Source organism: Diabrotica undecimpunctata, chromosome 3 (genome assembly GCF_040954645.1).
Source record: "Diabrotica undecimpunctata isolate CICGRU chromosome 3, icDiaUnde3, whole genome shotgun sequence".
Taxonomy (NCBI): domain Eukaryota; kingdom Metazoa; phylum Arthropoda; class Insecta; order Coleoptera; family Chrysomelidae; genus Diabrotica; species Diabrotica undecimpunctata.
Window position 1 is genome coordinate 49,501,727 of NC_092805.1, and position 144,179 is coordinate 49,645,905.

At 32.6% G+C, this 144,179-nt stretch overlaps 2 protein-coding genes across 3 annotated transcripts in view; both read left to right on the plus strand.

Annotated features, from left to right (window-relative positions):
- Window positions 1-12,093: 12,093 nt before the first annotated feature.
- Window positions 12,094-107,279, plus strand: LOC140435584 (odorant receptor Or2-like). 2 transcript variants are annotated; one of them, XM_072524330.1, is made up of 7 exons: window positions 13,749-13,869; window positions 26,680-26,715; window positions 64,626-65,119; window positions 76,513-76,614; window positions 87,522-87,624; window positions 94,713-94,871; window positions 104,987-107,279. In XM_072524330.1, the coding sequence occupies exons 3-7, from the start codon at window positions 64,851-64,853 to the stop codon at window positions 105,056-105,058; spliced, it is 705 nt and encodes a 234-aa protein (XP_072380431.1). In that variant the 5' UTR covers window positions 13,749-13,869; window positions 26,680-26,715; window positions 64,626-64,850; the 3' UTR covers window positions 105,059-107,279. The 2 variants fall into 2 exon arrangements, with proteins under 2 accessions (XP_072380432.1, XP_072380431.1); XM_072524331.1 differs by lacking the exons at window positions 13,749-13,869; window positions 26,680-26,715; window positions 64,626-65,119; window positions 76,513-76,614 and adding exons at window positions 12,094-12,397; window positions 12,525-12,757.
- Window positions 107,280-142,474: 35,195 nt separating this feature from the next.
- LOC140436774 (uncharacterized) overlaps window positions 142,475-144,179 on the plus strand; it is a 5,668-nt gene continuing 3,963 nt past the window's right edge. Inside the window, exon 1 of the mRNA XM_072525860.1 lies at window positions 142,475-142,631. Coding sequence (XP_072381961.1) covers window positions 142,577-142,631 — 55 coding nt within the window. The 5' untranslated portion in view covers window positions 142,475-142,576. The remainder of the gene's footprint in view (window positions 142,632-144,179) is intronic.

Below are 144,179 nucleotides of genomic sequence, written 5' to 3' on the forward strand. Positions count from 1 at the left end.
AATGTTTTCATTGGTTTTATGGTCTTTGAGTGAGATACCCAGCATCTGTCGTTCCATAGCTCTCTGAGTTTTTCTGATCTTCTCCATGTTTATTTTAGTGAATGTTCAGGTTTGAGCTCCCTATGTAGGTACAGGTAGAATACAGGAATTAAATACTTTGGTTTGCAGTCTTTGACGTATATTTTTATTTTTAAGTACGTATGAGAGTCTTCCGAATGCTGCCCATCCCATTTTTACACGTCTGCTTATTTCGGTAGTCTGATTTTCTTTGCTTACCTTGACATTTTGAACCAGATATGTATATTAATCTACGTGTTCTATCTCTGTCCCTTCGATGTTTATCATAGGTTTGTCATCTTTGTTTGACATTAGTTTAGTTTTGCTGAAATTCATTTTCAGTCCTTTTTTTAGGGATTCTATATGTAGCTCCTCAATCATAGTATTCAGTGCATTCCACGTGTCGGCTATTAGTACTACATTATCTGCGTATCTAAGATGGTTGAAGTATCTTCCGTTAATAGGGATTCTCTTATTTTCCCAGTTTATTGACTTAAAGATATCTTCTGGGGCAGCTGTAAATAATTTTGGAGATATTGTGTCTCGTTGTCTTACTTCCCGGTTGATTTTTACTGGTCTTGTTTCGATTCCATTACCCAAAGTCACTATCATTTCAGCTTGTTCGCAAATATTATGTATTAATATTCTGTACCTGGAGTCGATCCGGTTGTTGACTAATGCTTCTTCTATTGCCCACAGTTCTATGCTATCAAAAGCTTTTTCATAATCTATAAAAGCCAGACATATTGGAAGATTGTATTCGTTAGTCTTTTATATTAGGATTTTTAAAGTATATAGATGGTCACAGGTGCTTAACCCTTTTCTAAATCAGGCTTATTGATGATTGGCTACTGGTTGATATCCGTTAAATTTAATTGTTAACCTGTATGTAATAATCTTTGTAAAGTTGTGAAAGAAGTGAAATTGGTCGATAATTTTTCAGATCTTTGGTGTATCCCTTTTTGTATATTATTATTGTTTTAGTAGTATTCCATTGTTCGGGTATGTTGCCTTGGAATAGACATTTATTAAATAGTATTTTTGGATATGTGATGGCTTCTTCTTCGCCTTCCTTCAGCACTTCTGCTAGGATTCCATCGCTTCCAGGAGCTTTATTCCTTTTTATTTCTGTTACTGCTCTTTCTATTTCTTCGTGGCTTATTTCGGGCATCACTTCTGAGTTGACATTTGTTATCTGCCTTTTCAAGTTCTGCTTTGAGGAGTTAGGAGGATCGTTTCTGGAACGGTACAGATCTGCGTAGAACTTTTCAAATGAGTTTGCAATATTAGGTTTACTTTTTTCTAGTTGTCCTTGTTCATTTTTAATGGTTATTATGTTTTTTCTTTCTAGTTTCGATTTGGTGCATTTGAGACTTCGGTTTTTCTATATGATTTGTTCTTGATGTTTTTTAATGCCTCTGTTATCTGTTTTCTTATTACTTGATTCCTTAAGTCTTTACGTTCCTTAAATTCTGCAGTGTCTCTTTTGTTTTGTCTCAGAAGATCTTCTCTTTGTTTCAGCATGTTTTGTGATTCTACACTTATTTTGGATTTTCGTTTTCTGTTAGCGGTTGCCACTTCTGAGCTTGCATTTAATAGTTCTTTTGTTATGACTTCATTAATTTCATTTAAGCTAAGTTTATCTAGATTTAATACTTTCGCGGGTTTTAACTTGCTTTTATATTGTTCTGTATTAGATTTTAGTTTATCTGTGTCTATATTCCAAGTTTTTCTAAATTTATTTTTATTTTTATTGTGTTTTATCTCTAATTTGGCTCTAACCATTCGGTGATCGCTACTTACTGACGCAGTATTTATTACTGTTACGTCCTATATGATATTTGGTTTTTTACACAGTATGTAATCTATTTCGTTCAGAGTTTTTCCGTCTGGGGATAGCCACGTCCCCTTTCTTTGGTTTCTTCTCTCTCGCTTCAAACTCCAGAGCCGAATTGTCCTAGATAGTTTTCGGTTTTTTCAAGTTGTTGTCCTATCTTAGCGTTAAAGTCTCCTATTATCATCGTATACGTGCTATGATAATTCGTGCTAGTTTCTGCAATTTTCTCATAAAATTCGTCTATCTCTTCTTCGGGATGTGCTGCTGTTGGAGCGTATACTTGAATAATTTTCAAGGAGATGTTCTCGTTTATATTTAACCTAATCATTGAAATTCTTTTAGATATTTCTACGGATTGCTCTACTTTATGTGCATATTTATTTGAAATTAGAAATCCTACGCCATCTAGGCTTTGTTCTTCTCGCCCTTTGTAATATAGGACGGTACCGGACTCTAGTGTTATGCACTTTTCCCCTTTTCTTTTTACCTCTGCTAGACCAATTATGTCCCATTTTAAGCCCTTGATGTCTCCTTCGATTTAGTAGACTTTTTGATCTTTGCCTTAGGACCATATATTTAGAGTTGCGATGTTTAATTGTGTGGTTTTTAACGATTTTTTGCTTCCCCCAGATTCTATGAAGCTGTCCTTTTTTCCAAAGGAGTGGGATTTGCCATTACTGTATGGTCTACCCACCTGGGGACCCATTTCTTTTGTTTTAGATATCGCCATCGTTACTGCCTTCGTTACCAATAGCAAAACTGCTTAAAGTCATTTTTATTTGGTAACAGCGTTGCTCATTTAGACAAGATATGCCCAATATACACAATAAATATGGGATTAAAATTTGTGTTACTTTACTTCAAATCTTGAAGTTTATGTAGGACAGCAACCTGATGGTTCTTATGCTGTGAGTAACTCTCACAATGCAATAGTCTTAAGATTATGTGAATCCATATACAGATCAGAAAGGAATATTACCGCCGGTAGCTGGTTTACAATATGGATCTGTTCGCGGAAAAACTTAATTGGTACAAATCGTAAAAACAAAACAGAATTGCCACCTGACTTTGTCAACCCCCCAAAGTCACGGTTAGTCAACAGTAGTTTATTTGGTTTTCGACAAAGTGCCGCTCTTGTGTCCTACAAACCCAAGTAAAGTAAAAACGTCCTACTATTATCCTGTCTTAATTATAATAAAAAAATATATAAAGTAACCGGTAAACCCGAAATCATAATGGATTATACCAATAATAAAGTGGGTGTTGGTACAGTTGGCAAGCTGTGTGCTGGCTATAACACTACAAGAAATACTATGAAGTTACAAATGGTAGTTTACTGTTCAATGCTTAATATTTCAAATATTAAAATGCAAAAGCATTTTTCAACAACCCCGGTAATGTAACCAGCAGAAAAATTTGTTTACAAAGTTTAGCTAGAGCTGCTCGTGCTGCTCTTTCTTAATTGCTATCGTCAAAAAAATTAAAAATTACAGAAATGGTTGAATCTAAAGATCCAATAAAGGGAACGTTGCAGTTACTGCGACAGAAAAAATTACCGTCCGACCAATAATAATAGTTCATTATTAATGTTTGTAATAATAGTTCATTTTATTTTATCAAAAGAATTTTTTTAATTCGTCTCATACTTACTATTTCAATATGCAGATGCACAGTCCGCCAAGTGTACTGTTGCATCGTTTTGAGGAGCGTGTACTGAAAGATTTAAGATTGATGATTCTTAAGGATTCATATTAATAAAACAAAATCAATATTATTCAACAAAAATTTCAACGTAAACTACCGCTTCTCCATAAACGGCAAAACAGTAAGGAGAGTTCAGAAGTTCACATATTTCGAATGCAACTTGAATAACAATTGAGATCACTCTAGAGAGAAATCCGTATTAGAGTTGAAAAAGCCGGTAGCTTATTTGATATAATAAAAACTATTGTTTGTAATCTACATCTTAAAATATAAGTTTGAATTCGAATAGTTATTGGTTACGAATTTTCAACTCTACTAATTAGTTAAAGACGTGGATCATTACTAATGAACTAATGGATGAAAGACGTAAAATGAAGAATAATAAAGAAAATATGACACATTCAATGTACATTACAAAGTAAAAGAAATTGCAGGAACTTAAAGAACACATCAAATAAGTTTGCTTAAAAACAAAGACGGAAAAATTATTATAGATTTAACAGAGAAAATTATTAGATGGAGTGAATACTTAAGAGATTTATTTGAGGACAACAGAAATAACATTGTTCAGGTAAATGGTGAAACAAGACCTGAAATCCTAAAATGTGAAGTAGAAGTGGCACTTAGAAATTCCAACACTGGAAAGGCAAATCGACCTGATGAGGTTCCTACTAAATTTCTAAAGCTCTTGGTGATGACTGAATAGGTATAATATTGCACTTATTTAACACAATATACAAAACTGGTATTATACCTCAAGAGTGGCTGTTGTCTACATTCGTTACACTGGCAAATAAATCCAATGCAAAAGAATGTTGAGAACATTGAACAATATCTTTAATGAGCCAAGTACTAAAGATATTTCTAAAAGTCATCCACAACCGAGTTTATAAAAAGTTGGATTCAGATATTAGTGATACACAGATGGGGTTCAGAAAGGGACTAGGTACTCGAGAAGCTCTCTTCAGTTTGAATGTTCTTACAGAAAGATGCGTAGACGTTAATCAGGAAGTACATGCCTGTTTTATCGATTTTTAAAAAGCGTTTGACATAGTACGCCATGATAAGCTAAGAGACATTCTTGAAAGAAAGGACATAGATAATAAAGATCTGCGAATAATTGTCAATATATATTGCAACCAGAAAACTAACATTAAAATAGAAAATAAGATATCACAAACAATAGAAATACGTAGAGAAGTACGACAGGGATGCATTTTGTCACCGCTGCTATTTAATGTTTATAGTGAAAGCATCTGCCAGGAAACCCTTTTGCAAGCAAACGAAGGAATCGTAATCAATGGAGAGGTTGTAAATAATATTCGATACGCAGACGACACTATACTAGTTGCAAGAATAGTATACAATGGTTACTTACAAATATAAATATTGCCTGCAACAATTATGGCATAAGGATCAATATCAAAAAAACCAAGTATATGGTCTTAAGTAAGAATATGACACAACCAGCACATATTAGTATAAACGGCATTCAAAATAAAAAATTATCAAGCTACAAATACTTGGGGACTTCAATAAACGAAACTGGAGACCAAAACAATGAAAAAAAAAAAGACGTATCGAAATTGCCAGGGCCACTTTCATAAAGATGAGGTGTTGTGAGACACCTCCCTTTCATCTTACTATCGATATTCAAAATAACCTATCGAATAATAATTATTTAGTGTCAGCATTTTAAGATGTCAAAGCAGCCTATGACACCATAGATATTCTGATATTAAAAGTAAACAAGAAGAAAACTAAAATACCAGAACAAATATGTAGCTTAACATACAATATGTTATATAATATGAAGGTCTCATTTAGGCAAAAAAATCTGGAGGCCGGATCCAAGAAATATGGATAAAATATAAACAAAAACAAATCTATCTATATATAAAACTAGGACGACAAGTAACACCGTTTGTCCAGTACGGTAACTACGCCACCTAGGAGAGAAATCTGAACTATCAACATCAGACATTTCAGTCTTATTTTGTTCTTGAAACGACACGTTTAGTTAATAACACTAATACTATTAATTACATTTTAATATAATTAATAATACGATTAATTTTTTCGCAAAATTAACAAAAATATTGGTTCCAGTAATTTTTAAATAAGATTTCAGAAATAATAATTTAAAGCTTTATGTTAGTTTAGATTTAAACACCTAGTGCCACCTAGGAATGAAATCTGAACTACCAACTGACAAATGAAATAAATTAAAATTATCTGACAAATAAAATATTTATTTGGCAAATAAAGTACTGAATAAAAAGTTATCTGGAAAATAAGTTTTATTCATTGTAGTTCGTTATTATGTTTTAGGTTATCGCGAAATCAAAAATATAACCTTAATATTGTAGTTTATTGTGGGCTGAGAGACATGTATACGGTATAAGAAGATTTAATAAAATCGGAGAGTCTGATCAGTATGATATTTAATGTTTACAAACTAAGTGCGAGAATATAATACTTAAAGCATAATCTAACATTTTAATTTTTGTAATGATAAAGACTTTTTTGAAAGGTTGAGATTGAGTAAACCGACAGTGATCTATCTTCTGAGAAAAAAATATTGTAAATAGTTGTTATTAAATGATTATGAAAGTAGGTGTATAACTCTTTTTCTTTACTAAGTTTAGACATTCAATGTTTTCATAATCTTGATAATTAAAAAAATGGGTTGATTAATGTTTTTCAAGAGATATTAGTGCTATTGATTAAATTAATAATAGTAGTATAGGATTCCAAAATGAAAAATATGCACATAGTACCTAGGCTGTCATATTCTTTTAATAATTATAAAATACATTAAATTATATATAAAAAAGACTCACAGTAAGCATACCAAATATCCAGAGTGTAGTAAGAAATTTTTAATAATACTTTTAATAAATCATCTATATGATAATATGAGATATTTATTTTAAATTCTGACAATTTCGTGAGATTTCTTGGATATGTTTGTCTAGGTACCTTCCAGGTAGGTATAAATAATTCTGTATTCTTGATAAGAAGTTTAAATGAAGATAATACAATTGAGTTGTTACTTGTAGATGCTGATTATACAGTGAAGCCATTTTAAAGAAGTCCACTAAACAATCCATGGAGAAAATTTCTATAATGAATTCCATATTAAAACCAATTACTATTTAAATAGGAATAAGCCACAATTAAAGGTTAAAATACGTTTACTGACGTTTCAATTTCGACTTCGGAAATCGTTCGGAAGTGGAAATTGAAACGTCAATAAACGTATTTTAACCTTTAATTGTGGCTTGTTCCCATTTAAATAGTAATTAATTTAAAATGCCACAAGAAAATAGCTTCAGAACAATATTAAAACCAGATATGTAACAGAACTTTTTATATATGGAAGAGAAGGTTTAGGTACTATTTCATCCAGTGGAAGTGGCTGTAAGGTTAAAAAGATTCAACTATCAAAATGAAGACAATTTTGAAGATAATTTGCTAAATAAAGACATTATTGAACTTTCTGAAGTTGAAGATGTTTGAGTTAACCTTATATAATATTTTAATGTTATGGAGAAACCTCAAAAGAATCATTAAACATGTATTATTTTTTTATTCGGTAATATATTTATTGTTACATAATTTAATTTATTCCTATCACCAAAAATTGTATAATCAAAAAAAGGATTAAAACACTAGTGTGATTTCTTTGACAATAATTAATCAAATATTGGTGTGTTCCGAAATAAATTTTACATTTATCTTACAGATAAGTAACCGCAACATAATTTGACGTGAAAATAGATAACTATCTGTCCAGATAACTATCTGTCAGATAGGACAATATTTAACTGAAGGTGAGAAGACCAGCACTTTTATGCAAGAAGTTGATTATTTAAAAAATTTAATTTTTAATTCTTTTGAAAACGTTGTTGATCCTAAAAAATTGGCTGCGAATTTGGTAATCGGTAAGAAATGTAATACAAAACTCGAGTTTTCCCAATAAATGAATTTCCCAACCAGAAAAACGCTAGTTTTTGTACGTAGATCGATTTCATCAGTTAAGTTTACGCAAAAGTTCAGCGATTTTCCAAAAGTGAATGATTTGTTATGAAAGTTGTACAACAGTTTAAAATATCATTTTGTTGTCATCCTAGCCTTAAATAGGAGGAAGACATGCTGACGGGTAAAATCACTCTTCGTAATACATATATGGAAGCAAGCAATAAACAAGAAAAAACAGTAACGACATTTGATTACCTGAGAGGGAACAACTGGAAAATAAAAAATTTAAGAAAGATTTTTGAAAAAAAACAACTTTTGGTAGAAACAGAGATATGATTAAAAAACTAAGCAAGAAGATAAAAATTAAGATTACAACGGACTATTTATCATATATGTAATGGAAACAAAGAACCCGTAAGTTAGCGGGGCACTTGAGCTGAATCCAATTTAACCTACGCCACCTTTTTCACCTATTTTTAAACGAATTTATTAATACCTCAATATCTTTTCACCCCTAACCCACCCTTAAGTGAAGCGATTCTGCTGACTTAATTTTCAAGCTAGCAAAATTTAAAAAAAAAACACTTTTTGGCCATGTCATGTTTTTTACCCATTTTTTACTAATTTATTACCAGCTTAATAATAGGTGCGATCCCGCCAGCTTAATATTCAAGCAACAGAATTCCAAAAAAAATTATTATGATATACCACAGTGTTCTGCTAGGTTTTTATGAATTTAGTACTACCCTAGTAATTTTTTAAACCCCTTAACTACCTCTTGTGGAAAGTCAATAATTCTGTTAGGTTAAAATTTCAGGTGAAAAAAAAATCTTTTTTACAATTTCACTGTACTCTACTTATAACTGAAATAAAAAGTGTTGTGGTAAGTTTCTAGTAAACTTTGATCAACCTTATAATTCTCCACCTCTAAATCAATTTTATTTGGAAACGTTCCCCCTCAGCAAAAAAGTAAAATACATCCATTAAAACTTATACATAAATTTAATGAAGATTGTTTTGATATAGGCATAGTTTTGTGAAAATATTCAAGAATTGTGTAGTCAAAATCAAATTTGATGTCTTATTTTCTATCTAAACAACTTTTTATATTCATAAATGATTCCATGAATGTCGGTACCAATTGTACGTGTATATAGCTTTTACATTATACCATTTATACTCTATTGTCGATATAGACCAACATAAAATACCAATTCGTCTATACATAATATACCTTAACAAATGCGTTGGCTGGATTTTTTAGTAAAAAATATTTTTAGATGATACTTTGAGCGTCAACTTTTTTGGTTCCATATTTAACGAGGTTCCATAATACCTCTTAACATTAATAATCCTGTTGAAATCGATTCTACTAGTGGGTTTAATTATATTAACCAAATCTATATTATTCTCTAGAGATTTTTTAAGTGAAAATTTTTCCAGTCGTTGGATTCGACGACATGATCCCATTTCATTTTCGGCTAAGTCGCCAGATGTAACTGCCATGTATTTTTGTCCGGGCTTCTTTAGAAGTAAAGTATACGTAAACCAACTTATCTATTTGAAAGACATCAAAATATAATTTGAACTAAAATTCAAGGATTACACTAGATATGTTAGATGTAATCCAATAATTCATGAGACATAATCAACTAACCCAAGAAGCTTAATTCGAGCATTTCTTTTAAAAATTTTATCCATTTATTTGTATTAAGTTCTTACTTTTTTAAATATTTTTGTTGCAAAATAAATAGCGAAATTAATATTGGCAAAAAAAGCATAGGTTTTTATACGCGGCGTACTATAAATAAAAATTTACATAAAGTCCATATTGTGAAACAGGTTTCGTAGGAAAAATGTTTCTGATTCGGTTTGTGGATTCTTATTCAAAAATGTTCCCTTTAAATAAAGCTGAAGGATGCAGGGCGAAATTGTTGGGAAGAAACTGTTTACAATTGTTTGTGAAACAATTTTTTAAACAAATTACAAAAATCACCTTTTTTGCTTCTAAAAACATTTTTTTAGGTTTTTTGTGTTATTCCTAACAAAAAAAAATATTTTTCTCTAAAGTTGACAGTTTAGCGATTCAAATAAACGATTTAAAATATGAAAAATGCGAAAATACGCATTTTTGAGGCTTGAAAACTGATATGTAAATTAGTATTTTTGAGGTTACCAAGTGGTGCCTAAAATGAAGTTTAAACATTTAAAAAGGAAGACAGTTAAGATTTGATTTCACGTACAGGGCGCTTGCGCATCCGCTTACACGTATTTCGGCCTAATAGAACGGCTTTCGCAATCGCTCTGAACGTGAAATAAATCTTTTCTGTCTAAGCAAGCAACTCTAACATGGCTTCGTATAGACGCAATGTAGCGACATCGAATAATAAAAAAATTTGGTTTCGAAAATTAGTCTACGATTTTAAACTTTTAAGATTCTGAAAAGCAATCGGAGCTTATTTCAATTTAGACCGTTTGTTTGGAAAAGTGTTCAAAACAAATCATGAATGTGTTGCATGTGTGAGTCCATTTCAAAAGGTAAAAGAAATAATAAATTAGACTTACTCACAATCAATTTAATTTAACTAATCAGACGACCGGTTTCGCTTTCTACAATATGCAAAGCATCTTCAGGTCACGATACAAAGTTAAATAAATGCTGAAAATAATAAACCCATATTAGGGTGTTGTCTAATAAAGATAAAACAAAGATAGATGATATAAATTATATAAATTACAGTAATTATGCCAATATTACATGTCTGTGGTTTTTCAAAATGAATAATATGTTGAAGCAGACAAGGTAAGACCCACAAATTGGTAAAATAGTATATTAAACTGTAATGAATTATTAAATAAACAAATAAATAAAACATTACTTACATGCCGGTACTCTATTAATTGATGGTTGAAAGAACATGGTTCAAACTATCTTGTATTGTTGATTGGAGAACTCAAGTCAACTATTGTAATTTTATTGTTTAACAGTAAACAGGGAAGTTTTTGAGGAGACAGATTTTATCCAATGAAGTAGAGATAGGTGAAATGTAATTGTTTGTTTGATGAAAGTAATGTTCTATACCATTAAGTTCTTTAAAATATATTTATATTTATTCTGCAGATATATTTATGAAATGTTTGTTATTTATTGAGATTTTTATTTATGTTTTAGAAGGTGACAGTTGTGAGACAATGAATAAGAATAAATGTACAAATTGTGTGGGTGTGCAATTATATTAGCTTGTAATTATCAAATTTCTTTGATAGAGTTATGTTGTAATATGTGGCAAATGGCTGCAAAGTTCATTATATAAAGTTAAAATTAAAATTGAGACACTTTAAGACACACAGAAAACACTTAAAAAACGGGGGAACGAAACAGACATTAAATTTAAAAAAGGGGAGGATTTGGAAGAAGTACATCTCTTACTTGGAGACAATGAGTTTTTTATGTTATACATCAGATTTTAGAGGTAAACTTGACAAATGTAGGTTAAAGTGTGACAGTTTTTTTTCTATTTTTAATTGCTGTAAGGTAAGCTGTAAGTTAAGTTATCTAGTTTTATGAAATAAGATGATATTAATAAATGTCTACAATTTTTTAATTTTAGACATCAAAGTTATTTGATGTGTTAATATTGGCATACTTTAACAAACTTTAAATAATTAAAATTTCAATGTAACAATATAAATAATTGTAATACATCCTCTATGACAACTAACTCAGCTTAGTCAAAGTTACAGAACAAACTTAAGTAATTATTTGGTAATAAATTAAATATAAATATAAATATGTACATTTGTAATCAAAATGTATAACAAAATTAGAAACTTTTTTTGAAATAATTGTTGGTGTGAGTTATCTGTCATGGTGTTTATAAATATTTTCAAATATTTATTCCAGTTCTGATATGTTAATATGGAACTTAAATAATAAGCAAATAAACTATTGATGATAAAATAATTGATAAATTAAAGAAAAGAAAAGAAAAGAAAAGAAAAGAAAATTGACTGAATTATTAAGCATTCAATAGTTAGTTGGTAATTTTAATATCTGACAGTTGGGACCGGAAATTGGTTATACCAACAGGTAAAAGGTTCTCTATTTAAACCGGTGTAAAGCAAAATTATTCTTATTTCAATTTTCTGTACCATGAGCAGAAATATCATCACAACGACATGAACAATGGTGAGTTTGTATAATAATTTCTGTAACATTTTAACAATTTCAAATTTATAGCAGTTTATAGTTAAAATATAATATTTCTATTTCTATTTGGAAATGTAGATTTGCATATTATTAGGAATACCAAAGATCCATTGAATTAATACTGCTATTCTGAACGACTTTACAATGTTGTGTTGGGAACAATCAAACCACGTGTTGAATTTGAAATCAAATATTTTGTAAAATGAGTGTATTTCGAAACCAAATGGGATGTAATAATAATTTTGGGTTAAATAAGTTGAGGTACCATACCAGTTCAATACTGATATTTAATACGGTTTTAGGAAAATGTAGTTTCTAGTAATATGTTAATGAAGTTCTGTGAACAAAAAACTTAGAACCATAGGGGATCATATTTTAAAATTTATGTAGAAAATTTAAATAATCCAAGAAGTATATCAAATGTATTTGAATGTATGTGGGATTCTGGAATAAAATATTGTTTGACCATGATATTGACGTTAATTCCACAAATACATGAAGATAATGGATACTATATGGAAACCTCACATGAAAATTGATTTTGGGGAATCAATTCTATAAGTATATGGGCTTTGGTGTGGAAACCAGGAATGGAGTGAGATTAGGTTATATTATTTATATTAAATTTTATATCAATACTGAGTACACTGGTGTGTGTTCTAGTTCTAACTGTGCATTTAATGTATCTGATGTGTGATTTTTTAGGGATTTTAATATTTCTAAATGTTCCAGGTTATTTAGTAAGGAGCCTTTATTACAAGTATGAAGGATTGTGAAATCTGTTTGTGGATCAAAGATGTGGTTTTTTCGTCGGATATGTTGGAAGAAGTGTGATTGACCCGATGTTGGACGTTCTATATATCTAAGATGTTCTCTTTGTCTAATATTGAAGGATCTGAAGGTTCTACCGATATAGTATGCATTGCAGGTATGGCAGCTCAACTTATATACTCCGCTATACTCAAGTGAGTTACGTTTATCCTTGTTATTCAAGAAAGTCAATCCTAAATTAGAGGCAGTTTTAAAAGAGATGTTTATGTAGTTTCGAACACTTTTACAACCACTGTTGTTTTTTAATTATTAATAATTCACGTCCACTTGATTTTTAAGCCACCGCACTATATGGTGCTCCTTTGTCGCATTTATACATAATATTATAAATTCCCATTATATTATTCACGTACCTACGCGAAAAATTCCCAAAAAATATTTACGTTTTTATTAAAAATTTTGTAACGATAGTACACAATATATTTCATTAAACATTTTAATAAATGTAAATATTTATTGTAAATTTTTTGTTTGAGTACGTATATTATGTATAAGTGCGACAGAGACACACCATATAGTGTGTCGCATGCGCAGCGACAGCTTAAAAATCTAGTGGAAGTGCATAGGTACCAATTACAAATTAACAGTGTAAATTAAAATAAGTACTGATTGCTCTTAAGAATCTTAAAACTGAATGTTGAAACTTTAATTTAGGCACTTGGCAACCTCAAAAATAATAATTGACATTTGAGTTTTCAAGCCCCGAAAAGGCGTATTTTCGCATTTTTTTAGATCGCTTATAAGACAAAAACTGATCGCTTTAGAGAAAAATATCAAAAAACCTTTTTTGTTCAGAATGAGGTTCAAAAAACCTAAAAAAGTCTTCATGAGCAAGTGAAGGTGATCTTTGGAATTTGTTAAAAAATTAAACAATTTATGCCCAAAAATTTCGCCCTTCGCCCTTTAGATTTGTTGAGAGTTGAGATTTTTAAATAAGAATCCGCAAAGAAACCGAAGCAGAAATATTTTTCTTACGGGAGGTGTCTCACAATATGGACTAATACGATAATCGAAATAATCTTTGAGAGGTATGAAGGTGTTTATAATTTTGTTATTAATACAAATATGTACTTATATGTATTAATGTCTATTAAGATAAAACCAATACAAACAGGAAAGAGATATCACTTATCAACTGTAGAGTTTGTTGTGTGACAGAACTCAATATATTAGTATTAATATAGTGAAAAATGGTCAATTAGTAACCAAATATTAATTAATTGCATACGACATTAGCAGTCCGTTGGTGAGTATATCCAAATACTAAAAGAGGTGTTATAGGTTCGATTTCCACTATAACAAGAAAAGGCTGAACACTACGAAAAAAAATATTAATCAATATCGTCTCTCGGGAGACAATAAATGTTACCAAATGGGAAATTTGGTTACTAAAACACCTCAATTCGGAGTCGATGAAACTGTAGGTATAACTGAAGCATCGCATAAGTGTGATGTTGAAATTCGTTGCTTAATTACTTTTAAATTATATTGCCAGTTTTATGTTTACTTACCAGTTTTTAATGTGTTTAACTTTTAAACTGTTTCCCACCGTAATTTATTTTATTAAACAAAGAAGAGTCTTTATCATCATCATCCAGCTTTCTACGTCCAAAGTTAAAAATAGGTCTTCCCTAATTTCTTTAAATTCTGTCGGTCATCAGCAGCCATACCCCAGTAATTCTTCTGTCCATCGTGTAGGTGATCCACCTCTGCTTCTTTTGTCCGCTCGTACTTACTTTCCGTGTTCGGAAAACCAACAACTTTAATTTCTGTACTTTCAATGGTTGGCTACATAGATAGCCCTGTTATTTACTAAAATTATGTCTTCGTCTGTGCAAAATGCTCCCATATATGTGCATTATAGTAGATGGTGTCTGTTATAAACCGCGGCATAGTCACAGGTATCGTCCTCCTGGCATCCCAATTTTTTCAGATTACTACAACAGTTGTGTCCAGCAGCCAGTTCTTTTGCCGGGCAAAACATATTATGGTAACCACGTGCTTGCCAGCTGTGTATTTGTTGCGTCTCTTGCGCTTCAAAGATAGACTTTAATTGTTTCAGAAAGCTTTTCCAAATTTTAGTCTACTTGGTTGAGTCTAGGGATCATACAATAAGTGGAGCGATTTTAACTATTGGGTAGACCTCTTCGATATATGTCTATTTCAGGCAACCCGATATTATTCAAACCGTTTCATTTAGAACCACGTCAACGTTTTTAGCGTGAGCAGAGTGTGCCTACACTGATGCTCCAAACTCCACGGCCGAAAAACCTAATGATCAAGCAGAAATGCGGATAGTGTGTGGTTGTGCTTTCCTTTTTGTTATGGTTAGATTGGGGATGATATTATTTCTGGCGCTTAATTTTTTCTTGACATCTTGAAAGTGGTATCGATAATACAGAGCTCTATCCAGACGTACGTCTATGTATTTTGGCGTCTCGTTGTGTTCCAGCTTCTGATCACGCCATTTCACCTCCAGCGTCCTTCCGGTATGCTCGTTTCCAAGGTGGAAAGCACACACCTGGGATTTTGTGGGATTGAGTTTAAGATATGAAGATGATATTTTACTGGTAGCAGAAAAATAAAAATAAAGGTTATTGAATTTTTGGACTAAAGAAATTCTAAAAATAAAAATTGAAGTGAATATAAATAAAACAAAAACAATAATAATAGTTAACCAAAAGGAAGACCAAAACAATGAGGAGAATTAATGTAGTCGAACAGTGTTAGAAAACGTTTACGTGTCTGGACAGTATTGTGACTAATTATAACAAAATAGACGCAAAAATAACAAAAAAAAAAAAGAAATAAATCTACACGATTATACTACACAATTAATACAACAATAGTAGGACACAAAGATGTAAAAAGATAAAAAAGAAAGTCAGAAAAAATCAATATACAATAACAGTATCAATAATAAATTTCGCAAGCAAAAACTGGACAATTTAGGAAAAATATTAATCAACAATTAACGCAATCGCAATAAAAAATTTAAAAATAATGTAAAACAAGTAAAACAAAATAGAATAGGAGAAGAAATTAATATATCAGACAAACGACAAAGCAAAAACCTATTAGTGAGTACTTGAAGCCGAAGTAAATATTCTGGTTCGGACATATTAATAGAATGAAACCAGAAAGAATTACAAGGCAAATACTAGAATTAGGAGGTAGAAGGAAAAGGAGAAGTGAAAAACCCAGAAGAAAATGGATAGACCAGATCGAAGAAATAGGAAGGAATATATGTTCTGGTTCAAACATTAATAGAATGAAACCAAAAAGAATTACAAGCCAAATACTAAAATAAGGAGGTAAAAGAAAAAGAAGAAGTGAAAGACCCAGAAGAAGAAGACGAAGGGTTTTAGATGGTTTTGATCATAGTATATTGCCAAGTCTCTTAGGGCATTTGTCAGTTTTACTTCGACATAATTGAAGGTTCTTCCCATAGCTGCCACATCTGTATCGTGAGCGTAAATAAATGGTCTTATTTATTGATTTATGGGTTAGTCATTGGTGTCTATATTGTGTATAACTGTCAGAAGGACACTCTCCTGTGGGAGTCCATTTTTTTAGTCTCTCTACCGACTCTTCGTTGACTGGAGCGTTGCTTAGAAGTGTCTCTTTCACTAACCTTGTAAGTCGTAGGTCCTTTGCAGTTTCGTGGAGTTTTACCAGAAGTCATCGATGATTAACTCTGTCATAAGTTGGTTAGTATTAACATAGGGTAGTTAGGCCTATAAATGCTACTCCTGTTATTTCTTTTTTTTTTTTCAAAACCATTTTCAATATGTTGGGTACGATTAAGGATTTGACTGCAGCCTTGCTTATTCTGGAATAATTTTAGTCTCCACTGATTCAGCGATCCAGTTTAGTGACATTATTTGGAACGTTTTGAAAAGGTAACACAAAAAAAGAAAGGTCTAAAACTCTTTGTATCCGCCAGATCTTTCCCTGATTTTAAGATGACAACCACTCTAGCTTTTCTCCAGATTTTGGGGATTTATAGTATATGGATGCAGCAATTTATCATTTTTAAGAGCCACTCTACGGTTTTGGTCCAAAGTTCCTAATTTTTTCTGTTCGTATATTGTTCAGGATAGCCGCTTTATTATTTTTCATTTGGTGGGTCGCGCCTTTCATCTCCTCCAAATAAAAGGAGGTACCTAGAACATTCTTTTCTTCGTCGATATACGTCAGTAGACTATTGGCTATCTAATAAAGTGTGATTACTGCCAGGTTGGGGGGGGGGTAAAGGGGTATAATGCGAAAACATGGAGTTGCTTCTAGTTTACTCCACTTAGTCTCTTCTACTCAAATCCGACTCTCCCCTTCACGCTGGTGCCCCCTGTTAAACCAAGCAACCCAACTGGAGATCCGGTATTTAACCCGGTAGAAAGTTGGGTCGGAAACTGATGAGAGCGGGTGAACTGGTCCTCCAGGTTGGGGGTTGGGCGTAGGGTTAACCCCGACACCGTAAAAACAGCGTGTTACGAGAATTCCAGGTAAAGTTTTCGGACTGAAATCTAGACGACGACTCGGCGCGAAAAAGGACAATGATTTAGGATTATTCTCGTGGAATGTAGGATCTCTATATAGACCAGGAGCCTTGCAGTCTCTCATTAACAGTGTAGAAGTATATAAGAGCGATATAATTGCACTTCAGGAAATGTGAAGGCTGGGAACTAAATATTAGAGAAAAAGAATTATACGATATATTGCAGCTGCCATCCAACGGAACACAAATTAGGAACGGGATTCATAGTCAATAAAAGAGAAAAGCACCTTATAATAGACTTCCCTCTCAATGAAAGATTGTGCACACTAAGAATCAAAGGTAAATTCTTTAAATATTCAATAATAAATGCCCATGCACCAACTGAGGAGAAGCCGGATGAAAAAAAAGAACAATTTTATGAACAACTGGAAAATATCATACAACATTGTCCTAGAAATGACATAAAGGTCTTAATAGGAGATTTTAATGCAAAGATAGGTAAAGAGAGAGAATACAAGCCAACCATTGGAATTCACAGCTTACATGAAGAGTCAAACAACAACGGAACTCGACTAATACACTTAGCCTTCTCAATGAACATGGTGGTTGCCAGCACATACTTCAGGCACAAAGATATACATAAGGGAACATGAAGAAGTCCAGATAGGAATACAGTAAACCAAATCGACCATGTTGATTTGGTTTAAAGAGGAAAGGTTTAAAGTAGAAGCGTTGAAGAACCCTGAGATAGATAAGAGATTCGAGTAAAGTCTCGAAAGCAAGCTAGAAGGATGCACGTATGTTATAGTTGAAGATATTAACAACTTTCTTAATATTGTTCTGAAGCTATTTTCTTGTGGCATTTTAAAGTAATTACTATTTAAATGGGAATAAGCCACAATTAAAGGTTAAAGTACGTTTATTGACGTTTCAATTTCCACTTCGGAAATCGTTTTCAAAATACAAACATTAGTAAATTAAACAAATTTTGTTTTTTTGTTACTTAGTGAAAAATTCTTCTAATACTTTAATTTTATCTGACTCATCTATATTGACAATTCAGAAATACATTATACATTTTAAAGTAGACGACTTTAAAATGATATTGCCAATATTGTTGAGTTGCGTTCCTGGGACGACTTTACTTATAAGACAGTTCATTCGATTACATGAAATCAACTTTAACTTGAGAATATCCGTCAGAAAAGATCATAGCATGTAATTTGTCTTTAAAAAGACAAATACATGCCATGATGACAGTAAAAATTCTCCTGTTAGTGATTCCATAGTAAATTATGAGAAAAAAACCAGGAAAAAAACCTCATAATACTATCCCGACATGGTAAGTATTTGATCGTGCATTTAGTTTACCTTCAATAAACATCAAACTCTGATTTTATATGTTTGTTATTTAAAAAACATAAATGATGTATCCTCTATATGTTACTGACTTACCAATACTGGTATTTTCCTTTTAATAACTTCCTCTTTCAATATGGGTAACCAGATTCTACTACATTCTGCCCAGGAATTCGCGACACAATTGGTCTCATTTAGCATAATTAGAGCCTCTTCTTTGATTTTTCTCTTTTTACCATCCGTTTCTTTTAGGACTATATTTGAATCATTCCATTGAACCCTATGTTCATTATCCCATGCGTGTTTACATATTTGAGATCTCTCAAATTCTCTATTTTTAATATAGGATTGATGTTCCCTTATTCTAACATTTAATGGCCTTGATGTTTCACCTAAATAAAACTGATCGCATTTACAAGGTATTTTATAAATGCAATTCTTTGTCCTTTCTTGCTCATTGTTAGGTTTGGTTTTGGACAAAATAGATCTCAACGTGTTTGTTGTTTTGAATGTTGTTGAAAGGTTGAATTTATTTCCTATCCTTTTAAGTTTTTCCGATAATCCTTTTATGTATGGTATTGTTATTTTTCTCGTATTATTCCTTGTATATGCTGTAGGATCTCGTTCTAAGTTGTTCTGTTCTATTCGATCTATTGTTGAAAATTCCTTATTTATAAACGATAAAGGATAATCATTTTTTAACAAAACAGATGTTAACAAATGTTTTTCCTCCAAGAACGAATTTTCGTTAGAACAAGTAATTTTGGCTCTATCGTATAAGAATTTAATGATTCCCTTTTTAAAATATTGATAATTGTATAATTCCTTAATCCGAGGACGCTAAATATCTGGGAATGCACTTGGATCGCCGTTTAACTTAGAAAAAACATATTTTTAACAAACGAAAACAGCTTGGACTTAAATTGAGAAATACGTATTGGGTCATTGGACGCAATTTAAAACTATCTTTGGATGACAAAATTTTACTCTACAAGTCCATCCTCAAGCCCATATGAACTTATGGGATTCAGCTATGGAGCACTGCTAGCGTCTCCGCGTCTCCAATACAAACATCTTACAGAGATTCCAAAACAAGGTGCTGCGTGCCATAGTCAATGCGCCATACTATGTATCCAACGAGGTGATTCAACACGACATACCCCTAGAATCCGTGAAAGAAGCCATACAACGTTTTAGTGCTAAATACTGTGAACGAATGCTAGTGCATCATAATGCGCTTGCTCGACAACTAAATGTGCTAAACGTTCCGTCTTTGAAGTGCGTAGACTAAAACGGCAATTGCTGTCCGATTTGTCCAACTGAACATAATAAGTGTATTCAAACTAATCAAATTTTAATTTTAGAATTGTAGAGAGGTTACTCACTGGAGTAACTCTCTACGTGTCTGCATTTTTTTACCATACCAAATGCTTAATGTCCAATGGGCAAATTGTTGTACTCAATGTACGAGTTAATAAAAAAAAATAAGAAGCAGAAACGATCATTAATTTTATGTTTCCTTTCTTTTAAAGCCTCAAATTGTTGATAAGCCTAAAACTTAAGAAATCTCTAAAAAAAATTTCTAGGCTCTTCCAATCGACGGATTTTAATTTTTCACAATGGGTTTAAAATCTTGAATGCTCTTCTATATGTTAAAAAAAATTACAAGTATCTAGAAGTTTTAGGTTTTTACTTACATAATTTTGAAAATTATTCATTAAAAAAACTTATTTTACAAAAAATAATAAATCAATCTTAACAAAGGTAGTTATTAAATGTAACATAGTAAATAGTTTTCTTTCTCATAATATAAAGGTTCTTAGTATTTTTTTAATAATAATGATAATTTTTAAGCTTTAAATTTAGCATTGTCTCATGTAGATATTAATAATAAATCTTTTATGTTTTATACAAAATTATTCTAAACCTAATAGGTCTTGAGATTTGGCATGAAACAAAGAGGAAAAATATCGAATTGTTTAAATTTTTTTCATATTTTATTTAATAAAAAGTTAAGCTCACATTTTACAACTCACGCATAGTAAAATTTTCATCTGTAGTAATATTTTGTAGCGATTTATGCAAAAATCTGCGTTTAGATGCTTCGGACCCAACTCAAAACAGATACCGCCTGGACTATAAGAAGTGTGGAAGAGAAAATGATTTCGCTAGTGGGTAATAAGTATGAAACATCTCGAGAAGCTGTAGATATTTTTAATTTCTGAAAAGGACAAAACATGGTAGAAAATTACAACACTGTGTTACAAGCAATGCTTTCTGTAATTACACATCCTGAATATTCTTTAAGAAAAAGCGCATCTTGACTGCTAAATATTAAAAATATTCAGTTTCAAATATTGTAAAAAAATACAAATATCACCTTTACAAACTTCAAAATATTTATTACTTAAGAACAGAAAATAAATTTTGTTGAGATACATAAGGAAACTTAAAAGATAAACCCATTAATTTCACGATGTAATATTTTTTTGTAATGCAGAAACATTCTCATTAAATGCAACTGTTTTTAGTCAAAACTAACACGTTGTCGATATGGTGATACATATCCAGGTATTACCTGGAATATAATACCTGAAATAAGTGATTTTCTTGACAACCTTTATCGACACTTGCGAGCAAAAAAACCGACACAAAAGTAAAAGAAGTGATATTTTTTGACTACTCTGTTTGGCCAGTGTATATCCACATATATGTAAAATTAAAAGTAAAATATCCTAACCAGAAGTAATTTTTTTTTTGCAATTACACCAATATTTATAAAGTTAGTAAGTAAAAAACATAACAAAAATAACTTAATATTGTATGTAAGAAAACATATTATGAATGAAAGTCATTATGTAATAAATATAAAAGTAAATTAACATAAAAAATCGAAATTAATACTGAGTATTTCCTCTTCTGAGTTATATTACACTTTATATGCGATCTCTTAATGTTTTATTAAGTTTCTGACTGATTCCTGAGGATTCACTTATTTAATGCAGTTTCTAGTTCCGCCACTGTCGCTGGTGTTGAACTCACTCGACTAATGCTGGTTACGGATCCGAACCCTGCTTTTAAGTTTATCTCATAGATGGTCGATGGGATTCATATCCGGACTCAATGGAGGCCAGTTCAGTTAGGTTTGTGTGAGCATTATCATGCATTAGCATAAAGCCTTTGCCTATGTAGTCGGCGTAAGAAGCAACATGGTCTTAGAAAATATCCGTAATATAACGATCCGCTGCTGCAACCATCACCAAGCACGAACACAAGCTTTGTTTTTCCTTCTAAAGATATACCACCCCAAAATATACAGAAAACACCTTGATAGCTCACTTTTTTGACATTGCAGCATTGGATGAATCTTTTTATGCGCCTCCGATAGACGCGTCGTCTTTTGTCATTGTTATACAAGCACATTCGAATCTCATCAGAGTATAAAACTCTGCTCCATTGGCCAAGGTCCCAATTGACGTGTTCTCTAACAAACTGAAGTCAAGCTTATTTCTGACGTGCGTCAGGGAGCCAAAGTAGCAGCCTTAAGCCTTTTCCTTACTGTCGACTGAGTGACGGTGACACCTCGTAAATTCCTTAAGGATTGCTGGACACTCAGATTGCTGGTAAGGCACTCAGGACAATGAATCGATCGTTCCTTTCTGTCATTACAAGTCGCTGACTCGAACTGGGGTCCTATTTTCGAATTCAATCGAATTTTTTCATATACTAGTTACCTCGAATGAAAAATTTCGAATAAGAATGTGTATTTTTGAACGTCATTCGAATTGATATTCGTATACGAGAAGCATTTGCACCGAAAACACTGCAAATTCGAACAACCTAAACTCTGAACTAAAATAAAAAAAGAAAATTAATTGACAGTGCAGTGTTACTTAACCTATTTTATGGTGATTTTGCACATGATTTTACAATTTGTGATTGTGTATTATATATAAATAACCTAAAAGCAGTTACGGAAAAAGGAACAGCCGCAAAATATAGTGGTTCAGTGTCGGATGAACAAAAGAAGGAGCTGATCGAATTTATAGAAATGCATCCGATGTTGAAATCTGGAAAATTTTCCAATAATTTTACTTAAAAAACGGCCCAAGCATTGTGGATCGAGGTGGGAGATAATTTAAATGCTCTTCCAGGAGCTAAGAAAGAGTGGAAACAGTGGCGCAAGGTATGATTTTTTAAATAAGTTCTTAAGCTGTTTATTTGCATGTTTCATAAAGTTGTAGTTTTATGGGAGTAAGCCACAATTGGTTGTAATGATAATTACATTTTTTGTATATGTTTGACGTTTCAACTTAAATGGCCCTGCTCCTTGTTTACCATTAACCTGCTAACTACAATTTTCAGATTATACATATGGGAATCTAATATTTAGCTAACATCTGGTCGTCGACTGTAGTTACCAATCTTCTGGTATCGACTGCGTCATAAAAGTAGGAGACCGGCGACAGTCCTCTGACTACAGCCCTCTCGTAATAATGCAATTACCTGGTCCACAGTGTATTGATAATATTGCTAAAGAATCAGTAGGTTCACTCTGCCGCCGGTCCTTCGTTCTTTATGTTCCATTTTTTTCACGCGCATTTGTTTCACGCGCAGATAAATTCCAGTTTTTGTTACACTGCTCAATATAATTTTTAATATACTGTTCGAAAATAAATAGGAAAAGTGGCGACCTAAAATTTTATTTAGATTTTCGGAATAATGAATACTTTACTAAATTTAGAGTTTACGAAACTCTCGACAATTTATCATAGTTTCCCAATTAACATAATGTTGAATCAAACAGATTGGATTAATCGAATATTTTTCTTTGTATTCATTAGAAAATCACGCTGTATTCACTGTTACTGGTGAGAAATCTCATAAAACGAAGAACTAATGTCGAAAGAGCTAATGAGAAAACTAATTTCTATAGATGAAAAAATAATAATACATTCGAATTATAAATAATTATATTTTGAGGATTTCAATTTTACAACACCAGTTATAATAAAAATAGTATTATAAAAAACACAAGTATTAAACTTAAATAGCGTTAAATGAAAGGGAAAGCTATAAATAATATATGAGGATAGAAAAAACAAACAAGGCGACTACTAAAAGGGCACTACACAGTGTCTTCAATATTATTGATCGTATAGCGACATACAAGATATGATAGGGTACTATGAATAAAAATAGATTTACCATAAGACAAATTTTGATTTATTTCCTTAAAGAAGGCCTCATGTTGATTACAAAATAAACAACTGATCGAATCCTAACATGAGACATAGCAAATAAAAGGGGAGGATATGACGAATATATTCAGATAGAAAAAATAAACAAGGCTTCAATATTAATGAACGTATAGCAACATACAAGGTATGATAGGGCACTATGGATAAAAATAGAATAACCCTAATACAAATTTTGATTTTTTGACTTAACAAAAGCCTCAGGTTGAGTACAAAATAAACAAGTGATTGAATCCTAACATGTGATATAAATCTTTTTAGATATTCAATATTCTGTTTTAAAAGGTTCAAGAAAATTATGTTTTTTACATAGCTTAAGTTTTGTTTTTAAGACTAAAGCATGAAGAATCAAACCACAGCTGGGTTTTAAGAGGCCTGTTATATAGTTTTTGCAAATAAGTTAATACTCAAATTCTTGCAGAATATAAAATAGTAGAACATATGTTACACCCAGCTGAGATACTCACAGACGCGAACAGTAACCTGCGCCTTTTTTCTAAATAAATAAAATAAACTTATAAAACCAACTTAATAACAACAATAATTGAAATTTATAATATAAATCACTGAAATAACTGTAGTTTCACAGCATAAACACAAACACGTGTTTAGGATAAAATGAATGTTGCCAAGTGTAATCAATCAATGGATAGATACCTATGATTAATTATTTGAATAGATTAAGTAAATTAGGCAATATGATTTTTCAAACTTTAGAAGTGTGTATAGTGGGTATGTGAAGAATTTTACCATTTATGAAATTTATTTTCCACTTTTCGAAGAACTTCTATAATAATTATTTTATTATAATTTTGGAATATTCTTTGAAACTAATGGAATATTTTAAATCTTGCAACAGCAGCGATATATATGATATTTTTTATAAATTAAGATTAAAGATACTGTTGATTTAGTCGAAGATATGAACCAGCTTTTAAATTTTGTAATCACACCGTTGAAATATTTCCCCAGACCAATTTTAAAAAATAAACTTTCGTTCGGCAATAATATACAGACAAGAATGCCCATAGTGCCTACGCGCCTATCACAGACATGTGATTACATGTTATTCTCTCGGACATACAAATCTATATTATACCAGTTTTTCTCAGTTCGTTGCTTTGTCTTAATGCCCTATGGTCAGATATTTTTTTCTTGCCTGTATATACTTGTAAAATATATATTTGTCAAACCCAGAAATACACTATATCGGGACCTAAAATATTTTGTAAATATTCCAGTTCTTTACAAATACTAGTTTTAGACGGTCTTTCCAAATGGACTAGCGTTTTCCGTCCTTTTAAGAGCAGGAATGTTCTATTATTTTGTAACTGAACGTGTTTCTTGTATTATTCCTTATTTGGTATTTAAAATTCATTTAAATAATACAAGAGAGTCTTAGTGACAGACTGACTGCTCAAAAGTGACTGTTCTCGCAAAAAATTACAAAATCGAAGCCAGACTACTTTAGAGCTCATTGGTGCGAAGTAAATAACATTAAATAAGCATTATTTTTATTATATAATTTTGTATAATTATGAGTTTTTTCCAAGATTTTTACCCATTATTTACAATTGAATCCCTTAGGATAGGTGATAAGGTGTGGTTGTATTTTAATAACAATAAGTTAAGTAAAAGTTAATTGTATGTAATCGAATGAACCATCTTCCAATAAAGTCGTCCCAGGAACACACCTTAAAAATATTGACAATATGATTTTAAAGTCATATAATTTAAAATAAATAAAATACGTCTGAATTGTCGATAGGAAAAAGGCAGATAACATTAAATTATTTAAAGAATTTTTTATATTACCGAGCAACAAAACAACTTGAATTGAAGTTGAATTTGTATTATGACAATGATTTCCGAAGTGGAAATCGAGACTTCAAATAGACGTAATTTAAACGGAAATTGTGGTTTAAAGCATTACAATAACGCTTAACGTTTTTCTAAATAAGAAAATATAAACATATTACCTTACAGTATAATCAAACATTAGATCCATACTCATAATCACTGTCACTGTCGTCGGTATCCTTATTTGGATTGTAAATGATGACTGGATTAATTGCTGCATCACTGTAATCGTTATATCCAATTGTTTATCATAGTAAGTTTTGCATATTTCCCAACTATGGTTAATAGGATTAAACTCAAAATGGTAAGGGGACAGCCTGAATACATTATGTCCAAAAATATGCATAATCTCGTGTAGTATAAATATTTTTGGTTTTTTATTTCTTTTAGCTACCTGTAATAATCTCGGCTTAAAAGAATACCGAGGAAAGAAAATACTTTCATTCGTTAACTATATTCGTCATATTATAGTGATAATCATCCGATTTTGATTTTGGCGAAAATATAAGATCCTCTCTATCAATAGTATGTTTTCCACCCGCATGCAATATAATATGTTTAGTATCGGTGTGTTTCATGGATTTCATACTCTCGTCCTGCCAAACCATTTTATTCTACCTTTAGCAAAAATCCACATTCTTTTTGAAAATTAATTTAGTTTCTTTTTTAATTGTTTTAAATATAGTCTCTACAAAAACATGTTTTTTCTTTTCACGCATTATATATTGTCTCAAATTTAAAATTACAAGTCTAAGGAAGATCTTTAGTTTTAGGTTATCGCCTAGGTTAAGCGTTACTTAATTTTTTGTATCGTCTCGTTATATAAAACACGTCTTGCTATTTTCGTTGTCAATACACAAACACACTCTTTCCAATCACAAGTACTATTATGGCAAACTTATTAGAGTACCGTAAATTAGCAACTGGTTTTTGAGAGTATCACTAAAGTTAGGTAACGTTTTTCTGAATGGTCAAAACCCAAGTGAAACTTAGGACAGATAATATTAATTAATAATGTTTATTGATATTAACGCTTATGGTATTCTCTCAGAGAATTAATTAGAACTATATTAATTTCTAGGTAATAACTAATCTGGTGGTAACAACTAGTTTGCAGGTAAATATAAAATAAAACTATGCTTTAAAAATCTTAGTCTTTTCATAACCTTGTTAATATGAAACTAAATGACTTTAAAAAAGTTTTTGCATCAGGTTACAGATATTCGAATGAAAAAGAGCCTAGAAAACCAAATAACGCATGTTATTTTTAACTGATGGACAGCAATTAAGGGTGTGTACATATTTTTTTATGACAACGCTATTAATTAATTATAAAGTAATAACAACATGGAAACATGGAAAACATAAAACACTAAGTGAAAGCATGAAAAATTAAATTAGAAAGGAAGTAAAACCATAACCGATTTACACAGAGATTACCTTGAGATATGTAAAGATCAAAATGTTTCTTCGGGGAACTATCTTATGTACTTTAAGATTTTTAACGAAGAGATTATTCTAGCTTCTCATCTGCCTAAAAAAGATCAATGTGAAAAGTGCTTGCGCTACAGATCTTCGACAGAGGACGAAAAAGTAGCTTTACAAGAAAAATTCAATAAACATTTAACAGAAAAAGATTTATCTAGAAAAGAAAAAGATATTGATAAAAATAATGATGGTACAATCAAAGTCATAGTTTACGATCTGCAAGCAGTTTTGCCTTGCCAACTGGAGAAGCATCATCTTTTTATTATGTTTCAAAACTGGATTTTTTCAATTTTACACTTTATTATAGTCTCACGAAGGTACTTGCTTTTTTTGGTACAAAGGTGAAGCTTTGAGGGGTCAAATGAAATAGGATCTTGCATTCTAAAGTTTCTTCAAAATATTTGTAATGACGAAAATTTAAATATAATCTTGTATTGTCATAATTGTGCAGGGCAAAATAAAAACAAATTTATAATTGCGCTGTACTTGTATGCTATAAAAAATTTGCCCATAAAATCAATAACACATACATTTTTTGTCCCTGGACACGGGCAGAGTGAATGGGATAGCGTCCACGCTATGATAGAAAAACAGATAAAAAAATATAATATAATATAATAAAATAAAGTCCAATATGGGTGCATTATTCGAACAGCTAAAAAAACTGAAAGTCCATATAAAGTACATGAAATAGGTTTTAATGACGTGATTGATCTTAAAGTTTTGTGTGCAGACTTATCTCTAAGTATTCCCAAAGACGTTACACTATTTGGTGTGAGGATCTCAATGTTAGATCGTAACAATCCTACTTTTCTTTATTATAAATCATCTTTTAATCAAGCAGAATATAATCAAGTGGAATATGTACGTTTTAGGCGTGAAGTTAATATCAATAATATTGCTTTAAAAAACTACTATTTAAGTTTTTAACTTAAAGTAGTACTACTAATAAAGTAGTATTTATGTCAAGAATCCGTTGCAAGATGATCTTCATAGGGTGTGAGCCCAGTCTAAACGTTAATTGTTTGATAATATAAATCAAATAATATCTCATATTCTATAACTGGTCAGCAGATATCCTATTCTGTTTTCAGTAACACATAAATATTAAATTAATAATGGTAAAATATATAATCCTAATGTTGAATACATTTATCGTATTCTAAACTAGAAGCAGCTTAATTAAATTATGGGTAAATACACACCAAATACCTTAAAGGTCAAAGTGCATAAAGAATTTACTTATGTTTGAATATAACAAATTGGTGAAGTTATGTCGTTTTAATGGAACAAATTTTCTCAATTTTGCAAACATTACAGGTTGTAGTCCAAAATAAAAACTATCAGTAAATATAACGTACGATTCTGATTGCAGTTTTAGATGGAATTGTAATTAATATGTTTTTTTTTAAACACGCCAATGAGTAAATATTTTGAGACAAAAAAAATTAAAATCCAAAACTGTTCCTGTCCAGTCTTTATAAAATATTGGTTAGTGTAGTATTTCGCTATTTATAAACAGGTTTTAATTTTTATTACATTATTAAATTTTTAATTATAAATTTTGATCAAACAGATCTTCACAAATAATTAGTATGAACTAGTAATTATAAAACAGAATTCATCCTTACATTTTTCTACCTGTAGCGCAATTGAGCGACGGTTTAACCCGGGAGTCTGTAGTGTAGTCGGTCACCGGAGTAATGACACCGGGATTCGACAGGTTGTTTTGGGATACCGCGTGAGCGCGCTTCCTGCAGAACTAATTCACCCCCTTTGAAGGCAAAAGACCGGAGAGCACTGGCCCAGACGACAGCCCACGGGCCGGGCGTCGTAGACTCGCGCATGTACAGACAACACTCAATCTCCGGGATGCTCTATGGCTCTATACTACACACGCACCGGCATGGCACGGAACGGCATGGAAAGCAGTCACGGTGCCGGCAACGACTAGGGTACAGGTGCAACACGCTTTCGCACCCTTGCTACACAAGGTAGATACATCTGTTATTAGCTGCGGTCAATGAGCTCCATTATACTGCGCCCTACATCAGCTGACAAACTTTTTATTGAATTAGAGTCTCCAATTTGATGGCAACTTTTTTTACTTTATCCAATTACTTTTTTAAAGATTTTGGGCTTAATTGAAATAATTTTTCAATTTTCAAAGTTTGTTTATAACACACGAAAATATTTAATAGTATAAAAAGTATCTTCTCTAAAGTAAAATTTAGAAAAACATAATTTTAAAAATAAGCTTTAAAATTTTATTATCGTAGCACCGCTGATAAATTATTAATACTACCGATATAAATCACAACAGCTTACGAGAAAAACATATGATCCAAAAAACAACATTATTCGACCCCGAAAGTGCTTTCAAAACCTTATTAAACTAACCCTTGGCTTAGGCCTTACTCTTACATTATTTGTAACATTGGCTTGACCATATCAGACTTTCCCATTTTATTTGCAACATGGTGGAAAACCATAGTACGAAATAGCTATTACCCGATTTTTGTATTATCAAAAATTACATTCTAATTTACACAAACCGGAAATAACAACTTAATAAAGATTTTAAGAGCAAATAATTGAATTGAGGAATTTTGAACAAATTATTTTGTCGTAATCACAGATAATGATTGAATCGAATAGGTATTAATCTTATCTTTGAAAGGATTATCTATATGTAAAAAACCTATTAGATTCAAACATTCATTACTTTCAAGATATATATATATATATATATATATATATATATATATATATATATATATATATATATATATATATATATATATATATATATATATATATATATATATATACATACTTATATACACACATATATATACATACATATTTATTTATTATATATATATATTTATATATATATATATACATATATATATATATACATATATATATACATATTTATTTATATATATATATATATATATATATATATATATATATATATATATATTGATACGATTGGGGTTTATAGAAAATAATTTATAAGTTATATACTACATAATATTAGATATTTGGTTGTTTTAAATAAATTATATACTAGAGAATTTTATAAAAATTTATTTATGTGAGGGCATTTTTAATAAATTAGCATATAATAAGTGTAAAAAGTTGTATTTTAATGTTGTAAATATGTTTAAGTGAGCCATGTGCCTAGGCAACCAACTATACAGTAAGTAATTGACAGATAGAAATTAATCATAAGGGAATATAAAGTGGGGTTATAATAATATATTGTTTGAAATGTGTATTTTATTAAATTAGAGTGTTAGTTACTAATTTGAATGTTTATTCTGATCTGAAAAGCCTAAATGTCAACAAAATTATCAATGGAACATTAACGAATTCTCCAGAGTGCAGAGTGTGACCATTGTTCACGGTCGAACATTCTGGAATAATGATTATGTCGGTGGATGGAACAGATATTTTTTCGAGAACATCTAGATAGAAGTAATGGAACAAATTGGAACATGATCTCTTGCCAGATGGTTCTGGAATATCCAAAAGGATATAAATACCCGTGATTTGGATTCAAGATGAAAGTTTTTAGTCAGAAGTCAAGCAGTTTATTATGAAAGTTAGTAGATTAGTTAGTGAAGTCAATTGTTCACAGTTTTAGTAAGTCAGTCAAGCAGTTTAATAAGAAATATGAAAGTTAGTTGGAGATAGTTCAATTGTTTAATATAGTGAGTTAAATGAAGATTAAAAATTATGCATATATTTAATGCACATTTATAATTATACACAAATAATTATTGAAGATTATAAAAGTATATTAGAAGAATATTGGATGGACATTGGAAGGAATTAAAATTATATTATGATTGGAGATTAGTATAAATCAACTTATAATAATTGGATATTGGTATATTGAAAAGAAGAATAAATATAAATGGTGTTTGCTGGTTTGCTTGGTGGTATATAAATGCTAGTGAAGAAAAATATATCTTAAATTGGTAGAAGCTGATGATTGGAAAAAGAAATTTCACAAAAACAAGGATAACCGAAGTACGAAGACATTCAGTGGTGATTAGAATATATATAGTGGAAAACAGTTCATTTAGGCATTCAGTGAAAGAAAGGTACAAAATTTTGTTAATATAATTTAGTTAGTGTTATAACAATTTCAATTTTGAAGATAGTTTTTTTTAAATTTAACATTGTCTATAGAATTTAATTAGTTTTATAAGAACATCAATTTAAAGATAGTTTATTTTAAATTTACATTGGCTAGGTTAGATATATATGTGTGTTTCATAATAGTTATAATAAAGATAATTTAAAAAAGTACTTACAAACTAATTCTTTGAGAACCGCGATAAAAACCCTATATTATTAAAAATACTCATTGCTCATCATTCAAACAAAAAAAACACATCATAACAATTTGGCAACCAACGCGGTGGCTCTCTATTTAAAAGAATTAGTTTGGGAAGATAAGTGCTCTCATATAATTAAATTAATTATCAGTAGAAAGGAAAAATTATAGATTTTATTTTTAATTATATTTGAACAAGTAAAGTCTCAAAATGTCTCAAGGAAAGAAAGGTACAAGAAGCAAAAAGAATGAAGAAGATGTGGAAGTAGAAACACAACCTATACAAGAGGAGAGTTTAGTTCAAGTTCCACAAGATACTGCAGAAATGAATCCAGAAAGAGAGGAAAATGTCAATATGGCAGCTTTGATGTCATTAATGATGCAGATGAACAAGAAAATGGAAGAGAATATGAAAAAAATGGAAGAGAATTCAAAAGAAATCAAAGAAGACATATAAAAAATGGAACAGAAATTAGAAGAGAATTATAGAAAATTAGAAAAGAAAATAGAAGATAATAATAATAAAATTGTAAAACAAATAGAAAAACAAATGGATAAAAAACTTGAAGCTGCAGAGAAAAAAGTAGCAAATGAAATAAAAATTATACGGAATGACTACAAGAAAAGGATAGAAAATGAGAGGACAGAAGTAAAGAGGATTATTCAAGATAATAAGATAGATATAGAACAGAAAATAGAGTTACAGAAATGTAACTTAGAAGTAAAAATTAACGAAAACAGGAGAAACACAGAAGAAAAATTAGACGATATACAACAAAATATCCAAATAAATTGTAATCAAATAAGAAATGTGGAACAGAGAATAGATGATATTTCACAAATGAGAGACATAGGGAGACCTTACTTAAATTTAACAAATGAGACTGGGATTAAATTCTCTGGTAATATAAAAAATTTGCATCCTAGAGTATACATAAATAGTTTAAAACATAAATTAAGATTTGTGAATAATATTAATGATATTAAAGATTATATTAGAATGACATTAAATGACAATGCAGCAACTTGGTTTGCTAGTATTGAGAATGATTTAGATAATTTTCAAACATTTGAAAATAAATTTTTAAATTATTATTAGGGTGAATTAGAGCAAGCCAAGTTTAGAGAAATTCTATATTTTGGAAAGTATAATCAAAATTTAAAATCAAATATGGTAGATTATGCATTGAAATTGATAACAGTTGCAAAATATTTAGAACCACCACTTAGAGAGGATGAAACAGTCTTAAATGTATCTAGACATTTTGATGCTGATGTTGTGCAAACCGTAACTGTACAAAATATTCAAACAATAGATCTTCTTCTTAAAGTGCCTATCCGTTCCGGACGTTGGCGATCATCACGGCTATCTTCACTTTGCTTATTGCAGCGCGGAACAGTTCAGTGGTAGTCGTGTTATACCACTTTCGCAAATTTTGAAGCCAGGAAATGCGTCTTCTTCCCGGTCCTCTCTTACCATTTACTTTCCCTTGGAGAATCATAGATAGTGTTATTAATTTTATTCAAAGAATACAAAGAGGCAATATGACAAGTAATAATAACAACAGAAAAAACAACAATAACTTTCAATATAATAAAAATGATAATCAACAATATAGACAATCATATAACAATAATACTAGGTATGGTGATAGTTTACAAAATTTTAATAATACTAACAGTAATCCAAATAGACAGAACTTTAATAATAATACTAGTTATAATAGACAAAATTTTAATAATAATACTAATTATAATAGACAACATTTTAATAACAGTACTAATAATAATAGACAAGATTTTAACAATAGAAGAAATACAGAGCGACCTAACTATAACAGACAGGTAAATTGTGTTCGAAGGAATAGAAGCTGCGAAGACAGGGAACGAAATAGTACAAGGCAGGAAAATGTGAGTAGAAGTCATAGTAGGGAAAGACATAGGACATCAGATCCAAGTGGTCAGATACAATCTGACAATTCTAATAATCAAAATTTTGTGCAGTAAACTTTCTGAATTACAAGTTAGGCCATTGCTATTATGAAAAACCTTCTGAATTTATTTCTTTAGATGAGGATAAAATTATTGACTCTATTAATTTAATTTATATAAATGCTTTGGCCAAAAATAAAATGATTAAGATTATGATAGATACTGGTTCAGAAAGTACTTTAGTCTCGGAGAATTTTATTTTTAATACATTAAAATTATCAGATATAATAAAGATTCCAAAAATTAAAATTGTTGGTGCAAATAATAAGAAGTTGGGTGAAATTGATAAACTAGCCAATTTTAAAATTAATATTCTTAATAAAGAAATTAATATGCAAGGATTTATTGTCAAGGATTTATGTGTTGATATATTAATGGGAAATGATGAATTGGAAAAGAAGAAAGTAAAGATAGATTTTGAAGAAAAAATGGTAACTTTGGAAGGGCAAATAATTAAATTTATGCAGAAAGATGAGGTAGAAGAAGGAATAAGAGTTGATAGGATATTATTAAAAGAAAATAATGATGTTTATGAAGAAGAAATGTATTTTGATGATAGGGAAATGTCCCAGAAGAATGTAAAGAATAATTATTGTAGTGAATATTTAAGGAATGGAAATTTTAAGCAGATGGATGCCTACAAGGCGGAGTGCGTAAAATTGGAAGCAAGGAATAATGAGTACATAATGAAGAATAATTTTATTTGTAAAGAAGAAGATATGATGAAAGTTTTAAATTGCCCTGAAGAATATAAATCAATAGTCATTTCCATATTGCAGCAACACAAGGGACTTGTCGATAAAGAAAATAGAATTGCACAAAATTATATCCATAGTATAAAAGTTAAAGAAGAAAAAGATTTTAAAACAAAATCATACCCAATACCATATAAATACAGAGAAGAAGTAAACAAAACAATTAATAATATGTTAGAAGATGGAATCATTGAGAAGGCAGATACACGTTTTATCAACCCTATAGTAGTAGTGCGTAAAAGATCAGGTGAAATCAGGTTATGTTTGGATGCAATGAATATTAACAAGATCACTGAAAAGCAATTTGAAGCACCAATGAGTATAGATGGAATACTAGGAAGAATTACAGGAATGTCATTTTTCACTAAAATTGATTTACAGCATAGCTTTTGGTTAATACCTCTAGAAAGAAAAAGTAGACAGTATACAGGATTTCAGATAGATGGAGTAGTATATCAATTCAAAGTAGTACCATTTGGACTTCAATCATCTTGCAGTGCTCTATGTAGATGTCTTCATGATATTTTGGATCAATATGAACATTTTGTAATTCACTACATTGATGATATATTAATTTTTTCTAAAACGGCTGAAGATCATGAGAAACACCTAAAAATTATAATAAGTAGATTAGACAAAGTTGGACTAAAAATAAATCAAGAAAAATGTACATTTTTTCAAAAAGAAGTCATATATCTAGGTTATAAACTTAACACTAAGGGAATCGAAATGGATCCAGAACGGACACAAGTCATTCAGGAATATAAAACACCACACAATTTAAGAACTTTAAGAGGATTTATTGGAATAATTAATTATTATAAAAGGATGATACCAGATCTAAGTATAAAAGAAATTCCATTACTTGAACTACTGAGAAAAGGTGTAAAATGGAGATGGGATCAGAGAAGAGAACTAGCATTCCAAGAAATTAAAAACATTTTTCTGTCAAATTTGAAAATATACTATCCTGACTACACACAGCCATTCATATTAAGAACAGATGCATCAATAGAGAGATTATCAGGGGTATTATTACAAATACATGATGGGGTCGAATACCCAATACAATTCATTTCAAGAATTACAAAGCCACATGAAAAGGGTTACTCAGTTTCAGAATTAGAACTAGCAAGTATAATACACTGTGTCACAAAATTAAGATTTTATTTGTTGGGTAATGAATTTACTATAGAAACAGATCACCAAGCTTTAACGTCTATATTAAATAACAAATATGGAAACAGTAGAATACATCGGTGGAGTCTAATACTTAGTGAATACTGCTTTGAAATCAAATACATTTCTGGAAAATCCAATATAGTGGCAGATGCTTTATCAAGGTTAGAAAATACACCACAAAAAGGGCAGCGAACAATAAAAATTGGATTAAATCAATTAGTAGAAAGTACAGGATTATATTCTAAAGAAGAAATTATAAGAGATCAGATCAATTTGAGTGAAAAACAAAAAGTCCTTAGGAAAGATGGGGTATATTATAAAATAATAAATGGCATAGAAGTATATGTAATAACTAGAACTTTAGCAAAGAAAATATTGAAAAATTTACATAACAATTATATGCATATTGGTTCAAGAAAGCTATGGATGCTATTTAGGGACAATTATTTTGCAAAGAATGACATAAGTATAGCAAAAGAAATTACTACCCAATGCCCAATATGTCAACTAAACAAAGAAAAGAATTTCAAAAACCAGAACACATATAAATCTAATGTTGTATATGAAAAACTAAATACAGTTTCCATGGATTTTATTTCAAATTTAGTTCTCAGTCCAACAGGAAAAAAGCATATACTAGTGATAGTTGATTTATATACAAAATTTATTAAACTATATCCCTGCTCCAGAACAAATATTAAAACATTAAAATTATATATTAATCAATTTTTCGAAGAAATAGGACCATTTAGAAATTGCATAATAGATAATGCTACATATTTTAACAACCAAAAATTTCGGGCATTTTGTGAGAAAAAGGGAATCAACATTCATTTTACAAGTATCAGACATCCTCAGGCAAATCCTGCAGAAAGATATATTAAAGAAGTTATAAAATATTTAAGGATACTATGCGAAAATCAACAAGAAACTTGGCAGCAACATATACCACAAGTAGAATATTTTTTGAATAATACACATAATTTGAATACAGAGGAAGTACCAGAATATTTAATGTTTTGCCATATAGGAAACAGAAAGTGGATTAGTGAATATAATCAGGATATGTTAGAACAAGTAATGCAGAAAGTGAATAACCGAATTAGGAGGAAAGCTGAAAAATATATCAGAAGACAAAATCGAAATATAAAAAAACCAATCACATTTCAAAAAGGAGACCTAGTGTTAATTCGTTCACTTAGAAAAAGTAATGTTAAAGAAAACCGTTGTAAGAAATTACAACCAATGTTTGAAGGTCCATATACAATTGAAAATCAGAATGGACTAAATAGTTATGTGTTAATAGATGCAGAGAACAGACTAAGAGGCATATTTCATATCAACGACATTTTTCAATATCATGAAGAGATTGAATAATATTTTCTATACCTTTAACACAAATATAATAACACTAATAACTTACTGATAGATCCATTTCATAGATAGATGGTAGATTTCTCTGTTGTGAATAAATTTGACATCATACTTGTTGAATTTTGTACATATGGAAATTGTTTGGTACCCTAAAAATCATAATTTGGGGTTAGATACTATAATTGCTATAAAAATGTCTTTCTAATATAATAAAGTGGAAAAACTTACCAATTTATATTGATGAAGTTATTTTGAATGGAAATAATTCCTAGATTTTGTCTATAAATAAACAGAACACCATATCGATTATATTTTTAATTAAGGTTATATTTTATTCTCTGATATCGCATCCATTGCTCCATTTGACATGACAGTTTGACCATAGAATAGCCGAACTGTGCTCCGTTGTTCTCTGTTTTGACATAGACAGCGAACAGGGATGTATTTAACACATTTTAAATAAAAAAAAAAAAAAAAATTTTGATTTATTAAATTTAATAAGGTATGAGAAAATTAATATTTAAAAAAATAATAAGTAAATTATTTATTTTAAATATTATTTTGAGGTATTGATACGATTGGGGTTTATAGAAAATAATTTATAAGTTATATACTACATAATATTAGATATTTGGTTGTTTTAAATAAATTATATACTAGAGAATTTTATAAAAATTTATTTATGTGAGGGCATTTTTAATAAATTAGCATATAATAAGTGTAAAAAGTTGTATTTTAATGTTGTAAATATGTTTAAGTGAGCCATGTGCCTAGGCAACCAACTATACAGTAAGTAATTGACAGATAGAAATTAATCATAAGGGAATATAAAGTGGGGTTATAATAATATATTGTTTGAAATGTGTATTTTATTAAATTAGAGTGTTAGTTACTAATTTGAATGTTTATTCTGATCTGAAAAGCCTAAATGTCAACAAAATTATCAATGGAACATTAACGAATTCTCCAGAGTGCAGAGTGTGACCATTGTTCACGGTCGAACATTCTGGAATAATGATTATGTCGGTGGATGGAACAGATATTTTTTCGAGAACATCTAGATAGAAGTAATGGAACAAATTGGAACATGATCTCTTGCCAGATGGTTCTGGAATATCCAAAAGGATATAAATACCCGTGATTTGGATTCAAGATGAAAGTTTTTAGTCAGAAGTCAAGCAGTTTATTATGAAAGTTAGTAGATTAGTTAGTGAAGTCAATTGTTCACAGTTTTAGTAAGTCAGTCAAGCAGTTTAATAAGAAATATGAAAGTTAGTTGGAGATAGTTCAATTGTTTAATATAGTGAGTTAAATGAAGATTAAAAATTATGCATATATTTAATGCACATTTATAATTATACACAAATAATTATTGAAGATTATAAAAGTATATTAGAAGAATATTGGATGGACATTGGAAGGAATTAAAATTATATTATGATTGGAGATTAGTATAAATCAACTTATAATAATTGGATATTGGTATATTGAAAAGAAGAATAAATATAAATGGTGTTTGCTGGTTTGCTTGGTGGTATATAAATGCTAGTGAAGAAAAATATATCTTAAATTGGTAGAAGCTGATGATTGGAAAAAGAAATTTCACAAAAACAAGGATAACCGAAGTACGAAGACATTCAGTGGTGATTAGAATATATATAGTGGAAAACAGTTCATTTAGGCATTCAGTGAAAGAAAGGTACAAAATTTTGTTAATATAATTTAGTTAGTGTTATAACAATTTCAATTTTGAAGATAGTTTTTTTTAAATTTAACATTGTCTATAGAATTTAATTAGTTTTATAAGAACATCAATTTAAAGATAGTTTATTTTACATTTACATTGGCTAGGTTAGATATATATGTGTGTTTCATAATAGTTATAATAAAGATAATTTAAAAAAGTACTTACAAACTAATTCTTTGAGAACCGCGATAAAAACCCTATATTATTAAAAATACTCATTGCTCATCATTCAAACAAAAAATACATCATAACAATATATATATATATATATATATATATATATATATATATATATATATATATATATGTATATATATATATATATATATATGAAAGATTAAATCTTCTAGCAAAAGCTGCTATCGCTTTTTTGATTTAAATGACCAATTATATGGCCTAGGAGGACAAATTCGTTAAACTTTCTGTGCTTAAATCGGTATCAATAAAGTGTTATGACTCATTTTGGCCTATCCCAGCCTTATCAGACGCTTGGGCTTATCCAAATTCAAACTCAGAAAGTCCAACGAAAGTCAATATAAATGTGTTACCTCAAAAAGACATGTAGCAGTTAATGGTGTAAAATGTAAAGAAGCAATGTATTTTTTAAAAAGGGTGACAACATGAACCTAGAGAATTACAGGCCAATAATTTCTCTACTCAACCATTTATACAAACTGTACACCAGAATAATAACCAATCGATTGGAAGCAAAATTTGAGCAATATCAGCCAAGAGAAAAGGCTGGTGTTCGCCCCAACTACGGGACCACCTACAGTGCGTAAAAGTCTTGATTGAAAAATCAATTGAATACAATAGACCTCTAGTTCTAAGATTTATAAACTTCCATAAAGCGTTTGATACTATCGAACTACCAGCACTTCGAAAGGCATTGGAAGAGTGTCGAATTGATCATAGGTACACCAATATTATAAAAAATATATACAGAAATGCTACAACAACAACTATAAATCTGCACGGTCCTACCAATAAGATACATATCAGGAGAGGTATTCGACAGGAAGATACTATGTCGCCTAAGTTGTTCATTACTGTACTTGACCATGCTTTTAACTCACTGGAATGGGACAGTAAAGGAATAAATATTGATGGTGAGATGCTTAGTCATCTACGATTAGCAGATGATATTGTTCTGATTTCAGATGTCCTAAACGGCTGTCAGGGATAGGTTGAATAAATAAAGTAGGTCTAAATATTAACTACCAAAAGACAAAAATGATGACTAATTTAGTGACCAAAATGAAGACGTAGAAATTGAAATTGTTGACAGCTACATATACCTTGGACATTCGGTAAAAATTAACAGAGGTAATCAAACTGCTGAGCTGCTAAGAAGAATAACACTGGGATGGGCAGTATATGGAAGACTGCGTGATATTTTTAAAGGTAATATACCTTTATCAGCTTATCAGCTTAAAAAGAAGAGCCTTTAATCAGTGTGCCCTGCCTGTCCTTACATATGGCGCAGAGACATTCAACCTAACAAGGACATCTACACGAAAACTACAAGTGACGCAACGTAGAATGGAAAGATCATTGTTAGGCATAACGTTGCGAGATAGGGTAAAAAACGAAGAAATCCATAGAAAAAGTGTTTAGAAGACATTATGAAACACATAGCCAAAATGGAGGTGGCAGGACACGTCGCTAGAGTAAAGGATAAAAAAATCTTGGAGTGGAGACCGAGAGCGGATAGACGAAACCCGGGAAGACCACCCACAAGATGGACTGACGACATAAAGAGGATTTGTACCAACTGGATTGCAGCAGCGCAAGATAGATATGAATGGAGGATTTTCGAGGAGGCCTATGTTCAGCAGTGGACGACTATGGGCTGATGATGATATATAGATATATATATATATATATATATATATATATATATATATATATATATATATATATATATATATATATATATATATATATATATGAATTAAATGGCCAAATATATGGCCTAGGAGGACAAATTCGTTAAACTATAATAAAAAATATATAAATCTGTATCGTAGAGGTAATTGGTAGTATGTCCATCTACTGAAGTTTTAAAATAATAAGTAAATAAGGTGAATTCCAGAAAAAAATTGCAATCGTTCTAAATATGAAGACATATGAAATTATGTATTTATATATTTGTAGCATTATATATTTGTTATTGTCCTAGTGTGATAAAAAATGTGTTTATATATTGGATAATATTGTGACTTAAGGTCTTTTGCCTTAGTATTTACCAGCAGATAAAAAAGTGAAGAAAATAGTAAGTGCCTACGTAAGCGCAAATAAAAACACAAAATATGATAAAAAAAACATTTATTTATCATCGCTATCACTAACATTTTTTCTGGTGACAACTAAATTTCTATAAAACTCATGAAACTGGCAGGTGATCTACTGTAGAAGTATTAGTAAATGATCCTTTTTCTTCTGTGTTATACCTTTCGGTTTTTCATAACGTAGTGGTAGCTATTCCGGAAGGTTGGTCGTAGTTGCTGTTCTTCTTGCCACGTACAATTCTTTGAGTATAATTTCTTTAAAAGACTCTTAATAAAAAATTATAGGCGGTGTGTCTTTTTTACACACAATCGGACTACATTTGAATTCAAAAAATTATAATTGTCAGTATTTTTCTTTTTACTGATGAATGGGGATTGAGACTGAGCGTAAAGTACTTCAAAATTTTTAAAGTCATATTTGTCCATTTTACCGAACTGATTAATTGCTGCTAATCCCAAGGCGTTCCGATTTGGATTGTTATCTGTTTTTTTTATAGATTTTTCAATTAGATTATAGACTTGGTCAGCTTCTAAGTGAGATTGTTCTCTCAGTAAATATTTATAGTCAACTAAATTTAAATTGGGGCAGATGTTTAAACACCAAAAGTAGCTCATCAAAACCATAACATTGCGGTTTTGACTGTGGCAATTCTCTGACCAAAGAACCAATTCTTCCACATCAGTTTGTGATAGAATTGTCATAGCCAATTTAGTCAATGCCGAGGCAATTTTGTGGCCACCCCTTCCAGCTTTGGATTCATCCCAGAAGGTAATAATATTTATTTTTTGTATATTTATTTATATGTCCTGAAATTTACAGTCTATAATTTAAGCTTGTATTTGATTATTGGATAAACAAGGCGTAAGAACGCATTTTTATAAATTACACATTATAACAGTTTTCCCAGCTGATTGTCTGTTTTCCTATTTATCGTTTACTTTCATTTTTTATCGATTTTCCGCATCTTAAAGATGTTGGTCATAATTTTGCCGTATTGGTATTGTTTTTACTTCAGAACAGTTCTTATTTGTAGAATAAAACGATCGCAAATATCACAAGTTCCACCGAAACCGATTTAAATGCTAAATTAAAATAGGTATTGAAAATTTTTTATGCAGCCATAATTTAACAGTTTTATTCGTTAAAATATTGTCTTTCTCATACTTTAAGGTATATAATTTCTACATTTTTTTACGGCTTAAGTCTGGTTCGGGATTTTTGCAGTTTTTGATTGGGAATAATGACTGTCGTAGCACGGAAATTACTGAATGTGTTCTCGTACTCGATTTAAAACTGCTTCAGGTATTTTGTTAAATGATTTACGCTTTCCCCTAAGATCTTGTGTCACAAACCCCCCCATATTATCGTTATTAAGAACATTGCGTACAACTGTTTTGGAAATATTTAGCCCGATATAACTCGATTAAAACAAATCCGACAGCTGATTTGTTTTAGTATATAGTAGTATATTCTTTGAAATCTCTCCAAAGAATATACTACTTTTAGCTTGGACTTAATACTTTTAGCTTAGCAAAAGTATTAAGTCCAAATTAAAAAAAAAATGGAGTTAGTACTCTTTACCTCTATGGTACAGAAATATGTTTTGGATGGGTTGGAGTCAATAAAAGGGGCTATTATGTAACTAATTTTTATCTCAAGCTTTCAATTGTGTTTACAATTATTTTCAAAAACTGCTAAAAAAAATACAAAATATTTTATAAAGTGGAACTAGAAAAAAAAATACCAAAAACTCACCAAATAAAATTAGTTTAGTTAATAAACTGTACAAAATTGTACAAAGTTTTTCTACCTGAAAAATACACTTCTCAACAATTGAAGTGGATATTATGAAAATGTGTATTTTATTTTTTGTTCATAAGGTCAAATAGAAAAATGGAATGATATAAATAAAGATTTATTTTTACTTCGTATTTTCATACAGATGAACCGAAAGAAAGAAATTCTTTAAAAAAAAAATAGAAAATACACAAAAATTGTAAAATTAACAACCTAAAATTTCTATTCCTGCTCAATTTCTAATGTCCAGAAAAGAAAAATTAATAGTGTGTGGGTCCACCTCTGTGTCGCCTTAGTGCTCTAACTCTATTTGGAAGACCTCTTATTAAATTATTGATGAACTGTTGTGGTATACGTTCCCAAATCGCGCGTAATGTATTGGCCAACTGATCTAAGGTTTGGGGCGGTTGAAGGAGCCTGTTTTGTTGCCTAGATATTTCGGCCCAAACATGTTCAATGCAATTCATATCAGGTGAATACGGTGGCCACTCAATTCTTGTAATGCTTTGAGCTTCTATACACTCGTTGACAATTCTCGCACGGTGAGGGCGAGCATTATCATCAATCAGAACAAATTGTTCGCCTATTGCACCAAAAAATGGAACAACTATTGGTACTATGTCTCTGTCTCGATATCGTGTAGCAGTCATTGTCTCATTAATTAAGACGACTAAGTCCGTCTGACCGTTAAAACATATGCCTCCCCACACGCAAACCGATCCACCTCCAAAAAGAGTGGTTGGGACTCTCAGATTTTCATTGTAACGTTGTCCTCTTTCCCTCCACACCAATATTCGGCCATCATTTGTATACAAACGAAATCTAGACTCGTCAGTAAAGAGACAATTCCTCCAATTTTCGAAATTCCACTGATAGTGCTCCTAGCCCTTAAATTGGATGCATGTAACCGTCTTCTAACAGTTTGAGTGGAAATAGCTCGTCCAGTAGCATGCCTGAAGATACTGTTAATTCTGGAAGCCGTGAAAGTTGGGTTCCTTCTTGCCGTCAGAACTACAAAACGGTCTTGCCGACGAGTTGTAGATCGTTCTCTTCCTCCTCCGTGCCTGTATGTTGCAGATCCAGTTGCTACATACCGATTCCATACACGACTTATCACACTTTGCCACACATTTAGCCTTATAGCAACCTCTTGTTGAGTTATGCCTTGTTGGATCCAACGAGCTATTTGCTCGAGCTGCTCTAGTTCTAAACGTCTTTGCGGCATAATGTTTTTGTGATAAATAGATTTCTTGACTTATTGACAACTGGTAAAGCCAATACAAGCACTTTTATACGAATGATATATTCATGTTTGAAACAACATGTCTCTTTTTGTACGAGATAAAGGCCGATAAGAATAGGGAGAAAAAAACCACATGCAAAAAATATTGGCAATAAAGATAGCATATAGAGTATAGTACACGCAGTTATTTTAAAAATAGTTTTATATGTTAATTTTAGAAATTTTAAAATTATCCACTTCAATTGTTGAGTAGTGTATAATATAATTAAATTACAAAATGAAACGAATTGATCTAAGAATGATAATCGAATGAATTAAAAAAATGTAAAAAAAGAGTTTGTTGTCCCGGTTTCAATGGAATTTGCTGACTTTACGCTCTGCTCCAGCTCAGTGGTCAATGGCTGTTAGTCTGGGTGCTTATGACTACATTTCGCCTCCCTTTTCTTGATGTAACTGCGTCCTCGAAGTTTTTGATATTTCGGCTAGTAGTTCCTCTTAAATTTGGATTTGTGCCATCTCTAGCTTGGGTCCGAAAAGGATTTTGGAAATACGTCTCCTTTTTTTTAATAGAAATATTATTGTTAGTATTATTGACACAAATAGGATGAGTAATATTGCAGTAATGCTGAATCCATTAGAAAGTTGTGGTAAAGTAGCGGTCGTCTCAATAGGTTAGATTTGTCCATGCATTTCTGGGATTCTCAGTTTTTCGATTTTTTTTTGTGGTTTGCTACAAGTTTCATGGGTATGACGTCTGGTACGTGGATTTCTTGATTTGACTTTTTGTTGAATTCAATGACATCTATGGTAATGGATTTATTTTTGGCAAGGATACTACTAGATTTGACCGTTTGTTCTATAATATTTATTGGTTTTACTATTCCCAATAGTATTACATTTTTGGTTTCTTGGAAGAAATTTTCTTTTGCTATACTTTTAGCGCAGTTCTTGACATTTGGTATCATACATTGGGAACTTACTGGTTTTGTGCATATGATGTTCTCAGCTTGTCTCGTGCAGACCTCGAAACATTTATTATTGGTATGATAATGTGCTCGTGGAAGAATCATGATATGGTCTGCATTTGGGATAGGATAAATTTTAAATATGTTGTGGGATTATTTTTAGGGGATAGGAATTTTGATAATTATGAGCATGGTTCGCTGAGTGACACAAATTAATGTTTTGGATAATTCGACTAGTTCATATGGGTGCTTACTAATAGAGAATTTCTGGGATAAATTTTTGGGAGATTTATTTTGAGAGTTTCAAGTTGTTCTTTTAAAGTTAACAATTCAATATTTGAAATATCTAGATGGGATAAAGATATGGTACTGATTAATTTCATGAAAAATTCATATATGTTTTGAAGGTTTAATATTTCATTCTGTAGTGCAACATATCGGTCGAGGTCAGTTGACAGTTTGTTAATTGTGGATGTAAGCAAGGCACTATTTTTATTTAGGTTTATTAAGAGTTTCCCCAATCTTGTATCGCTGGCTTGTCCATACGAAATCTGATTATTAAGTGTTTTTATGATCTCGTTTTGTTTCATTTCTATGGCGGTAATACGGGTGTTTAGAAGGTCTAAATCTGAGTCATCTGGGTTTCCTGTAACATATTTTATAGCTGTACCTAGAAAGTTGAAAAGTCGTCTTTTTTGTGTTCTTTTACCTATAATTTTGTGTAGGTCATCTTCTGCTTGTTGTTGTAGGTGTTTATATTCAGTGTATATTCACGAAAGTGGACCCTTTTTTAGTTGGTCTGTAAAATAGTCTATTGGGCTGATGTTAAGAATTTCTTCTAGTTTTTCTAGGTCAATGTGCAGAAAGTGTTTTTGGTAGTGAGAAATTTCATGAGATTTATCTATGTCTTCAGCGTAGTATCCATTATTGGGAACTTCCAGTACCTTGAGTGAATGTCCCAGGGATAGGATTATCCTGAAAGGAGATTTCGTTTGAAATGTTTCGTTCTACATGTTTTCTAGTTCTTTTTATAAATTTAAGGTGAGTGCTAATTTTATTTTGTTTATCTGTGTTTTTCCTAATATTTTCGTCTTTTCTTGTTTGTTGGGATGTATTGTGGACTAAGGGGCTTTCTTAGATACATACAGAGGTCGCGAAAGATCGACTTTAGGTGTCTCTTCGGTGTTTTTGTTATGTTTGTTTAAAATCTGTTGTCTTTTTTGTTTTTGTTTGTTGTAAAGTTTTTGGATGAATGGTTGTAATTCGTGTTTGTGGTTCTGGTTGTATGGTTAGTACACTGGAAACTTGAAATCGAAATGTAATTCTTTAGCGTATGGACCTTAAAGGATTGAAAAAGTTGGGTAATTAGTAGCACTGTGACTGGATTGGTTGAAGAATAAAACGCCATGTGTAAATACGTCGTCCAGTGTATCGTTAGGGTTTTGGGCACGCAAAGTGCGAAGTTTTTCAATAAGTGTAGAGTGAAAACGTTATACGGGTGAATTCGAAGATGAGTTGTTGGCGGTAGTGAAATGTATTGCTATTTTATGGAAGTTTAAAAATTCTTTAATGAAGGCAGAGTCGAATTCTGTGCCTGGGTCGCAAACAGTTGTTTGCTACTCAAAATGGAGATTGACGTTTTGTCAGGTAATTTGTAATATTCAGCGTATTTATAGAATGAGTCTACAATTGTCAGATAAAGGTTTGAGTTACAATGAAAGACAGTGGCAGACATTGTGGCAGTTTGTACGGATGTCTCTCGTACTTGTTTTTTAAACATATTTCACACGTGTTGATAAAGTTCGAGATTGTAGTTTGCATGGAGGGCCAGTAGAATTTATAGCTCAGGTGCTTGTAAGTTTTCCGTTATCGGTGTGTTACTTTTTGACACATTCTATCTGTTATATTTATGCAATATCATGCAATATATGCAATATTTGTGCAATATCACATTGCAACAAAGAATTGTTTCTGCAATTAGAGCGCCATTTATCGGTCTGCTGCCATATCATTAGATAGTCTCTTTAAAAATAATAATTTTCTATTCCGAAGCGTATTTCCCGAGAAATTTGACCGTTTGCAGACTTCTGATCTGTATTTGTTTTTCAGTGATTACAGCGTCATCTACTCCGAATCGAGATAAATAATAAAATAAAACTTACTGTACCGTTTTTAAATAAAACGAGCGATTTTTAATTTATATAAATATATATTTATTTATAAATTTACAGCACGAAAATATCTTATCAACTAAATTAGCTAACATTGTAGCTACTTATATATAAAAGTTATTATTTACTGGAATATTCTGCAATAGTCCACCTCTATTCTTCTCGTTCGAAAGCGCATCGAAGACGGGTGCTGTTGAAGCGCCAACACTTGAATATTCTAATTAAATTAAATCTGGAGTAAAAAATAGGGTTTTGTTTTTAAGATTACAAAGTTTTTCCCGCCCGTTACCAGAGGATGGGGTATCGAGCTGTATTTAGTATAGTTTGATACATTTTTAAAAACATTAAACAAATGTTTTATTTGTTTTTAATTTAGAATCCACATCTGTAATAAAAAATAAAGATTCTTATCTGAGATTTTAAAGTTGCCGGGATGGGGGTCATTTTTGTTGTCATTCAATATATTTTTGAACATATTCAATACTTGTTTTTTAGTATTTGGAACAGAAACTTCGCAAAATATTAGACTGTTTCACTTCTTTTGACACACCCGGTATATACACTATTGTAATGTAAAGAATTTTCATTAGATGTTTTTCATTAATAAGCTATTAGGTACCTATCTACAATACACAATAATGTAATAAAAATTTTAAGATGTCTAAATAAATAATTTCTTAGAAATAGCGACCTATTGTTCCGTTCTTTTGAAATATAACAATGTAAATAGGGAAAAGATTTATTTTTTCGCGGGACATATTATTATTACAAAAATAATGAGCAGTGGCGTATCAGAATCAGGTGTATTTTAAACAACATTTTTACTACTCTAGGTTTGTACTAAGAAAAGTCAAGGCAGGTAAAAACGGGTATCACGGGACCCATAAAAACAACTGCTACAGCGGCGTTGGAAGTTTTGCTGAATTTCCACCATTTTATATATTTTAAAGAAGCGAGATCTGTGATGCACAGATTAATATATATATATATATATATATATATATATATATATATATATATATATATATATATATATATATATATATATATATATATGGAAAAGGATAATGCGAGTGAATAATAAAAGTAAAAAGTAATGGCATGTCTCGCACAACAGAAAACCAAAAATGGTATATCGATTAAAGGCAACCGTATATACGTGATTCTGACTATTGGTCATCTTCAGTACGGTGCAGCCAAGTTAGAAAAGGAGCATATTAACTTGGAAAAGGATCACTACAGGAGCAATGCAACCAATTTGTGGCATTAGAGTTAGAAGACCCTGATGGTTTCCAGGGTAACATCTAACACCAACCACGGAGGAAGCTACAGCTACCTGGGGAAAGGAATTCCAAACGTTGAAACGTTTAAAACAAATGGAAAAGGATAGTGCGAGTGAATAATAAAATAAATCTTTAATGACAATAAACTAATAAACCAGACAGGAAAGACTGGAAGAAAGGTGTACCCAATGGAGGGTTTAGGAGCCGGTATTACCATCATCATCGAGCCTTCATTTATCATGTCCACTGTTGGACATAGGCCTCTCTTAAACTCCTCCATTCTTTACGGTTTTGTGCTCTTTGTTGCCAATCTTTGGTGATACGCCTGATGTCGTCAGCCCAACGTGTAGGTGATCTTCCTCTACTATGTTTGTCTCCTCTTGGCCTCCAATTTATAATTTTGCTCGTCCATCGTGGGTCGTGCATTCGTGCTACATAGCCTGCCCAGGTTCATTTCAGTTCCGCTGTGCGTTCCACAACATGATCTCGTCTTTCTTCGCAGATCTTCGTTTCTTATTCGGTCCCGCAACGTCACTCCCAGCATAGACCGTTCCATTCGTCTTTGTGCCACTTTCAATTTCGAAGCCGTAGTCTTGGTTAAAGTCATAGTTTCTGCCCCATAGGTCATGACCGATAATACGCTTTGGTCAAATACTTTTGTTTCGATGCTAATTGGTATGTTGGAAGTAGGATTCCGTTCAAATTATGGTACCAATGATCACCTCCATACAGAAAAGACATTCGTTGACAAATCTATCTTCCTAAGTTCCTCCTCTGTTGAGGTTGGCAATCAATATGGCAAATTTTTCTTTGTTCTGGGCTTGATGAATTAATTCATTTCCTCTTGTGTGGGTCCAATCTCTAATGTTTCGTAGCCAAGATATTTTTTCTTTCGTCCTATGTCCCTTTTACCTTCAATATTACCTGGAGCTGCTCAAATTCCCTATGGCGCATTATGTGTCCTAGATATGACGTCTTTCTAATTTTGATAGTATTGACCAAATGAGGGCGTGTGTTCATTTCTCTCAGTACTTCTTCATTCGTATTTCTGCTGGTCCAGCTTATTCTTAGCATTCGGCGGTATATCCACACTCCAAATGAATTTAATTTGTTGACGTCATACTGTTTTAATGTCCAGGTCTCATAGCCATATAGTAATAGAGACCACAGATAACACTTTAGTGTTCTCAATCTTATTGAGACTGATAGCTTGGGGTTACGGAGCATTTTACGCATATTCATGAAACCAGATCTTGATATTTCAATGCGTCTTCTAATTTCTTTTATGTGGTCTAGTTGACTATTTAGTTCTCTGCCCAGGTATATGAAGCTTTGGGAACTCTGAAGGGTGATACCATTTATTTGTATGTTAGGTGTAATTTGTTCATGGGGGTTTTTGTGGAATACCAGAATTTTGGTTTTGGAAAAGTTAATGTCCAAGCCCAGCCTGTGACTTTCTTTTGATAATATGTTCATCAATATTTTTAGTTGGTCTTCTGTTTCTGCTAATACTACGGTGTCATCGGCATATCTTATATTGTTAATGATGATTCCATTGGCTCTGGCACCTTCAGGGAGATCTTCAAGATAAACTCTAATTATATGTTCAGCATATACATTAAATAATAATAGGGGGGATAAAATGCACCCTTGACGCACTCCTTGTTCTATGTTGATGTACTTGGTGTTTTCGTTCTCTGTTCGAACGCATCCTGTGTGGTTTTAGTATGTATTACTTATGATAGCTATGTCGTGTCCGGCCAACCCTATTTCTTATACACCTCAATCAATTTTCCGTTTGATGCGGTCGAAGGCCTTTCTCTAACCGACAAAGCACACATACAGCCGTCCGTTTTTGAACCTTAAGATATATCTCTGCCATCAGTGTCAATCCCAGAATTGCTTCTCTAGTGCCTGTAGCCTTTGGCTTTGGAATTTGGTTATAAATTATTCGCATAAAAATCTTAGCGACATGACTCGTTAGGAATATAGTTCGATGGTCTTCACATTTCCTTGCTTTTTGTTTTTTAGAAAGAGCTACTATATATGTGGATGTTAGCCAGTCATGCGGTATTATGCCATGTTCATATAATAATATAATGTGGTAGAAGTATGTTAATTTCCTGACAGCATTATCACTTAGATGTTTAAAATGTTCGTCTGTTATTGGGTCTTCGCCGGGTGCCTTGTTGTTTTTTGGGTCTTTTATTGACTGCAAAACTTCTTCGGTGAGAATGTTTAATTTGCGACTACAGGATTGTGGTCTAAATTTATGTCACAGCTTGGGTACGTTTTCACATTTAGAATACCATTACGGAACCTTTTGTTAATAATTGTAATGTAGTCGATTTGGTTCCTCACAATATTTCCTTCGCAATCTTGAGGAGACTTCCACGTATATAGACGTCTTTTAAGTAATTTAAACCGTGTGCCTCGTTTGTTCCTGGTTCCTAAACCATATGGGCCGATGATCTATTCGACTTTTTCTGCTCCTACTTTGGCATTCCAATCTCCCATAACTATGTTGATGTCGTTTGATTTTATATTTTTTTTTTATCTTCTCAATATCGGAATAGAAATTCTCAAGAACTTTGTCTGCGCTGTCTGCTGTCTTTGCGTATATTTGCAATATATTAATGTCGAATGGTTGTCCATTTAATTTGATAATCATTAATCTGTCGCTGACTGGCAGGAAACTTTTGGTGTGTTGTTTCATGGATGCTGTTACCAGCACTCCTACACCTGACTGGGCATCATCATCTTAGCCTGCATAATAGAAACGGTTGCCATTTACTGTATCCACATATCCTTCTCCTTTTCATCTCACCTCGCACATACCAAGTATGTCCCACTTCATTCGTCTCATCTCGTTTTCAGCATTTGCTAGTTTGCCTGCTCTATATAAAGTTTTAACATTCCACGTAGCAATTTTAAGTTTCCTCCCGGGGATTCTTAGCACCCCTTGACGATTGAATGCCTGCCGGGAACTAGAGGCCATGTTTTGATTTTGACTTGCCATATTAACTATCTTGGGAATTTAATGCAATGGCTTCTCACTTGCCTTTCGCATCCTATGCCGTTGACGACGGGATGTCGTTCATCCGCCTTCGGGGACGATTTCTCCTCCCAGGCCTAGAGGGTGCCCTTACGTCATTTCTAAGAATAACGTTGAATGCCTATACTGGCAAACACTTGGTCCCCATCTGCGTCAGCCACCTAAGCTATCGTCTTGTTCTCACTTTCATAGATTTTCATAAGGCGTTCAACACGATCGGAATACACAGCCTTTTAGAAGCAATGAATAACAGCAGGAGCCATCATAGGTATAGTGAACTTATTTACAATATATACACGATAAAACCCGACCAATAAAAATAAAACGTGGGATAAGGCAAGGAGATACATTACCACTAAAATTATTCATAACGGCGTTAGAGTATGTCTTGGAGATGGTCTATTGGGACCACAGAGGAGTGGTCAATTATCTGTGATAATGATCGTTTCCCAGATCATGATCACAGATAATTTAGAAGAAGCCACAGATATGTTAAATGAATTGGACTTTGCATGTTCGAGTGTAGCTCTTAGAATGAACTTGGTCAAAACTAAGTTTATGACAAATATGGTTTCCAATAATCATTTAACTATTCAAGACAAAGTGGTAGAAGTGGTGGAGAAATAATCGTATTTGGGTCATAAAATAAGAATCATCAGAGATAACCAAATATTCGAAATCCAAAGATGAATAATTACTTTAGCGTGGGCAGCCTTTGAAAATTAAAAAACTGCGAGACGCACTTGAGACCAACACACCAATTAGCCTGATATGGTATATAGCAGCCGGTATAGTAGGAGAAAAGCAAGAGATACATTTCCCGGTAAGTCTATCTCAGAATGTCATAATTTTCCAAGCAGAAATAGCGGAAATCCATCACTAATTCTTCTTTCAGAACTCTGTCTGATTATGGAATGTTGGCGATTATTTTGGCAATAATAATGCCTCTTGATACTACTCTTGAAGTTTTCATAGCCAGAGTGTTCCAGCGATCTTTCGACGATCTTGCACTGGATTATAAAATCTAGAAAATTACACCTCTCTGGATATCTCATTACATGACCGAAATATTGTAACTTTCGATTTTTTATTGTTATTGTTATTTCTGTGCTCTTTTTGATTCGTTGTAAAACTATTTCATTTCTTATTCGATCAACCAAACTTATTCGCAATATTCACATATCTCAAAGGCATTCGATTCGCTCATTAGTGTTTCTGTAAGACTGCAGCACTATATGACACAGAGCAATGTAGAGAATATGTAGCAGCGTATTAATCTGATTTTAAGGTTCAATGTAGTATCTCTATAATTATGAATTTTCTTTAGTTTATAGTAGGCGGCTCTGGCTTCTTCAATGCGTATTCTTATTTTATATTTCATAATATCGTATCTGGTCCACATTCTTCGAAACGATAAATACTCTCTTCTTTACGTCATCATGCAAGGAAGAGTAGAGGAAAGAAAATGCTTGGGAAGAAGGAAGAAATCTCGGCTGAGGAATATCAGATTTTGGACCAACCTTAGTATTAAACAGATATTTTACGTTGAGAAGTTAGGAAAGAATTTAAAGAAGTGATCGCTTACCTTCGTTGAAAGACGGCATAATAAGAAGAAGATTCTTATTTATGTGCTCATATACCAGTTATCGTTAACATTGGCGCCCAAATAGGTGATATTGTGGACTCTTTATAACTTTGATCCATATGCTCTTGTAACTATAATCTTGTATTGGAACATCGTTCGCTCCGTTCATACAACCCAGCTGCGGTGATTTAGAATTTTCTCGCTAACTTCCGCCAAACGCCATGTTATTAAGCCACGTTCCATGTAGCTCGAACTTCCGAACGAGTACGCAGATCACCTCGAAGCTACCACAATAGCATTCGGCACCCTCCTGAACTCGTTACTATATCCTTATCCCGAACGAATAGGGCGAAATTGGTTTTTGAGGTTTTCCAATCTCGTTGCCCCAAGAAAACTATTTTCTCATCACCAACTAGTAGAACAAATTACTCATACACGAGATTTTGTAGTATCCCTTTTTCTTCCCAAAACTGAAAAAGCAACGCTTATGCACAACCTGCCAAACAGTCAGCTACTCTTTCTCTCCGACACAGAAAATCATCCCAAGCAGCCTCCTATCCGCCTATCTATGCTGCACTCCAGTCTTTGTAGGTAACAAAATCAGCAACTACAATCCGTGAGGAAGGTAACTAAAAATACTAAACAAACCCTAACTACGTCATGTTCAAATCATACTGTTGATAAAGATGCTACCCCTTAATAATAATTTTTCTAGTAATGACAATCATGGGCTATAATGTGCCTACAAGATAAAATCGGAGAAGACCAGGCACGTTTCACAGCGGGGAAAGCATGCTTAGATCACATTTACACGGTCAAACAAGTAATAGAAAAAAGAATGGCCAAAAATAGATCCGTCCATCTGGCTTTTGTTGATCTTAAAAAGGCATATGACTCAATACCTAGAACCAAGCTATGGGAAGCAATGGAAGACATCGAAGTTCCACGAAGATTAATAAACGCGGTAAAAGCACTCTACAAGAATAACGAAGTAGCTATCAAAACGGGCAATAGAATATGCAGTCCATTTAAGACGACAAAGGGACTACTACAGGGTTGCTCCACATCCCCCACCCTGTTCAAAATATTCCTGGAAAAAAACCCTGAAACCATGGAAAAGAAAGTGCGAAGGAATGGGTATACCAGTAAGGAACGAATATCTATATACGCTAAGTTTTGCCGACGACCAAATAGTGATCGCACAAGACGAGGATGACCTCAGTTTTATGATGAGAAAACTGGAGCAGGAATATACAAATAATGGGATGGAAATAAACCTAAAGAAAACTGAATACCCAACAACGGATAATACAGAAATAAAACAGCTGGAAATAGACGAAGGTAAACAAATCAAAGGAACAGACAAGTATAAGTATTTAGGTTTCATAATATCAAACAAAGGAACAACGGAGGAAGATATAAAAAATAGACTAGGCCAAACAAGAGACTGCATACGAAAATTGAACCCGGTACTATGGGATAAGAACATCAGCATGAAAACAAAGAAAAAAATATATAATACCATGACAAGAAGTATCCTCACTTATGGGTGTGAAAATTGGACAATAAATAAGAAAACCAAAAACAAACTAAGAGCAACAGAGACGGAATTCCTAAGGAGAAGCTGCAGAGTAACAAGAAGAGATAGAATAAATAATATGGAGATTAAGAGGAGAAATTTGAATGAACTCCGACATAATAGACTACATCGAACAGAAGAGGTTAACCTGGTACGGAAATGTCAGAAGAACAGACCAAAATCGGTGGATAAATAGACTAACAGAGTGGAGCCCGATAGGAAGAAGAAAGAGAGGCAGACCCCGAAGATCTTTCAGAGATGAGGTGGACGAAGCAATGAGTAGAAGAAACCTACAGGAAGGGGACTGGCTAAACAGGAAAAATTGGAGAAAACGGTTGAGTGAAGGAATACAGTGAAAACTGTGGAAATCCTTGTATATATATGAATGACGGACGGTGGACCCAAAAATTACAGTTTGAAGACCACGATCTGACAGAACAAGCAGAGGTAGACCACCCACACGACAGACAGATGACGTTAAAATAATAGCCGGGAATTGGCTGCAAGAAGTTCAAGACCGACAGAACTGGTAGAAATTAGGGAAGGCCTGTGTTTAAGTTACCTGCGACGTAAACGCGTGCTTGATCGACTATGAAAAGGCATTTGACAGAGTTCAACATCAAAAGATGATAAACATTTTAAAAGAAGCAGACCTGGATGACAAAGACCTCAGAATAATTTCAGAACTATACTGGAATCAGACCGCCTACATGAAAATTAACGAAGAAGAAACAGATCACATAAAAATACTACGTGGAGTTAGACAGGGAAGTATCCTATCACCGTTGATATTTAATATGTACTCAGAGAAAATGTTTAACGAGGCTCTTTACGGAATAGACGAAGGCATCCTTCTAAATGGTGAAAGAGTAAACAATGTTAGATATGCCGACGACACCATGGTGATAGCAGATAGTTTAGAGGGACTTCAGAGGCTAATAGACAGAATAAACGAGTACAGTCAACAGTACGGACTAAATATTAATACTCACAAAACGAAACAAATGATTATCAGCAAGGAGAATATAAATGGGGCTCATCTATACATTAATGGGACGCAGATAGAGCGAGTAAAACAGTATTGCTACCTGGGAACTATTATAAACGAACAGTGGAGCAATGTACAGAAAATAAAGTGCCGCATAGGAAAGGCAAGAACGGTATTTAACAAAATGAGCGCCATCTTCAAAAGTCACAACATATCCCTAGATACAAAAATGAGACATTTGAGATGCTATGTTTTCTCTGTGTTGTTGTACGGGGCGCATGGACGCTTACAGACACCACTAATAAAAAACTTGAAGCATTTGAGATGTGGCTTTATAGAAGAATGCTGAGAATATCATGGACAGCAAGGATCACGAACAAGGAAGTTCTAGAAAAAATGAAGAAGGAACCAGAGATAGTGTTTACGATCAAACGCATAAAATTGCAATATCTGGGACACGTTATGAGAAATCAGCACCGTTACTCCCTGCTGCAGTCTATATTGCAAGGTAAAGTCAAAGGTAAGCGTGGACCCGGTAGAAGGAGAATATCATGGCTGCGGAATTTAAGAACATGGTTTAAGAAAACCTCAACGGAGCTGTTTCGAGCCGCAGCGAGCAAGGTCATGATTGCCAATATGATTTCCAACATCCGAAACGGATAGGAACCAGAAAAAGAAGTGTTTAAGTTATGTCGCAAAAGGCTGTATGATGATAACGATAAACAAGCATGGCATTGTACTGACTCTCTTTCTGGACAATTGCTGCTTAACCATTTATCTTTGGTGACTCTTATACGTCTTCTTAATTTACTATTAATTCTGTTGTATTCAGTCTTATTCTCTTCCTTAACTTTTCCTCAGGCTTTTATCTTTTGTTTAATTTCTTTTAAATAGTTTTATGTTTATTTTTTCACTGTGTATTTTTTTCCAAGTTTATTTTCTCAAAAAAGGTATTTATCACTTGAAGCTGCCTTTCAGTTGCGAATTAAGTTAAACAGTCCTCTTCTTCGTTACGTTCACCTAACCCAAGCGTCCATCAAAAATCACTTTGTTATTTGCGACCTTATCCATTGAGATCACTTGGTATTAGTAGTACTTCGTTTCTCCGACTTCCAAATTATTGTCAGACTTACTTTTTTAAACTCCGCAACGCCACTGCATTAGAAGTGTATAAAATACCAAGCAAATTCATTTTTTTACCACTTAAAAAATGTTCTTTAATACAAAACTATGTCTTACAGCTTTAAGCTTTATTGGTGGGAATCCTTTAATACATTCGTCGATTATTCAGAAGCTGCTCTATTATTTTAATATGTTGATTATAGGCTGTTCTCTGTATCTGTGGTCTCTTCAATTTGTTTATGAAGACAATTCCAGTTTGGAAATCGTGTTGCCAAGGCTAGACGCTTTCTTTGCATTAACAGATGTAAGTTTAGTTTAATCTTTTGCTTGCATAGTACTTAAGGGAAGACAATATATACGCAAAGGTTGTGGTTAATTTTAAATTTAAATTTGTAAAAATCAAAAGCAATATAATATTGAGACCGAAAAATTATTATTCTTGATCGCCACATAATTCATCCAAGCTAGAAATATCTATATCAAAATCACAGTTAGCTGCGACATCACTCAAGTCGATTATATTTTGATAAAAACTTGCATAAAGTTCTTTTGATGTAAAGATCTCCTCAATTGGAATGACTTTATTACATTTTATTTCCATTCTTCAACCGAAAATATATCAAAAAACTAATCAGATAAATCAATTGTGTTAATAAACTTTAAGCCGACGTTTCTTGCGTCAAGGCATTTTTCACTAGTTTATTACCACCCTAATAATTTTTCAACACCAAACCAACCTTAAGGGGAGCGATTCTGCTGGATTAAGGTTCAAGCTAGTAGAATTCGGAACAAAAACTTTTTGCTTGCGGCATATTTTTTTCACCCATCTTTTACTTATTTATTACCACCCTAATAATATTTCACCACCTTCTTCTTTATGTGCCGTCTTCTACCGAAGGATGGCGACCATCAAACGATAGGTTTCTCTGTTTTGTGCCGCATGTATTATGTTCACAGCTTCTGGTATTTAAAACCATTCTCTCAAGTTTCTCAGCCAGGATTTCTTCTTTCTGCCCAAACCTCTTCTACCTTCAATCTTGCCTTCCACGATAAGCTGTAGCAGACTGTACTTATCATTACGGAACACATGGCCCAGGCATGACGCTTTCCTCCTTTTAACAGTTGTTAACAATTCCACCTCTTTACCCATTCGTCTTAATACCTCTGTGTTGGTCACTCTGTCTGTCCAAGGTATTCTCAGTATGCGTCGATACAGCCACATTTCTAGAGCCGCTAACTTCTTTATAGTTGCTGCTGTTAACGTTATAGTTGCTGTTGTTAACGTCCACCCTTTAACTCCGTAAAGTAACGTAGAGAGTACGTAGCATTTCGTAGCGCCGTCGGAGGTTAACGCTTAGGTGGCGGTTGCTTAAGAGCTTTCTCATTTTGATGAATTTGGATCTTGCTATTTCAATTCGGATCTTAATCTCTTCGTCTGGGTCCCGCTTATCATTTACTGTATATCCCAGATATTTAAATCGGTGTACTCTTTCAATACGTTCGGCTTCAATATTCAGGTCGATATGTTGAATTTTCTTTTTACTGATCACCATAAATTTAGTTTTCTTTCTATTGATTTGGAACAGTCCAAATTGGTTGCCAGTTGTATTTACTCTATTTAGCATCATCTGTAAATCTTCGATGTTATCGGCCAGTATAACAGTATCATCTGCATATCGAAAATTACTTATTGGTACACCGTTAATCTTGATGCCCTCGTTATACTCTTCCAGTGCCTCTATAAATATTTGTTCCGTATTTCACTACCACCAAACCACCCTTACTGGGAGCGATTTTGCTGGCTTAAGGTTCCAGCTAGCAGAATTCGAAAAAACAAACTTTTTGCCGATGGCATATTTTTTTACCCATTCTTCATTCACGCTAGCTAAATGCGAAATCTTTTAGGAACCACAAAAGTGCTCTGCTAGATTTTTACTATATTTTTATCAGCCTAGTCATTGTTTTCTCAACTACCCTAATTAAAAACATTCTGAGATGATACTCTGTGCTAACTAATATTTATTTTTGAAATATTTAAATATTTAAAAAATGAAAATAGCAGTGAGTACATGGATAAGAGAAAACGAATCGTAAGTCCCTTTTATGAACAAAAAATAGCTGAAATCAAATTGACTTTTAGTAAATACAACCGAATTGTTATATTTCACAAAACAATTACCAGGTAAGAAATATTCAAATTGCAATAATTGTATGTAGATTACATTAATTACCTAATTATAATGGAGGTTCGGGACACCTTGAGCACCTATTGTTAAAAGATTAAAAGATATGATGGAACTGTTGTTCCGAAATCGTTCGTGTTTTTGATTTAGCCCTTTTAAAGGTTTTTTAAATATACCCATTTACAAAGATTTAACCTCTTTTTTGTGATACGTGGTATATAGCTAGCTGCAGGAATTATTTTCCTTGTGGATTTTAAAAGATATATATTGATTGGGTACATCCATAGACCTGAGCGAAGTGTACCGCCAATCAAGGAGTGGGGACCGCAGTCTTAATCGGATTTTAGATTAATAGAGTCTTCTTCACTATTATTTAACTTTGGCAATAAATTGCAAATATAGCGCCTCTTTACTGTTCCTGAGTGTGTTTTATGCTGAGTACAATAGTTTTTGAGTAATTTTTAGTAGTAAACACCAGTGCGCATTCATCTACGCACGATCATGTCTATAGTTGATTTTTAACTCTTGAAATGTCAAAACGTGCATTTTTTATACCGGACGAAAAAGTACGACTTTACGTCCCCAAAATTAGATCGTAAAGTGCGGAATTTATGCCCAGTGTGTTAGGTGAAAAATATGAAATAGCAAAAAATAGTAAAAGGTTGAAGTAAAAGTACAATACAAAAAAATTATTGAAAATACCTTTTATAATTTTGTTTTGTCAGTTCAAATTTCAACCTAGCAGAATTATTGGCTCCTCATATGGGGGTAAACAGTTGTGAAGGTGATAAATGAATTGGAAAAGCTTTGTAGCACATAGCGGTATTTAAAAATTACTTTTTTATTTTAACCTAAGCTACAACGGGTTAGTTAAAAGGCGAAAAATTAGTAAAAATTAAGCAGAATCATGTGGTATTTCAAAATTTTTATTTGAATTAGCTAGGTTAATATCCGAGCATCCGCGTAATAGCTTAATATTGACTTCCCACAAGGAGTAGTTAAGAAGTGAAAAATTAATAGGGGGGTAATAAATTTGTAAAAACCTATCAAAATACTGTGGTACTTAAAAAAAATTTTTGTTTAATTCTACTGGCTCGAAAATTCAGCTCGCGCGAACGTTTTCAAATAAAATTGCTTTAGTGATGGAAAATTATCAGGGTGGTGAAAGTGTAGCAAAAACTTTTTGTAGCAAAAAACAGAACACTTTTTTATTTCAATTATGAATAGATCAGTGGAACAAAAAAAAATTTCGTCATAAATTTTAACCTAACAGAATTATTGATTGATAGAGTACAGCAAAATTGTAAAAATAGATTTTTCATCAGCTTAAAGTTTAACCTAAGAATTGTTGACTTTCCACATGGGTTAGTTGAGGGTAAAAAGTTACTAGGGTGCTAATAATTTCGTAAAAACCTAGCAGAACACTGTGGTATTTCAAAAATAATTTTTATTAATTCCGCTGGCTCGAATATTAAGCTAGCAGGAACATTTCCAAATAAGATTTGTTTAGGCTTGAAATATTATCATGGTGATCAAAGTTTAGTCTTTTAGACAGAACACTTTTTTATTTTAGTTATAAGTAGGGGAGAGTGAAATTTTAAAAGAATGTTTTTAAAACATTAAATTTTAACATAACAGAATTACTGAATTTTACATACCTCAACTTCAGACATGCCCCGAATTATTCGCATATATTTGTATGTCCGCTGTGGCCGGCTTTGTAACTACCATGTCTTCTTCTTCTTACTAAACAGACTCGAATGACGTTTTTTAGATATATTTTTTGTTCGTTATAATTCCTCATATCCCAAAAGTCACGGAAAAGCTTTTTCGGCAATCTAATGTTACACACATACATGAGACCTGGAATTTGCAGGACACTTTAAACGAAAATAATAACTACAAAATGTTAACCCTAATGACCAAATAAATTGTATTTGCTTAGAGTATTAATAAATAAAAAACACTTGAAGCAAAAAATATAGTAGAAACCAAAGATATTGCGTTTATTATTGTTTTTTAAATAGTACTTTAATATCACAACAAGATCAAGAACAGAAGTTTTTTTCACAATTTACCTTCTTTGGCTAACTTTTTTCACCTACATGTCTACATAAAAAGAAGAAAAGGAAGAAGGAAGAAAATAAGTTTTTGAACACAATAGTTATACGTTTGTTTCTCGAGTGTTGGTGGTTTACAATGGTATTTATTCCTATTATCTTTATCTCCATTTTTTTTAGGTTTATTTTATTATTTATTTCCATTTTTCTTTTTAATTATTTTCTCTTGTGATTTCATTGCATGCATTTTTTTCTAATTTTACCATTTTCTCCCTTAAATTGTACTCTGAAGCGTGTAGGATATGACGCTGAGAGAAAAATCATTAAAAGGTTGACTGTGTTCCCAAAATATGTCAACCAAAGAACAGTGCGTTACCGGTCCCCCGGGACCGGTGGCTTGACACGAACACAGTGCGTTACCGACCGTCGGGCACCGGTAGTGACGTAATTAGTTTTTACATTTTTACAGTTTTATAATATAAATTATACGAGTTTTAAGATCAGTTATTAACAGTAAAAACATTTGAAAACTTACCATTGTCATTCGTTTTTTGATCAGGTTTCCTGTTAAGAATATTTTAAAGTATCAAGACAACTTACTATTTTTTACAGATTTAGATTAAAAGATCAAAACTTTTTAATATTTTATTATTATTATTATTTTATTATAGTGTAAATGATATTTGAAAACAAAAAAACATGTAAACTAAATAATATTTATGTCCTTAGTTATTAAACAAAAAAAACATAAAGTTTCAGAAAAATAAAAGATTTTTTCGTAGTTATTAAAAAAAAACAATCAAGTTTCAGAAAAAATAGATTGTTTTTTATAAATGCTATTAAAGCAAGATAAACACATTCCTGGTTGCCCAGGACATTAATTGCAGTAACTTGTTACTTTTGTCACCATATTACTTGCCTGTTTGCTTGAATGTGTTTCTCTTAATTTATGATATTTGTATCCTTGGCATTGTGTTCTCCTTTTCTTTCCAGGTCCTGACGGTTTAACAAAAGTAACGTTCCAAGCAAAAATTTAAAGGCTAGTTTACGGTACCATTTTAAACTTTTCTTAAAACGGAATGACAAGAACTCATCTGATCACTAAAGTCTACTCCTTTTTTTGCTTGATTGTAATCAATAATTGCCTTTGGTTTCAATACAAACTCACGTTGCCAGTTTCGCTTTCCTGTTGGTTCTAAAGTAGTTGTATGGATCAGTGCTTAACATCAGAACTGGCCGTTTGTCCATCCCTTTTATGTTACGTAAGGAGTTGTTCTGTGTACCCCAAATTTTTCCCTTTTTCATTTTTTTAGGTACCGTTTTGGGAATACCTCTTCTGTTGGACCTCGGGGTGCCACAATAAATTATTGGTTTTTTGAATAATGATTTGGCTAAAGGTAAACTCGAGTAATAATTATCAGTATACAATTAGCGATAGAAGCCATTTTCGAATTCAACATGTTCAAGAAGATCATACACTATCTGCTCACTCTGAGCAGTTTTTGCATTGGTAGTCGTATTTTTACCACGATAAACGATTATGTTGTTAGTATAGCCATCCACTGTACATAACTTATATAATTTAATTCCGTACGGGTGTGTTTTATTTGGCAGATATTGCTTTATTTGCAGTCTTCCTTGATAAGGTACTATACTTTCATCGACTACCAAAATCCGTCCTGGAGTTAATGCAGCTTGAAAATTTTTATTCAGTACTTTTAAAACTTCCCCTAACTTATAGAGCCGATCATCTTTATTACACTGCTGATTATTACAAAAATTAATGCAACGCATCAGTAAAACGAACCTGTCTCGTCTCATGGTAGTCGTAATAAACTCGTTCCTGAACTAATCCCATAACTATTCAGTTCGGCTATATCGCAGTCAACCCAGTAACGTATACGTGATTTTGATTGATGTATATTTAACAACATTTTCCGAGCAAATCTATTTGTTTCAGTGACAATATTCTGTAAAAGATCATCGGTTACAAATAACTTGTAAGCGTCTATAGGATTTTTTATTTCGTTAACGTTAAAATTTAATATAGGCATATCTTGATATTGATTCAACTCACCAGTTTCATTGTCACTCTCACCTATATCATGCCACTAGTTTTCATCATCATTTTCAGATTCTGACATTTTTTCGTTATCAATTTTTGTCTCATATCATCGTCGAATAAATCACTCTCACTTACATCACTGTACGATTCATCTGAAGAAAGAACATAGTTTTTGTCGATTACAGAATCGTCCGAATCAAAAGGATCGTCCCGTTCATTTTCATTGTCACTGTTTGGCAACTCTGCAAGCACATGGTCTCTTAACCCTTAACTACCATGGCCAAAAATAGTAACATTTGTACCATGGCAGGGTCAAATTTGACCCCTCATTGTTTTTTATATCAAAAAATATTCTTTTTTTAACTTGTTTTATTTTAAATTATTTTGTTTACAGCTACTTTTACATTTATATAAAAATAAACGAATTTGGTTAATTAGATATAACTTTATTTAAAAAAAAAACTTTTGTATTCAGTCAAATTAACATAGCTATGAACTTTCTCGAATTATAAGAAAAATAATAACAATGTGCAGTTTTTTTGTATCCAATGGTGAAATCTAGGTATCATAGCTCCTACCTAAAATAAAAAAAATCGATTTAGATTTCGTATCTCAAAAACGACAAGCATGATTTTACCTTAATTTTTAACACAGCTTATGCATAACGTCTGTATGCGGGAATGATTTTTGCAAATAAAATCTCGACATTTATCGCAGGATGAGCTTTCTTTCTTTTGGTTTTTGGAATATAGACATATTTTACACCTTCCCCTCTTTTTTCGTCGTTGTGGCTCTGGATTTGCGGCATGCATTGGTTCCTGAAGTCCGGAAACTTTAAAAATGGCACTACGAATTTCTCTCGGTAAACAAGTTTGCTGAGCTCTACGAGTTAAATGGGCCTTAATAAGTTCTTGACCTAAAGTGGTTAGAAACAATCTTATTTCCATTATTTAATTTTGCTGAACTCCATTAAAAATTACGTTAGCATTTAATCCTGCAATGTCCAAAATGCGAAACCATATTACTTGAGGCCATCTACGAGTTCTTCTGCCAGTTTTATAGCATGCACATTTCTTATCCGATGAATCCACCCCACCTTTTGTCTCGTTGTAAAAATTTATAATCTCTGGCTTTCCATTAACCATTGTATTGGAATGATGCATAGTTGACACTAACAACACTGCACGATTTTTCTTAGGAACAAATGATTCAAGGCTCTCGCTTCCTGTATAACCAAATAAGGCAGAATTAGGTGGTCTGTTTTTTTGGGGTTAAAATTCAGCAGGAACCTCTCTTTCATTTCTTTTTAGAGTTCCAACATATGAAATTTTATGGCTTCTCAGTTCTTTTATGAGTTCAATGGACGAAAACCAATTATCTGCTGTTATGTTTCTATTTTTACCAGAAATTGGTGGAATAAGTGTCAAAACATCTAGAGTGGGGATGGATAACTTTTTTGGATTTGCTCTGCGTGTATCCTTTTTAGTATATATAAAACCATTTAGCAAATAATGTGTCTTAGAGTCTACTAAACACTGCATTTTCAGACCGTATTTGTCTGGCTTATTTTTGAGATACATCCTGAATTGGCACCTTCCTCTAAATGCAATAAGCATTTCATCTATTGTGAGATATTCACCACAGCTATAATTGGACTGGCAACATAAGTTGACTATTTATGTACCAAAAGTATATTTATTATTATTTTTTTATTTTAAAAATGTATCTTTTTGCTTTTAATTTTTAGGCAATAGTTAAAGCATCAACTTTGTTTTTTAACCACAAACAAGTAGCAAATTTAATAAAGGATACGTTTAAATTTTGGAACTTACAAAATTTTCCATTCCAAAAAGAAAGAAAAGACGGGGAATTTATTCTCAAAACTGCAAAATTCTTTGCCATTAGTTTCCCGGGAATAGGTATCATCACATTATTTTCGGTAGTATTTGGTCCATTATTAAGCGGTGAAGACATGCTGCCTCTGTCTACCTATGTACCACCATACCCACCATATTGGTTGTTATATTTGCTCGGAGCTTACACGTATATTGTTTGCTATATAGCTATTATGTTTTACGATGTGTTGCTATGTACGATAGTACTTACGGTTGTCGTCCAATGGAAAATGTTAAATAGGGAAGTAAAAGCAATACTGGGTAGTACTGCAGAAAAACAGGACGAACGACATCTATTAAACAACGATGTGACGAAGTGTGTAAATTATCACAACTTTCTAATTAAGTAAGTATTTAGTTTCGATTTAAATATTAAATAGTTTTGCTCTTTCAAGTCTAAAAAGTTCAGGCATTTTTTTCACTCTCGGTGGAGGTTTTTACATTTCTCGACTTTCTGGTTTGTTGTAGAGATCTGTATTTCGTAAAATTTCAAGTATTCTCTTTAATGTCCCTGCTATTGTGCTTTCGTTTTAGACATGTCGCTGAATAATTTCAATATTTGGTAACCTAAATGTTAATATCGATTAGAGACGTCTTTACATTATCATCATCATTCCAACTTTACAACTCTGCGTGGGTCCTAGCCTCCTCAAAAATTTCTCTCTAGTCGACCCTCTCTATCGCTTTACTCTGTCAAGCACGTATTCCCGTATTTCTCATGTTTTCATCGATGTTATCAGAAAACCTTGTTCTGGATCTTCCTCTTCTTTCCGACCAATGAATCTATCAAGGATCAGTATCAGTCTTCCAAGGAGTATCCAGATATCCAAGGAGTAAGTTTCACTCGAGCAGTCGAACAGTACGGACGCGAGTCAAGCGAAGTGTGCTTAGGTGGGGGCGACTGACCTATTGTCAATGGACCTTTTCAGCTCCCGGTGGGTAAGACACCGAGTGTGGCATAGGCACTTGTCCTACATATTAGCGAAAAGCGGATGCAAGGTTGTTACTAGTTAAACCGTCGAGGGGCTGTTTTTATAGGCCCCTCGTGGAGGCTATAATAGCTTCGCGTTTGCGAAGAATTCGGGATCACCTCAGTGTGTCGTCAGGGATGACACTGTAAGGCCTTGACATTTGACAAGGTCGGACAGAAACGGCCCCTGCTCCTGAGGTGTGAGAAACAGGAAGAGGATCCCTCACTGTAAACACAGGGAGTGAACTACCGAGAGGTACCTGGGACGGCACCCAGTAAGCCGTACTGACAGCGGTTAGTCGGTGGAAAAAAAAAACAGAGTCGTCTAAGTAGAATTTTCTTATATCTTATGAACTATTTTGTTCACTGCCTTACGGCAATATGAGTGATATTCCCCCCCCCCCCCAGAAAGTGTTGTCACGCAGGTTACAACACAAGAAGAAGAAAAGAATGATTTAGCCAATCATCAATGCAAGCTCGATCGAGCTATATAATAAATTTATTAAATCGACTAATCCCGCGATCGATGACATAGAAATCGTGATATCTTCTGACGATGACTCCTATCTGCCCGGGTCGGAGAAAGAAAAAAGAAGCGAAATCGACACCGATGACGATGTTAATACGATGGACGCCGTCGACGAAGAGCCGAGCCCAGCTGCAGAATCGCGCGAAGCCCTACCTCCAACTGTAGTAGAGACACCACCCGTCGTGGACAACGTCTCCAAAAATGAAGCCGAGCCCGAAATCGGCAAGAAAATGAAAAGGCTAAGGCCCAAGGAAGACTCTCCGGAAGACGAAGAAGTAAAGAAAAAGGCCAGAGAAATGGCGGAAAGGGAAAAGGCCAATGAGCTTTTAAGGTCGGTCAATGTACTGACGGAACAGATCAAATCCCTAAAAGAAGAAAGCCGTATCCGCGAGGAAAAGACGAATAAACAAATCCAAGACCTTCTCGCTCAGATGACTGAGCTGAGAAACTAAAATAAGGAAAAGGAGATACAAAAACTTGTACAACATATAATGGCATTAACAGCAGCCAAGGAGAAAGAAAAGTCAATAATGGAGATCGACCTGTGGAAATCCTCCCTCGATAACGACGTGGTAAAGCTAGTTGAACTAGGAATCGGTTCACCTCCCCCCGCAAAGCCATCCGGTGGCAAGGGCAAGCCTAAAGAGCCGGAAAGAATCATAACAACCAAAGAACCTGCAGGTTGGACACAAGTCCAAAACAAAAAAGGAAAAAAGACAGGCACCACTACTGAGAAATCAGACAGTAGTGTGAAATCAAAAATAAGCGTCGCCGAAAAGCAGACGCAGATAATAAATCAGCGGAAAGAAAACGAATTTAACAAGGCTACGAAAGAGGCTCATGAAAGAAGCCAGAAAAAGACAACTGCCCAAAATAACTTGAGCAAAAATAGCCAAGTTGAAAAAGAAAACGACGTACTAAAAGACTCACCGCAAACAAGCGAGGAGCCTACAGTAAAAGAGCCAATAGTAAAAGAGCCGAAATCACCGGCGATAATCCTAAAAACTGTAGGAGAACACCAAAAAATCCTGCAGAGAGCAGCCAACCAAGGCATAATATCAGTCAATAAGTTTGCACGATCAGGCAGATCGATTGCTATTAACACAAAAACTAGAAAATATTACCTAGGAATGGTACACATCCTAGGAGAACACACTCCAAAAGTAGAATTCATCGCATATCCCATAGATAGCGATAAACTAAAAAGAGTCATTATAAAAGGGCTATCTGCTACTACTAGCACAGTAGCAATTAAAGACGAACTATACAATAAAGGAATAAAAGTAACAAGGGTGATCAATATGATCCCCAAAAAAGCTGATAAAAAAGTACTGCTACATTTCATCGTCACCCTCAAAGAGGAAGACGTTGCAAAAATTAAAAAAATATCTGATATATGCTACATGCGCATCTATGTGGAGGATGAATTCAAAATCACAAAATCACAAAAGACACCCTACAGTGTTATAACTGTCAAGGGTTCTATCACAGCTCAAAGGCTTGCCATTGCGGATCGAGATGTGTAAAATGCGGGGAAAACCACATCAGTAACGACTGTGAGAAAAGCCGGGAAACCGACCCCAAATGTGCAAACTGTGGTGAAGCGCACACATCAAATTATAGAGGATGTTCTAAGGCCCCCAAAAAGAAAACACCTGCCCCAACAAGACCGGTAGGAAGACCCATAAACAGCGCTCCAATCAACAAAGGAGTCAGCTACGCACAGGCAGCGAAAAAATCCGCTGAAACCACCACAGAAGCTAGAGCACAACCACAAGAAGTGTCGGTACAGGACGCAGCTACCCTCATCGCAAACTTCCATACAGAGTATAATAACAAAATGATGGAAATGATGTCCATTATGGACAAAGCAACAAAAATGATGACTGCATTTGGAGAAGCCGTCCGAAAATGTTAGCAAACCAAAACGAAGATCTACGCATTGGGTCATGGAATTCCGGCGGAATATTCAAAAAGATCAACCTTCTGGATGAATTAATAAACAGATTAGAGCTCGATATCGTAGCCCTTCAAGAAACCAAACTAGTGAAAAGGAAAAAAACAAAATATTTTTCAATGAAGAATCACAAATGCCATACCAGAGGCTCAATTCGGGTTTAGAAGCAAACACTTCTGTGAATTACAGGTACTACAACTTACAGAATTTATCACCAAAGGATTTAATAAAAAAATGTACACAGCTACAGCTTTTCTGGACGTCAGCAAAGCCTTCGACAGAGTCTGGCACCATGGACTCATCTATAAAATGAATGAATTTGGTTACAGTGAAGCGATGACATGCCTCCTTGCGTCATATCTTGCCAACAGAACGTTCAGAGTTCGAATAGGGGCAACCCTATCCGAACTCGGGACCCTGGAGGCGGGTGTGCCTCAGGGAGCGGTGCTGTCGCCTTACTTGTACACCATCTATACGGCCGACACGCCAAAAGAGCCAGGCTCTCTGTTGAGTCTTTACGCTGACGACACAGCAATAGCTGTTAGCTGGAGAAACCCGGATTATGCAGCTAATCATCTGCAAAGAACACTAAACAGATTCCAAAGATGGTGCATAAAATGGAAAATAGCCCTAAACCCAAACAAAACACAGGCTGTAATGTTTAGTCACAGAAGAAGTGTACCAAATCGCGAAATTACAATCGAAAACACCCCAGTAGACTGGACCAACCAGGCTAAATACCTAGGGGTACATCTAGACAAGAAGCTAACGTTCACTGAGCACATCAATCAGCAAATACACAAAGCCAAAGCGTTGAAAAGTCAGCTCTCAACACTTATAGGAAGGAAAAGTAAACTACAATTTAAAACCAAAATCAGGGTTGCGAATAGAATTATCCTGCCAGTCCTAACATATGCATCCGCAGCGTGGGGACACACCTGTAAAACAAACAGGAAAAAGATACAGATCACTCAGAATCAAATAGTCAGAGATGCCCTTAAGATACCAAGGTACGTACCCTTGAGATACGTATATAGAGACTCAGGACAAACAAGAATCCTACGCACGCTAGACGAGAGAGCATATGAAATTTTCAACGGACTAAGAAACCAACCAAGCAGAATGTTAAGAGAGCTGACTAACTACAATGAAAACATAAGGACGGTACACAGAAGACCAAAACAACAGATAGCTCGATATAGGGAGAACCCGAACGAATAAATAAAGAATGAGATGGTTGCAAGAAGAACGAACAAAGAAATGCAGTCAATCAGAAAACACACCAAAAAAACTCTGGCGAGAGGGTACGCTTTTCTTTTTTAGGTTTTTAGGTAATTATAAGTCCAATATACACTGGGGTGTGTGAGAGCATTATACACTTGGGAATGCACACCCCAATACACGCACACAAATAGGATTAAGGAAAAAAAGGAAAGAATTGTTGCCCAGGCATTTTATAGTCCCGAAGCCATGAGGAAGTCCACAAAAAAAAAGTGTTTTCTGATTAAATAACGTAAATTCATATCAATATATTCATACTTTTCATTAAACCGTTTAACGTAAACTTACCTTATATAGCAAATACTGAAGGGGCCCGTCAGGCCTTTTATATACCGCTCTGCGGACTAGGCCCTTAAGGCAGATCGAATGAAAGATCTACTCGCGAAATCCGAGCACTGAGGTCATGTGCGGCATACATGGGCTCGGTGGCCGGACCCCTCTCGGGTGCTCAGCCGGCGAGGAGAACAAAATTTATTTTGCCAAATCGGCGGCTGAGTGACCGAGCACACACTCTTTTCCGGACATAGAGTCATCAGCTCAGGCTGATGGCTCTATGGTCGGAACACACTCTCTTTTTTCTTTTTTTTTAAGGACTCAAGTCCCGACGTAAAGCTAGATTAAAATCAATAGAGTCAGTAAAGTAAATAGGGAGAAAAGCCTAGATGTGGCTACCCCTACAGTTAGGTGGCATAACCACAGTCACTAAAAACCGAGGATGTCCTATTACCCAGGGCATCTTAAGTAAATTTCAGATCATAAGCCTCCTCACGTAAGTCACACGATGAGGAGGGGTGGTGGAAAAGCCTGGGGGTCAGATAGGTACCACTACGACTAGCGAAGTGTGACCGGTTTGATCTTCGGACATGTGGATCCCATTCTTACACTGGTATACACATGTTCCTAGATGCAGGGTTGATCACTGCGTGTGTGTGTGTGTGTGAATCTATCAAGGAGCGTTTTTTTAGATGGGACATTTTGTTCCATCCGCATTACACGTCCTATCAACCTCAAACGTCCTATAATAATATGTTTTACGATATCGGGTTCCTGGTATATTCTGTAAAGTTAGAAGTTGTATCGTCTTCTCCACACTCCTAAAATATTCATCAACAGAATAAAACGTATTCTGCAATAAAAAATCTTTTAAAGATAATTTAAATATTTTCATATTCTTACATTTTTTTATTGGCTCGGGTAACTTGACCTATTATTGCACGTGAGTAAAAATGCATATTTCCTTTAGAAAAAGGCACATGTAATTTTTGATTCTGGCTTGTACTTATATTGTGAATTTAATTATTAGTTTTAAATTTCTTAAAATTTGAATGAATAAAAATACAAACTTTAAAAATATATAAGCAAGACATAGTTAAAAGTTTATAATATAGTAAAATAACTCTTACAGCTAGTTATTTGAGAAATACCAGCAATACAACGGACTATTCTCTTTTGAGATAGAAAGACTTCACTGAATTTACAAGACGTACCTCATAATACTGTGCCATACCGCAAACGAGACTCCACCTGAGCATAATACAGCATAAGTAGCTGTTTTTCACTTAGTATATCTTTGAGGTTTCGAAGTAGGTAGCATGCTTAGTTTATTTTGGAAATAATATCATTACATTGCCTTTTCCAATTGAGACATTCATCAATATACAAACCCAAAAACTTTATTCATTGAACTTTTTCAATTTGTTTAGAATATATTGATAGTTCGATATCTAACAGATGTTTCTGTCTATTGTGGAAATAAATAGCATGCGTTTTATCCACATTAAGATGTAAGTGATTTGAGGAAAACCAATAACTAAGATCACACAAGAGTTCGTTACATTTAGTTTCAAGAGATATATCTGATTTATCTGATATAAGTATTGAAGTATCATCTGCATAAAGGGTAAACTGTACAGCAGAATTTATTGAGACAATATCATTTAAGTAAATAAGAAATAATATTGGGCCAATTACAGAACCTTGCGGAACACCTATACGAATGTAAATGTAATCTGATTTGCAAATATTTACTGATTGTTGGGATACATATGTTAAGGAGACATACTGACGACGTTCTGATAGATAGGATTCTATCCATTTTAAAGAGAGATCTTTTATTCATCAATTGTTATTATGCTGGTATTTGTTACTCTCGTAGCCCATTTGACAAGATTAGTTTGTATGTTATAAGCAGATAAGCAATTCAGTAGTTTTGTTTGGTTATTGTTTGACGTTTTCATATCAATATTAAAGTCACCGCAAATACCATAACATGCATTTGGCTTGTATAAATGATTTAAAAGAGAGTCAAGATTATTTAAAAAAATATTTACATCTCCACACGGAGATCGGTAGCAATTCAATATGTAAAAGATATTATTGTTTTTATCCCTAATTAAAGAACAACAAAACTCTGAATGTTTATCAGAACAGAATTTTTTAACATTAATAATATGAGCGTTTACATTTCTCTTTACGAATATTGCTACACCACCTCCTCTTACTGAAGAGTTTCTACAATAACTACTACTCATAGTAAATCCATCAATGTATACATTATTAATAGAGTCAATGATTTCCCATAATTCTATTAGACATAAGATTTCTATATTTTTAAATGTATTAATATCTACAACAATGTTACATATTTTATGATTATTTATAATTTAAACATTTAATAACATTAATTTGGGGTTAAACATTACCTCTGGACCCTCTGATTTTTCCGTAGGTACAAAAAATTGTTCACGCATGCATTTTCAGGCCAGAGTGCTGGATCCATAGCTTTATTGAAATTATTTTGATATATTCGGACCTTAAATGATTAGTAAAGACTTGGGTAGAGAGACTACATAGACTCGCAAAGCACTTCCGGAAAATGGGGTTTCAGAAGATTTTCTATTGCAGTCACATTGGTGCTAGGATCAATGCGATACACATATAGATCCACATATTTTGGAACACCTTTGCAGTTCCAGCACCAGTTCCAACAACTAACTGTCTTCTTCTTTTGTTTCTGGTTTGAACTTTCTGCCATGGAACTTCGTCATTTGTGGCTTCTTTTGTCATATTTATTACAGATGACATAATACTTTCTTGGGCCTTTTGACACTCATTACTTTCTAAATCAACTAAATCTGAAAGCACTGCTTTCACAGTAGACGTGGACTGACTTTTACTAGGACTACGACTACTATTATTAGCTACAGCATTTGAATTTTCAGGTGGTTTAAGTAACCCGTTAGTAGGATTGGCAACGTTGGACTTAGTCCGTTTATGTTCAATATTTTTATTTGAATTATGAAAAAGCCCTTATGAAAAGAAAACAATACGTTTATACATACAGAACCAGAGTTTCATACGTATAAACCCAAACAAAATAAAGCTTCAGGGTTGTACTAATGAACATACATGATTCGACATACCCAGATGAAATTAAAAATAACATAGAACTTTTGTGACGTAAAGTCGAACAATTGAGGAACATTCAAAATTATAAAATAAAAATTCCTTATATATGTTCTTTATGATAATGATAATAACAATAATGATCAAACAACCAAAATAAGAGCAAGGATAGAAATAGCAAGAAATGCGTTTGTAAATATAAAAACAGTTCTCTGCAACAAAGACCTTAGATTAGAAATGAGAGTAAGGGCACTGAGATGCTACGTATTTTCGATACTGCAATATGGACTTGAAAGATGGACATTAAAGAAAGAACACATAAATAAGTTACAATCCATTGAAATGTGGTTTTATGACACAGGACACAGAAGAAAACTATCACGAAAATATTGCGAAAAATGGGAAAAAAATGCAAAATAATAATCACAATAAAAATAAGAAAGTTACAATATCTGGGACACGTAATGAGGGGACAGCGATATGAACTGCTAAGGCTGATAATAAAGGAAACGATCAGAGGAAGAAGGAGTATAGAAAGAAGGAGAGTGTCATAGTTGAAGAATTTAAATGACTGGTTTAAATGCAGTTGTATAGAACTCTTCAGAGCAGTAGTAGATAGAGTAAAGATAGTGATGATGATATCCAACCTCCGATCGAAAGACGGCACTTAAAGAAGATGTTCTTTATAGATTTAAATATTTATTAAAATAATAAAAAGATATACGAAACAAAATTCATAATGAATATAAGCGTAATGTTTGAAACCCCAGTATACAAGAAAAGTCATACCCCAATGCATCCGTTATCAGAGACATAGCCACACAAAAATTTCTATCAACGCAACTGTAGATGTATAAAATGCACAGAACAACACCAAACTAGTCAGTGGTCAAGAAAAATAAAACATAACATGGTAAAATACGTAAATTGTTGTAAATTTCATAAATAATTGCGACAAAAGACACAATCCAGATGCACAACAACCTACAAATCCAGGATTTACTTACGCACAAGCCACATCTCAGCCAACACATGCTGCTAATACTATAAATTATCCAAATCAATCGGTCAGTACCCAGCTCTCTGATCTCGCCGAGTTGAAACTAATAAAGAGAGAGAGAGAAAGAGAGATATCTTTTAACACAAATCGGAAAAAGGATGAACCTGATCACAACACTTGGAGCTAAAATATCGAAATAACCGAAATGTTAAAGATAGCAGAATGTAGTGCCAACGGAATGAATTCATATACTCAAGAAATCAAAGTCATTAAACACAATCTTGATAGTTTACTAGGTACAGAGACCCACTTTACAAGTAACAATTACCTAAAAAATGTATTTAAAAATTTCTTTATAAAAGATATAATATTAAAAACCCTATCGGACTACATTGCAGAACGTTTTCTGGACTAATATTCCATCATCAGTGCTATCTGGATGTACATGTTTAAAGCCAATAAATATATGGGTAAAAACCCTTAAACCGTTAGTAAATTTACTTTGAGTTACATTTTATAACTTTATATACTATGATGATTAAGTTACAACAGGAATAGATAACATGGCAATATAGGACTCCACTGGAGATTGCTAGTCTCGAGACGAAAGGTTCTGACTAGCAATAGCTACCCATTGTCATTTCTAAACAAGCAATTCCAAGAGATTAATGAAACGAAACAACATAACACCTCAAGGAATCCAGAATCACACAAGAAGGGACTTAAATATGACATAAATGTCATATGTAAAGGGCTTATCAGAAGAACTGAAGAGGTTAGCAAACAAGTACAAGATCACAACAACATTCAAAACACACATTCAAGCACACTGAAGTCTATCTTGTGTAAAACAACATAATAAAAATATAAAAAACTGCATCTATAAAATACCCTGTGAATGCAACAATTTCTACGTGGGAGAAACCGCAAGACCACTAAGTGTCAGGATAAACGAGCATAAAACATACATCAAGAACAGAAAAAAGATTCATTAATAACCCTCATCCTACTCAACGGAGAAAAATGTGTGGCAAACCACAGTGCATCATGCTTTGGTTGTCAATACTAAAAGAAGTCAACAATAAAAATATACCAACAATAACTGCTCGAAAACCATAGGGACAGCTGACCGCAATCTCCAGTGCGACGGCTATAAACGACAAATACACATCACATCTACCGACCTTTCTTCAGAGGATCGCGTCACCCGGCAGAAAATTCATGTACTGCGTATCCTATGAAAGTCTTGCAGCTCAAATTTCTCTAATATTTTGATAATAAAAGATCTTCTAATAGACTTTAAAATAAAAATCGCACGAATACTGATGATTGTGCTAATAAAATAAGTAAGTTAAATGATAAGCTCAGCCAGATTTATTTATTTAAGTCTACTAAATTCACAAATAAATTGCTAATGAAGCTGCAAATCGCATAGCACATTCTAAAAATATTCTAATCGGACGCATACCATAATCTTCCCCTGAGGATGCACAACGCAAAAAAGAAGACGCAAATAAGGTTAACCTTGTCTGTTTAAGTATATTCCGGTTATTTTTTTCTCTAGTGGGGGTAAAACAATTCATCTAATTGTGATGTATGAGACCTCGTCAAAAAGAAGGTAGCCCACAAAGTAAATATTGAAAGGTTGGGGGCTCAAGAGTGGATAACCAAAGGCGCTTTAAGCATGTAGAGCTCAAACAACTTAAGATACGTGAATGTACAGCAGCTTGTTGAAAAGCAGAAAAGGCGGCAGGTTAATTGTATAGAAAAATCTGTTTGAGACCTATTCGAGACCTGTTCAAAGCTGATCAGGACCTGTTCTAGCTCTGTTCAAAGCTAATCAAGAACTGTTCTAAACCTGTTCTTGACCTGTTTAAAGCTGATCAGGACCTGTTCTAGAGCGTACGGGTCTAGATACAAGCAACTATCTTATTGCATCGCTTCTATCCTGGACTGCTCTTATGGATTCAAAGAATGTCTAGCCACTAGCTTTCGACATTTAATCTATCTGTCCATCTAGTGGATGAGTGACCTCTTCTTCTGCTACTTTTAATGTTTTTCAAAATTTAAATCTCCAAGTTTATCGGCACTACATCTTGACGGAGTGAATTACTTTCTTATCGTCCGATTTCATTGACCATATTTTGGATCCGTAATTAAATATAGGAAAAATTAGGGTACATACCAATCTCATTTTGGTATTCTTTGACAAGAAGCGATCTTTTCATAGTTTTGTTAATCGACTCATACCATTTTTCGCCATTCCCATTTTCCTACAAATTTCGGTTTCACAAGAGATTCTAAATAGTTCAACTCTGTAACCATTTTAAACTGGTCCAAGGCTCCGATTGTTTGCAGTGAGTTTAGATAATCGACTATCATAACTTTGTTTTTTGTTTATTGATCTTGAGACTATGTGTATTGCTTTCGGTTTCAGCTAGTTGTGAAATGTAGAATATTTCTTCTTCGGATGCAGTTATAACAGTCGTATCATCTGAATATTTAAAGATTGATATCTTTTAAAAAACTTTTTTCGTAGACTATAGACTTTTAAATAGACTAATTTGTTAAAATAATAAATAAATATTATTTTGCAGCTATGTAAAACGGGTTAATCAAACATTTTGGTATCCTAACATATTTATGATGTTGTCATGTTTTACAGCATACTGTGCTGAAATATTTGTAATAGTAAATCGGTAAGTAAGTTTTTTTATTTAGACTACATATAATTTTCTAAAGTTTTTTGGCAAAATTGGAATTTCTCTACCTTGTATTCTTATCTTAACAGTTGTCACAAGTGCATCAGCAAGTGTCATAAGCTTTAAAATCAGTGTTTGTTGTAGTGTTGCCCAAAATCGGTCTTTGTCTTGCAGTCTTGGTCTTCTTCTTGCGTTTTTGCAAGACCAAGACCAAGAACAAGACCGCCTAATTTTAGCAAGACCAAGACCAAGACTGACCGTGCAAGATTTAAGCAAGAACAAGACTAAGCCTGCGAGACTCTTGCGTCTTGCAGTTAGGACTGAGTGTGGTTTTAGCGAGTGTGGTTTTAGCGAGTATAGTAGTTCGGATATATGCTTAAAGACTCTATGAGACGCAAAAAAATATGTAATAAAAATTTAAAAAACTGGACTTATGCGCATTACAAACAATACCATAAACACATACCGAATCAAAATATTCATTAAAAACACATTTAACACTTGCTCAGAGGTCATAATTACAATTTAAAAATAAAATACTTTGTACATTCTTTTCCAGCAGACGACTTCTTCGCTCTGAAATTAATTGTCCATATTTCGAGAATACCCTCTAATAATAAAAATAATCTTGCATTACGACGCCGACATTAATATCGTATCGATATTTTTTAAAATATGTCACTCTAGCTAATAAAAAATATAATTGTTACGGACACCCACTTAATAATTAAATTTTGTTCGCATTATAATTTAGTCAGGAGGAATCTAAATAAACAAATCTTATCGGCCTTAGACTATTAATATTGTTTCTGCTGAGTGTGCGATGAGATCATTCGGTTAAACAAAATTTGCTGAAAGAGCGTGGCTGTAACGAGACAAATTAATAACAGATGATTTTGCCTACCGTGTAAATAAAATACCGAAGTATTTAGAATAACGAAGTAACGATATAAGTAAGTCTCGGTTTGTTATTAGATACTTATAAAATAGGGTATTGGATAGTAACGAACATAAAGTACCTAACTATAAAGTATAGTCGTTACTTTTTCGACTTACTTAACACTCACTAACAATCACTTAACTTCATTCCCAATTGAGCTTTCCTTTGAGTCTCATGTAATAATTGTTTTTCATCTAATCCTTGTTGTTCCCGGAGTGACAAGTTTACAATTTAATATGATGGACAAAGATTCAAATATTTCTAGTCGAAGTAGTGAGCGTTGGAGTTATAGATCTAAAAGACCTAAAAGCAAATTTGATGAGTTTTTCGAAATAATTCATGCATCCCAAATTGCTTTGTGTAAATTGTGCCTACATATAAAGGTTGAAATGAAAATGAACAACAGAAACACGTCAGGTTTAAGAAAGCATCTAATATCTTTCCACAAAAAGGAATTACAAATATTTCTTCCTGAAAAACCAAAATTCGGTGGAGATATCCCAAGCTTTTGCTATGTAAAAAATATACTTATTACCTTATTACCTTTACATATATTATGTACCTACTATTTATTTTGGTAAATGAATGTATTTATTAAGTAGGTATCTCCTTAATTTAAAATAACTTCTTTTGATTATCATTGCTTTTTTACCTATTCTTAATTTTTTTAATTTAGTTTTTTATATAAAAGTAGAGGTAAGATTGGTAAAAACATTTATTTTGCTTTAATAAGTGGATTATAGTTTGTTATCTTATCACCTAAAAAATCTGTACCCTTAATACATGTATGTGGATTTTTTGCCCATCATGTCCATCAATCACTTTCTAGCCATATAATGTTCTTTAAAATACAGGCATGCTTATGTCATTAATTTGTTTTTTTTTGTGTTTAACCATGTTTTAGCACATGTAAGCTTAGTAAATGCAAATGTTTATTAAGAAACAGATTGACTTCCATGGGGCATGGTAGATAGCTGAGTTAGTTAGAGTATAGGCACGGATCGCTTAGATTGTGGCTTCAAACCCCACTCGGTGTCAGTTATTTAGACATTTATTAATTTGGTTGGTCTTTATTATCGCTATGTTAATTCAAGCTTAAAATGTACTTACTCTGTTATATTGTTCTAAGATCTAAAGTAACGTTTAATAAATAGCAATAGGCTAATGGGTAACTGCAAGACTTGCAAGACTCTTGCTGCAAGACCAAGACCAAGACCAAGACCGGGAGTGCAATACCAAGACCAAGACCAAGACCAGGTGTATTGGCGCAAGACCAAGACTGTCTAAGTCTCGTCTTGTTCTTGCATTTGAGCAACACTAGTTTGTTGTGTGGCGCAAATAAAGGGAGAGGTAAATAGAAATAGAATAGAAATAGGTAAATAGAAATTTAAACAATTTTATTATAACGCTCTGAATATTACATATTGTACCAAAAATAATATAAAAATAAATAAATAAAATAAAAACTCAAGACATCAGGCATACTATAAAAAGAGCAATTAGAAACATTTATTATGACATAAAAGTAAAAGGTTAATACGTTACAATTCCATTTTTTTTATTTTATTGATAACAGCATCAACCACTTTGGTTTATTAGCTTTAATATAGTCATACATAGTTCCTAAGACTGCTTTTATATTGTTGCTAGTGAGTATTTTGTCTTTCACTGATTACTCACTATATTAAATGTTCTACATTAATGTCGCAGTTACATAAGTCACAAATAAGGCGATTTGATTTGGAGGTTAGGTAGCTGTGAGTTAGTTTGCTGTGACTTATACGTAAATGCGTTAGCTTAACAAACAGCTGGCGAGTTAAATTTATCTTGCACCAAGATTCGGTTGAGGGCTTTACGATGTGTACAGTCGATTGTGAAAGATTCCATTCGTTTTTCCATTCATTTGTCACTTTTTCTTTAAGGAACGATTTGTAATCGGAAACAGACACTAAGTTCACTATCACTGAAGAGGCACTGTGTATTGCTCCCTGGCATGAAAATTTGCTTGTTCGTTTCCTTTAAGCGTAGGCGCAAAATTTCGGGCCAATGCTTTTTAAATGCAATTATTTTTTTTCGAATCCTGAGAAAACTAACAAATATTTTTAAAAAATTGTAACGCAGAATGAAAGATTACATTATTACCGAAGGCCGAAAGGCACTTACAATAAACAAAAAGTTTTTTTGAATGAGATATTTGAAATTAAAAATCACACTAAATTTTCTTTTTTTTTCACCCCAGTAACTTATTAAAATAAACCCCAGTAACTTATAGAAGTTTTCAGGGACTTTCGGCCCTCAGTAATAATGTATTCTTTCATTCTGCGTTTAAATTTTTTAAAAATAGTTTTTTTAGGATTCGAAAAAAATGAATGCATTTAAATAGCATTGGCCCGATATTTTGCGCCTACGCTCTTAAGTCCGGTATGTGATGGAACCCATATAAAGCGTACTTGCTGTCTCACGTTGTTTAGCAAATGTAATTATTCTTTTATTAAAATACCTATGGGATTACTTGTATATAACTGTTCTTTCGTATGTAAATGTATTGATAGAGTCGGTAATTATGACAGAATTTGGAATTTTTTGGTTATGTATATAAATGAGGGCTTGTAGAATTGAGTATAGTTCTCCAGAGTATGCACTGCAACGAGAAGATAATTTAAAATACAATGCTCGAAGTTATAACTGCTGATCCCACACCAATAATAGTTTTGGATGCATCTGTATGGATATCACAATGATCTGGGAAAGAAGCAAGTATGTTGTAAAATGATTGAATAATTGTTGCATGGGAGGTCTCAAGCTTATTGTATTTAGAAAGAGTTAGATCACATATTGCAGAAGGATAGGTCCAGGGGGGAGGTGTGACTGTATTTGTCTGATCAAAAAATTTTGGGAATTTTATATTATGGAGATAGAGATATCATCTGATTCTCTCGTAAAATTGAGAGTTCGTCCTTTTTTTGTTTATATAAGTTTCTTTGAAACGTTCAGCGATAGTATGATGGAAAGTGGGATGCGATTTTATCGCACATATGGATGATACGTATGTAAATGATAAGTACATTCTTCTAAAATTTAAAGGTGGTTCCTTGGTTAAACTTTGTAGACTTTTAATGGGGCTAGTACAAAATGCTCCTGTAGCTTTTCTTAGTGCTGTATTTTGTATGAATTCTAGTTGCTCTAGAAGAGTTTTTTTTGTAGATGAGTATACAACTGATCCATAATCGAGTTTTAATCGTACTAGCAATTTGTAAATATGAATCAGACTTTTAAAATCTGAGCCCCAATTACGATTGCACAGTGTTCGCATTAAATTAAGACCAGATTGACAAGTTGCTTAATTTGCATAATATGGTATTTCCAGGATAGTTTTTTATCAAAGATCATTCATTAAAATTTTAAGTGTTCCACATAAGTTAAGTTGTTTCCATATAACTGAAGATCTGGATTTGCAGGGTGCCGTTTTTTTTTTGAAAATAAAATACATTTGAAAAATCGGTAAGATAGTTTCGAAACAAATTCAGATTTCTGCTTTAATCTGCAGCCTTCTAAAAATTGCAAGACATGACCAGACGATGATGGAGATGTTAAAAGGTGTAAATTAAATCTTTTTTGTCTTTTTCATTTCATAAAATACATTTGGTTTTGGTTGCAGAAAATTGCAATCCCATAGCTTTTGACCAGTTTTCAAGGTGATTTATTACACATTGTAAGTTTTTCTGTATAGAAAGAATATTTTTTCCTCTTTAATATATAACCAAATCAGCAGCATATAATCTCGCCTTAACAAGTTTTGGAAAGTTTTCTAAGATTTTGTTTAACGCTACTAAAAATAGTGTTGAACTAATAACGGATCCTTGAAGTGTTCCATTTGTTTGATCTTTAGAGCTGGATATTGTACCATTTATCTTAACTTTAAATTGTCTCTTGTTAGGAAAATTATGAATAAAATATAGCACGTTACCTTTGACACCTCGATGACTAAGTGTGTTAAGAATGTCGTATCTCCAAGCCATGTCAAACACTTTTGTTATATCGAAAAAGATAGCCAGAAATTCCTGTAAAATTGCAAATGATTCATGTATTTCGGACTCCAGATCTTTTAACCTTATAAACCCATCTTAGTCTATAATTCACCATTTTTCCTAAGATTTTGCACGTTGTATTGGTAAGTGACTATCGAACCATAACCTTAATGTCACATACCTTGAAAATTCTGTTGAAAATTATCCACGTCAGAATTCACACTAAACTGGAGCTGGACATTAGTGACACATAATATAGGTTCTGCAATGGTATGGGTACCAGAGAGGCACTATTCTCCTTCAACGTGCTGACGCAGAGGTGTTTAGATGTTAACCGCCCTCTTTACTTGCTTATAGACTACAATAAAGCGTTTGATAAAGTAAAACATGACCGACTCATGAAAATTCTAAAAAATAAAAACCTAGATGAAAGAGATTTAAGGCTAATGACAAACCTTTATTACAATCAGCAAGCAATAGCACGAAATGAAAAAGAGACATCTGAAGAAATGGAAATAAAGAGAGGAGTCAGGCAAGGCTACATACTATCACCTCTATTATTTAACGCTTATTCCGAAGAGGTAATTCGAGAAACTCTGAAAGATGAAACAGTCGGCATAAGAGTAAATGGAGTCTTAGTTAACAACATCAGATATGCAGATGATACAGTAATAATAGCCGATAGTTTAAAAGACCTGGAAAGACTCATAAGTAAAATAGTAATGTGTAGTAGGGAGTACGGACTCTCGCTCAATATCAAAAAGACGAAGTTTAAGAAAATTTGTAAAAACAACCATAATACTAACGAAATCTTAATAGTAGAAGGCCAGCAGATCGAAAGAGTAAAAAAGTACACTTACCTAGGAACACTTATAACAGAAAATAATGACTACGCTGTAGAAATCAAAGTTAGAATCGAAAAAGCACGTTCTAATTTTATGAAAATGAAAAAGGTCCTATGTGGCAAAGATTTAACATTAGCTCTTAAAGTAAACCTAACAAAATGTTACGTATACAGTGTACTATACTATGGAATGGAATTATGGACGTTAAATCTAGACACAATGAGACGACTTAACGCCTTTGAAATGGGGACCTATAGAAGAATTATGCGGGTTTCCTGGGTAGATAGAGTTACGAACAATTAAGTACTGAGAAGAATAGGTAAAGAGAAGGAAGTTGAACTTACAATTAAAGAAAGAAAGCTACAGTATCTCGAACATGTGATGCGGGGCGAGAAGTATGGCATCCTGCGACTCAGAATGCAAGGAAAGATAGATGGCAGAAGAATCATCAGAAGAGGACGAATTTCATGGCTCAAAAACCTGAGAGAATGGTTTGGAAAACGCTCTTATGGTTATTGCTATCTGCCCATTATGCCCCTATCAATAAAATAAGTAAGTTAGTTCTATCCTTATTTAATATCACTGGAGACTGATCTTAGGTTATATTCACCAACAATCCTTAAGTTATAAGCTTAATAATACTAATAACTATCGTTTACACTTAAGCCGCACCTTGCTCTGCTTTTTAACGTATCATTTCACTCACCAGACTAACTGAAGTCTTCTTATCTGATATGCGTTGTCTAGGAGTTTGATGTCCTTCCCAATCATATAGTTCAAGAGACATTGTTCATGCCAACTAGTTCATTAAAAATCCTTTAGCGAAACTACTTCCTTTCGCCTGCTTACACGGAATCTTTCGATCTCTTTTAGCTGCCAGAAATTTCCTCGTCTATGATTCTCCCAATGAATAATAACCGGTTTTTACTTACAAGAAATACCGAAAAAAACTTCAACTGCAACTTCTCTTAATCAGCATTCATATACCAATACTGCTACCACCTTCTAACTCTTATTCACAAATTACTTTCTTAACCGTTCACAATTACCTGCACTAAATCACTTCTTAGGATTTTGTCTTCTAAGATCAGCAACAGATAACTAACTACCTTTTCCTTCTTCCAAAATTCATCTAACATCAAAAATCTCCTTTCACGCTCTCTTTAACCAATGCTATTTTGTATTTCAATAACAAAACCAAACCTCGTAATTTCTCAAAATTGACTGTACTTTTCAATTTTATGTTCGATAAACAAAATAGCGATAATTAGCTTTCTACCAAATTCCCCAGAGGTTATTAAAAACCTGATGCGAAAGGCAATAACTACCGTTATCGCTTATATTTTGTTTATATAAACTATGAAGAAAACAGGTAAACGGTTTTTTCATGAATTTGATAACAAAATAAAATTGTCTATTTGACATATTTGATGTAAATCTAATATATACATGTAAAAATAACTTTCTTTTTAATTTGGGTTATTCTCCCTTTTCTCTTTTTAGTTTTTGAGAGATATCGAAAAAATTTACAAAATAAAAATTTTCCCCTTCTAGAGATTTTTCTACCATATTTGATATTTTATGTACCTGATCCATGTTGACTGGCTTTTCCCAAACCTAACTGATGATTATAAAATGATAAAAGTATTACTGGTGTAAGCACATATTCATAAATGTAAAAAGAAATAGGTGTTCTACTCACAATCCGTTATAGGTTTTTATTAAAGTTGAAAAAGACCGGGCTACCGGTTTCGCTGTTTACAAACTTTTACAGCATCTTCAGGCCCCCAAGAAACTAAAGCTAAGATACATAGTGTATATAAACGAATGTGTATATGACAAAACAAACAATTATTTGAGTACTACAGAGGACTTAATCAATATTCAGTCAATAATGACAACTTATAGAAAAAATAAAGTAGAAGTACGTAGGTGTGTTTTAAATTTAAATTAGATATTGTGGACCAGCTCCACTCTGATGAACCGTATGAATAATTTTTAAAAAAATAATATAAAATAAATAAATGAAAATACTTACGTATCAGTACAATTCTTATCGATAATGTATTACATTATGTATTTTAGCCTTAGTTGCTTGAGGGCTATTCCTATTCTTTTTTCAACTTGTATAAAACCTATTACGGATTATGAGTAGAAGACTTATTACCCTAACATTCATGATGATTAGAAAATTAACCTTCTTCTATAGTGAGGTTTAGTGTCTTCAGGAGTAATTTTTCAATAATTTCGACATGATTATTAGCAATACTGACATATTCCTCTATGCAGAAGTTTCTTGTAAAGATTTTAATGGTTTTAGTATAATGATGATTTTTGCCACCTTACATACCTTTGGTTCGTACCTCAGTCTAAAGAAAGCATGTTTAAGATGTGTCATAACAAAAAAATTAAACCGCTAGAAGTTTTTTTTTATTTAGAAAAAAGACATAATCCACATCAACCTCGCAGGGTTATTAGTGGAGTAACGTACACAAGAGTTTATTTTATTTACATTAAATATATGTATATAAACGTAAATCTTTTAAATAATTTATTACATGGTCAGTGTTTATGGTTAAAGTGGTTTTGATGTCATCTAAGATTCCATATTTCTTCTTATTTCTTCGTGATACTGACAGTCAATCAGAATATGCTTCACCGTCAATGGGAGAGAACAGTTTCTGCAGGTTGGAGAAGATTCTTTGTTGCTTAAGAATTTATGGGTCAGTGCAGTGTGTCCAATTCTTAGTCGGTTAGTTATTACTTGGTCCCTTCTATTGGATGGATTATTCGAGATGGTCTTCACAAGGGAATAAATCTCATATAGTTTGGTTCCTGAATCTTTCCAGTAGTCTTGCCGTATGTTCATACAGTGGTCTTTAATTAGGTTTTTAAAATTGGAGTATGGGTAATTTCTTGATTTGGTTGTGTATTGTGAGTTTATTCGACTTGTGTTTTCTAGGTTGCCCACTTTCTCATTTCCAGCTATTCCTACATGCGACGGTACCCAGATAAATGCTACTTCTTTTCGAGTTGATTAAATTATGTTTATCTCATTTTTATAGCCTAAAATATTGGATTTGTAGGGTATATTTGTTTTACACCTAAAAGGGCGTTTAATGAGTCAGTGATGATGTCCGTCATGAGCTTTAGAGTCATCACTGAAAATTTGGAGATGATTAGGGTAATGAGATATTTCTTCGGAGTAGTGTTTAATGAAAATCATCCCTTGATTATACTTTAACTAGTGATGATTCGTCAGTTTCGTCAGCTGAAGAAGGGTTAGGGTTTATTTTTTTCTCTAGTCGGTTGATATTATTTCTTAACCTAGAATTTTGTGTGTAACAATAAACAAAATTAAGGATCTGAATTAGTTCCTCTGGTTCATTGGAGTAATCTTTAGAAGTTAATTCAGGGTTATGAGAGTTTTTTAAAACATTTTTCATAAAATCACATATTTCATTGAAATTTAGTATAAATAGAGGTGATCTATTTTCGATTTTGGCTTTGATGGATTCTAGGAAGTGAATGACATTTTCGGGGGGGGTTTTGGAAGAGGTTTTGGGTTTCTTTTTTGGTTTATATTGTTTAGGGTTATTAAAAATGGATGAGTCGGTTTTGTGTTGTTTTCGTTAATTTCAGGAGATGAGATGTTATGTCTTTTTATCTGTTTAGAATTGACATTATTGGCATTATTTAAGGTTATTGGTGTTTCTGGTGTCGTCGTATTTTCAGTGTTATTTACAGCTGGTGCTGTGGTTTTGGAGATGGATATATTTTATTATTAGGTTCATTAGGTTTAGATAATGACGATGTGGTTTGAGTTGTATCTGAGAGGGGAGTTGAAGGGGTATCATTAGGTTCATGTGGTTTAGATAATGATGATGTGGTTTGGGTTGAATCTAAGAGGGTAGTTGAATTAGTTTGGTTTGAAATGTGAGCGCATTCTGATTCTTGATGACCAATGGTTATACATTTGGAGCAATTGAATTCGTCTATAAAGAGAAATACCCGGTAGGAAGTATTATCATGAGTTATGGTAAAAGAGTCAGGGATAGACGTATTTTTCAGGGGTGTAATGAATGATTGCCTTCTAAAGCTCAGAACAGACTCAATTTCAGACATATCTACTTGAAGAAAAGTCATTTTGGATACAGTGTGAATACCAAGTTTTTGTAATTCTTGTTCAATTATTTCGTTCGGGATTGTAGGACATTAGAAATTAGAAGTCTCTGGGCTAGACAAATTATTCTTCTTACTTCGACTTGACATCCATTTATTTCGATATATTTATAAGAATGAAGAAGAGCATCAACAGTGTTTTTTAAAAACAGGTATATGCATATCGTATTGTTAGCAATTCTGGAGGCAAAAAGTACATTAATTGGACCCACTAGTGATCCAACAGCTACGACGTAATCATGGACTTTTGTACGTTTAATACTGGAAATGACTATTGCTTGTTGCTTTATTGGATGTTTAAAATAATTTACGACATCTGAGTAACTGTGTTTAGTGGAGTTGTGAGTAGTATTATTGTTGTATGAAGTCATTTTATTAATTTTCTTGATCACAAGTTAAGCCGATCTTGTGGCCGGTCCAAAAAACTGGTCAAGACTTAACTGGAATTTTTGTTATCTCTTTACGTAGGTATTATTTAAAAGCTATTTTGTTGTTGTTACAAAAATAATACGAAAATAAGTGCTACTCACTTGAGATAATATTGTCAACACTAACTAATGCACTTAAATTTGTAGTAGAGGCATAAAATATTAAATTATGGTTTGTTTTTACTATTTAAAATGACTATATTTCGGGACAGCTGATAACGTGGTAGATTTGATCGCTATCAGGGCCGAACTCCCGCTAGAAGTTTTCTTAAATGATTAATGTTATTTTTAATGTTATTTTCATATTTAATCAAATGAATTATCCTTCAACAAAGTCATTACATAAATGGGCCTCAATAATACTGACAATATAATTTTAAAGTTCTCTAGATTACAATTTTTGAAGCGTTTAGCTTTATCTATATCATTTTTTGTTTGATATTTGAAAACAATTTGGTTCTAACTAATGGTAATTTTTTAGTGCTACTGAAGGTGATTTTTTGGAAAGGTTGACGTATTTAATAGAAGCTGCATATGAATTTTTTTTGTTTTATATTATACCAGGTCAATTATTGACAAACGAGGTAAGTATATAAAAGGGGTATTGTAGGCAAGTTAGATAATAATTAGAAACCAGTAATCTATTATTTATAAAACATATTGGGAACAGAAAATCAAAGAAGCCAGAGTTATAACAAGACTTCAGATTTTTGATCTCAATCTCTCACTATGACTCCAAGCATCTTTTTCTGAGCCTCCATTTCTATAGTGTGTGTCTACTCTGCTTCTTTAATTTTAGTGTTATATATTCTGGTTTTGTTTTCTATACTAATATTTTTTCCATATTACTTCCTTCAACAGTGCTATTGATTTTCTTCCTTGAATAATTTTCTGACTAATAACTCCATCTAGTCTTCCATTATAGATACATTTTATTACCAGGTATTTGTACGATCTATAATCTTGTGAAAAATCTCATTATTTATATTTTGGGATATTTTCTATACTTTCTAAAAGCCTAAAATAATTATTCGTTTTCTTTGCGTCATTCGTATTTGATTTTCAGTCTAGATCCGAGGCTGTTTTGGCAATGGTATTGTTTACAAGAACTAGTCGTCTTGCTGTTGCTGAACCTTTCTTTTTTGTCCAAGCTTACTATCAGCGTTGGTAGTTTGTAAAGCGGAGCATTCAAATTCCAGTATTTAGTCCAACTTGTGGTCAAACCTCCAAATTTGGATTAAGTGGGGTACCGTACGTTGGCTTGGTGGATTGTTGGAAATTTGGTTGTACAAGTCATAATATCTAGAGCACTGGCGACAGAGTAGGGACATGAATGGAGAGGTCGGAATTCGGATCAAAACTTTCCTCAGTCACCGCTTGACCTTGGATACCTACTGCATGCCTTCCGTAATGAACAGTGAAGAATTTTCTAAATTTATTAATATTTACAACGATAGTTTTTGTTTTTGAGATACGTAGTGCTCTATATGCGAACAAAATGCGCGAAAAAAAACCAAACAACACCTGCTAAATGTGATGTTGAAGTACGAAAATACTGCCAGCATAGCGTTTTGAGGTATTTTTTGATATTATCCTCCTTAAGGAAAAAGAAACAGTCTGCAAAAGGAAATGTGGCGCTTCATAAGAGGTCAAAGAACGGAGGTAAAGTTACTAATAGAACCAAAACACATAATAAAGAATACGTGGATTGACTAAAAAAGCTTCATGGAGAGGAAAAAAACGACGTTAGAACCGAAAATACCAGAAATTACCACAAATGAAAAACTTAATACAAATGTACAGGAAGTTCGCAGAATACTTGAAAACCCGAAGAACAGAAAAGCAACAGGTAAAGACGGGATACCAAACGAATTACTGAAAGATTGTGGAGCAGCAATGACAGCACAATTCCTCCTCCTCCTAAGTGCCTTCTCTGTTGAGGAAGGCGATCAATATGGCAAATTTTTTCTGTTCTGGGGTTGATGAATTAATTCGTTTCCTCTTGTGTTGGTCCAATCTCTGATGTTTTGTAGTCAAGATTTTTTCTTTCGTCCCATGTCTCTTTACCTTCAATCTTGCCTTTTAATATTACCTGGAGCTGCTCAAATTCCCTACGGCGCATTATGTGTCATAGATATGACGTCTTTCTAATTTTGATAGTATTGACCAGATGAGGGCGTGTTTTCATTGCTCTCAGTACTTCTTCATTCGTAGTTCTGCTGGTCCAGCTTATTTTTAGCATTCGGAGGTACATCCACATTTCAAATGAATTTAATTTGTTGACGTCATACTGTTTAAATGTCCAGGTCTCATGGCCATATAGTAATAGAGACTAAACATAACACAGTATAATTAAAAACATTAATTAATAAAATTATAAAACACAAATAAATAAAAAAAAATGAAGAGAACTAACGAACTAATTCTACTTTTCAAAAAAGGAGATAAAAAACAGCCAGAAAAATATAGAGGTTCAAGCTTGTAAAATACTACGCTAAACTTACAACTAAAATTTTACTAAATGCTAATAAATCAGAGGATAAGATTTTGCAGATAAACAACAGGGAACAGTGTAAGACTCAAAGATGTAATCCGTCTTCTGTATAATAGAGAAATTACCCTAAATATTATAAAAACTATCGAAAACATCTACCAAAAGAACAAAATGGAAGTTAGAATAGATGGACAACTTACAGAACCTATAGAAATAGGCAGCGGAATAAGACGAGGGGATTCATTGAGCCCCATGCTCTTTAATTTGATTATGGATGAAATCATCAAAAGCATTAACAAAGAGGATACAGAATGGAAAACAAAGAAATAAAAATATTCTGTTACGCAGACGCCGCAATATTGAAATAGCTCACGAAATAGCTTACAATATGTTCCTTGCCCTTTTTATTTTTCGTTAGTTAAATAAAAACCCTTCCTCTTAACAAAGAAGTTAGTTTCTATTGTCGAACAACCCAGCTTACTTTCTAAAAAACGCTGAGATGTTGGTCTTCTATGAAATAATCTTTCCTGTCGAGAGAAAGTAGAACATATAGAAATAAGACCACACCAGTCAATTAAGTACCATTTTCGCGGGGCACTCTTGACTCCCACTCTTTTTTTATCCCTAGCTGGTCTGAATATCAAAAATCGAGTTTATTTTCGGGGTTCCGGTTGCATGGGGTTGTATTCATCAAACGGCGGTAAGTGTAATTTCAATTCACCATTATCTGTCTATCTTCATACAGTGTTTCCTACATTAAATATTTTCTCTTTTGTCATACAGACGTCTTCAAATTGGATGACACTCAAATCTGTTTGCCGCTTTCTTTCTCCATTTATTTAGTTTAGTCTATTCTATTCCAGTCTAGTCTATTGTAAGGATTGATCTGATGTATTACCTGTACCTACATTAATTTGATGATTGATGTGCTGATTAATCCATAGTAATTCGTTACCTTAATTAAATCATCTACGCTGTTGGAGACGTACTAATACACCTGTCGCGGATACAACCTGTCAAGTGTCTTTATCGACGACCATTCTATGAAATAACGCCATTACCTGTGACTACCTGTCGCCGACTGTAAGTACAATACCAATTCTGCAATTGTGATTTACCGAGGTTTTTATGATTCAAAACTTATCTTTGCTATGGTGCAACCTAAATCGTTAGAAATTTATTTATGATTCCAGTTCAGCGCCTTTAATTTATTTATGGATTATTTATTTTGAATCCAGCCGAATAAACTAATAATAGCATGGCCTGCAATGCCAGCAATGACCTGCAAAGAGAACCCCGACCAAGCCACCTCTACCAGACTGAAGTCCGAGCCTAGTACCGTTCTCTGAGTAACCTCTACTCTGTCATTAAACAAGGTACAGATTTAGTTCGAGTCCTTGTTTAAAACGAACCGGTAGTTTGGCAATTATAGCAAAATAATTACCACAGTATGCACTTAGCGACCTCTAACGAGGAAAGATAAAGTGAATATTGATAGCGATTAAAGTAAACTGTATAACCATATTGTTTTCTCTTCTTCCTTAAGTTCCATCCTCTATCGAAGGTTGGAAATCATCATGGCTATGGGGATCCTGTTGAGTATCGCTTTAAATAGTTCTGCATTACTGCATTCAAATCATTTCCTCAAGTTCTTAAGCCACGATATTCTTCGTCTTTCCACATTTCGCTTTCCTCGAATTTTGACTTGCATAATGAGCTGCAATAATGAATATTTTTACCCTCTCATAACATGGCCTAAGTACTCAAGTTTTCTTCTTTTTTTATTCAATATTATTTAAGCTTAATTTCGTATTCTTCTAGTAACTTCTGCGTTTGACATTTTTTAGTCCATGATATTTGTAGGATTCTTCTATAACACCAAAATTCAAAGGCGGTCTACTTATTCAGATGCACTTGTTTTAATTTTTATGCTTCCAAGCCATAAAGAAGAGTAGTTAATACGTAACAGCGAAGCATTCTTCGGCGTAGTCCTAACCTTATATCTGCACAACAAAGAAACTTTCTTCAAGAAACCTTACTTCAAAGAAAGTACATGTCCTGATTCATATCCATGCATCTCTGGGACAGCACATTCAAGCCGAACAAAGCATCTCATGTGCTGATGCCATTTCTAAAGCCAAATTGTGTGTCACTAATTTCATCAAGAGTTTTAACAATTGTGCTGTGTATTATTTTGTGTTTTTGATAGCATAGATGACTTTTTCCCGTAATATTGGTGGTCCGGTATCCTTTATGGTTTCTAATAATATTTCTTCTCTTTTTTATCATTAAGTAGCCTTTGGATGTAATTGGTCCAATGACACAATCTTTTCTTTATATTAGTAATATATCCTTAATGTGTCCTTAATCATTTTTTAAGATACACATTCTTGTGCTTTTTCTAAAACCTGTCATTATTTCTTTGATTTTTTTGGGTAAATTAAAGCTATCGTTCTTTTGTTCATGTATCATGTTTTTCTGAATTTCTTTGTATTTCTTCATGTCTTTTGGTTTATGTTTTCTTCGTTTTTCCATAAATTTAAGAATGTCTTCTGACATCCAAGGTTTTGTTTTCTCCCCAAGTGGTTTGAGGATTTCTTTTATAACTGACACTGTTGCATGTTGAGTTTTTCCCCATTTTTGGTCAATAGTTAGAGTTTCAGAATTATTTTCTTTGACTTTCCTTAATTTCTCATTTATTTTAAATTTCGTTTCCGCATATGTGCTGTCTTCTTTTATTCGCCTTATATCCATGATTTTCTTGGAGCTAGGGTGCTTTACAATATATAGTTTCACTCTTATCGACGAAACAACCGGATTGTGATCGGAGGATATGTCCGCTCCTGGATAAGTTTTGAATGATATAGAATTTCTATATCTTCTGTTGACGATAATATAATCTATTTGATTTCTGACTATTTTGTTGTTACTGTCAGTTGGTGACTCCATGTGTATAATCTACGTTTAAGAAGTTTGAACAAGGTATTTGCAATCATGAGTTTCTTATTAATATATAAATCAACCAGCCGATCGCCACGTTCATTCCTCACTCCGAGTCCATATCGCCCCACAGAATTCTCCACGTCTCCTTGGCACACTTTAGTGTTTAAATCTCCCAATTTAATATTTACATCGTGTGTCTTTTAGTCATACTTACATTCGGATTATGTAAAGGAATACAATTGGTGTATAACAGTAGTAGCGGTCTAAGGAAGCCAGTTTTCATAGGACAAATAATAACACATAATCAACAATTATTGTTGCTGTTGGTAATGAGAATAAATTTAATGTCATTATTACAACGATATAAACTTCAAAAATTACCAAAAATAGCTTTTTTCATTAAATTATAGATTTTCCGCACACTTTGTTCTACTTTAATGGCGTGATTCACGTAGTTGTTCCACTTTGTTGAAGTAACCTGATTATAACCTTCACGGATTAAGTTACTTTCTTCAGCATCTTTAAAGTTAAACTTTTTGTTTCACTCCATGCCAGTTTAATTGGATTTAATTCGCAGTCATATGGGGGTAGTCGTAACAATTTAACATTGTTCTGTTTTTCAATATCAATGCTACTAAAGCTGTGTTAAATACTCACCAAAGATTTGTCAATATAAACTATGTTGTAATTCTCTTCGCGGCAGCTGCAAATTTGATAAAAATATTGTTGGCGCCAGCATATAATCTTAAGTTTTTCTATTAAGATTGAGTTCCTACTTTTTTTTGCAAACACAAATCCCATATTCTTCATCAATTTATAGAGCATTTTTCTTAAAAAATGGGGTAAATTCTCATCCTTATTTTCTGGAACTACAACAGTAGACAACGTAGAAGGTATGTTATTCAATGTTATGAATGTTCTCAGTGTTTCCGCCTACTTACAACCAGCAACACTGAGTTCCAAGTTTCCATAAGATTTACATAGCCCTATGCTGCTGCTACTGCAAAGTAATTGCGAAACGCGCTATAGAACACGCCTGTTGTACCGGCAGTCCCAAAGCGACTGGGTATTCTCAAGGAAAATAAATATATGGCTGCCTTCAGTCTCTGCGCACTTGTCGTGTCAACCAGACCTACCCCCAAGGTTTTTCAAAACACCCCAACTATAGCAGACCAGCGAACCCAGACGGAGTCCCAAAAATACACAAAGAAATGTACTTGAAATGTTGAAATTTCCTTTTAGATATAGTACAACCTTTAGCATACTATACTACTAACAACAAAATAAAGTTTGAAATTATTAGCAAAAAGTAAAAATTTGACATGCTTAAATATTAAAGGTATATCATTAATGAATAGGTTAAACAGTAAAGGTCCCAAATGAGACCCTTGAGGGACACTAGAGGAAACAGATATAACACATATACTCAGATAACCAGCAACCCATTTGAATAAGAAGGATACATTTAAAGTATATGAAATAAAAGATTATGTTTCACCTTATCAAAGGCCTTTAAAACATCAGTATATATGGTATCCACGTGAACCTCTTTTTAAAAGCTGAAACAATGTTACATTGGTATATGATCATATTAGCCAAGGTGAATTTTCTACTCCTGAATTCATGTTGTTGGGTAATCAAGAGAGAATTACAATACCTAGTCAATGGTTTAAACAGAAGGAACTTAAACAACTTAAGAATAGAAGACAGCATAACCACAGGTCGGTAATTCTTCACAGCCTCTCTGCATCATTTCTTACAAATAGGCGTAAAGAAGCTATTTTCCAAATTTGTTGAAATAAAAAATAATAAACATACACATACATAAATATTCGTTCCCCTTCTTCTGTTAGTTGTCGAGGGAGCTGATTCCAGCTTCTGATGAATGTTCTTCATTATTTTCCGTTTTTTGCCATTTGTGTTACTTCTTGTAATGATTTGGCCTTATTTTGTTAATAAAAAACAATACTGAACACAAATAGTGTGAATACATCTTTTTAGAAAATAACTGGGAACACTATTCTGACCAGAGTTTATTATCTTTCAATGACAAAATTCCATCATACGTTTCCGAAAAAAAAAACAATAAAGGTTATATCCAACACTTACGCGCAAATGACAACCCATGTGTCCTTTATGGAACTGTAGCTTCCTTTTCCCCACCTTTAACATATGCTAGCAATTTTCGCTGTTTTTTAACAGTCTGTCTTATAGTAGTAATATTTTAAATTTTAGGCAGAAAAGATGGAAGATTTTGTATATTCTAGCAACTGGTATGAACATTCCGTTGATATTAAAAAACCATTCATAAATATGGTTACCTGTATTAGTCGCAGACCAGTAACTTTAAACGCTGGAAATTTACTTGATTTCAATTTTAGAAGTGCTCACGAGGTAAGTGTAGCATAGATTTTTACGTCATTTATCTCCTTTACAGTAAGCATGTTTCTTTATAGAACCACCTAACATTAACTTTATAATATTATTCTCTATTCATAAAGTAGTTTAAGAGATTAAGTAAGTAATAGATTTAACTATCTTATACAGGAAGTGTTCATAGTCGAATCATACGAGCTCGGTGTTTGTTAAAAGAGAAGACCGTCTCATCAATTATTTAAGAATATAACTTAATCGTAACTAATTCATAATATATACTACCTCTTTACATGTATTTCACAATATGATAAGTAAAATGCTCCCAGATGCTACTGTCTCTTGATACTAGCCCAGGTGCTATTTTCTGATCACAAATATTTCATCTTTTAAAGAACGGAGGTAAAGGAACTAATAGAACCAAAACACATACAAAAGGATACGTGGATTGACAACCTAAAAAAGTTATATGCAGAGGAAGAACACACGTCACTAGAACCGGAAACACCAGAAATTACCACAAATAAAGAACTTAATGAACTGAAGAACTTATTATAAATGTACAGGAAGTTCGCAAAATACTTGAAAACCTAAAGAACAGAAAAGCAGCAGGTAAAGCCGGGATACCAAACGAGTTACTGAAATATTGTGGAGCAGCAATGACAGAACAATTAACAACATTAATTAATAAAATTATAAAGCACAACAAAATACCGAATAAATGGAGAACGAGCGAACTAATTCTACTATCCAAAAAAGAAGATAAATGACACCCAGAAAACTACAGAGGTATAAACTTGTTAAATACTACGCTAAAACTTACAACTAAAATTTTACAAGTGCTAATAAATCAGAGGATACGTTTATCAGATGAACAACAGGGTTTTTGGTAGTGGAAGATCATATATAGATGCAATATTCGTTATAAAGCAAATTACTGAAAAATCAGCAAATTATTAATTGCAAAAAGCAAATTACTGAACAAAGCGGCTTTCGTACCGGGAGATTCTGCCTTGATAATGTATTTATCCTACGACAAATAATTAAAAAGCGTGTCGAAAGAAGTAGAGAGACCCATTTGGTATTTATAGACCTTGAGAAAGCATATGATAGTGTCCCGTTAAAGAAAATGTTTGAGGTCCTCGAAAGATCCGGATTGGATTCGACGTATATCCGAACGATATATAAATTGTACGAAAATGCAGTTAGTTGTGTAAAAATTGGAACCAGAACCTCAAATAAATTTAAAGTCACTAAAGGCCTAAAGCAAGGATGCTGTTTGTCACCGGCACTCTTTAAAATATACGTCCAAGAAACATTGAGGAATTTGAGAAATAAATGTAGATTTTCAGATCAAGGTGCACAATTGCAGATGATCAGGTGGTGGTTGCAACCGATGAGGAAGATATAAATTATATGAATCGAAAATAATTTGAGAAATATGCCAAATGGAGGCTTACTGTAAACATAAGCAAAACAGGATATTTAAAAATTGGAGGAAATACCACAGATCTGAGGCTTGAAAACGCAGTCATAAAAGGCTGCAACCAGTATAAATATCTAGCAAGCATCATATCAGCAGATGGCAGAGTTAAGATAGATGTACAAAACCGAATAACCCAAGGGAAAAAATGCATACGAATACTGAATTCATTACTGTGGTCTAATAAAATAAAGATGCATACCAAACTTCGCGTATACAGAGCAATTGTAGAACCAATTACCACATATGGTGCTGAATGTTGGACGATGACAAAGAATGAACGAGAAAAAGTAGACGTTGTGGAAATGGATTATCTTAGAAGGTCATGTCGGGTATCGAGAATGGAAAGAATCAGAAATGAGGAAATACGAAACCGTACAGAAATTAGAGATGCTCTTTCAGATAGAATACAAGGAAGGCAATTACAATGGTATGGTCACGTGATGAGAATGGAGGAGGAGCGGTGGCCAAAGAAAGCCTTAATGTATGTTCCGCCAGAAAGAAGGAAAAGGGGAAGACCACCAAATTCCTGGAGAAGAGAAATTACAAAAACAATGCAATCTAGAGGCTTAGAAGAGGGAGATTGGAGAGATAGGAAAAGATGAAGGCTGAAATGTGGGAAGCGGCAATCGCCGTAGGACCCCCGTTATATGATGATGATGACTGAAAAATCACTAGAGTATAATAGACCAGCATTCTGTGTTTGTTTGACCTAAAGAAAGCGTTTGACAGAGTAAGACTCAAAGATGTTATCCATCTTCTGTATAATAGAGAAGTTCCCCCAAATATTATAAAAACTATCGATAACATCTACCAAAACAACAAAATGGAAGTCAGAATAGATGGACAACTTACAGAACCTATAGAAATAGGCAGCGGAATAAGACAAGGGGATTCATTGAGCCCCATGTTCTTCAATTTGATCATGGATGAAATTATCAAATACGTTAACAAAGGAAGAGATACAGAATGTGAAACAAAGAAATCCAAATACTGTTACGCAGACGACGCAATACTGATAGCCCAAGATGAAGATATTCTGCAAAGACTGGTCCACAGATTTAACATAAGAGCAAAAATATTTAATATAACTATCTTATCTCAGAAAACTAAAACACTAGTAGTCAGCAAAGAACAATAGTAGTCAGTAATGGAAATAAAATACCTGTGAATTACACTGTCTAGCTATGGAGATTTAGACAAAGAAGTGAGAGATCAAGTACAAAAAGCAAATAGACTGGCAGGATGCTTTAATACCACTATACGGCGAAACAGACACAGACACTGAGATGAAGTCTAGAATTTATAAAGCCACTGTAAGACCAATAATGACATACGCCTCAGAAACAAGACAAAAACGTTGAAAACATTTTAATTTGCATTTATCCATAAATGGCGGTAACAACTTTTTAGTTCCAATAACTTTTTTTAGAAGAGGAAGATACATGGGATTCTCCTAAATTACGTAGGCGCTTCTGTCCATCACTAATTATTAAAATGTTCAGTTATTTACAAAAAAGTAGATGAATATACGAGAAAAAAATAATTTCTTTAAATATTTCAACAATGACGATAAATAGTAACTCTATTTTTTTAAAAACAATGACACATGTGGAAAAAAACAAAAACGTAAAATATATTTTATCAAATACTTCAGGAATAATTACATAACTCAAAATATGACTATATTTTATTAAAAATGTAATAAGAGACCTACTCACCTTTTCAAGAAAAACGACATAAATCTAAATATCTCATTTTTCCGCCGAAACGCCGAAAGATACTAGGACTCTTCTTAAAATACAACGGTTTTCTTGATAAAAATCCATACGACGTCAGAACCCAACTGAAAAGTGTCAGTCTTCCGGAATAAAAGTATTCATTTTACCACCAAAGGAATAATGACACTGAAGTTGATAGTAGATATCTATGTGACATTTTTCCTGGTAAAAGTATAGGGAGTATATTTGGAGTCGATTTAACAAGATAACTGGAATTCTGCATTTTTTGAGTTATGTCACTTTTCTTCCGGATGAGCGATATATTCTTAAGCGGCATAACAAAAATCATAGAAATAAAAAATGAGAAAAAAGTCACCGTCCGAGACAGAAAGGGAATAAGCGAGGCCATTGAAAAATTCTACACTAAATTATACTCGGTAAAACACAACCACAACGTAAAAACGAATAAATGTCTGGGAGAGGATAAAATTACAGTTGAAATGTTGAAAATTGGTGGCAGAAAAATGGAACAGGTATTAAATATTTTATTTAATAAAGTATAAAGATAAAGGGAAGATTCCTTAAAAATGGTACAACTCCGAAGCCAATCTACTATTCAAGAAAGGAGATAAAGCAAACATTGAGAATTACCGACCAATATCCTTGCTATTACATCTGTATGAATAACTAACTAAAATCATAACCAACTACCTAACACCTAAGCTTGATTTCTTTCAGCTTATCGAGCAGGCTGAATTGAGAAAACATTTTAGTACCATAGACCACTTGCACACGGTAAGAACACTGATAGAAAAATGCACCGAGTATAATGTTCCAATTTATTTGGCGTTCGTCGATTTCCATAAAGCATTCGATTCCATCGAATTATAGGCAGTACTTGAATCTCTAGTAAATGCACCTATAGATTCAAGATACACCAACATCATTAAAAACATATATAAAAATGCCCCCATGCAATAAAGCTGGACGAAACAAGGAGCCACCATCTCTCCCAAACGATTTATCCTTGCTTTAGAAGACATTTTTAAGAAACTAGAATGGAACAATAAGGGTATCAACGTCGACAGATACTTAAACCACTTAAGATTCGCAGATGACATAGTTTTAATAGCCGATAACATCCAAGAACTAAATGATATGTTACAACAATTAAATGTAGTTTCAGGAGCGGTAGGCTTAAAAATGAACTACAGTAAAACAAAAATACTGAGCCGAGACCAGACAAATATAACAATACAAAATCATACCATAGAAAATGTTGAATATTCTGTATATCTATGTCATGTCATCAAACTAGGAAAACCAAATCAAGATGCTGAAATTAAAAGAAGAACACAACTGGCATGGGGCGCTTTCGGCAAACTAGCATATATCTTGAAAAATACCTCCATTCCTGTAAACTTAAAGAAAAAAGTGTATAACACATGCATACTACCAGTTTGTACCTACGGCTTGGAGACAGTAGCCCTTACCAAAAAATCTGATATTATTAGTTATCTAATTAAAATTAGAAACAACGCAAAGAACAATAAACGAATCATGCTTGGAATATCACTGAGAGACAAGATTAGAAACACCGAGATAAGACGTAGATTGAAGATTAGGGATATTGTGGAAGAAATTACCAAAGTGAAATGGCGCTGGGCAGGTCACGTATCCCGATATAATGATAACAGGTGGACACAAAGAATTCTAGAATGGAGACCAAGGACGACAACAAGAAGCATAAGAAGACCTTAAAAAGATGGGTAGATGACATAAGAGCAGTGGCAGGCAAACAGTGGATTAGAATGACGCAATTGGGAGAGACCTACATTCAGGAGTGGATGGAAAACGGTCGACAAAGAGAGAGAGACATATATATTTATATATATTTATATATATATATATATATATATATATATACGTTCAAATTATCGGGTAAAGTGGTCTGTAATAAAAATCTTTCTTTTTTCTAAATTACTCAATATTTCGCCATTTATTTAAAAGCTTCCTCAGGAGTAAACTAAAAACAATTTGAACATTAAAAAATGGCGTACAAATACATTTTAAAACACTCACAGAATTTTTTTTTAAGTATTAAAGCAACTTCCAAGGAAAGCTATAATAAAATTAACATATCTTATAAACGCTTCCTTTAGGCTGAGGTACGTACCAAAGTTATGGAAGGTGGCAGAAATTATAATGACACTAAAACCAGGAAAACCTCCACAAAAAGCTTCTTCATATAGGCTTATTTCACTATTACCTGTCTTATACCTGTCTTATTACCTAAATTATACGAAAAATTACTCTTGAAGAGACAAAACCGATTATAGAGGAGAAAAATCTAATTCCTAATCATCAGTTTGAGTTTAGAGCAAGCCACTCAACGATAGATCAGGTGCATAGAATAACAGATATAGTAGAAAAAGCTCTAGAAGAAGGAAAAGTCTGTTCCGCAATTTTCCTCGATGTAAGGCAGGCTTTTGACAAAGTGTGGCATGACGTATTATATCATAAAATGAGATGCTACTTCTTCTTCTTCTTCATGTGCCTTGTCCGTTCCGAACGTTGGCAATCAACATGGCTATTCTGACTTTGTTTACGGCAGATCTGAATAGTTCAGCAGATGACAATCCGAACCATTGCCGCAAGTTTTGGAGCCACGAGTGTCTTCTCCTCCCTGGACCTCTTCTGCTGTCTATTTTCCCTTGAATGATCAGTTGTAGTACTCTATATTTATTATGTCTCATAACGTGACCCAAGTATTCCAACTTTCTTTTCTTTATACTTATTCCTACCTCTCTCTCTTTACCTATCCGGCGTAGTACCTCTTCGTTGGTCACGTGCTCAGTCCAGAATATACGTAATATACGTCGGTAAGCCCACATTTCGAAGGCCTCTACTTTTTTCATCATTGTTGCGGTCATTGTCCACGCCTCCATTCCATATAACAAAACCGGGAATACATAACATTTCAGAAGTCGAATTTTGAGAGGTAGGGTGAGGCTTTTAGAGGTGAAAATTTGCTTCATGCTAGTGAACGATGCTCTTGCCTTTTCTACTCTTATACGTATTTCAGAGAGATAGCTACTTACCAAAACAATATTCTGAACTACTAGAATCATATATATTTGACAGATACTTTCGAATTAAATATGAGGAAGCATATTCAGAATTAAGAGAAGTTAAAACTAGAGTTCCACAAGGAAGTGTCCTGGGGCAAGTGCTATAGCAACTATATTTGCATTTGTCGACATTTTCAGACGACACATGCATTTTAACAGTCGGACAAAACCACAAGGATGCAGCAATCATGCTACAGAACTCTGTTGAACAAATTAACATCTGGACCAGGCGATGGCGTATCAAATTAAATGAAACAAAAACTGTTCATGTCAATGTTACTAACAAAAAACAACATATTACAGTTAGTATAAATAGAAACCAAATAATTTATGCAAATATTGCAAAATATTTGGGTATGACATTAGATTCCAAGCTACGTTGGAAAGCAGCACATATTAAGAAAAAAAATAAAGAATTAGAAATTAAGTATAGAAAGATGTACTGGTTGATGGGGAACAAATCCACTCTGTCTACTTATAACAAATTGTTATTGTATAAGCAAGTCCTTAAACCGATATGGACATATGGGATACAGCTACGGGTACGCTCCCCATTCACCTTCTAGCGAAAGAATATATATGTATATATATATATATATATATATATATATATATACATATATATTCTTTCGCTATCTACGTGAATGGTTCGGGTGTAGTTCGATTGAACTTTTTAGGCGCGCTGCTAACAAAGTCGCAGTGGCCATGATGATTTCCAATCTCCGATAGGAGTGGCACAAGAAGAAGAAGAATATATATATATATATATATATATATATACTTCTTTGGGGTATGGCTAAAACCAGTTTGGTGATTAACTTTATTTTAAATGTGAAATTTTCGGTGATAGGATGTCACCTTTATCAGCACCTAAATGGAACACTTATTTAGTACAACTGATAGAAGTGGTGGCTAAAACTTACATTGAAAATGTTCAGCTAGTCCTTGTAGTAAACATTGTCATAAAACCATTTTTAAAATTTTAAATAAAAACATTACAACATACAAGGGTATTATATATATATATATATATATATATATATATATATATATATATATATATATATATATACATTTCTTAAAACATACTAAAAATTAAATAAAAAACTACATTAGACAATGAAGTTGTTGATCTTGATCTTCAACAGGTAATAATTGAAACCATAGTAATAAGTTTTGACTGAAAGAAAAAGAAAATCAAATAATATAATGTCAAATGTTAAGTAATTCTGTTAATTTTATGGTACAATCCTCACAAGGGTAAGCCTGTTGTAAGATACAACAATTTTATTGTCTAATGGAATTTTTTGTTTTAATTTTTAGTATGTTTTGAGAAAGAAAGTGTACTTTATGGCCCGCACGCATGTGTTCTATATGGTTTTCTGGCCTCCAGTGCTGTAATTTTTCATATTCCTTGTCGTAGGCATCTGTCGACTTATGTGGTAGTAACTTTTGCGTTGCTTCTTCTGCTTTTTTAAAATTTGGTTATGGATTTCAAAAACATCTGCATTTTCACGGATTTAGTTTGACAGCATTTCCGTAGCGTAGCAACATAACACGGACGATATATGTGTATTAGTAAATATATTGTCAAAATGAAATCAAATTTTCGGATTTTTTAGAACATATTTATTTGTAGATGTAATAACGAACCAGTATGACATAAAAGTTTGTATGCACCGCGGATATTAATAGATGTATATGTCCTCGGGCGACTTACAAACCCTCGGGCCAGAGGCCCTCTGGGCATAAACATCTGGTAACATCGTCGCCGTCTGGGCATAAACATCTGGTAACATCGTCGCAGTCTGAGCATAAACATCTAATTTATATCCTTAGTACATAAATAATCATATATTATACTAATAATACTGAAATCAGAGAGCGTATGGGCATAGACATTCACGTCCTGGAAACTATAGAATGCAAAAGGCTGAAATGGTATGGCCATGTAGAAAGAATGAATGATCAACGATGGCCAAAGAGAATGTTACAGTGGATCCCCACCAACCGCAGGAAAAAGGGAAGACCAAGAAGATCGTGGAGACAAGAAGTAAAAGGTGCAATGGAAGATAGGGGTCTATAAGTAGATGACTGGAACGATCGCAAGCGTTGGAAGCTAGGTTGCGAGAAACATCGACAGCTGTAATAAACTCGTTATATATATATATATATATATATATATATATATATATATATATATATATATATATATATATATATATATATATATATATATATATATATATTAATGTGATATTAAAAGTCAGAGATGCGCCAAGCAATTAATTAGCTGATTAATTAATTAATTAAACTTATTTAAATGATGCAATTATGATTTTATCACACTATTTAATTCTCTTATCTCAGGGTTATATTCGTGCTTCAATATCTATACTTTACATATGATAGGTAAGGTCTGAGGAATACCGTAATAATAAACATATATGATACAAAATTATATATTGAAATAAAATTCACACTCAAATATCTTAAACAAAAAATATCTCATACAATGATTATCAAAATTTTGTTCTACGTACATGAACCTTCAAACATTAATGTTATATACTACATAAATTAAAATCTCAAATCAAAATTGTTGTTCTATATCTCCTGATAAATATTTCTATCCTTTCTGAAGCAATAAGAAGAAAAAACTAAAAAAATATTGACGAATGGAAAATAATTATCTCTCTGATGATGAGTTGTCCAAATCTTTGTTCCTTGTAGCCTACACTATCGATTCTTAGCAGTTCCCTAGTTAATCAGCAATCTTACAACAAATTATTGCGAGCCTCTCGTCTTCAATGATTTCCTTCAGATGCACGTGTCGTTCAACAGATGCCAGTCTCTTCTCCTCTCGATAAACTGAATCTCTCGTTCCGGCCTGAACAGTGACTCTTGGAATATATAAATAGAAAAGTATGACTTACAATATTTTACTGGATCAGCTTCCGTCAGGATACACTTAGTCCACGAAAACTCACAAACATTCACTTCTAATGCTTGATATCACTTGGGAACCGCCAAAGAACAACGACTGTTTGCCTTGCACCCTTGGAAAACAACTCATGATCTTTCTTTCCTCTAAAATCTAGCTAAACTCTCATTCATCTCTCTCTCCCACTTTTTTCCACTCTTTGCCAATCAAAGTTCGTCATATTTATCCCCATTTAGATAACAAACAACAATTTTACCTACAATTATAAATTTCCTACAAACTATTAACATGCTAATCATGCTACAAATTCTTAAGAACTAACAGAGAAATATAATTTCTAAATTCTACCCTATTGTCTTTATTCACTGTACAAGTCCATTTGGAAAACCCGGTCGTATTGTTCAATTCACTACGTTCACTCAAATATATTTTACAAAGAAAATAATTTATGCATACCTTAAATTTTGTTTACTACAGGTAATCCAAAGATAATGGACTTTCATTTCTTTGAAATGTCTTTCATAGTTTATCAGTTGAAATATTTTGAATTATTATATTTTATAATTTGAAGTATATTAAAAGCTAACCAATATTATTTTTAATTTTACATAGCATAACAACTCTCCAGGATATCTTGAAAATTTATTTAGATGGTCTATTTAGTAATTTTAATTTTATCTTTGGTGGATAAAATGAATCATAACATATATATATATATATATATATATATATATATATATATATATATATATATATATATATATATATAAATATATATTTATATATATATATATATATATATATACATAAATAATTATTATTTGACTTTATTTAAAAATTATTCGTGTAATTTTTAGATATGTAGAATGGTATTTTCCTACTATATGTTTTTGAATACAATGAATGAAAGGACATTAACTAGGACATAAAACTAATTTCGCATTCACACTACTAGTTTGGAACATTCATCACATCAGCACAAAAAGTACAAAATGTAGAAAATGGTAAATCCATGGACGTATAAACATAGATGGACCCAGCAATAAGATACCTTAAACACACACTGTTTTGAAGCTTCGATATTCCTGGACAAGAGGGTAAAGGGGAGTAAAACGGGTATCGATAGACTGTGATACTTCCTCAATGAGCATAAGCGTGCTTGAATTTTTACTCGCGCGGATAATTATTCAGACGTTAATAATTGGAAGTAGTAATAATGTATAAAAACACGTTTTTATAGAAAAAATAAAATACAATTTTATTTGCTTTAAAATTAATACAATAAAATATAGTTGAGCTCAAGTTAATTTTTTAATAGGTATAAAATAATCCTACGATAAAAAAAAAACAATTAAAAAATATACATTTGTCAAATTTAAGTACATACCTATATTTATTGATAATGTGTTAAAACATATTTTTTCAAATTGTGACAAATTTGTTTTAATACAATATCAATAGATTCCACGTAGTAAGGGTTTCTGCTACAAAATTATTTATTGATCATTCCAAAGCTCTTGCTGGCATTTGACATAAAATTATTTGCAAATATACCTACTTGTTAAAAAGTAGGCGTGAAAATGTATAAATTATTGGAAAGCTATTTACTGAACAGAAATATTAAAGTCAAAATAGTAAATAGACATAATAGAAGACGTTGGTATAGAAATAAATTTTTATTGATTGCGAAATAAAACAGTCTTAGTAAGAACGCTTCTTGTGCGCATGGTGTTGGCATCTAAAGTAGTCCTCGTTTCATGATGAATTCCAATTTTAAAATATTTCTCAAGAACCAATTTTAAAAGTTGCATAGAGTGACCATCGATTGCATCTTCATCATACATATGGTCACCAAAATGCTCATAGATTGATTTTGGGACATTTTGTATGGTTTTATTAATCAAAATATTCATAAGGTTTTTAACTAGTCTGTTGTAGATATTTATAGTTTTATTAAAAAATCTGAAATATTTTTCAGCTTCCTTACAAGTTTAAATAACCAAAAAGGATGCTTTTGAAAGGGTTTTTTATACTGTTTTCTCTGTTGAAGTTTAGAGTAGAGTAAGTTTCATCATTAATCAATATTATTTGGAAACCTACATAGAAAAATAAAGTTAAAAATAAAGAGTTTTGTTCATTTCACTAATTTATTGTTAATTCATGAGAAATATTAAATTAAAAAGCTACTAAACAGATCTTTTTAATCAGATGATGTCTACTTACAATTTAAAATGTCTATACTAATTTCATGAACTAATATCTTGTTCAATACATTAATTAATATGAATAAACCCAATGGTACGCCTATGAAAGACATATTTTAAAATGTAAACACACAGGCTTCCTCAGTTCCTCATCTTAAATAATGTAAACAAACAGTACTTAAAAATTAAATGAGACATTGGGATGTAAATATTTCGTTTTTTTTTGCAAATGCAAAACTGTAGCTCCATTATTATAATCTGTTTATTTCACTATTTACAATATCACTTAAAATACAGCCAAAATATCGAAAAACAACTTTTCCTCATCTTGGGTAAAAAGTAAACAAACATGGACATGACATGGAACAGCATTTGAAGTTTGACGTAGAGCCATAAGACAGAGAAATGTAAACACCGTTGCCATTAATAAATAGGTTTCAGTGCTTCTACATATAAAATAATTGGTTGATATCTGTTATGCGCTATTATTAAATGATATGCACACTATGTGCACATTTGATGTTTTAATTACAATTAAATATATTAATATAAGTAATAAATTATTATTTTGGTTTGATAGCACATGTAGAGTATAAAATAAATATAGTAATATTTTCAGCGATACGTGAATAAGATATTTTAATAAAAAAATGTGACAACATTTGAAGGTGCTGAGAATGTGACCTAGTCAAATAATTTTTGGCTTCACATTTTTATGTAAATAACTGAGTCCATCTGTGTTTATACGTCCATGGGTAAATCTAACAACAGTTTTTTCGACCTGGTCTACAATGGGACGAGAGTATGAATCATCGTATTATCTTTCAAAGTGTGTGGAACACTCTAAACCATTGACTTTTGGTTAAGTTTTAAAATGTATTGCTTGTAGGGACAATTGTAATAAAATATTTGAAAATTATTATATTTAATAAAGGCTTTAGTTTGATTGTTGTTTTTATTAACCTTTCCGTGTGATTTATATTTTAAAAGTAATATAAATGTACAAGGAATCTGTATCAGAAGATGTAAAAGACTCATATTTAAGAAAAATATATATTTAATAGGTAAGAACTTTAATATTGGATTTGGTACACCCCAAAAGAATGCCTGCTCTACCTGTATAAGATTGACAGAAAAAATTAAACAAGCATGTGATGGTGCTAAAAACAAGAACATATTACAGAGAAATGAGTTCACTTGTTCAAAATACAAGCTTTTTACAAATATATTAAAGAAACAGACAAGAATGTTTCCATGAGAACAAATACCAACAGAGTCAACGAAATGTATTCTCATATTATTTTACGAAGGAGGTGTATAGCAGGTGATCCAATTAAGTAAGCTCAGCAGGTTACCATAGACTAAATGCCACGAATTTTGGAGAAGCAAAGATATTATGGTTGATAGCAGATGGATGTGGAGGCCAAAATAAAAATAAGACTGTGTATGATTTACAAATTGTTCCATATGACTAGGACATCTATTGAAAAAGTAGAATTAATATTCCCTGTGGTTGGTCACTCTTTTATGCCTCCTAATGAGCTAGCAGGTTTCATTGAGAGAGATATAAGAAAAAAATACTATTATTTTACCCGCGAAATATATGAGTGTTTTCAAACAATTTGCAAGCGTAATTAATGTTGAAAAATATGTGCCTGTGTACGACTGGAAAAATGTCCCGGAAACTTATACCAAACGTCCTAGTACATGACACTTTTAATTTAATCCAGCAAAACCTTTCATATTTACTAAATTTCAGCGAAGAAATATATTAGTGCAAGGAGAAGTAATTTACAAAGTAGAACTCGGTACACCTAAAAGAGTACCTAACAACCGCTAATATTAAACCAACAGTAATCCAACCTCGATTAGTGGTTTTGGATCCATTAAAATTAAAGGATGTCGATATTTTGTTAAAAAATATTACGGGGAAACTGGAAGGAAGATAAAAGACTACGTTATTTTGGAAATATCATAAACCCATCTGTTTTGTGTAAAACTTAGAGGTCGCTGCTTAAACGAAAATAGCAAATATTAGTTGTGAATAAATTTCAAGAATATAGCTAGGGCTGGCTAATAGCTGGCTTTGCTCATTACTGTTATCTGTACAAAGAATAAGACTTACCTCTGAAATATTGGTGTATTAATCGTAGCCAGTGGAGTAGAGTTTTATTTGCCGTCGCGACGCTCGGCCGAGGCACAAATAAGAAAGCAACCGATCAACTGGATGCGTTTCGTTCGCTATCTCAATAAGAAGTGTTTCTTGAGATGGTTAGAAAAATTCTCTGACTGTTCTTATTCTTAAGTGGTTGGTCTATGGGAGAAGTGCTCCCCCATAAACCAGCGCTATTGTATGGCGCTTTTGAATGGCGATAATCTAACTTAACGATCAGTGCAATATGATATTTTACAGCGGTTTCTACGGTTTGCAAGAAAGTGACCAAAAATAACAAAGAAAATTCGATTCTTTGAACTTAAAACCAGACTTGTGTTTAAGCCAGTTTAACAATGAGATTTTACTAAAATAAGTAGTTAGAATATACCATTAAATAAGATCATATAATACAGTAAAAAAATAGAAAAATATTAAATATAAAATATGAAAACAAAGACTAAATACTTTCCCAAACACCATTAAATCCTTAAACTTCTGAGAGCAATACACCAAATGGGAACTGGGCCTTAGACAATTTATAACTGTCTTTAATTTTATCTATATTTTATATCCACACACATAATTTTATCGCCCTTAAATAATAATAATTGTTATAATACAATATCCCATTATCAGATTTAGACACTACTTGAAATCAAAAACAGCAGTGTCCACTACGGTTGGTTTCATAACCGAAAAACTCCAAATTTGACTATTAAACTCGGAAATCTCCATTGTTTTTTTCACAAATTTTTGATTTAATTTTTACTTAAACAGGTTACAGCAACAAAAATTATTAAAGTAATAATAATAATAATAATAATAATAATAATAAATGTCTTTATTAACAACAGATTAAATTTTCTTTACAATGAAATATAATATCAGTAGGGCGAGATTCAGTTTGTGCAACAGCGGCACACAACTGCTCTTCCACCTAACCCCCCGAAAATAGGATAGATAGACTATATCTAAATAATGAAATTGTATTTACAATAAAACATAAAAATATTAAGTACATATTAAATTTATAAATTATAAACTATTTACTTTTTTTTCATTCTTAAATTTTTAAATTACTGTTCAGCTAACAACTGCTCATAAATTAATCTCTTGAACTTGACTCTAGACAGATTTTTAATGTTGTAGGACAAACTGTTAATATTGCAAGCAATTGAATATGAAAATGAACGTTTAAAAAAGGATGTTGTATGTTTAGGTAAAGTGAGGGTATTCTTGTGTCTAAGATTAAGATTATGAACGTCCGTCCTATAAGTTATTCGATTGTACAGGTATGGTGGAACTCTCTCTTGAATGATTTTATGGTAAAAACATAAAGCATGGAGTTTCCGACGATTTTTCACATTTAGCCACTTGACTACAGTAAAAACATGACTTATCCTTTGAAATTTCCTGATGCCAAAAATCAAACGCAAACAAGAATTTTGAAATTTCTGTATTCTCCATGAATCAAATTCAGCGAGACACGCATTGTAAAGCACGTCACAATAATTTAATTTTGATAATACCAGAGCATTACATAATAATGACTTTGTGGCCCTGCTTAATAAATTGCGGCTTTGATACAGTAATTTTAAAACGGCGTAAGCTCGTTGTAAACAAATACTTACATGATATGTAAACCTTAAATCTTCGTCGAACCAAACCCCAAGGCTTTTAATCTTTTTGTTAAAAATTAAATTGTCATTTCCTAAGATAATTCGATTGGCATAATTCTCTAAAAATATTTTCCTATGGAGATTCCTCCCAAAAATGATACCCTGAGTTTTTGATGTATTCAATTTTAAACAATGATTTTGAGAAAAAATCTGCAGCTGAAGAAGGTCATGATTTATTGCATTTACCGCTTGATCACACTCATTTGGATAAAATGACATATAGAGTTGGGTATCGTCTGCAAAATAATGTTGTGAACAGGACAAAAACACAGAAGGAAAATTAGATGTGTATATAGAGAATAAAATTGGACCTAATATAGATCCTTGAGGCACACCAGTATTAAGATCTAGAAATGAAGAAATATTTTGATTAAGTTTTACTGCTTGACATCTATTAGAAAGATAGGATTTCATTAGATCAACTGCTCTGGCTTCTAGACCAATATATTTTAAAATAGAGAATAACAAATTATGGTTAGTTGTATCAAAAGCTTTTGAGTAGTCTAGAAGAATTAGAATTGATATTTTGTTTTGGTCATAGGCTCTAAAAATATTATCTGTAATATTTAATAAGGACCTAAAACCGGACTGCATCATAGGGATTATGTTATGTTATTTTTTAAATGCGTTTGTAACTGAATATCAATCACCTTTTCCAAAATTTTAGATAATGTAGGCAGTACACTTACTGGTCTTAATTCATTCATGCTTTCTGTATTTTTAGTCTTCGATAACGGAATAACATGTGCCCGTTTCCATTTAGTGGGAAAAATTGAATTTGTTAAGCAAAAGTTAATGATATGATATGTGATATACGGTAGAAGAAAGGGAATACACAGTTGAAGCGTTAATATGTTAATACCATCATCACCAATAGCTTTACTTTTAATATTATTAATAATATGTAAAATATTAAGTTCAGATACTGTTTTAAAGGTAAGAGAAGAACTGAGGGAATACTTAAAGTTATTTTCATAGAATATTTGTGTATCAATGTTTGCTTTCATGTTTGGTATGACTTCAATAAAGTGTTTATTTATCTCATTTGCATTCCACACGTTTTTAATTTCAAAGTTATTTTTGATTTTGCAATTATTTACGAAATATTTTAAATTATTCCACATATGTTTAGAAGATAATCAGAAGTAAATTCAGTGTTATGATCTATTAGCAAAATAAAATGATTTAAAATGACAATATTGATATTTGTTGACGTCTAAAGACCTAACAATACAACAATAATTAACGAAAATAATGAGTACACAAAAGAGATTAAGGCAAGAATAGGACAGGCAAGAAATTCTTTCAACAAACTTAAAAAAGTACTCTACAGCAGAGACATTTCAATTTCTTTATAAGATAAGACTTCTGAGGTGCTACGTGTTCTCCGTATTATTTTATGGGTTGGAGGCTTGGACATTAAAGAAAGATATTTCGGACAGATTTCGGCCTTCGAGTTATGGGCCTACAAAAGGATATTAAGAATAAGTTGGGTAGATAGAGTTACAAATGTCGAGGTGTTGAGAAGAAAGGGAAAAGATAAAAAGGTTTTAAATACAATTAAAGTCGGAAAACTGCAATATTTGGGACATTTCATGAGGGTCAAGAGTTATAACTGGCTGCAATTGATAATACAAGGAAGAATACAGGGTAGAAGGAGTCACGGAAGAAGACGCATCTCCTGGTTAAACAATTTGAGAGCTTGGTTTAACTGCACTTCTGCTGACCTCTTTAGAGCAGCGGCGTCGAAAGTGCGAATTGCCATGATGGTTGCCAACCTTCTTTGAGGAGATGGCACATGAAGAAGAAGAAGAAGAAGAAGAGGCCAAACAAAGCGATTATTTTTTTTTACATTGTTGCATGTCTTTGTAGGCTTAAAAAGGACATGAGTAATATATAAATATGTCCAATTAGTGTTAAATATGGCGGGATAAATAAATCCACTCAGTAAAGAAAAAACTTTTATTTAAAATTAAACAAGGTACATTACACAAATAAATCAAATGTAGTTATTGGTTGTGGCAAATGATCTCTGATCTCCAATGTGGCAATTATATTTCTGTTGTTTTTTACATTTAATTTAAAATAATAGCCACACATAGGTCCAAGAAAACAAAAGGTTTTAATCAGATTAGATGTATCGAAAATAAAAATAATAAAATACCATTTAGTTTATAAAAAGGGAGTCAAAAAGCGATAGAAAAAAGCGGTACTTTGACAGTTAATAAATGAAGAATTTGACAATAAAAAATGTTGAGATATTAACAGGAATGCACAATTTTCAAAGTTCCTCGCGAATTTTTACGATTTAAATAGGTAGTAAGTACTAAACACACAAATTCTATTCAGTTTTACACAAAACGTCGTTCAGTTCGTCTTTCGTGTAGTGTGTGAATCTAATCAACAAATTAGTCAGATAGTTAGGTACTCTATAAAGTATACATTAAATGCGGTAAGTAAATTGGAAAATTATTATGAATAATACTTCGTACGGGGACAATTCCCCGTCTGTGAAGGATCCCCTAGAGAGTGATGTCACAGAGAATAACATGGAAATAGGTAACAAATCTTTTAATTTAAATAATAAATATAATTCCACAGAGATTGGACCACACTATATTATTGTAGAACCTTGAGATTTAAATACTCGATTATCAACAGAGAAAGTTGGTCACTATTTATTTAAAAATTTATTCTGCAAAAAAGACATTATCGATATTAAGTTAGTTGGTAAAAACAAAGTAAAAATTATATTTAAAACTTATAGTATTGTAAATTTAATTTTAGGACATCAATTATTGTGAAGATAATAATTTAGTTTTTTACATTCCTAACTTCTTTAAACATAAAAAAGCTATTATTAGAGAAGTGGACACCTTTTTGGATGAAAAATACATATTAGAAAATATCGAAAGCGATAAAAAAGTTGTTGACCTTAAAAGAATGAAATGTAAAATTATTGATTCTGATAATGAGGTACAGTTTATACCATGACAAATGGTCGTTGTAACATTTATAGGAAATAACCTGCCACAGTTTGTAAATAATAATTTAGTAACATTCGTTGTTAAACCTTACATTTACCCGATCGTGCAGTATTTTAAGTATTTCCGCAATGTCATACAGCTAAATACTGCAAAAGCACAATAATTAAATGTAAAAAATTTGGACAAATCGATCATCACAAAGAAGATGCCGAATGCACTTATATCAATTATTGTATATATTGTGAAAAACATTACCATCAATATGTATCAAAAGAATGTCCAAAATATCAGGAACAATTTAAGATTAAAAAAATTCGGTCTGAATAAAATGTATTCTTAAAGGAAGCCGAAGTTTTAATAAAGAATCCATCTAACTCCAAGATTGATACAAATAATAAATTCGAGTTTTTATAAAACCTACAAAATTTTCCCGAGTTAAATAGTAATACCAACCTTAATGACTATCCTACCACAAGTACTAAAAACTGGATACCATGTCCCCCTGTCCAACAACCTAAAAAGCAAAAAACAGTCTCTCCCGTTTCCGCAAATAAATCTCCCCCTTTCCAAATTAAAAATATAAATTCAAATTTTATTATTCCTAATCCCCACAGGGAATCTTTTCAATCATATAAAGAAAAATTAGAAATACAAATCTTACAAAAACTCCTAAATATTTTTGAAAATCTGTTTAAAAAATTTAATTTAGTAATCCCAAACCAATAAATACTACAAGAGACAAACAGAATTAAGAACAATTTTAGGTACAATACACTACAGTGACGATAATTTTTATTAAATGATAAATATAAAGCAATGGAATTGTAACTCAATTAATAAAAATAAACGCAATCTCTTCAATTTTCTCAACGAATCAACAGCTAAGTTTGGCATAATATTTTTAAATGAAACTTTGCTATCTTAAAATAGAATATTAAATTTACCAGGTATAATACGTGTAGATAGATCAGATGGATAGTGAGGCATTTCTATACTTATAAAAGATTGTTTAGTTTTTAATGAAATTCCAATCCGCAAAAATTTCCATTCTCAAATAGAAGTTTGTGCAGCGTATATCAATGACCTTAAAATTTCCTTAGTCTGTATTTATACACTTCCCAAAATACAAGTAACTAAAAATGAATGGACTAATTTTTTTTCACAGCTGCAGGATGGCGATTTTAATTGTCATCACACTCACTTGGATCTACTTATATTAGATAGCACTCAACGAAATCGATTGGTAGATGCCATCGACAATACTAACATGATTATTCTAAATGATGGACGACCGACCAAGATAGGCAGACCAAATGAAAGACTTTCCATTATTGATCTCACTTTAGTTTCTCTAAGTCTCGTTAGCTTTTCAGAATGGAATCCTATTAACGATACTCTTGGATATAATCATTTTTCTTTTCATATCATACTATCTTGAGAATACACTCCCACTAATAATCATACTTGCCACAAAATGGATTAAATCTTCAGCTAACTGGATCCTTTTTCGAAACCTCATGGAATCACAATTTGATAAAAATTATCATTAAATAGTTGTAAAATATAATATAATAGTTTTAAAAAAACACCAAATCTCATATGGAGAGATAACGAATGAACTATTATTGTTAAAAACAGTCTCCTATAAGATATTTAAAAACAACACAAACTTAAACAAGAGCAGCAGCTATGCTGGAAAAATTTTATTAATAAATTAAATAAGAAATACCTTAATCTCAAAAATTTAGAGCTTCATAAAAGAAATATCTAACAAAAATTCAACTTTCAAAAAACAGATTATCTCTGAAGAACTAATAAACCAAATTTTTGATATTGTAGCACCTAGCTTTGTATCAAATATGCTTAAAGGATTTAAAGTGAATACTGTAAATCACTATATGGATACGCATTTTGGCATTGACGAACTAAGAGCTGCAATTAACACTTCTAGATATACTGGTCATAATTTTATTACATATGATATCATTAAAACCTAAGAGAGATAGAAACTTAGCTTCTTCCTATCGTCCTACATCCTTACTATCGTGTATAACTAAAACGTTTGAAACAATGATAAAAACAAGACTAGAGTGGTATCTCGAGTACAATACTCTTTTACCTATTACTTAATATGGTTTTAGGAGAGTATATGGTACGTTGGATGCAGTAACACATTTAGTTAATGACATTCAAATAGCATTCCTTATAATAAGTATCTTACTTGCATATTTCTTGATATAAAAGGGGCTTATGACTCTGTTAACCTAAATATACTTAAACAAACGAAAAAAAAAATAGTTGATATTGTTTTGAGTGAAATGACTGCTCTAAATATATTAAAATTATATTTCTCTAGATTAAAATCTCACTGAAATGAGGATATCGGTCAAGGAGATATAAAAAATGAAAAAACTATTTCAATCTTTTAATAGAAAACGTTTCGTGCAGTATTTCTGCACTTCTTCAGTTCTAATGATTGTAAAGTCATATATAGATGTCAAACAATGTCAAATGCATATGTTGAGGTGTTACAAAATACATTTAATAAATACAATAAAAATTACAGTTAAAAAAACCCATTTAGAGTTTTTTAAATTTATACAAACATTAAACAGTCATAAAGTCATAAAAATGTCACAATATGTTAACAAGAACAGTATAATATAATACAATAATTCTATTCTATCGCTGATGTACAATATATCGAAACATGAAGCCAGGAGAAAAAGTAACTTGTTTTAATTGAGCTTAGTGAAACAATTTGAAAAAAAAAATATTTTTATTGAAAAAAGCATGAAAAATTAGTTTTATTGTTAAAGACACCATATATAATTAAAAAAAGCGCCTATTTTTGTCAGATAGGGATCTACTACTCCGAAGAGCAAAACAAAAAATAATATGGCTTGGGAGACAGTCTTTCTACGAAAAATCACATAGATGACAAATATATGTTTAGAGGACAGAATAGAAGAGTCAACTTATTTATAAATCTAATTAAAAAGAAAGTTGGAAATAAAAAGTACCGATGACCATTGTTGGGGAACCTAGAATTAGTGAATATTAATTAATTATTATTTTTCGCACAAAGACTGTTTCCCAAGCCATATTATTTTTTGTTTTGCTCTTCGGAGTAGTAGATCCATATCTGACAAAATAGGCGCTTTTTTTAATTGCATTGGTGTCTCTAACAATAAAGTTAACTTTCCATGCTTTTTTCAATGAAAATATTTTTCAAATTGATTCACTAAGCTCAATCAAAACAAGTTACTTTTTCTCCTGGCTTCATGTTTCGATATATTGTACATCAGCGATATAATAGAACTATTGTATTATATTATACTGTTCTTGTTAACAATGACTTTTTAATGTTTGTATAAATTTAAAAAACTCTGAATGGGTTTTTTTAACTGTAACTTTTATTGTATATATTAAATGTATTTAAATGCATATGTAAACACCTCAACATATGCATTTAACATTGTTTGACATCTATATATGACTTTACAATTATTAGAACTGAAGAATTGTAGAAATACTCCACGAAACGTTTTCTATTAAAAGATTAAAATAGTTTTTTCATTTTTTATTTCTTCTTGACCGATATCCTCATTTCAGTGAGATTTTAATCTCACTCACATTGTGTGTTTAAATTTAGACGGTCGTACTCCTTTCAATATATATATATATACTCAGTGACATTAGAAGTGTTACACCAGGAAGGAGTAATTTCTGGAACTTCATTTTTTGGCAACAGAATAACTATATTTAGAACATGCTATGATAACAATACCAATGGTTTATCTCTTCTACTTTTTGTAAAAATAAAGTTTTATCTTCTAAATTTTTTTCTGAGAGACCGACTTGTGAAAACCGGTTCGTATAGAAATTTTTAGTTATTGTTCCTCAGTCTAATTGTATTCAGTGTAAGCAAATGCCTCGAGTTCGAATAAACCATAATTACCACCATTTTAGCGATTTTGACAGAGGTAGAATTATTGCGTATAAAGATATGGGTTTGTCGTATCGCGAAATTGGCCGTCGTGGTAATTGTACGGCAATGACGGCTATGCGTGTCTGTCGTGTGTGGACAAACTAAGGTAGAGGAACACGAAGAAGACCAACTGGTCAATCAAGTCGTACCACAGAGCGTCAAGATAAGTGCTTTAGATTACTGGCTCTGCGAGACCGTTTTGCTACTGCGCGTCAAATTGCTGACCAATGGTTTGGAGTACTACGTAGACCTGTTAGTATGCGTACACTATACCGTCGTATTCGAGCCTTTGGACTGGTTTCATTCCGCCCATGACTAGTGCTTCCTTAGATTACGGACCACGGTCATCAACGTTTGAATTAGTGCAGAGAACGGCAGCATTGGGTAGCAGAATGGCGTAATGTAGCATTCAGCGATGAATCACGATTCTGTTTAGGAATGCATAATGATCGTAGGATGGTAAGACGCCGCCGTGGAGAACGACGAGATATCGGGTTTGCTGTTGAGAGGCATGTATACAGGACAGTTGGAGTAATGGTTTGGGGGGCTATTGCCTATGGTAACCGATCACCATTTGTGTTTATTCAAGGCAATATCACAGCTGCGCGTTATGTTGAAGACATCTTACAAACCAGTTTACTGCCTTATCTCGACGGCCGTCGGGACGTCCTTTTTCAGCAACACAACGTGCGTCCCCATATTGCTCATCAAACTATGGACTTTTTCCAAGAAGCTGGCGTTAATGTGTTGCCACGGCCGCCCCGTATTCTGGATTTAAATCCTATCGAACATGTATGGGATATGATGGGAAGGAGACTGTCCACTTTGCACCATCCTGCACAGACTCTGGCACAGTTAATACATGAAGTTTAAGTTGCTTGGAACGAGGTGTCACAAGCAGACATTGAACATCTCATTTTGTCCATGCCTAGACGTATACAGGAGTGTATTCAGCTACGGGGTCGCCAAACACATTATTAATTTTTTTTTTGATTACTTGTTAATAAAAATTCTTGACAACGTTATCGTTTCATTCTTGATGTAAATCTACCATGTTGCCAATAAATTAAGTTCAAGAAATTATTCCTTCTGGGTGTAACACTTCTAATGTCACTAAGTATATATATATATATATATATATATATATATATATATATATATATATATATATATATATATATATATTGTTTTTTATGGGTTGCCCCAGGGATCGGTACTTAGTCCTACGTTATTTAATATGTATTTTTCCAATATTCATTTACTTTTCTCTAATTCCATATGCAGACGATATCTATATTTACTCTATTCAAGATACTTATGATATTATGCTTGCACTGGGGCTCTAGAGAACGTTATAAATACAGTGGTTCCATTGACAAAATGAAGAAATAGAAATAGGTATCACCGTCTCTACAGAAAAGAACCTTACCCTGTGTTGGCGTACCTTATCGTAGTTAAGGAATATAAATATTTGGGTGTCATACTTGACAAAAAATGTTCCAGTCATATACGTTACCGAATAAGCAAAAGCGAGAAAGGTTTTAATCAAATTAAATTTAAATTACAATTCATGTACACCATATATTCTAAACCTTTAATAAAAACAGACAAAATTATAATTCCCAAGTATACTGAATCTCATCAAATAAATCACTCCTCCTAAAATTCATACTAGGTGATTTCTATAATATTATATTTACAGATGGATCTAAGACGAAGGAAGTTGTTGGTTGTGGGGTATTTATCCAAAATACAAACCAATTATTGATATATAAATTACCACCTATTTGTAGCATTGTACTGCCGAGCTTTTTGTAATTATAAAAGGTGTTACCTGGTTAACATCCATACTCTAAGGAGTAATAGTAACAGGTTCTAGATGTACATTAGACTGTATAAAAAATACAAAATTTGAAGGAATAAAGTGTCCTATGTGAATCCAAAAAACAAGATTGCAAATTTAAATTTGATTGCAAATTTATTTGGGTAAGAGGCCATGGAGGTATACGAGGGAATGACAAAGCTGATACTCTAGCTAAGGAAGCAGTACAAAATGGAGTCTTTTGCAATATTTATACAGTAAGATATATATATTTAACTCAATAAAAAATAAAATAAAGCTGAAATGGGAACAGCAACAGGAGAATATTGTTGAAACCTGGTAAAATACATATTTCCAGATACACCCCACTTTACCACTCCGAACCCAATACATATTTATTTAGTCGAATACCAAATTCTTCTCGGCAAGTGTATTTCGCCTAAAAACAAATCATGGTTTTCCGTCGCATTTATTTAAGATTGGAATATTACTGGCACCATCCTGCAGTTGTGATATAATTTCTTACGGAGATCCTAACACATTTTTTTGGTTGCAACAAATATTAGAAAAATCTAATAAATCAATTTAAACCCTTATTAAAATGAAATATTTGCTTCCGTTAAGTCTATCACACATTTTCTCAACTGCTAATAGAGAAAACTTAGAATTGCAAATAAATTTTATTAAAGATGTAAATGTAACGTAAATGTAAATGTAGAAATATAAATTAGGAAAACTTTAGTGACTTATAATACATATATCTAAAAAATAAAAACAAACAAGAACAAAAAAAAGATCTTTAAACATAAATAAAACATTCTGTGGCTGATGGGCTTGCTTCTGCTGATAAGTTTATTTAATAGAATTTTAGTATGGAAGTGCGACAAATGCTAGACGAATGTAGAAGTGGTATATTAGTACCTATTTACAAAAACAAGCGAAATATACAACAATCTATAAATTACAAGGCCACAAAACTACTTGGCCTAACCATGAAAGTATGGGAGGGAGTATAAATCAGTTGGATTTTATGCAAGGTAACTTATAAATAGATATAATTTTTATGATAAGAAAGCTGATGGAAAAATACGAGCATAGATAAAAAAAATGCTCATATAATATTTTTTATTGATCTTGCGAAATTATATGAGAGAGTTCTTCGACAGATTCTGGGGTGGACGTGAAACAAGTCCGTCACTTAAATAATCCTTCAATTATTTTTAATTAAGATTTTTAAATCAATAAAACTCATTAAATATCTCTTAGTTGTTTTTTTCTTTTAACTTGGTAATTACTATTTTAATAGGAACAAGCCATATTTGGAGTTCAAAATAAGTTTACTGACGTTTCAAGTTCCAGTATAATAAGGAGGATTGAGAATATGATGGAATTAGTGTGGATATTATTTTGATAATATTATATTGATAATATGATAATAGATATATTATCATTTAATATAGCTTTTCCGCCAACCGTCCATTTATAATCAATTTTAACACCCTCAAAATCATTGATTAATGACACCTATGGTTTGTTTTTTAACCAGGAGGAGTAATTCAAATTTACCGCGTCGTAATGCTTGTTTGTAATTGGTCCAACCGCAGGCAAGTTTACTCCATTAAATTATGACATTTATGAAATTTTAAAATTCAAAATTTATATCGACGATTTTTGGTAGTTTCTGCGTTATTCCTTTAATTTTTAGATTTTTCGTTTGCATTTATATAAAAAGTTCTCTTCAGAACTATTTAGCGACATATTAGTGTTATTAAGATAAAAATATGGATTTAATGCCAAGTACTAGTGGTAATTATCCTTCTCCACCTAAAAAACGTCGAGTAGATTTGGGTCATTTATCATCAAATAAAAAACAATGCATTATAAACATGTACAAACAAATAAAAATTGATAATCCCGGAATCAAAATAACAGCCATGGTAGCAAAAATAAAACAGGCAACAGGTTAGTTTTGCAGAATAGTTATTGTTAAAATCACGACTTACTAAAGTAATATAATCTCTCTTGTATTACCTGAAAGAGCTACAATTCATTTATGTAAGGCCTAAATAATGAACATCGGTTTATACCTGTATATTTAAAAATAGGCAATTCCATAAAAACTGGATATATTTCTATAAGTTAGCATACAATATTTGTTGTTTAAGTTAATGCGCTGATGAAATATTGTAAAATTCCATTAGATTTTAGATATAATTTTATCGCCTGAGACAGCAGATGTCTGCACAAATCCAGAAACCATTGTACCAACAGACAAATTTTGCACCTCCACGATGGCAGCAACCAATGAGACAATTCTATCCACAGAATCAGTTTCAGCAACCACATCGGCAACAAAACTTCGATCAATTTAGACAAAATTCAAACCCTCCAGCATTCAGGACCCAAAACCAGTCAAATGTATGGGCACCCAAACCTGGGCAGTCAAAACAGTCTAGACCAACACCTATGAGTGGAATATCCGAAACCACAACCAGAGGCCGTCAAAATTTTACACCAAATTACCGAGCACAACCAAAATTCACCGTAGAAGAACTTTACAATATACAATGCCACGGAGATGAGCAAGAAGAGAATGCCAACTATAATGATTACTACGAACCTGAATACGACAATTTTCTACAAGATACATACGAAAATCAACCAACCGAATACGAAGAAAACGTAAATTTTCGAGAGGACCCACCAGAAGCAATCGGAACGTAATTGAACTTCATTCATTTCCCGACAAGAAGGAGCTACCCTACATCGAAATCTCTAAGCCTTAACGGCTGGGAAAAATATTTATTGAATAAAAATACAATAAAAATACATGTGAAAATACACAAGAAAATATGCATAAAAATACAGGTAAAAATGTTCAAAATAATTCACACAACACTGCACTACTTACAGGGGGAGATCGGTGGTGATGACGGCATCTCAAGCTCCTACAGGTCCATCCTCGGTCGGTGTGCCAACTCCTCCAACGGGTTCGTCTTCTTTTCGGTCGTCCTGATCCCATCTCATCTCATCCCATCCCATCCAACGGGGTTTCGTAGGGTACCATTGTGCCGAAGCTTACATGGTCGTCCGACCACTTTCTGTAAGGGGCGATGACTGGGTCTACTCCGGGACTTCCATCGGCATCTGGGGCTTCCAACTTCGAAGAAGCCTGGCTCGTCAAAGGTGTCTACACGTCGAAGGAATCAGGTCTGCAGAAGGCCTCGATGTCGGAGTGTTAGAGTATTGCTTACTAACACTACGTGGTTCTCCCCATTCTTTTCTTGACTTCAACCTATGTTGAAGTCAATGGTGTGTTGCCTTCTGTGAATTCGAGCTGGGTCGTGGGTTCGGATTTTAACCACGTTGTCGGGCGCCATGTCACCTCGGGTGAACAAATAAGGGTCTAACCACCTTCTGTTATCCCCGGGTGCTCTGTAGAGGGCTTCGAATATACTGTCGAGAGCTCCTCTACTTAAGTCCATTTTCGGGGTATGGACTTGGAAAATATTTATCTTCGGTGTATCGCCTTGAAAAAGGCAAGATATTTCTTACATGACAATTTCTTCGTCGAAATAAAACACCAAGTTAAGTTGAAACAATTCTCAGCAACAGAGTATGAAAAATAAATGCAGGAAGCAGATCCCCGAGAGCACTAAGCTCTCGGAGAGCCCGTGAGGGATTGACCTGGCTAACCTGAAAATCGCCAATATTTATATGCGCTGTTCGAGCGATAAATAGGGATTTCCAGGTCAAGAGCCAATGGGAAAATTCGAGGCGGGACGATGCGCATCGAAATGCGTACTAGTCCACAGACTATCGCATTTGATGACACCATGAAGAAAATGACGAAGTTATTTTTTTGTCGAAATTCAATCAGACTCTCACATTTTTGATTCCTCTCTCCCAAGCCAGAATTTTCGATGATGTTTTGCTTTATTTCTGCCCTACTTTAGCATTAGAGTTTCCCATATATGCAGTTGTTTAGTGTTTCCTTATTATTTTTAGCACTTCTTCTATTTTATGGTAGAATTCTTCAATTTTCTGCTTATCTGCGTCAGCAGTAAGAGCATAAACATAGATTATGTTTATATTTACAGGTTTGGCATTCAGCTGCTTTAACATTACTCTGTCTGATATTGGGATGAAGTTAGTAACATACTTACTAATATGTTGTTCTTGGTCTTGGTTTCCAGAATGATAAACGGTGTATCCGTTTGCTGCGAAATTCTCTGTATTTTGCCATCTTATTTCGTTCACCCCCATGATGATAATATTCAGTTTGTCCATTTTAGAGAGAAAATTTCTCAGCTTACAGGCTTCATATGAGTTGTTGCATATATTCCATGTAACTATTCTATACGTGTTCTTCATTTTCATCTTATATCTGGTGATATTCTGTTCACAGGGATTTCTGTGGTTTAATTGTGTATTTTTTTCTTGTCGGATCTTGAGTCCAGCAGCCCACGATCAGTAATATTATTTGTTTTACTAATCGATACCATGATGACTTTACTAGGGAGTATAATGAGATGGTTTCCCGCCGTCTTCCCCATCGCAGTGTTTTAGTCGTATTAATTAAATACGGTAAGTGTCGCCTAAAAGTGTCCGTATTAAACTGTTCCAAAGAATTTTTCTACACCTTAACACAGTAATGAAAATGCTGCCTCACAATTCTATATGCTAGGTTTGGTCCACGTCAAGTATGTATTTTATTTCCTTGGTACCACCCATTTCTTAGAAGCATTTCCCTATCCGTCACTTATGGAGAAACCTGATGGTGGATCTAGGAACCACACATGAATACTTATGTCTACAATTCGTTTTTTTACCTGGTCCTGTTAAATTGTTTATTGGATTTTCTGATTAGACATACCTATTTTAATATTTTATTAGATTATTTAGTAAAGCTTACAAACCGTTTCTATTTTCAATTAATATTTCTTTATTTATTTTTGTAATTACCATCTGATAATTTTTTATATAGTCCAGTGTGTTTTAAATAAACTGAATTTTGTTTTTTTGTAATAAATTTATTATGTTGTCTTTTGTTTTTTTTTTATTTTAACAATTGCATTTTGTATAATTCTTTCATTGTCTATTTATCTTTTTTTGTTGATCTGCATAATAGTACTAACCACATTTTTATTAACAATTATGGATGATAATATTTTATGATCTGATATTGTGGATTCTAGTCTCCACTTCTTACGTTTTCTGTTTCCCTTACTTCTAATATTTGAACATTCATTAATTTGTTCTTGTTTTAAAGCATAACTGTTTTTCTTCTTTGCGCCTAAAATGTATTTCTAGATAAATGTTCTGTTAAATATATTTCTAGTTATAAATAATTTCTAATTATATAATTATTTATTAAAGGTGATTACCTCCGTTGGGTAAGCTACGATGGAACAGTACCAGACAACGCCCTATCACTTGGTGTAGATGCTAATAATAACAACTTGTATATTGGACGTGTCTATTTAAATACCAATCCAGAATACATTGACTGGGATTCGTTCAAAGATGCAGAAGGATATGTTCCCGCTACTATCAAAGAAGGAGTTGTGTCAATGGATACTGTACTATTTCAGAAAGTATATACAGTTACAGAAGGAATTGAGGTAATACATTCACACAAAAAATAAATATAATACCAATGTTAACCCTTATCCGGGCAACACATTTTACTTACGTAACCGGGCAACACGGGTCTTTTGGGCCCACCACTATTCTTCATTATTCTTTACTATTCATATTTAGCCATATATTTCTAATATTCGTTGTTGATTTTTTATTAAAGTTAAATTTAAATCGTCTGGATTTAAAAAAAAGATGCTACTAAGTAGGCGGTACCTCGAGGGTGTGATCTACCTGAAGGATTTGCACAAAATAATGAAATGCAAGAAAACTTTTGTAGGAAAGATATTTATTCACAAGTAATAAACATTTGGAGCCAAATAAAGACTTAATTAATAAATAAATAGAAACTTTTGTAAATCTACCAGGTCATTTTATTTGAAAAGAGGGGTTGATGTTTACGTATACCCTGGAAAAAGATTACGGTGATATTGCCTTTCATTGTTGTGTGAAAACCCTTCGGAGACAAGATTATTGTAATAAGCATCTCATGTATAAAGTACCGACAAAAACAATCTTTACTAAATGAATAAAACGCATAAGTTAGAAGAATATTATTATTTTACTTTTACAAATTAATACTTTGTCATATCAATTTACTATTTTAGTTGGGACTAAGCCACAAGATTAGCTTATTCCCAACTAGAATACCAAATTGACATGAAAATTAAATTATTATTAAGTATTAGGTTAAAAAAAACAATAAAAATAAAAAACCATAAATTAGTCATTTATTTTTCTTTATTGCAATACTTACAAACTTTTTTAATCATACAGTGATTGTTACACACATTTCTACTGCATATTTCACAAATTTGTTTTTGTTGGGTACATTTGACATATTCTCCTTGTTAAAACTGGAAGTTTTTCTAGTTTTTGCTTTTTATTGTGTGGTTTAACTTCTTATAAGCATTTTTCAATACATTGTTTTGTTTTTCATTGTAGTCCCCTTGATTTTCTTCTCAAAATTTGAGGCAACACTAGTTGTTCTGCTGTAGTTTTAAAAAACAATCTTCGCTTTTCATTTTTGTTTTCCTTCCATTTTGGATGTAAATTTTTCCAAATAATAAATGAGGCTACCCTAGCCACGTCTAAACTATTCATAAAAAATGCAAAAGGCCAACCGTTAGTTCGTCTTTTGCACATATATTTATGAACCATTTGGTCTAGCTATCGACACCACATTTTATACTATTATAATAGACTATCATATCTGGTTTTTTGTCAATACCATCTGGACAGTAAGCATTGTGATGCATGGTATACAGGACTAGGACACTTCTTTGTTTTTTCGGAACGTAAGCAACAAGAGATACTTTTGGAGTGAATCCGAAAACTGAAGATTTTTTTAAACGTTTCTTGTTTGGTAGAAATTCCCAAGAAACAAATCTCTTATGTTTTTTCACTGTACCGACGCAAGTTACTGAATTTGCTAGTAATTCATGTACAAGAGCAAGATCAGTGAAATAGTTATCGCAAGTCACATTCCTCTTGGAATTAACATAAGACTCAACAAGTTGCTTTACAACTTGAGATGCAAGACCTTTGGCTAGTGTATTTCCGTTTTTTCTGTATATGGTATTCTACCTAAAGGGTTATATGTTTCCGAGTCACAGGCCCACCATATTTACATGCCATACTTATCTGGCTTTAAAGGCATATACTTCTTGAAAGGACACCTACCTCGATAAACAAGTTGCTCATTTACCGTTTTATTTTTCCTGGTAAATAGTATTTCCTAAAGATTTGGTTGACTTGATTCCACTCATCGCGTATTGCTGATAATTTGTTGTTCCTTCTTCGTTCAGACCTCGTGTCCTTATCGTCAAATCGAACAAATCTTACCAAATGTTCTAATCGTTTTAACCCCATGGTAGCTTTAAATATAGTAGGTCCATAAAACTTACTCCAAAGTATATCTACATTATGGATGTTGGCACTCAGGTCCCTGCAGTTAGTAGTAGTTCAATAAAGGCATATAGCTCTGTAGAGTCGCAATACTTCTAGTTTTCTATCCCTAGGACTTTTTCGGCTTGTTTATTTGTACACTTCACTTCACTATTTCGTTCACAATTTTTTCTTCTACAAACAAACAAAAGGAATCAACAGGACCATCTACACTTTGACCAGGGGCTAACATTACTTTGTGTACTTTTCGTTTTATTATGTCACTGGATCGCATACTTCCTGTCGGTTGTGGTTGACTCTTCCAGTTAATGCCATCCTTAGGTTCAAAAATTACACACTTTGAAATCTTGGAACGTATAGTTACACATTGTTCTTCATTATCACTCAATATTACTTGCTGATCATCCTCTTTACTTGCTTCCGAAAGATTATCTTCAATTTCAGAGTCACTTTCAACGCCACTTACTTCAGGAGATTCTTCATCATCGGAATTTCATAAATTATTCACAATCTCTTGCAGTTTTTTAGCTGATATTGGTTTTCGGGATATTTTATTCGCACTATCTACTTTCACTGTAATTCAATATAATTTTAGGAGCTTAGTTGTCGACACTTACATCGATATCAAACGAATGATAGCAGATGCATTATTTATTTTAAAATATGTATAGGTACCTACCTAATAATATTATTGCATTAACACAATAATTATCAGTTTTAAAAATTTATTTTTAATAGATATAACACCTATTGTAAGCACCCCTTTGATGTTCACATCAAAGAGATGTTTACATTGTTTGTTACACGTTTAGACTTTATTATTGGATTTCCGGAATTATAAAAGTCGTTTAGATAATCCACGAAAACATTACCTGACTGCCAGATTAACTTCTGTAACAAAGATTTGGACTTCAGGTATGAATACAAATAGGATCCGACGGGCCCGTGTTGCCCCTTTTCGTGACAAAATATATTCGACGCAATAATTTCAAAAATGATAATGAATATTTTGAATAGCTCGTGAATATGTTGAAGGAAACATAATGCATAAAATTCTATAAGTTTTTTTATCAGTTTATGATAAAAGAATTAGCGTCTCGGGCCCGTTGGACCCACCCTGCCCGGATAAGGGTTAAAGTAATAATAAAACAATATTCTAAAAATAAAAAACAAATATTTTTTATACTCTGATTTTATAATTATTTCAGATTTTGACAGTAGTAAACAATGCCAAACTGGAGTGGAAATACGTCAAGAGTGGTGAATTTACAAAACTATTTGACACGGAAGAGTTTCATGTTGCTAAAGCAGGTTATGAACTTGAAGGTCTGTCATTTAATTCAACCACATATGTTGGAAAAGTCAATTTTAACAGTCAACCAAATATAGGAAAAATTTTTAATGTTGCAACCAATTTTGTAGAAAACGGCGTTTTGTATTTCCCTTCAAATGGAATGGTATTAAATGGTTACTCATATTATGCTTTGGTATATTATTATTAGGTATATTGTTAGTAAAATACTATATATTATGTATTAAGAACATGCATTAAAAAAATTAAGTTAGGTATTTTTTTCTTATCCAAGGAAACCAAATCAATGAAGAGAACAAAAATAAACCAATATATAACACATAGGCGGATCTAAGGAAGGGCGATGGAGACGATCGACCCCCCTTTCAAACCAAGTGATTTAATTTTTTTAAACTTAGCTAAATTTATATAAGAAACTTTGAAAAAGCAACTGTTGTTGCTTAACAAAAATGTTAAGTCTTACGTAGGCTTGACTACAGATGTCTGATAATCATTTCTGAAATTATTGTTGCAGTAGTTAGCTAAAAAATTAAGCTATTATGCTTCAATCATATTTAATTCTTTCAATTGGTGAATTTTTATTAGTTTAATCTGTGTCAAATGCAATTGGAATGATAAAAGAACTAATTTTTTTTTAAAGCTTCGTCAAAACCCAATGCAGTAAGACAATTATATATATATATATATATATATATATATATATATATATATATATATATATATATATATATTTATATATATATATATTTATATATATATATATATATATATATATTTATATATATTTATATATATATATATATATATATATATATATATATATATATATATATATATATATATATTTATATATATATATATATATATATATATATATATATATATATGTAGGGATCGACCTCACTTGTTTGTTCTTCTTCTCCGAGCTATTTCCTTAGGGGAAAATGGTGTCCTCAAACATCTTTTTTCTTTCAATAAATGGTTCGTACAAACAAGGTTTTCACCTACTTTTTCAATTTTTTTAAACTTACCGCTTTACTACACTAGCGGTTGGTAAATCGCCTTTTTGTTTGTCATGTTTTGACATCAAGGACACTGTCTTTTCACGTGATAGCTAAGTGGATCTCTAATGGGCTCCCATTTGCCGGGTGCCTCCTGAAAGTATTGAAAGCTTTTTGTGGTAACTTCATGACATCTTTTATAATATTAATATAATTATTAATTCTTAATCATTTCTATAATGTTACCTAAAGTAAAAATTAAATTAAATTAATAACATACTGTTGGAAGTGTGATCTTATGATCTTGTTAGTTCTCGGCAAATACTTAAGTTTTTTACATATTTTTTTAAATTACATGTACAATAACCACATGGTCTTTTGCTGTTCTATGTTTGTATCAAATTGTAAGCTATATTTAGTCATATATCTTTTTTCTTCACATTTGGACCGAAAAACCCACCACTCCACGAGTGTTCCTTAATTTATATATATATATATATATATATATATATATATATATATATATATATATATATATATATATATTTAATTTAATATATTTAGAAATATCATCTGACATACTTATTTTATTTTATTTATTTATTTAGGTTTACTGCTGATACTGAGTGAAATACAAATTTTAGAATTAATTGAATTGGCGAATATAAAGGATGGTTCAAAGATGCAGAATCTCTATAACCAAGAAGAATGCAAAGTTTGCGTGCACCAAAGGAGCTGATAAAGATGCTTTTTTGTAATTGCACAAAAGGTTGCGGATCTTTGCTAGGTTCAAAGCTGCCCTCCAATAAATGAAAAAAAGATGAAGTCGATAAAGATGTATCAAGTGATTGGATGGTTCCTGATTTATTTTACAATGGTTTTTTAATAATTTATCATAATTGTTACATATTTGTTACATATCATATAATTATTAAGAAAATTTAAATAATACTGAGTGCCTTGTACTGTTAGTATACTGTTAGTATAGGGGTAGTTTGTAAGTTAAAAATACCATTAACATTTTCAAACTTCGGGATGTGTAAATAGTTGTAAAAAATGTCCTGAAGGTAATGAACTACGTGTTAGACCTGTCGATGAGGAGCGGTAAAACAGGGATATTGATATTTGTGCTTTTGTGGAAGCTAGTGAAACCTGCAATAGTATACAAATTGCTAGGGACGTTAACGTGAATTCTAGAACTATCCAGCGAGTAATAGGTGTCACTGTTTTAAGATATAACCAACACAAGAACTGTTTCCGGAAAATAACTTTAGTCGGATGGAATTTTGTGAATTTACGTTAGATAAACAGAATGAAAATGTACACTTTTTAAAAAATATTTTATTTTCTGACGGATCTTCATTTTAATTACATACAAAATACAATTCATCCGTTGCAAGGTATTATTCTCGGAAAAATAAACACCTCAGTGTTGCAGTGCGAACGCAGCATCCGCAAAAGTTAAATGTTTGGACTGGGATGTTAGGCGACCATATTGTCGGTCCATTTTTTATCGATGTAAACCTAAACGAGCCCAAATATTTACAACTTTTACAGAATGAGATCATTCCGGCAGTTTGACGTCTTCCCGTTAATTTTCATGAGGTTTATTTTCGACAGGATGGGTGTTCGGCTCACAACTCTAGAGCAACTATTGACTTCCTCAATCAAACGGTTCCTGATCGACTAATAAGTACACGTGGTACAATTAAATGGCCTGCTAGATTCTGTGACTTAGAGCCTAACGATTTCATTTTTTTTTTGGGGGTTTTCTTAAAGAAAACATTTATATTCATCAGTTTGAGAGGGCCACAAACCTAGTCGAATGAAGGGCAAAAATACTTCATTTCTCTGAAAGCATTACACCAGCCCTACTCCAAAATATGAGGAGAAATCTGTATAACAGATTTGGTTACTGTTTCGCACAAGGAGGTGGAATATTTGAGCCCTTCAATCATTAATCTGCTTTTCTAATTTTATTTTTTGTTAGGTGAATTTTACGAAGTTTATAGGTTCTTAATTAGGTAGTATTTTTTATGTTTAAGTTTGGAAGAATTCTATTTTTTTTTTGTTTATTTAAAAGTACAAACGATTCTTATTCTGATTTTTTTTCTTTTTTCTTATCTTATTGTTATAAGCCTTGTCCATAAAATTTGTACAAATTTCAGTGACAATAAAGCATATTACTTATTTACTTATTAATTTTTATTGTCATTTCGAGAGGGATTAGACAAGACAACGAAGAAGAGGAACACCGAGACTTAGGTACCAAGACAACCTAGAAAATGATTTGAAGTCTATTGGACTTAGAGCATGGAGAAGAGTTGCCAGAAACAGGGGCGAATAGAGGATTGTTCTGAAGAAGGCTGTGGCTCATAAAGAGCTGTAACGCCACTGATGATGATGATGATGATGATGATGATGATGATGATGATGATGATATTGCCAATATAATGGTAATCGTACTACATTTTGCATCAATTATTTGTAAGTAAACAATTAAAAATTATTATAGTTTTTAAAAAACATGAAAACTTGAGACCTTATAAATGGAATCAGATCAAAAAAACGTTAATTATTAACAAAGCACCTTTACAGCCATTCGAAAATGACCTTTGTTCTCTCAAACGAGATAAACAAATATAATTGTTTAAAAACTGCTTGACTGAGTGTGCCCATCTTTCGCAACTGTAGTAACTACATAAAAACTCACATTATAAAATGTGATTTAAATGTTTTTATTGTTTATTTTAATAATTACAAACAATTAAAAAACATGCATACTAGAAAATCTTATTTTAAACAGCAGGTATTTTCAAGAAAGTCGCCTCTTAATATTTAAAAAAAAAATGAAAAAAGTCGCTTTCTTTTTGCTTACATGTTATGACGCAGTAAAAGTTTCGATAACCACGAGATAATACGCCTTTTCTATCGACTTCCCCCAAATATTTCAGTTAAAAAATAGCGACAAGTAAATTTTCGATTTTTCAAGTGATTTTTCGGCTTCGTTTCATGCTGTAATAAATTGTAACCAACTTATTAATTTAATTTAAATATTTATTTCTTTGAATAAAAAATAACAAGAAACTAGGGTTCATTGTTGATGTAGAAATTGACTTAATTTATTTACAGTTGTATAATTGTTGTGTTATTATTTATTTAGTATTTAGCTTAACTTATGCCTCGCAGTTTGTATTAAATAAAATAAGACTGATTTAATGATCGTTTAATAATAATATGTTTTATTTATATCCAATTGTTTTGTAAAAGAAAATATTTTTTATTTTACATACACAAAGTTCGGTAGAGATTAGTTTCTATGTTGTAAATAATAACATTACTAGTATTGGAAAAAGTTTTTGTCGTTTAAGACAGGCAAAGTAAGATACTTCTTAAATGGAGTGGAAACTCTGCTTTGGAGGCTTTCGTCAGGTGATGTTCGAAAAGCACCGATAGTACTTAATTCTCAATAAAATATTTAAAACACTGCAATGTATTATAAAATTGTACTAATATTAATTTAATGTAGTTGTAAATGTGACCGTAATCGTTTGTTGTCCTGATGAGTAAATTGCACATATTTAATAATGAAGTATGATCTGCCTCTCAGTTTTAGCTGGCTATTTTTGAAAATAAATTTAAACCCGTTTAATGATTTCTCAATTATCACTAATTTATTGTCAGTAGTAATATCCATAGGACATTAATAATAGACGAGATAATTTCATGACAATCGAAAGCTCGTTCCTTGGTAGCAGCACGAAGCCGAAGGCTGAGTGCTGTTACCAAGCAACGAGCTTGAGAAATTTGTTATGAAATTATGAGGCATTCATCAATGTCCGAGGGATATTCGGCGGATAATTTTTTGAAAGGTGGAATATTTGAGCCCTTCATTCATTAATCTGCTTTCCTAATTTTATTTTTTGTTAGGTAAATTTTACGAAGTTTATAGATTCTTAATTAGGTAGTATTTTTTATGTTTAAGTTTGGAAGAATTTTATTGTTTTTTTTTTATTTAAAAGTACAAACGATTCTTATTCTGATTTTTTTTCTTTTTTCTTATCTTATTGTTATAAGCCTTGTCCATAAAATTTGTACAATTTTCAGTGACAATAAATCATATTACTTATTTACTTATTTATTTGTATTGCTATTAAAGCTGAAAAATAACCAAAAAATTGGTTTTAGAGCATTATAATAAATATACTCTAGAGATGAGATTGCAATAAATATTAATTTCTATGTTTAACAAAACAATGTCGTTATCTGCGTACCTTTTAAAAAGGATTTTTAAATAATTATTTTTAAAGAAATATCGATTCATAAGCGAGGAATGAATTTTTAGTTATCTAAATGGAAAATTCAAACATTTTAAACTATAAATAGACTTTTAAAGTATTTTTGTATAAATGGATGCTTTCGGGGGGTTGAAAACTTAAAACTAATGAAACATAATTTCACAAAGTGATAAATGAATTGTTATTGATTTTAATTCATAAGGTAAGCATTTTACGTAAAAAAGTGAAAACGTAACCATTTCGAGAGGGATTAGACAGGGCTGTATTCTTTCGCCACTGCTTTTCAACCTGTACACGACTTAAGGGTTGTCACTCCCGAAGGTACTTTTTAAAAAGGCCCTTTTAAAGGTACAACTGACAGAGTAACAGCACTTTATTTAATATAATTACAACTGACTTTAAAATGAAAATTTACAGTATTTATATGAAATTAATTGATGACAACTTGTCTGCAATATGTGTCGAAACTGCTGATCGGCTGGACTATTGAACTGCAATACTGCTGACAATCGGGGTTAATGTATCGTAATTTCTCCATCCCCTGGGGAAGTTTTGTGAGGGATGAACAAAACTCTGTGAACTGTTTCTGAGGACTCTGGGCTTTGGTCAGGGATGTCTTCTGCTGTGGTTGGATTCTGCTCATCTTTTTCTTTTTTCAGTTTGCGTAGCTTGAGAAAACCAAAAATTAAAAGGATTGCTACCAGTATATATATCGGTGGTGTCCATATGTAGCTGTGGTCCATTTGTGTTGGAAGGATGGATTGGAACCTTTCTTCTTCCTGTGATAACTTGTGTAGTTCGTCTAAAGGAATTCTGTCCAATTTTAGGGGTTTGACTATTGGGTGGTTCTTCAGAATACTGGTGGTCTTGACTTTTGGTAATGTTAGTGGTTCTTCTTTAATTGTTGTTTTGGAATTTATGTAAACTTCATTATTGGTTTGTAGTTCACATCCTGGCGGTAACTCAATTAGATAGGTCCCTTCGAGTACTTCTATTTCAGTGGTGGTGCAATGGGTAGATACTTTCGTAGCCTTTGGAAAAACGGCAATGTAGTGTGCATCGGATACTTTTTGAATGATCGTTGTAGTGACAGTGACGGGAACACTTTGGCATTGGGCAGCATCATTGATTAACTGGAGAATTTGGATGATGCAGTCATTAGTCTGGTCATTCTCTTGTGGAAATTTCTCAGGACAGATGAATGATTTGGATTCGCTTCTTTTGCATGGTACATCCATATATTGAAAAAGGTCTGAGTTGTGGACTAGGTATGGACCAGGTGGAATGATTATTGTGTGATTATTAGTTGGAAGGGAGTATAAATGGAAGTATGTGAACGACTTGGAATGAAGAATAGGAAAATGTAAAATAAAAACAAGGGTGTGATTCGTGTAGTAACCATCAATGTCTATGATTTCATAGTATTTGGTTAAGTCTTCTTCCTGAATATAGGGAATCTGTGATGCAGGGTGGTGTTCAAGCATCTTTTGCACGGTCCATTTTATTTCTTCAGGTTTAATGAGACCGTTGTGTAAAGTTTTGATTCTTGCAAATGTAATTGCTGTTTGTAGATCATCCAGTATTTGTATAATTGTTTGTAAATTTAGATTTATCTGGTCAAGGATATTTCGAACTTGCATATAATCATTAAAATCGAAAACGAATTGGTTCATCTCTAAGCTAATTTTGCTTGTCTCTTCAGCTATGATTTCTTGGTTGTGTGTAAGTAATGAAATTGTTTGGTTAAAATTTGTCATTATTCTTTTATTGAGACTGAGTTGGCTATTGATGTTAGTAATAATGTTCTGTTGGTTATTTTCAAGTGATTTAATGGCAGCGTTGTATCTTTCAGCATCTTCTTGATCTAGATTACCAGAAATAGATTTTATTACACTTCCCAATCCGTTTATAAGTCCTCTTTTGCTTCTGGATTTTGGATATATTGTGTCTAGTTTCTCTTTTGCTGTTTGGAGGAGGTACTGTACAGTTTTATCAAAGTTTTGTAGGCTGTCAAAATATGGTTGACTAAGTCCATTTTCTATTGCTCTGTTGGTGGTGATATACTGAGATTCTATGGATTCAATCTCTTCTGCGATGGGTTCTAGATGGAAATAGTGGATGAAGTCATGAGTGCTGGTCTGTATCCTCGCTTGTCCAAGTTTAACTGGGAGGATTCCTGGATTGTCCTTCAGGTTTTGAATTTGAGCTTGTTGGGCTGCTACTAAGGTACATCTGTAAAGCAGTTTTAGCATTAGTCTTTGGCTGGTGTTTGATGTTCTTTTTGTGTATTTACGTATCTTGAGTGTCGATTGTTACGGGATTATTATTTTTTACAATGCGGGAAGAAAATCTCGGAAGAAGTTTATTTCTTTTTACTGTTTTTCTAGTGTAAACTTTTGTGCTGGGTTTATAAGTTATTGGTGTTTGTCTTTTTTGATTTATTTTTTCAATATTTTTCTGTTTGGTTTCTTGTAGCTTTTTGTTTATTTCACTGTAGATTTCTTTTGTCTTTAATCTGTGGCTCTGTGTATAGTTATTTATTAGAGTTCTGTTAATATCGATGTCAAATGGATCCTGGGGATCGATATGGCCATTTAGAATTTCGATTGGCTTTTGTTTAGTTGATGAATGAATGGAATTGTTGTATCCTAAAATAGCATACAACATATGTTCTTTAATACCCAGAGTCTTCCTTTTTTCTCTAAGTATTCTTAGGTGTTCCAAAATTGTAGAGTGAAAACGTTCTATCATTCCGTTCGATTGTGGATTATCTGGTGTTGTGTAGTGAATCGAAATTTTGTGTGTATCGACAAATTCCTGAACAAGGCCGTTTTTGAATTCGGTTCCACTATCTGCGATTATCATGTGTGGAAGTCCATGGTGGGTTATAAATAGCATGAAGGCATTAAGGACATTTATTGCGTTGGATCCTTCTATGGGATATGCTTGGCCATATTTCGAGAATGCATCAATTATTGTAAGGAATTTTTGTCCGTTAGCTTGGAATGTGTCCATATGAATGATTTCTAACGGTTTTGTTGGAGTTGGTGTTACCATAAATTTCGGCTTAATTGGATTTCTGTCATACTTGTTAGCTTGGCACGTATCACAAAGGTTGATAACTTCTTCGATGTCTTTCTTTAGCGTAGGCTAGTAGTAGCGTTTTCTTATTTGAGCTTCGGTTTCGTTAATTCCTCTGTGGTTAGTCTTTCCTTGATGGTAGTTCTCTATAATTTCTTTCTGTCTCTCTGTGCTGTTTATATCTTCTAGGAGGCTGTTGCATTTGACAAGATCGAATGCGGAATTTTTAAAAGTTTCTCGTAGAATATTGCATAGGGATTTGTAGAGTTCATCATTTTCGAACAGAATGGCGTACTTCTTTTTCGGATCTATATAGTTCTTGAAAAACTGTAAAATGTCGTTGTGAAGATCATTTTTTCCCAATTGGACATACATTTTCTTCTTTGTTACAAAACACTGCTCTATGATTGGTTTCGCCGGGCTATAGTTTACTATCTTGAGAATTATTTGATTATTGTAACAATTTAGTGGTTTCTCGCTAATTTGAATTCCCATTATTGGATTTTCTGCCGTGGAATGTTTGGTTATATCTGTATCGTTATCTTCTTGTAAGTATTGGGAGTTTGATGGCTGAGCTTTAGATTTTTGCTGTTTGCTGTCTTCATGTAGGATTTCGTCTATTATCTTTATTTCTTCGGGAGTTAACGTTGCAGTTTGATTTTTTTGGATGATTTTATCTAAGTCACCTAAAGGGGTTGACGGATTCAAAGTTTTTTGAGACTCTTCGGCTGGGCCGGTTAGAAATTCTTCCAGATCGGATAAGGAACTGGGGTGATTAATCATGGAGATATCATCGTCATCTTTTGAGAGGAGTTTCATTATTTCTTCCATATTCTCGTCTACACTGTTTAATTCTTTCGTGTGAATTTCGACACGGGATAAAGCATCTGCATTGGTGTTGGATTTGCCTTTTTTATATATTACTTCGTAATCAAATTCCTCCAGCTTTAATCTCCATCTGACAAGCTTTGAGTTTGGATCTTTAAGTGAAAATAGCCATTGTAGAGGTCGATGGTCAGATAAAATTTTGAACTTTCGTCCGAAAAGGTATGGGCGGAAGTATTTAGTAGCCCACACAATTGCTAACATCTCCTTTTCGATAGTCGAATATTTCAGTTCTGTTTCATTTAAAGTTCTGGATGCATAGGCGATAGGTTTATCATTTCCTATTGGACCTTGTGATAGTATGGCTCCTATAGCGAAGTTGCTTGCATCAGTCGTGAGGTTAAAGGGTTTAGTGAAGTCTGGATATTGCAGAAGTGGTTCATTAATCAATAAGCTTTTACAGGTTTTGATACAGTTTAAGAATTCTTCGGTGTGTTCAATTTTTGCATCCTTTTTAAGACATATGGTAAGTGGTTTTGTAATTTTGGCAAAGTCCTTTATGAATTTTCTATAGTAACCAAGTAATCCTAAAAATCCTCGAATTTCTTTTGTTGTTTTTGGTACAGGATAGTCTATGATGGCTTTAATCTTAGTCGGGTTTGGTTTAATTCCCTCGCAGGTTACGACGTGACCTAGAAAATCGACTTCTTTCTTAAGGAATTCACATTTGTCAACTTGTATCTTAAATCTTGTTTCTCTTAATCTTTCAAAAATTTTCTTAAGATTTACCATATGTTCTTGAAGAGAGGTTGAAAATACAATAATGTCGTCCATGTAGACCAGACATATTTCTCCTATTAGTCCTTTTAGTACGTTCTCCATTACTCTCTGGAATGTTGAGGGTGCATTTTTGAGTCCAAACGGCATTCTCATGTATTCATAGTGGCCATTTTCAACGTTAAATGCAGTCTTCTGGATATCTTCTTCGGCCATTTCAATTTGATGGAATCCGCTGGCTAGATCTAGGGTTGAGAAGTATTGGCAGCGTCCTAGTTTGTCCAGAATGTCTGTTATATTTGGAATTGGATATCGGTCATCGATGGTTTTCTCGTTCACCTTCCGGTAGTCGACAACTATTCTCCATTTAATTTTTCCTGAGGCATCTGGTTTCTTTGGAACGACCCAGATTGGAGATGACCAGGGTGATTGACTCGGTCTGATAATTCCTTGATCAAGCATCGAAGTGATCTGCTTACGTATTTCTTCTTTATGGATGTGTGGATACCGATATGACTTGGTATAAACTGGAACTTCGTCTTTGGTTTGTATATGGTGCTTTATTTGGTTAGTAAATGTTAAAGGATCGTCTGGATGATAAAATATCTCTGCAAACTTCCTGCACAGTCGTCTTAGGTGAGATTCTTCTTCGGTATTAAGATGATCGGTTCTAAGGAGAGGATCGACATCTTTTAGATTACTGTCTTCGGTAGGTATAATATCTGACGTATATATATGATATTCCTCGAGATTTATGGGTTGACTTTTGATGGGATCAGTTAATGCTACTTGGATGTATTCATCGGTGTTATTGACTAGCTCGGTCCAGGCGAGTTGATTACAGGCAATGGTGAGAGTTTCTCTTAGGATGGCACCTTCGACTTCTTGTCTTGGGATGACGATTGTACCTGATGTTTCCTTTACTGGTAAGCGGACTTGGGTAATTGATTGGGGCTCTAGCTGGACTGTATAGAATTGGGCTTTGTTTGTGACGTAGTAATTAATAGGAAGAATAGAATGCTCTGTAGTAAGAGTAGCTTGGGTAAAATCGAGATTTGCTTTTAGAAGTTTAAGATTATCGAGGCCGATAAGACCGTCAAATGTCTTGTGAAATTTGAAAAGATAAAATTTTAGGTTAATATCGGAGTTAAATTCGGGAAAAATTGGGATTTCTACACAATAATCCTGTGAATGATTTTGAAAAATTGATGTAACGATAAATGGTTCATATTTAATATTATTCTTGTAGAATTTATTGGCTATATCAGGATTAAGGAAAGATTTAGTGGCTCCTGTATCAATAAGAAGTTTAAGAGGGGGATTTTGAATTTTAATGTAAGGAAGCTCTCTTTTGTCGGCATAGGAATGCAATTCTACTACGTTTCTTCTTTTTCGTCTTGAAACGTTTGAAAATTTACATCTTCCTCATATTCTTGGCTTTCTTGCTCATAATAAGTGTAATCTGGGTATGTGTCATTGTCTATACCTTCATCGTAATTATTTTCCTCTTGTTCGATATTAAAGAGTTCTTCTACGGTGAATCGGGGGCTGGCAGTTTGTTGAAAGCGGAAGTTTCTTTGAGATTGGGGTCTATTAAAGCCGGTTTGGCGTGTAGATACGCTCATAGGTGTTGGCTTATATGATTGAGATGGAACTGGTTTATGAAAATTGGGTTGATTAGCCCTAGAATTTTGTGCATATGGAGTGAGTTGATGATTTTGTTGGAATCTAGGGGGTTGAAATGTCCCTCTTGGACTATTATTGAGTGATTGTTGTTGCACAGGAATTTGATTTGGTCTAAATAATGGCTGTGGCCATTGGGGCTTAGGCACCTCAGGCTGCCATCGTGTAGGAGCAGGTGTATGAGTTAAATTGGATCTCTGTGTTTGTGAAGTCGCAGATGGTTTATTAGAAGATGGCAAGGAATAATTATGAGTTTTTTGGAGATATCTAATGTTATTTTCTTCCTGAATATATTGGATAGCAAGAGCGAGATTGGGTGGTCTCATGGATCGAATCGTTGATCCTAGGGGTTCTCTTAGGCCTGCCAAAAATGTGGTTAGAGCTTGTTGTTGGAAAAATTCTTTTTTACTTCTTTTAACTTCCTCGTTTTCCGTGTGTAATTCAATATGATTTGAAATGGTATTTAAAAGACTCATAACTTTTTCATGAAATTGATGGGGGTTTTCGTTTGGAGCTTGCCGAAGGTTAACTAAATCTCTAGTTAATGAGTTTTCGTTTCGTTGGTCTGCAAAATTTTGGACAAGAATTGATTTTATTGACGGCCAGTCTTTACAGCCGTATACAGAAATAATTTCTCTGGCTCTTCCTTTAATTTTGTTCATAATTCCCCGGGTAAGCATATGATTTTGAAAATTTTCGGGATTTGTATGATCCCAGAAATGGTTTAGAAGCATGGAAATAACATCAATAAAATTGTGGAGTTCATTTGGATTGCCGTCGTACTCTGGTACGATAGAAAGGTCTTTATTAACATCAAAAATGGGTGCCATATTAGAATTATTTGAAATGGATGCTGGTGTAATAATTATAGAAGGTATTTCAAACAAATTTGTGGTTTTAAAAATATGATTATTATCAACTAAATGTAAATCTGGTTTAATATTTTCACTAGATTCTATATTAGATTCAAAAATTGTTGAAAGAGAATCGCTTATTCTAAAGGATGATACTTGTGAATTGATATTAGAATTAGAAATAAGATGAAATTTGCTTACAGTAATAGGATGATGCTTGGATGCATTCCTTTTAGGTACAAGTTTCTTTTCTTCTTTAAGTTTCTTTTCAGCTTTCTTCATAAATATGTTTCTGTGCCAATTTGCCTGGAATCCGTGGGTTAAATAGCTGCAGTTTTCCCTGGATTTGGGTTCGGTAGCGGGTAAACGTTTGAGAACGACGAGGATCTTCTGGAGACTCTCCCACTAATCTACTGAATGCGCCACTTAAGGGTTGTCACTCCCGAAGGTACTTTTTAAAAAGGCCCTTTTAAAGGTACAACTGACAGAGTAACAGCACTTTATTTAATATAATTACAACTGACTTTAAAATGAAAATTTACAGTATTTATATGAAATTAATTGATGACAACTTGTCTGCAATATGTGTCGAAACTGCTGATCGGCTGGACTATTGAACTGCAATACTGCTGACAATCGGGGTTAATGTATCGTAATTCACGGAACAAATATTTCTAGAGGCACTGGAAGAGTACAACGAGAGCATCAAGATTAATGGCGTACCAATAAGTAATTTTCGATATGCAGATGATACTGTTATACTGGCCGATAATATCGAAGATTTACAGATGATGCTAAATAGAATAAATACAATTGGCAACCAATTTGGACTGAAGATCAATAGAAAGAAAACTAAATTTATGGTGATTAGTAAAAAGAACATTCAACATACCGACCTGAATATTGAAGCCGAACGTATTGAAAGAGTACACCGATTTAAATATCTGGGATATATAGTAAATGATAGGTGGGACCCAGATGTAGAGATTAAGATCCGAATTGAAATAGCAAGATCCAAATTCATTAAAATGAGAAAGCTCTTAAGCAACCGCCACCTAAGCGTTAACCTCCGATGGCGCGCCACGAAATGCTACGTACTCTCTACGCTATTTTACGGAGTTGAAGGGTGGACGTTAACAGCAGCAACTATAAAGAAGTTAGCGGCTCTAGAAATGTGGCTGTATCGACGCATACTGAGAATACCTTGGACAGACAGAGTAACCAACACAGAGGTATTAAGATGAATGGGTAAAGAGATGGAATTGTTAACAACTGTTAAAAGGAGGAAAGCGTCATACCTGGGCCATGTGTTCCGTAATGATAAGTACAGTCTGCTACAGCTTATCGTGGAAGGCAAGATTGAAGGTAGAAGAGGTTTGGGTAGAAAGAACAAATCCTGGCTGAGAAATTTGGGAGAATGGTTTCAAATACCAGAAGCCGCGAACATAATACATGCGGCACAAAACAGAGAAACCTATCGTTTGATGGTCGTCAACCTTCGGTAGAAGACGGCACATAAAGAAGAAGAAGCATTTTACAACGTAAAAAAATATTTTTTAACGTTATTTGCGTCATAAGTGGAGATTTCTAAGGGTTGAAAATTTGTGTTAAAGTACATTTCATCATTAAATGTGTTTATTTTACTTAATTCAATCAGATTTTAATGCATTAAATGCTTAAATACTCGTTTTCCTGTTTGTTTCACTTAGGGCTTAGGGTTAGTTTTAACCCCTTAAAAACAAAAAGCACACTTAGCCCATATATAAATTTTGCAAAAAGGATAAGGTAAGCTTAAATCTAAATTTTTAGCTAAATCCAAACAGTCTGACAGAATTGGGAGGTAAGGTCTTATTTTCTGCCTGATTGCTGGACTAATATGTATGTATAAAATGTTCTCGATATCTTTAAGATTAAAAGGATGGATAAATAGAGGCACTTGTTAAAAAAGATCTATTCTTAGAACTTTGAATTAATGATGCAGATGTGTTATCAGTAATTTTAAGTTCAACTTCCTGTTAAATTTTATTTAATCCAATACAAAATCAATAATAAACTACTGAAGTACATGAAGTACAATCTCATTGAAGTACAATAATCTAATTTATCTTATAGGAGATATTTTAAAAGTATTAATTTGCATATCAATATGAATATATATACTCTCTGATGTACAATTCAGTACAAATTTATACGTTGTTTAATTAAGTAAGATCCGTGTTAACATTTAACAATGAAAAGTTTGCTAGTTCTTGCAGCAGTTTTTGCACTTGCTTATGCTAACCAAGGTCAGTATAGATAATAGAATTTTGTTTGTCATTTAACGTATTACTAGTGATATCTTAAAAAGTAATTATTGTTCTCCCTTTGTATAATTCTGTGTTTTAATATATTGTTGACTATTTATAATATATTGCTCCTATACAGTTTCATATGACACATGCTCATTTGGAAACTTTTCACAGAACATATTAAACATTTTTGAATATTTAGTTCTTCTGGTAGGTATACCTTAGCCATATCATGCATACTGTAATGACTTTTATTACCTCTAAACGATCCAATGTGACTTTTTATCTTACATTTTGCTTCAATAGAGAGCTTGTCTGGCTGATTAGTGTGCTTACCTCTACGATATTTTGCACTCCTGTTATTTTGCACCTCCTGTTAGTTTCAATGATTGTTGCAGCATGGCTAACTTTCTTCGACCTATTTTATGTACAGATAAATGCCTTTTTGCATATTTCAACATCTTCAGTATACCCATTTATATTGTTTACAACTATCGCATGGTACCGGAAAGAAGCATTGTGAAGAAGAGCATCTTGTTCTTATTGCCTTGGTCTTCGTTGTTTGATCAGAAGGGTCGTTATCAAACCACACAGATATATATATATATATATATATATATATATATATATATATATATATATATATATATATATATATATATATATATATATATATATATATATATATATATATATATATATATATATATATATATATATATATATATTCTGCTCATCAACTGATTGAGTAGATTAAAACTCTGGATGATTTTGTTCCTAGCATTTTCTGGTACACGCTCAAAACACTTTAATATCTTACACCTACAGTTCTCACCCATAGTATGGCATCTCAAATTATATAACTTATTTACATCACTCAATTTTTCATACTTCTTTTCTTTTTTTACTATTTCTATTTGAAGGAGAAATGGCGGTATCAACGATTTTTGGGTCAATTTTCTCCATTACTCAGTTTTTGTGATAAACACAAGTTCACTAACGAAAACACGTTTGTTTAATTAATAAATTTGCTGGAATTTGCCGATGCAATAGCATCAGCCGATTACGTATACAACCTGACAAAACACTTTTTTCGCCGGGACTGCACGGACTTGCCACCTTCTTAGCCTAACTAGAGAAATTAAAATATGTTATTATTCATGACTGAACACGTTTATAGCGGTTATTGATTTATGGAATGGTAGTCTAGATCACTGGATAACAGAGGGGACCAGAAACTCATTTTCTGCAAAAATTTACATAACACATTATTGTTGTTTTTTTTGTTTCATTTTGTTATATATTTCCAAAAGGGTATTCTTTATAACAAGAATGTATCAGACTATAATATAATAGAATGTATCGGACTAGAATACTGTAGTATAGTTATATATATATATATATATATATATATATATATATATATATATATATATATATATATATATATATATATGTATATATACAAAGCTATATATTCTTAATTGTTTATATTGTCGTATATAATATCATAAGATAGAAAATTTTACCGACAATATTTTCGAC

Excerpts from the sequence above, each read along its gene's own strand:
- LOC140435584 (XM_072524330.1), top strand. The coding sequence starts at position 64,851 with ATGCTGCCTCTGTCTACCTATGTACCACCATACCCACCATATTGGTTG. Across the intron at positions 65,120-76,512 it reads TATCACAACTTTCTAATTAA|CTATGTAAAACGGGTTAATC; the intron begins GTAAGTATTTAG and ends ATTATTTTGCAG. Across the intron at positions 76,615-87,521 it reads ATATTTGTAATAGTAAATCG|TGCTACTGAAGGTGATTTTT; the intron begins GTAAGTAAGTTT and ends GTAATTTTTTAG.